Below are 119236 nucleotides of genomic sequence, written 5' to 3'. Positions count from 1 at the left end.
GGAGGGAAAAAACTATTGATAACAAAAACACACCTATATATATAGAATAACAATAATAGAATTGGAAGGGACCCTTGGAGGTCTTCTAGTCCAGCTCCCTGCTCAGGCAGGAAACCCTATACTATGTCAGACAAATGGTTGTCCAATCTCTTCTTAAAAACTTCCAGTGTTGGAGCATTCACAACTTCTGGAGGCAAGTTGTTCCACTGATTAATTGTTCTCACTGTCAGGAAATTTCTCCTTAGTTCTAGCTTCTTCTCCTTGATTCCACTCATTGCTTCTTGTCCTGCCCTCAGATGCTTTGGAGAATAGCTTGACTCCCTTTTCTTTGTGGCAGCCCCTGAGATATTGGAAGACTGCTATCATGTCTCCCCTAGTCCTTCTTTTCATCAGACTAGACATACCCAGTTCCTGCAACCGTTCTTCATATGTTTTAGCTTCCAGTCCCCTAATCATCTTTGTTGCTCTTCTCTGCACTCTTTCTAGAGTCTCCCCATCTTTTTTACATCGTGGCGACCAAAACTGGATGCAATATTCCAAGTGTGGCCTTACCAACAAGGCCTTATAAAGTGGTATTAACACTTCACTTCTGAATATATATATATTCAGTATTTCATCAGTTTATTTTCTTTGCCATCCATGGCATTCTCCAATCTCTATGATCTGCCCAAATTACTAAGAGAAAGATTCAAGACCTCCCTCGTATCTCTTGGTCTGCTTTAGCGCTCTTTTGATTGGAAGCTGCGTGTCAGCGCTTCGACACTGGCATAGAGAGCAGAGGAGAGAGAGAGATAAGCTCTGAACTTTTGCCTGCTAAATCCCTTTGAAGTCGGGTTGTCGTGGAAATGAAGGAGGGGAGACATTCCTAGGAAATGACGAGACAAGAAGTCTGAAGAATGACTTGGAAGATAGCCAATGGGAAGCAGAGATTTGGGGATCGAAAAGGGAGGGATTGGGGGGCAAAAGATCAGTCTTGTCCGCATCGAGTCATGATCTGGTGGCTGTGCTCAATTAAAGAAAAGATTTCCTTAAAGATTGGCAGTTTGGAAATTCATTTATTTTGAGAGAGCATCGAAGTCTGACACTGCGTTTCTTCAAAAAATCTGCTCTATTTTCTAATGTATTCTTTTGGATGGGTCACATCTATGAAATTCTAAGCGTGATTCCAATTCTCTGCAGCCGTCAGGCCCTGTTTGCAAATTTCTCCCAGGCCTGGAGTTAAAGAAAAAAAAAAAAACCCCGCAATCCATTAGCCGCCAAAGTCTTTACGTCTTTCTGTCCTGTCGTTTTGGACCTTCTGCAAATGTGGTTTTTGACACACCGTTTATATTCGTCTCTCTCCAAAAGTGACATTATTTCCATAAATGGTTTGACAGCATCCCCTGGGACACAGGGCTCCCCGTCGGGGAGAGAAATTGCCTGCCATTGGACGTATCACCAGATGGATCCATCATTATGTATAAAACTTGGTTGCGAAGCATGCCATGAATTGAAGTGGCACTTTGAACTGAAGCTGACTCACGGCGAGGAACCAGCAATTTGCTCCACAGGCCTTTTGTAACTAAGTGCAGGGAAGAGAGGCAGACGGTATGCTCATAAACGGGAAAGAAAGATGCATTCCCCAGAGAATAACAGAATAACAGCGTTGGAAGGGGCATCGGAGGTCTTCTAGTCCAACCAGAAGACCCTGTACCATTCCAGGCAGGTAGCTGTCCAGTCTCTTCTTAAAAGCCTCCAGTGATGGAGCACCCAAAACTTCTGGAGGCAAGTTTGTTCTACTGGTTGATGGATTGTCACCAGGGGCGGGCTTCAAAAATTTCAGCAAGGGGTTCTCTGTTTGGTTGCAGAGTGGGCGTGGCCATTGTGGGCGTGGCCTAGTTGGCCTACTGCATCACGGCGGGGGGGGGCATTTTTGCCCTCCCCGGGCTCCGGAGGCTTTTCTCGAGCCTCTGGAAGGGCGAAAACGGCCTCCCCAGGCTCCGGAGGCCCTCTGGAGGCCAGAAACGGGCTTGTTTCTCAAACTTCCAGGAGGCTATTTTTCGCCCTTTCTGAGTCTCCATGCGTGTCCTGCACTTACCTGCATCCAAAATGGGCCGTGTGGGGACTCCTGGGAAGGGAGGGGAGGGGCGGGGAGGGGTGGGCAAGGCCAGCCAGGAGTGGGATTTGGGGGTTCTCTGAACTGCACAGAATCTTAGCTAGAGGTTCTCCCGAACCCTTGCGAAGCCCCAGCAGTCCACCCCTGGATGTTACCCTCTAGTTCTTTTATTCCCTAGACTAAACATTTTATTGTAGAATAAATGCGTTGACAGAGAAGTTTTAGAAAGTCTATGAGCTCGTTCACTGTACCAAGGAACTGGAACACAACACAACACAACACAACACAACACAACACAACACAACACCATAACAAACATAACATAAGAAAAACAACAGAGTTGGAAGGGACCTTGGAGGTTTTCTAGTCCAAGGTTGTTAAGAAAGTTTCTAGTCCCAATTGTTATTATAAGTCGAGGGCTATCTGTATAGGTAGTCCTCGACTTACGACAATTCATTTAGTGACCGGTCAAAAACACAACAGCATTGGAAAAAGTGACATATGGCCATTTTTCACACTTAGACCTTTGGTCATGCGATCCAAATTCAGACCTTGGCAACTGACTCATATTTATGACGGACGCGGCATCCCGATTCCCTTTTGCGACCTTCCAACAAGCAGAGTTCAGTGGGGAAGCCAGATTCGCTCAACAACTGTGTTACTGACCTAAAAACTTGCCACGATTCGGCGGCAAGAACGGTGGCAAAACCCACTTAACCAACGTCTCACTTAGCCACAGAAATTTGGAGCTCAATTGTAGTCATAAGTCAAGGACCGCCTGTATATTTTTCTGAATGCAAATCCAAGTAAACAAAACATAGTTTTGATAATTGGCCTTACCTCACCTCCCTGCCAGGTCTTCCTTCTGAAAACAAGCTGTCCTGATTTTACACCTTCAACGCAAACATCTGTTTCCAAGAGAGTTCGGAAATAATGCTGGCTTTTAGCTGGATGTTTCTCTGCCTAATAACTTTGCATCTTCTGCCTGGAGTGTTTATTTTTCAATGTGCTGTGTTGATATTTTCATCTCTCTCTCTTTTTTTTAAATTAATTGGAGTTTACCAAACAGGCTGATGGGAGCCTCGGTCGGGATATTTTTCTTCAGTTTAGTCTATTTTATAAAGCGAGGCCAGGTGCCAAAGAGGACAAGGGTTTCTGGAAGCCAGGTAGAGCTGTGAAATTGTCTCTTCCGCAAAAGCCATTATTAAAGTCGCCAAAGAAACGGTTGTTTCCTTCTGCAAACTATTATTCTGTTTCAAAAGGAAGCAGAACGGATTGATCTCGCTCTAAAGTGCTTTTACGGATCGCGGCACGTACGACGTGGCTTTCGCTCTTCCGAACAATTTGAAAATAGGCAATGGATCTTTTTTCTTGGTGCCTCTTGGACAAAATACCCCTATAGGAAATGTACGTAGTTTTTTAGACTGCAATAGTCCAGGGTTTTTCAGAATTCTGGGAGTTGAATTCCACACATCTTCAAGTTCCCAAGTTTTAAAAAAAACATGGATTTAGTCTGTTTTTTAGTCCGGGTCCTCATTTTACCTACCTCGGAAGGATGGAAGGCTGAGTCAACCTTGAGCCTGGTGAGATTTGAACTCACAGTAATTGCAGGCAGCTGGCAGCTAAGTGCTACTTTAACAGTGCTTTAGTCCGCTGCACCACCAAGGCTCTGAAGAACGGTTGCAGGAATTGGGTATGGTAGTCTAGAGAAAAGAAGGACTGGGGGGGGGGACATAATAGCAGAGTTCCAGTATTTGGGGGGCTGCCACAAAAAAGAGGGGGTTGACTTATTCTCCAAAGCACCAGAAGGCAGGATAAGAAACAAGGGATGGAAACTAATCAAGGAGAGAAGCAACCTGGAATTAAGGAGAAACTTCCTAAACTGTGAGGACAATTAACCAGTGGATCAGCTTCCCTCCAGAAGCTGTGGATGCTCCATCACTGGAGGATTTTAAGAAGAGACTGGACAGCCATATGACTGAAATGGTACAGGGTCTCCTGCTTGGGCAGGGGGCTGGACTAGAAGACCTCCAAGGTCCCTTCCAGCTCTTTTCTGATTGAAAGTCCTTTTGTTTCAGGTTATAGAATAGAATAGAATTCTTTATTGGCCAAGTGTGATTGGACACACAAGGGATTTGTCTTTGGTGCCTACGCTCTCAGCGTACATAAAAAGACAAGATACGTTCATCAAGAATCATAAGGTACAACACTTAATGATAGTCATAGGGTATGAGAAGAGAAGAGAAGAGAAGAGAAAAGAAAAGAAGAAAAGAAAAGAAAAGAAAAGAAAAGTAGAAGAGAAGAGAAGAGAAGAGAAGAGAAGAGAAGAGAAGAGAAGAGAAGAGAAGAGAATTCTTTATTGGCCAAGTGTGATTGGACACACAAGGGATTTGTCTTTGGTGCATATGTTCTCAGTGTACATAAAAAGACAAGATACGTTCATCAAGAATCATAAGGTACAACACTTAATGGTAGTCATAGGGTACAAGAAGAGAAGAGAAGAGAAGAGAAGAGAAGAGAAGAGAAGAGAAGAGAAGAGAAGAGAAGAGAAGAGAAGAGAAGAGAAGAGAAGAGAAGAGAAGAGAATTCTTTATTGGCCAAGTGTGATTGGACACACAAGGGACTTGTCTTTGGTGCATACGCTCTCAGTGTACATAAAAAGACAAGATACGTTCATCAAGAATCATAAGGTACAACACTTAATGGTAGTCATAGGGTACAAGAAGAGAAGAGAAGAGAAGAGAAGAGAAGAGAAGAGAAGAGAAGAGAAGAGAAGAGAAGAGAAGAAGAGAAGAGAATTCTTTATTGGCCAAGTGTGATTGGACACACAAGGAATTTGTCTTTGGTGCATAGGCTCTCAGTGTACATAAAAAGACAAGATACGTTCATCAAGAATCATAAGGTACAACACTTAATGATAGTCATAGGGTACAAGAAGAGAAGAGAAGAGAAGAGAAGAGAAGAGAAGAGAAGAGAAGAGAAGAAGAGAAGAGAATTCTTTATTAGCCAAGTGTGATTGGACACACATTGGAATTTGTCTTTGGTGCATACGCTCTCAGTGTACATAAAAAGACAAGATACGTTCATCAAGAATCATAAGGTACAACACTTAATGGTAGTCATAGGGTACAAGAAGAGAAGAGAAGAGAAGAGAAGAGAAGAGAAAGAAGAGAAGAGAAGAGAAGAGAAGAGAAGAGAAGAGAAGAGAAGAGAAGAGAATTCTTTATTGGCCAAGTGTGATTGGACACACAAGGGACTTGTCTTTGGTGCATATGCTCTCAGTGTACATAAAAAGACAAGATACATTTGTCAAGAATCATAAGGTACAACACTTAATGATAGTCATAGGGTACAAGCTCTTGTAGCTCTGACTTTAACCCCCGATTGGCGGTTGGCCTTATTTAAGTCAAATAAAGAGAAGTGAGGTGTGGGACGTCTTCAGTCCTGAGTTCTTCTCCTTGTTTCTTTGTTTCTTTTTCTTTTTTAAAAAAAGAGGTCTATAGAAACCATCCAAACAGACCCAACAACGTCCAGACCGAAGCAGCTGATGAGAAAACCCAGCACCGATCTGAAAGTTACCCCCTTCGCCCCGACCTCACACTTTTCACCCCCCTTGATTTTGGGGCAAGGCGAGGAGAGGAAAGGAGGCAGCCCAAGGCGCCGTGGCTTCTAGTCTCGCCTTAGGCACACAAAGCCAGCCCCGTCGCCTTTAGGCCAGCCACTCTGCCTTAATCCCCCAAAAGGATGCAATGGCAAACCACTTTTAAAAACTCCAGCGAAGAAGAAGAAGAAGAAGAAGAAGAAGAAGAAGAAGAAGAAGAAGAAGAAGAAGAAGAAGAAGAAGAAGAAGAAGAAGAAGAAGAAGAAGAAGAAGAAGAAGAAGAAGAAGAAGAAAGAAGGGATGTTTTGAAGGGAGCCCAGAGTTGGAGAGCGTTCTGATCCAGGTCTGGAGGCGCGGGTGGCATCACTCCGGATCCAAGGACCGGCTCGCAGGGCGGCTCCTTTAGCCCGGGACCCCAGCAAGGAGAGCCCACCTGCCCTTTCCATTTTCCTGCAGCGCTGGGGTACCCGGTGGAAGCCCCCCCCCCTCCAACCTCCTCCGCCAAGATGCACCATCCCTTGCGCGCCTCCCTGGCTGCCTGCCTCTTAGCTCGGCGAGGAGCTGACCTACTTTCCGTGCCAGGCTCTCCAGCGCCGACGGGAACGCGCGCGCGCGCTCCCGCCAAGCCCGTAGGACGCGCCCGGGTCTTCCCTCCCCGACTCCAGCAGCATCAGCGCCCCCTCCTCCCTTTCTTCCTTCCTTCCATCCCAGACTCCCCAGACCCGGCCGGGGGGCGCACCAAACTCCCCGGCCGTCCCTTCTCTCCGCGTGCCCCGCAGCCGCAGCCGCCGCAGGATGGGGCGCAAGGCGAGTCTTGCCGGTGCGCGCTTCCCCGCCCCGCGTGCCCGCGCCTCCGCCTGGCCCGGGCGGGGATGCCTCGGATGGGAGGGAAGAAGGGAGGGAGGGAGGGAGGGAAGGAAAGAAAGAGGGAGGGAAGGAAAGGAGGAGGAGGGAGGGAGGGAGGGAGGGAAGGAAAGAAGGAGGAGGAGGGAGGGAGGGAAGGAAAGAAGGAGGAGGAGGGAGGGAGGGAGGGAAGGAAAGGAGGAGGAGGAGGGAGGGAAGGAAAGAAGGAGGAGGAGGGAGGGAAGGAAAGAGGGAGGAGGAGGGAGGGAGGGAAGGAAAGAAGGAGGAGGAGGGAAGGAGGGAAGGAAAGAGGGAGGGAAGGAGGGAGGGCTAAACTCCAGCCGCGGTTCGCGGAGTTACACAACCCGTTCGGGGGCAGATCGCGCGCGGCCGCTGCGAGTTTTTCTTAAGTCGATCCCCGGCTCTGCGCTTGGCCGGGCATCTGCGCTTCTCCGGGCATCTGCTGGCCGATCCATCGGACTTTTCCTTTTCCCAAAGTTTTCTTGGGCTACTTTTTGCATTTCCCTTTGGCTTTGGCTGGCGTTTTTGGTCCTTCTTCGGAGTTTCTCTTCCTTTGGTGGCTTGCCTTGGGGAAGAGAGAAATCACTGGGGAAGCCGGAGGGAAGTCGCGATGAGGGTCCGTTGGGGTTTCCCGAAGCTGAGCTCGGCGTCGGAAGCTCCCGTCCTGGATGACCCGTCTCCCTAGGGGGGAAAGAAGCCCGCCAAAGGTCCGGCTGCCACCTGAAAGGGCCAAGCGACGTTTTTCAGCCTTCTTCTTCTTCTTCTTCTTCTCCTGGCTGGCTGGGCTCCGAAAGTCAAGCCCGAAATCGTGGCCCGGAGCTTCGTGCACCGCTCGGCCGGCGCTGGGAGCGAATCTGGAGATGCCAGGTAGGCAGGTGGGTCCTTGGTGGCGAGCAGGTGGCTTCGGGGAAAGCAAAACACGACCCACTCCGAATGTCCCAAAAGGGCTTCCAAATAAAACAAAACAAAAACTTGGACTTTCTTGGTTTCTTTTTTTTTCCCCCCCCTTTTGAAAACCTTTCGCTTCTCATCCAGGAAGCTTCTTCGGTTCTAACGTCAGAACTTTTAAGAAGAGACTGGATAACCATTTGTCTGAAAGGGTGTAGGGTCTCCTGCCTAAGCAGGGGGTTGGACTAGACTAGAAGATCTCCAAGGTCCCTTCCAACCTCTTCTCTTCTCTTCTCTTCTCTTCTCTTCTCTTCTCTTCTCTTCTCTTCTCTTCTCTTCTCTCTTCTCTTCTCTTCTCTTCTCTTCTCTTCTCTTTTCTCTTCTCTTCCCTTCATTTCTATTTCTATTTCTATTCCTATTTCTATTTCTATTTTATTTTTATTTCTCTTCCTCTTCTCTTCTCTTCTCTCTCTCTCTTCTCTTCTCTTCTCTTCTCTTCTCTTCTCTTCTCTTCTCTTCTCTTCTCTTCTCTCTTCTCTTCTCTTCCCTTCATTTCTATTTCTATTTCTATTTCTCTTCCTCTCCTCTCCTCTCCTCTCCTCTCCTCTCTTCTCCTCTTCTCTTCCCTTCCCTTCCCTTCCCTTCCCTTCATTTCTATTTCTATTTCTATTTCTATTTCTATTATTTCTATTTCTATTTCTATTTCTATTTCTATTTCTATTTCTATTTCTATTTCTCTTCCTCTTCTCTTCTCTTCTCTTCCTCTTCTCTTCTCTTCTCTTCTCTTCTCTTCTCTTCTCTTCTCTTCTCTTCCCTTCATTTCTATTTCTATTTTTATTTCTCTTCCTCTCCTCTCCTCTCCTCTCCTCTCCTCTCCTCTCCTCTCCTCTCTCCCCTCCCCTCCCCTCTCTCTTCTCTTCTCTTCTCTTCTCTTCTCTTCTCTTCTCTTCTCTTCTCTTCTCTTCTCTTCTCTTCTCTTCTCTTCCCTTCCCTTCCCCTTCCCTTCCCTTCCCTTCCCTTTCCCTTCCCTTCCCTTCATTTCTATTTCTATTTCTATTATTTCTATTTCTATTTCTATTTCTATTTCTATTTTTATTTTTATTTTTATTTTTATTTCTCTTCTCTTCTCTTCTCTTCTCTTCTCTTCTCTTCTCTTCTCTTCTCTTCTCTTCTCTTCTCTTCTCTTCTCTTCTCTCCTCTCCTCTCCTCTCCTCTCCTCTCCTCTCTTCTCCTCTTCCTTGGATGAGAAGCCAAATGTTTTCAAAGAAGGAAAAAATAGCCCAAGAAAATCCAGTTGCCTTTTGGGGAAAAAAGAAACATCTGGGACAACCTTTATCTGGATAATTGAGAACCTCCATAGACAACCACCAAAGTAAGGGGGCTTGAGCAGGGGGCGGGATTAGGGTTAGGGTTGGGGTTAGAGTAGGGGGGCTGGACTAGAAGACCTCCAAGGTCCCTTCCCGCTCTATTCTGATTGATTCTTGGTTGTGATTCTTGGCACCCTCCGTGCTTCATAGTGGCTATTTTCCTTCTTTTGAACTCCTTGGGAATAACTTATTGTCCAGGATTACGAAACATGGGTAATTTAGTGGTTATGCTCTGAAGCCTTCAACTATTTCCCACCGAAAGAAAACCTCCAGGATTTCTATAAGGAATCCAGAAATAAATCCACTCTGAGTTCATCCAACTGGCCAAATCAGAAGTCAAGAACAGCGTAGAGATATTTTTAGGTCGGCTGGGAGGGATAACGGGGGTTGGAGGGTGTTTCCCCAGGTAGGTTTTCATTCTGGAGCTGATCTGAACCTAGAACACGAAGCATCCCAAAGAACGCTCTGTTCTTCTGTGGAGTTTTGCATGAGCAAGTGAGGAAAGTAATTCTGAATTTTAGAAGATGTTGGAGACCACAAAACATCTTAAAACATCACAAAGAGCCTTGGCGGCGCAGCAGACTAAAGTGCTGTTAAGTAACACCAGCTGCCTGCAATTACTGCGAGTTCAAATCTCACCAGGCTCAAGGTTGACTCAGCCTTCCATCCTTCCGAGGTAGGTAAAATGAGGACCCGGATTGTGGGGGCAATAAGCTGACTTTGTATAAAAAAGAACACCGCTTAGGGGGGACCAAAAGCCCTACTAAGCAGGTATATACAAAAGTATGAAGGCTATTGCTTAACGCATTGTAAGCCACCCTGAGTCTCCGGAGAAGGGCGGCATATAAATCGAACCAATAAATAAATAAATAAATGAAAGAAGCTTTTGGACTTTCTACTCTGCCTCCATTGCTGCAGATGTGACTGGCTTTTAGGATGCGATTTACGGACAGAATTTCACTTGGATGGTAATCTAGTGAAGAGAAGGACCAGGGGAGACAGGAGAGCATCTTCCAATATTTGAGGGGCTGCCACAGAGAGGAGGGGGGGTCAAGCTATTTTCCAAAGCACCTGAAGGCCAGGCAAGGAATAATGGATGGAAACTGAACAAGGAGAGATTCAACTTAGAAATAAAGAGGAATTTCCTGACGGTGAGAACAATCAACCCATGGAAAAGAAGTTGCCTTTGGAAGTTGTGGAGCTTCATCACTGGAAGCTTTCCAGAAGAAATTGGACTGCCATCTGTCAGAAATGATGTAGGGTCTTTTGTTTGGGCGGGGGGTTGGACTAGATGACCCACAAGGTCCCCTTCCAACTCTGTTAATCTGTGAATGTTCTCACGTGACAGTTGGAGCTACCTGTCCCTCTAAAGACAGACGCTAGGATGAAAAAAAAAATTGTTACTGCTCCCAACCTCATTTCATATACCCTGTTTGTAAACACCAAACCGCTGGAAACTTTAAATAGGTGTCGTCCTTCCAGCTGGCTTAGGAACTGGTTGGGAGCACACAGAGTGCATCGATTGAACCCGATACCTCGGCTGATTATTGGCTGACCAAAATTGTCGATCGATTTTTCTTTTCTTTTCTTTTTTTTTCCTCCCTGGGTGGTGTGATGAGGGTGTGATGAGGTTGTGCCCAGGTGACTCACGGGGGTGTCATCCTAACCAAGATCTTCCCTGGGGAACCCATCCTAATTGATATGACATTGTATGAATGTCAGATCAAGAGCTGTCAAAGTTGCAATTGTTGTTGTTGTTGTTGTTAACAAGTTTATTTGTATATTTTCCACATTACATACATCAGTCTTTAGCGAACAGCGTATCATCTGGATCATTTTATTTATATCTAACAATACTTTTCCCTCTCCTAATTTCTACCTCTACTATCCAATCATTTGTAAAGCAAGTTCGAAAATACTCTGTGTCTTCTTTTTCTTGTAATTTTAGGGTCGGTTTATCCATTTCTGCACAATCTAATTTTTTTTTTTAAATTACAGCTTCTTCTGTAGATGTTTCCTCATTTTTCCAGTACTGTGCATATACAATTCTTGCTGCTGTCAAAACATGTCATATTAAATATAGATTCCCTTTATCATACTTTTCCAGTATTATGCCTAACAAAAAAAATATTTCCATCTTATTAATCTATATGCTTCAATTTTGAAGGCACCGTAAGCCGGGGAAGAAGGGAATTCTGGAGGGAGTTGTAAAAGGAGAAGATGGTTTGGGTAGGCTCGCCAAAAGTACAGGCAGTCCTCGGCGTATGACCACAAGATAGCCCAACATTTCTGTTGCTAAGTGAAATGTTTGCTAAGTGAGTTTTGTCCCATTTTACGCCTGTTCCTGCTACGGTCGTTAAGTGAATCTGGCTTCCCCATTGACTTGGCTTGTCAGAAGGTTGCAAAAGGGGATCAAGAACATGGCAACTGTCGTAAATGTGAGTCAATTGCCACGCCTCTCAATTTTGATCATGTGACCAGGGAGATGCTGCAACGGTCATAAAGTATGAAAAATAGTGAGAAGTCCCTTTTTTTTCAGTGACGTCGTAACTTCAGTTCACAAATGAACCGTTTTAAGTCCAGGACTATCTGTAATGCCTTTTGTGTGAGTGAAGCCTGGCGAGGGAATTTTTGGCTGAGAATTGTGGTCAGCCAGCAGGTCACTTTCGCTGTTTATAAGAAAATTGTGTTTTGGAAGGCTTTTTGGCGAATGTACAGAGGTAGTATTTAGCTGGCTCAGACCGGTTCGGGCGAACTGGTAGTGGCGACCTGCAGGGGTGCAATCCCGTCCTATATCACTGTGTTTTTGACACCACATGCATGCACGGACGGCGCATGCGAGCGAGCGAATTGCCGTGTTGTTTGACGTCGCATGCATGTGTGGAAGGCACGTGTGAGTGAATTTATTTATTTATTTAGTCCAATTTATATGCCGCCTTTCTCCGGAGACTCAGGGCGGCTTTTATGATTCCGCACACAATGCGCGGACACCTACACTCACATTTCCGGTGCTGGGCGAACCGGTTGCTACAGTATGTCAATCCCACTTCTGCAAATGTACTTCGTGTTCGCTCGAACCACAAGATGGGCAGGGCATCCCTTTAATCAATCAATAAACTTTATCTGAATATATGACAGGGTCTTTAAACTGTGCCTCTGATAAGAAGGGAGCGTAATATTAATTACGAGGGTGTCAAGTTTCGGTGTCGTCTCAAATAAATTGCATTTCCAAACAAATAGTCTTTGATGAAATCTTTCATTTATTAAGCACGACAATCTGTCCCCAATTATGTCGTAGCCAACACTGACTTCCTGACCCCAAACCTTCCCTTTCTATTCCTCAATTCTCTGCGTCTCATTGGCCATTTTCCAAATCACACTGCCCATATCTACTACTTCAGCTCTCAGGAATGTCCCCCCCTCTCATCCCCATCTCCTTGGGGATATTATCTTCAGGGAAAATAAGTAGGTGAAAAGTCAAGCGTCCTCTTGCCAGCTGTCCCCTCTTCTCCTCCTTATGTCAGCACTGGAACGAATGTAGTTTGGAGTGCTGACAGAGGGCTTTATTTTGGGCTGCGAAGGGAGAGCAGCTTTGATCTAATTAAGGAGACAAGAAGCTCCATTTGTTCAGACTTTGAAATGTCAGAAATCTACCTATTTGTGTGTGTGTATTTTAAACCTAAAAATAGATAGTCCTTATATACCTGGAGTAGCTGGTCTTAAGCGATGAGACTATTTTTTCACCCAGTCTTGGGGTTTATGATAGGGTTCACCCTAATTGTCGGAATGTTAATTGCTTTGATGAATTTAAAACCAGCTAAGTCTGGATGAATTTGCATATGGAAACATCAGTTCTTGTGCCAACCACAACTTCCTTCCCACAACATACACACTCAGACACACAGACACAAAAAATGTTTCTAGGTGATGCATAAATGTTACACAGAGGATATTCTTTTGGGAGCAACATTCTATCCCATGTGCAACAGAAAATAAAGTTGCCAGGGCCTCTTGAAACGGGAAAAATAACCAAATTGTAATACAAAAACTGTTGACTAGGATGTTTTTTTACATACATTTTTTCCTACTGTGTTTCCCTGAAAATAAGACCGGGGTCTTATATTAATGTTTGCTCCAAAAGATGCATTAGGGCTTATTTTCTGATTAAGTCTTATTTTCGGAGAAATACCATACTCAACGCATCCGTCTGGATAACAATCTCATCTGGGGGGCCTTATAAATCTTATTTCGGGGGGTAGGGCTCATATTAAGAACCTCCTAACAATCCTGTTAGGGCTTATTTTCCGGTTGGGTCTTATTTTCGGGAAAACAACGATAACATTTTAGTTTAAAATCATGATTCTCTTCTTTCTACTGCCTAGCTAATATATATAGCTGATGAAGGGAGGACAACTTGTGGCTCAGAGGTTAATACAGCTGCCTAACATGCAGGCAGCCCAAGTTCGAATCCAAGTAAGGGTATGGCTAGCTGATGAGAGCTAAATAGCTCCCTTTATTTCTTTATCAGCGAAATATAAATTTGGTATGCCAGTGAATCAACTAAGTATAACCTTGTAATGTTTACTCGGAGGTAAGAAGCACAGTAGAATCTATTCAGAGTGAATCACACCTGAACTTAGTTGGACTTAATCTAAGCAGGTAGATCTACCTTTGGTGGAAAAATTGATTTAGATTTCAGCTTTAGAGTATTTGGTATCTAAGCTCTAATAATAAAATCAGTGTAAACCAGTTTCAGACAAAGCTACAGGGAAGGGGAAAAAATTGATTTTTTTATAAAAAAAAATGTGTTATACAAGGAAAAAACTCCCCCCACCCCCCGAAAGGTTGTGAAACTGTTTTTGGTAATCTCCACGGACGGATTGGGTTTTGAAAATCCATAGCGTTATAATGAATACTTATTCTTCATCGATAAGTCATCATTTGCATCGTCAGCATACAGTATATGGCACTGTGCCAGATAGACCAATAGATTACAGAGAAGATGATAAGGTAAAGGTAAAGGTTCCCCTCGCACATACAATATGTGCTAATCGTTCCCGACTCTAGGGGGCGGTGCTCATCTCCGTTTCAAAGCCGAAGAGCCAGCGCTGTCCGAAGACATCTCCGTGGTCATGTGGCCGTCATGACTCAACACCAAAGGCGCACGGAACGCTGTTCCCTTCCCACCAAAGGTGGTCCCTATTTTTCTCCTTGCAGTTTTTTACGTGCTTTCGAACTGCTAGGTTGGCAGAAGCTGGGACAAGGAACGGGAGCTCACCCCATTACGCAGCGCTAGGGATTCGAACCGCTGAACTGCCGACCTTTCGATCGACAAGCTCAGCATCTTAGCCACTGAGCCATCGCGTCCCCTACTAGGCAGTGCTGAATTCTAACCAGGTTGGATAACTTCAATAAAATAAAACCCACTCCAGTGATGGGTTTCACTTACTTTTGCTACCGGTTCGCTTGCATGCGCAGAGTGTATTTGATGATGTCCGGGCGGAGCCTCCTACCGCCACTACTACTGATTCGTCCGAACCGGGCCAAACCAGTAGCCACCCACTACTGCTTCACTCCCTTCCATCACTGGTGATGATACCTAGTTAGGGTAATGAAAACCAAATTCAGAGAGCACCAAGGACCACCATAGTCCTCTTCCTCCTCCTCCCCCCTCCCCCCTCCTCCTCCTCCTCCTCCTCCTCCTCCTCCCCCCTCCTCCTCTCCATAAACCTCACTCCTTCCATCACTGATGAGGTTACCTAGTTAGGGTCATGAAAATCTGCAAGAAAACAAGTAAGGTCAGAGAGCACCAAGGACCCACAGTCATCTTCCTCCTCCTCCTCCTCCCATTCTCCTTCTCTTCCATTCAACAAACCCCACTCCCTTCTATCATTGATGATGTTACCTAGTTGGGTAATAAAAAGTCTGCAGAAAAACAAACAAGCTCAGAGAGCACCAAGGGTCCCTCATTTCAACCCTGAACTGCAAGTATTCTCCTTTATTGGGTATCAATCTATTTAATACCCTATATTTGGCCAAGTGGCCCTTTGCGTCCAAAATAAAATGAATGGACACGTTTGAATTTTACGATTTAGGACGGGCGAGGGATTTTCAACCCTACTTGAGGCTCCGTGGCCTTTTCCTAACCATTTTCAAGACTTTTTTTGGGGGGGAGGCGCCTCCAATTCTATACTGAAGGTGGTTTAGGTTAGGATTACACTTTCCCTCTTTTAAACTCATAATTATTTAATGTGCCTTACCGGATGCATGGTGAAGCAACAGTTTGTAAAACTCAGCTTCTCATTAGAGAGACGTGATTGTCAACAAACCCCAAGGTTTTATAGCAGAGTCTTAAAGGCACAGAACAGTGCTTAGTGTCCTTTTGTGTGTGTGTGCGTGTATTGAAAATTTGGAAATCTATTCTCAGCTCAATGAAACAAGATTCTCCGGTCACCACAATATAAAAAAAGATGTTGAGACTCAAGGAAAAGCGCACAGAAGACCAACAAGGATGATTAGGGGGCTGGAGACTAAAATTTATGAATAACGGTTGCAGGAATTGGGTATATTTAAGACACTGAGCTTGTTGATCGAAAGGTCGGCAGTTCAGCGGTTCGAATCCCTAGTGCCCGCGTAACAGGGTGAGCTCCCGTGACTTGTCCCCAGCTTCTGCCAACCCTAGCAGTTTGAAAGCACATAAAAAATGCAAGTAGAAAAATAGGGACCACCTTTTTTGTAACAGCGTTCCATGCACCTTTGGCATTGAGTCATGCCAGCCACATGACCACGGGGACGTCTTCGGACAGCGCTGGGCTCTTCGGCTTTGAAACGGAGATGAGCACTGCCCCCTAGAGTCGGGGAACGACTAGCACATATGTGCGAGGGGAACCTTTACCTTTACCTTATCATCTTCTCTGTAAGAACTCGAAGTTTGCCCTATTTTCTCAAATTCTTCCGAAATGACCACATCTCAACCCGGATCAGCATTTTCCCAACCGTAACCGTTTGAAGATGTGTGCACTTCAAGAATTTCCCAGCCGGTGTGGGAAATACGTAGCACTGCATGCCCACAGGTTCTCTTTGGTGTAGCATGCACCTAGCCAATTGCATTTTCTTTTCTTTTTTTTAATGTGATGGATGATGGGTGACTCTCTTTTTTTGAATGTAATTCTGCGCAGGGATGACTCCACTCTGTTTAATCCTATTAGGCTTGAAGGAATGAAGTATGCCCCGACTTGCTTTTTCCTTGTGGCAGAAAAGCTATGCGCCGTTTCCTGCCTCAGTGAGAACCAGGACATTGTTCTTCCACCTAGTTAAATCCAGCAGATCAGAGCCTGAGAATCTGTGTCTGTCTCTAAATTGCTAGATAAACTCCTGGAGATTTTCTCTAGCAATCGATAAATAGCTACAGGTAATCCTTGATTTAGGACCACAATTGCCGTTGTTGAACAAGTGAATCTGCTTGACTTTATTTGCAGCCGACCAGGTTGAACCGGAGGGAGGAGTCAAATGTGTCATCAGTCATGTGTCATCACCCTGCACGCCTGCAAGAGATTTAAGTCCAGCCCACCTTGAATTTCTTTCTTATCCCCTGCTCATTTCCCTTGACTGTTAGTTGGCCAGATTCTTGTGGAAAGCTTAAGCTTACGGTAAATCTTTATGCTCATTTGAACCGCTGGAATCTCCTGATTGACAGCTGTTAAGCGAATTGCTGCAGTTGTTAAGTAAAACGTGGTCATTAAGCAAACCCAGGTTCTCCCATTGACTTTGATGGTCAAAAAAAAAAAGGTCGCATAGGGCGGTCATATGACCTTGCGATATTGCAACTGTTGTAAATACACACCATTTGCAAAACAGCTCCCTCCCTCCCTGTCCTCCCTTCCTTCCTCCCTCCTTCCCTCCCTCCCTCCCTTCTTCCTTCCTGCCTTCCTTCCTTCCTTCCTTTCTTTCTCTCCCTCTCTCCCTCCTTCCTTTCTTTCTCTCTCTCTCCCTTCCTGCCTGCCTTCCTTCCTTCTCTCCCCTCCCTCCCTGTCCTTCCTTCCTCCCTCCCTCCCTTCCTTTCTTTCTTCCTTCCTTCTTTCCTCCCTCACTTCCTCCTTTCTCCCTCTTTCTTTCTTTCTTTCTTTCTTTCTTTCTTTCTTTCTTTCTTTCTTTCTTTCTTTCTTCCTTCCTTCCTTCCTTCCTTCCTTCCTTCCTTCCTTTCTTTCTTTCTTTCTTTCTTTCTTTCTTTCTTTCTTTCTTTCTTTCTTTCTTTCTTTCTTTCTTTCTTGTTTTATCATGCCTCTGTATGTGATGTGTTACCCAATTGGGAGATGAAGAAGCGTTACTCACTCCACCTCTAGCCCAGATAATTTCCTGGAAGACAAGAACAAAGAGTCAGCCCGCCAAAGATGTAAGGCACCGAAGTCTTAAGTAACGAGAGTTCTCGACTGAGGGATATTTAGGAACGGCGTATACCGAATCTCCGACGCCTCCTCTTTTTGCTAGAAAACGAAAACAACCTGAAAATGGGTAGCCTGCAGCCCAGATCTGCGGCTTCGATAAAGCAGGCCTTTGCTGAGAATTTGGAATACTTAGGAAGAGCTGTGCTGAAAGAGAACGCTCTACAAGGAACCTCATTTTCTCTCCTCCAGAAAGTTACTGGGTGAACTTGACTGAACAGAATAACAGAGGAGTTGGAAGGGACCTTGGAGATCTTCTAGTCCAACCCTCTGCTCAAGCAGGAAATCCTACACCACTTTAGGCAAATGGTTGTCCAATCTCTTCTTAAAAACTTCCAGGGTTGGAGCATTCACAACTTTTGAAAGCAAGCTGTTCCACTGGTATATTGGTCTTACCGTTAGGAAATTCCTCCTTTGTTCTAGATTGCTTCTTTCCTTGAAGAGTTTCCAACCTATTCTCCAAAGCACCAGAAGCAGAGATGGGTTTCAGCAGGTTCTGACCAGTTCTGGAGAACCGGTAGCGGAAATTTTGAGTCGTTTGGAGAACTGGTACTAAAAATTCTGACTGGCCCCGCCCCCATCTATTCTCTGTCTCCTCCCAAGTCCCAGCTGATTGGGAGGAAATGGAGATTTTGCAGTAACCTTCCCCTGGATTGGGGAGAGAATGGAGATTTTGCAGTAACCTTCCCCTGGATTGGGGAGGGAATGGAGGTTTTGCAATATCCTTTCCCTGGAGTGGGGTGGGAATGGAGATTTTACAGTATCTTTCCCCTGCCATGCCCACCAAGCCGCGCCCACTGAGCTACACCCACAGAACTGGTAGTAAAAAAATTTGAAACCCACCACTGACCAGAAGGCAAGAGAAGAAACAACAGATGGAAACTCATCAAGGAGAGAAGCAGCCTAGAACGAAGTGGGGACATTCAAATATTTTCCCTACCGTCTCTGTGGGCGTGACTTGGTGGGTTCCCCCCCCTGTGACTGAGTGGGTGTGGCCAACTCAATGTCACTCATGCCCAGTCAGTCACATGACCCCATCCCCAAGCCACGCCCCACAGAACCCGGTAGGCTCATAGTGAATGCTGTGGCAGAGAGAATCCAAACTTTTCTCCCTCCATTCAGAGAATTGCTGCTCCCTTTATGGTCCCCTCCTGGCCCCCTCCCTCCCGGGGGTCGAAATACCTTAAAGAGACAGGCTGCAGCAGCTCCCCTGTGAATGGAGGGAGAAAAGGTCGGATTTTCTCTGCTGCAGCATTTAAGGTTGAATGGGTCGAGTGGCCGGAAGGGGCGAGTGGCAAGCAGGTGAGTGAGCGGGCATGGGTGAGGCCAACCAGGGGTGATTTTTACCGGTTCGGTGAACTGATTCAAATCGTCCCTACCGGTTCGCCCGAACCGGTAGAATTTCACCCCTGCTCTGATCCATCAGGAAGAAAAGTTCCACTCCTGGATTAGAAGACATCTCGTCCCTGAGCTTCATAAGGACTACCGTTTAAAATGCTACCCTTCTGAAATTGTTCCATGCATTACCAAACTCTGAATGATTCAAACTCAACAGGTAACGCAGGTGTTACCTGTTCTACCGCTGCCAACTTGGAAAGGAAGAAGGAACTGTTTACTGCAATGATACATGGATCGGCATTCTTGTTTCCATCATTGGGTGATTTTTTTTTTTATTTGGTGTGCCATTTGGAACATGTTTGCGTGGGAAAGTATTGCGTTCACGAGCAATAATATCGAAAGTGAAGATAGGACTGTCTTGTCAGGAGCGAACTGGACTGAACAACTATTGCGGTGACCACAATCTGGTTGAAGCATGATCTGATAGATTGTATGGTTTACGCAGGGGTGAAATCCAGCAGGTTCTGACAGGTTCTGGAGAACCGGTAGCGGAAATTTTGAGCAGTTTGGAGAACCGGCAAACACCAGCTCTGGCTAGCCCCAGAGTGGGGAGGGAATGGAGATTTTGCAGTATCCTCCCCCTGCCACGCCCACCAAGCCACACCACACCCACCAAGCCACGCTCACAGAACCGGTAGTAAAAAAAAAAAATGGATTTCACCACTCGGTTTACGGTTCCTCAAGCTGGACACGATCCAATCATAGAGACTTCAGAATTGCTGAGAAAATAGGGAGAATGACATCCATCCGTCGTGAGGGTGCCGCCCTCCCCAATTGGGGAAGGCTAACCGATGAATCACAAGTTGGAATTAAGATTGCCGGGGGAAATAGCAAGAACCTCGGATATTGCAGATGATAACACTCTAATGGTAGAAAGTGAAGAGGAACTAAAGATCCTCTTGATGCGGGTGAAGGAGGAGAGTGCAAAAGTTGGCTTGAAACTCAACATTAAGAAAACTAAGATCATGGCATCCGGCCCTCTCAATTCCTGGCAAATAGATGGGGAAGAAATGGAGGTAGTGACAGATTTTATTTTCCTGGACTCCAAGATCACTGCAGATGGGGACTGCAGCCAAGGAATCAAAAGACGCTTGCTCCTGGGGAGGAAAGCTATGGCAAAGCTAGATAGCTTACTAAAAAGCAGAGACATCACCCTGCCAACAAAAGTGCGTATAGTCAAGGCGATGGTTTTCCCGGTTGCAATGGATGGCTGTGAAAGTTGGACCATAAGGAAGGCTGAGGGTCAAAGAATGGAGGCCTTTGATCTCTGGTGCTGGAGAAGACGCCTGGGAGTCCCTTGGACTGCAAGGCCATCAAACCGGTCGGTCCTAGAGGAGATCAACCCTGACTGCTCTTTAGAAGGCCAGATCCTGAAGATGAAACTCAAATACTTTGGCCACCTAATAAGAAGGAAGGACTCCCTGGAGAAGAGCCTAATGCTGGGAACAATTGAGGGCAAAAGAAGGGGACGGCAGAGAAGGAGGTGGTTGGATGGAGTCACTGAAGCAGTTGGCGTGAACCTAAATGGACTCCGGGGGATGGTAGAAGACAGGAAGGCCTGGAGGAACGTTGTCCAGGGGGTCACGATGGGTCGGACACGACTTCGCAACTAACAACAACAAACCGAGACAGTTGATAACTAGACTGATGCGTTTGAGAAAGGTTTTTGAAGAACGTTTATTCTGGAACCACGGATGTTTTGAGAAGCAGAAGTAAATGAGAAGTTGACTCAGCGACTATAATTTAGCTCAGATGAAGACCACATAGTGTGTTGTTGTTGTTGTTTTTTTTTAAAAAAAATAATAATATTTGGCGGTTTAGATCCCAAGCAGTATGTGAGCAAAGGTCAAGGAACTCTGGGAGTTGTAGTACAGGGCACCTGGAGTGTTCCTGGCTCTCTACCCTCCGATGTAATTAAATTCCATTTTTGGCACTGAAGCTGTTTAGTGTATTTGCGCAACCTGTATTTAGAACACACAGATGACATTGAGATGAAGCTATCCTGTTACATTATTTAAATTTTAATGCCAAACGCCTGATATTATCACACAGGGAAGAAGTTAATATGTAAATAGCTTGCCTGTTAAAACACCCGGAGTCATATTCCACCACAAAAGAGAATGGTTAAATTTGATTTATGACTCTATAAGGAAGAAACAAGGCGAAGATAGATAATTGCTCTCTCCCCTTTGATGTCCAAGGTGACATATCTTTGTGCTTTGAAGTCAGCTACCATGTCTATCAAAGCACCCAACTTGGTGCATTTAGCTGGTGTACCCTGCTTTGCTCTTCTGAAAAGATTTTTTTTTTTTTAATTTGATTTATATGCCGCCCTTCTCCGGAGATTCAGGGTGGCTTACAGTGCGTTAAGCAACAGCCTTCATACTTTTGTATATTTTTATACAAAGTCAGCTTATTGCCCCCACAAACTGGGTCCTCAGTTTACCTACCTTAGAAAGGATGGAAGGCTGAGTCAACCTTGAGCCTGGCAAGATTCAAACTTACTTTAATTGCAGACAGCTGGTGTTAAATTACAGTGCTTCTGTCTGTTGAGCTAAACTTATAAGTTTAAGTGTTACTAGGAGCCTTGGTAGTACAGAGGTTTAATGCACCCTGTTATTAACACAGCTGCCTGCAATTTCTGCAGGTTCGATTCTTATCAGGCTCAAGGTTGACTCAGCCTTCCATCCTTTCTAAGGTAGGTTAAATGAGGACCCAGTTTGTGGGGGCAATAAGCTGACTTCGTATAAATATACAAAAGGATGAAGGCTATTGCTGAGCACATTGTAAGCCGTCCCGAGTCTCCGGAGAAGGGCGGCATATAAATCAAATTAAAAAAAAAAAAAAACTAACTTCCCATCTTTCTCTACTCTGCCTAATGTCAAGTGAGCAGTTTAAAGAAGCCACATCAATGTTATAAACTAACCGCACTAACCAGAGTTTATCAGATTGGGTAACATGACAACCCGTGATTAACTTTAAAAAAAAACGGCAAAATGTTCTACACAACGCCCATCTATGGAACAAGTGGGAGGAGAGTAGCTTGCTCACTGTTGTTAATGGTCCTCCTACATTCAGGAAGTTGTTACCTCCTTCCATCAAGACCATAATTGTGTTTACATATTGTGCTAAGGCAAGTCTGGGCTGCTTTTCTTGACCTGAAAGCATCATTAGATGTTGGACAACACAAGATTTCATCCTAACTGGAGGTGATTAGGTCTTATTTTTGTACCTCCTGGGACCAGCTATCTCCAGTTGAATCCTCCCATTCATCCAGATCCAACAAGGATCCAAACAATAGGTTGGAAGGGACCTTTTAGGTCATCTAGTCCAAGCAGGGGAACTTACACGATTTCTGACAGCTGGCAGTCCAGTCCCTTCTTGAAAGCATCCAACGATGAAGCTCCCACAACTTCTGAAGGCAGCTTCTGTTCCATCGGTTGATGGTTCTCACCGTCAGGAAATTTCTCCTTATTTCCAGGTTGAATCTCTCCTTGGTCAGTTTCCATCCATTATTCCTTGTCTGGCCTTCAAGGTGCTTTGGAGAATAGGTTGACCCCCGTCTTCATTGACCTATTGAGCAGGTGCTACGTCAGGTCTCCTCTAACCATCTGAGATATTACAGAATCTGGGATTCTTTAGTGAAAGGTCACATGCATTTTTAACGTCTGCTTCTGGCGTTGTGTGGGGCCTTCGTTGTCCACCAACTCATTGGTTTTGACAGTGCGATATTGCTGAATAAATTAACTCTTTCCGCGCAGACGCGAACGGAGAGATTTGCTGCAGTCAAGGCAGAATCACTTGGATGGTGGGACGTATCTTTGGACAATTGAATGCTCTGGACAAATGAATTCCTGCATCTCCGGATTTGATCTAATTTAAAATACCTGATGGGGTTGAACATCTTTCCAGACTGATAACCTGGAGATCTGCTTAAATTTTAGTGGACCTGCAGAACTTCTAGCTCTCCTTGAAAAACAAGTTCTTTTCTCCTGTTGTAGTCGCGGAGCATGGCAACTTGTACAATTGTCATTGTGATGAAAAGTGGCAGAAGGGAATTAAAGAAACAAACAAACAAACAGAGAACGACAGAACCTTTTGAGTTCTCTCTGTGCTGAGTCATATTATTTTCTTAGTCGACTTGTCTTATTGCCCAGCCAAGCAAATGAGCTGCAGCAATTAAGGTATATATATATACTTTAAATTAAACATATGGAAGCCTAAGGTATTTGTTATGTGGCATTTATAACAATCACAAACCGTATAATGTGTGGTCAGGAACATCCTTAAGTGCTAAAAGGTTAATTCAGGTCAATTTAGCAGACCTGAATTTTGAGGCTGCGTTTTGAGAGGCTGCTCTGTATTTTGAAATAAAGGTGTTCCTTTGATTTGATACATGTAAGTTTTTATTATTTGGAGATTTTTGTTCTTTTGAAAAAAAAGAAAAATTGCCAAATCTCCCCAGGCTCAAGGTTGACTCAGCCTTCCATCCTTTCTAAGGTAGGTAAATTGAGGACCCAGTTTGTGGGGGCAATAAGCTGACTTTGTATAAATATACAAAAGGATGAAGGCTGTTGCTTAATGCATTGTAAGCCGCCCTGAGTCTCCGGAGAAGGGCGGCATATAAAATCAAATTTAAAAAAAAAAAAAAGGATTGTAGCAATTTAGACCTAAATGCATAGAATAGAATATGGTACCTTACTCGGAGCACTATGTACAGGTATGGTAGTCCTTGATTTATGACCAAAATTAGGACAAGAATAGACTAGATTAACAGAGTTGGAAGGGACCTTGGAGGTCTTCTAGTCCACCCTTCTGCTCAAGCAGGAAACCCTACACTATTTGAGACAAAGGGGTTGTCCAGTCTCTTCTTAAGAACCTCCAGTGATGGAGCAGCCACAACTTCTAGTGGCAAGCTGTTCCACTGGTGAATTGTCCTCACCGTTAGGAAGTTTCTCCTTAATTCCAGATTGCTTCTCTCCTTGATTAGTTTCCGTCCATTGTTTCTTGTCCTTCCCTCGGATGCTTTGGAGAACAGGTTGACCCCCTCTCCTTTGGGGCAGCCCCTCACATATTGGAAGACTGCTATCATGTCACACCTAGTCCTTCTACCCTGTTTCCCCCAAAATAAGACATCCCCTGATAATAAGCCCAATCGGGCTTGTGAGTGCATGGCAATAAGGCCAAGCGCTTATTTCAGGGTTCAAAAAAAATATAAGACAGGGTCTTATTTTCAGGGAAACATGGTATTCATTAAACTAGATGAACCCAATTCCTGCAAACATTCTTCATGGGTTTTAGCCTCCAGGCCCCTAATCATCCTTGTTGCTCTTCTCTGCACTCTTTCCAGAATCTCAATATCTTTTTTTTTTTTTTAATATTGTGGCGATCAAAACTGGAGGCAGCATTCCAAGTGAGGTCTTAAAGGTTCCCCTCGCAGATATGTGCTAGTCGTTCCCGACTCTAGGGGGCGGTGCTCATCTCCGTTTCAAAGCCGAAGAGCCAGCGCTGTCCGAAGACGTCTCCGTGGTCCTGTGGCCGGCATGACTCAACGCCAAAGGCACACGGAACACTGTTCCCTTCCCACCAAAGGTGGTCCCTATTTTTCTACTTGCATTTTTCTAATGTGCTTTCGAACTGCTAGGTTGGCAGAAGCTGGGACAAGTCACGGGAGCTCACCCCGTTAAGCGGCACTAGGGATTCGAACCGCCGAACTGCCGACCTTTCGCTCGACAAGCTCAGCGTCTTAGCCACTGAGCCACTACGTCCCTTAGTGAGGTCTTACCAAGGCCTTATAAAGCGCTACTTCGTGGGATCTTGATTCTATCCTTTTGTTCATGCAACTTTGTTTTACTTCTATTATTTTACTTCTAAAACATGGCTAAAAATTTCGACCACCCCCTAAAAAAGGAAGAAAAGAAAAGAAAAAAGAAAAAAAAACAATGGTTAAAGAGGAAGAAAGACTGGCTGGTTCTTGCTTTAGATATAATCCCCGATTGTTTCTCTCTCTACCCTTGTTTCAAATGAAGGGAGATGCAGAAGGAGATTTAGCTCTGGGCTAGGAGTGTTTCTGCTAGCTTTTTTTTTTTTTTTGAAGACAATCGTGTTACGTAACCCACGCGGCAGAGACGAAAATTATTTTGTTCCCTGTTATTTTCACTCGCTGTGTTTCCCACGTGCCTCGTTCCTGGTCGACTGGCAAAAGAGCATCCCGCAGTCCACATGTGAATCAGAAAGAGAGCGGATCATGGTTTCATCTTCTGGGGTGGGTGGGTGGGTGGGTGGGCGGGTTTGACACCGTTTCTTCTAATCTGGATTTATTTTGGAAAGGCATCCAGGTAGAATAATCTGTTCTGGATGAGATGATACGCCAGCATCTCACCTGAATTCGCCGTTGGAAAAAAAAAAAAAGGCGATCCGTCAGGATGGCGTGGAAGGAATTTATATAATTTCAATAGCTGATTTTCTTTCTCTCTTTCATTTGTATTTTTTTTCCTTTTAAATTAAGCACTGGATATAATTTAGCCCTATTTTAAGGTGCCTCCCTCCCTCCCTTTCTTTCTTTTTCTTCCTTCCTTCCTTCCTTCCTTCCTTCCTTCCTTCCTTCCTTCCTTCCTTCCTTCCTTCCTTCCCTTCCCTCCTTCCTTCCCTCCCTCCCTCCTTTATTCCTTCCTCCCTATTCTTTTCTTCCTTCCTTCCTTCCCTCCTTCCTTCCCTCCTTTATTCCTTCCTCCCTATTCTTTCCTTCCTTCCTTCCTTCCGTCCTTCCCTCCTTTATTCCTTCCTCCCTATTCTTTCCTTCCTTCCTTCCTTCCCTCCCTCCTTTATTCCTTCCTCCCTATTCTTTCCTTCCTTCCTCCCTATTCCTTCCTTCCTTCCTTCCTTCCTTCCTTCCTTCCTTCCTTCCTTCCTTCCTTCCTTCCTTCTTTCCTTCCCTTTTAAAGCCCTTCCCTTTTTCCTCTGAAGCACTTTAATTTAGGGATTTTCTTAGATTTCATACATAGTTTTTAGTTAGATCCCCCCACCCGATAAAATATACCGTGTCTTCTATGCATTGATGATGCATTTATATAGGGATACATCAGTTCTTTAGTTCTATAGCTATAGCTAATGTATCACATGGCAAGGTTTTTCCTCCAAGAATTGTTAATTTCAGAGAAAGGATGAACCCAGTAAGAACTGGGAGAAAAGACCACAAAGAGATTTATGGTTTTAGTCTATACTGTACTTAGTTTATACTGTACTCCACTTTCTGTAGAGGAAATTGCAATTAGCAAGGAACTCGGTAACATTCATCCCTTCCATATTGATGAAAGACTTCTATATTGATTGATTGATTGATTGATTGATTGATTGATTGATTGATTGGTTTGATTTATATGCCGCCCTTCTCCGGAGACTCAGGACGGCTTACAATGCGTTAAGCAATAGCCTTCGTACTTTTGTATATACCTGCTTAGTAGGGCTTTCGCCCCCCCCCCCCCCCAAGCGGTGTTCTTTTTTTATATATTCAAAGTCAGCTATTGCCCCCACAATCCGGATCCTCATTTTACCTACCTCGGAAGGATAGAAGGCTGAGTCAACCTTGAGCCTGGTGAGATTTGAACTTGCAGTAATTGCAGGCAGCTGGCACCTAAATACTACTTTAACAGCACTTTAGTCCGCTGTGCCACCAAGGCTCTATATTATTTTCTCTGTCACATCCAAGAAAATTAGTTGATGCGGCTGACATTTTTTTTTAAAAAAAACAAAGCATGCATATATAAGATATTTGCTTCACTCATCCTTGATGTCATTTCTGTGTGCATGTCTGCTACATTTAACTCGTTGGAAAATCATCCATTTTTTTTTCTTTCTTTCTTTGTTTTCGTTTTCCGGGTGGAATATTGACGGACCCCTTGGAGAGATATAGATTTTGAACGAAACGATTCCAGCTGATAATCTCGGTCATCATAATACCAGCCACTGGCGCTTCTCAAAACAAGTGTCCGGAAATATCTGGGTTGGGGTAAAAACAACAACAACCAAACACTTATTGAGATCATAAGCCACGTATGGGCTTGATCAGATTAGTCAGGGCGGAATAAAAATAGCACTAAGCAGAATGAACGAAATGTGCTCGTTGCGTTCCCAATTGGAAGAAGGGACAGATCCTAAGTTTGGTGTTTGGATGGTGATGCTTGCCCTGGCTGCTAGTATATAAAAAGAGAGCCAATCCCCCTCTCTTCTAGCACTGATGAAGTTACCTACTTGGGTGATGAAACGTCCACAGGAAAACTATCAAGCTCAGAGAGCACCAAAGCCCCCACAGTTCAACCCTGAGCTGCAAATACTTTCTTCTAAAATTTCCATCTCTTCAGAAAGCCCAGCTGTTGTTGGATGGTGCTTCAGTTTTGTCCTTTCTTGGAATTCAAGAATGTCTCCTTGTTTTTCCTTTGTACGTGCCCTCTGGAAAGGAAGCAGATAGGGGGAGAGGCCAGCCATCAGCCCTCTATAAAACCCTTGAGATGTATTTCTGTGAAATAAGAGAATATTTGTAGTTTGGAGCTGAACTGTGGGGGGGTCCTCGATGCTTCCTGAGCTTGGTGGTTTTCTCACAGACGTTTCATGACCCAACTAGGTAACAGCATCAGTGGTGGAAGAAAGTGGGGTTTGTGAGTGAGGAGGAGGAGAAAGAGAAGGGGAAAAGAGGAGGAGAAAGAGGCCTGAGGGGTGTTTGGTACTCTCTGAGCTTGGTAGTTTTCTTGCAGACATTTCATTACCTAATTAGGTAACACCATCAGTGCTAGAAGGGAGTGGGGTTTGTGGAGAGGAGGAAAAGAAAGAGAAGGGGAGAGGAGGAGAAGGAGGAGGAGGAGGAGGAGGAGGAGGAGAAGAAGAAGGAGGAGGAGGAGGAGGAGGAGAAGAAGAAGGAAGAAGAAGAAGAAGGAAAAGAAGAAGAGGAAGAGGAGGAGGAAGAGGAGGAGGAGGAGAAGAAGAAGAAGAAGAAGGAAGAAGAGGAGGAGGAGGAGAAGAAGAAGAAGAAGAAAGAAAAAGGAAGAGGAGGAGGAAGAGGAGGAGGAGGAGGAGGAGGAGGAGAAGAATAATAATGAAGAATGAAGAAGAGGAAGAGGAGGAGGAAGAGGAGGAGGAGAAGAAGAAGAATAAAGAAGAGGAGGAGGAGGAGGAGGAGGAGGAGAAGAAGAAGAAGAAGAAGAAGAAGAAGAAGAAGAAGAAGAAGAAGAAGAAGAAGAAGAAGAAGAAGAAGAAGAAGAAGAAGACGAAAAAGGAAAAGGAGGAGGAGGAGGAGGAGGAGGAGGAGGAGGAGGAGGAGGAGGAGGACCGTGGGATACTTGGTGCTCTCTGAGTTTGGTGTTTTTCTGGCAGACATTTCATGACTCAACTAAGTAACATCATCAGTGCTAGTAGGGAATGGGGGCTTGGTCTCACTTTAAATACTAATGGCTTGCTCTGTCGTGAGAGATGGATGGTCCACACCCATTTTAAACATCTCAACGTTCTCTTTGTAAGACATGTCAAAAGCTGATTTTTTTTTTCCCTCAGCAAATCGAATGATGGGGAAAAGGGGCTAGAATCCCCTCCAGGAGGAAGACCCCTGGAACGATGAGACGCCAAGAAGAGGCGATTCAGTGACCCCCTGCCCTCCTCCTCCTCCTCCTCTCCTCCTCCTCCCCCCCTCCCCTCCTCTGCCACCCCGTCCACTGCTTTGAGATAATACTCACGGTGTTAAGAAGGTTATTGGGCCACAAAGCGGAGTTCAGCTGGGAACCGGATGATGTGAGGATTTGTCAGCCACACGGGGTTAAAAGAAGGAAGTTGTGACCTGCACAATTCTGGCTTTTAGCAACCTTTCAGGCTTCTGCCCTCATTGGTGGCACCTTTAACTTGGGTGGAAATAAGTTGCGTAGAGCTTTAAAAATGTGGCGGAATTAATTTGTGCGTTTCCTTGCCGAGTTTCATTTTAAGAGGAGAAATTGGCCAGAGTTTATTTAGAGGGAAGATTTTAAACCCTAAGGATTTGTACGAAGAAGAATAGAATAGAATAGAATAGAATAGAATAGAATAGAATAGAATAGAATAGAATAGAATAGAATAGAATAGAATAGAATAGAATAGAATAAAACAATGAATATAGGAGGAAGAATAGAATAAAATATGAAATAGGAATAGGAATAGGAATAGAATTAGAATAGAATAGAATAGAATAGAATAGAATAGAATAGAATAGAATAGAATAGAATAGAATAGAATAGAATAGAATAGAATACATCAAAATAATGAATATAGGAGGAAGAACAGAAAAGAATATGAAACAATGAATATAGGAGGAAGAATAGAATATGAAATAGGAATAGGAATAGGAATAGGAATAGGAATAGGAATAGAATAGAATAGAATAGAATAGAATAGAATAGAATAGAATAGAATAGCAGAGTTAGAAGGGACCTTGGAGGTCTTCTAGTCCAACCCTCTGCTTAGGCAGGAAACCCTACACTCCTTCAGACAAATGGTTGTCCAATCTCTTCTTAAAAACTTCCAGTGTTTAGCTGGAGGCTAAACGTACGAAGTACAGATAAGAGAGAGAAAGAAGATCCTATCCAATTTTACTCCCAACCACTTGAATCCTCCGAGATGTCGCTGTGATGTTGACAGTGAGCAAAGTTGACCTTGGATCCTAACAAATCCTGTCATCGCCTGGGCAAGAACTCAAAAAAGGAGTTTGCCGTGACCGACTTCTTCTTGACTTTCCAGTCTTAACTTTAGAGCCCCGAGCCTTTGCTTCTGCCTTACTAGCCGATTTATGACCTCGTCCAACCTTGTTGAGCTTCAAAAGGTCAATCCGGGACATCTCAGGTCATGTGACTCTAATCTGGGAAACAGCTCGCTGGCTCCTCTGTCTTGGAAGCCAACGGAATGCCAGGGAGCTTTCATATACAGGTGTGGTTGCAAATCTGACTTGATTTGTGCACGTTTGGGACGTTTTTTGATTCCTAACATCGGAAGCTGAGCAATCCTGATTTATATAGGTGTTTTATAAAGGTTTCTCCAGGTTTCTGATGTGGGCACGTGGACATCGATCAGCTGCCCAACTTCGGAAGGATCATTATTAGTCACCTGGTTGGGTTACCTATTTTGAGTTACAACTTCCTTTCACGCCAGTGTGATATTGATCAGATAGGGGAACATGACTTTACCCGCTGTCCAGGAATTTGGTATCTCTTGACGCGCGAAACGCAAGTGTAATAGAAGAATTTGGGGTTTGTGGCAGAGGGAACAGATAATCTGGGGTTCACTGGGGAAAAAAATTATGTGTATGGTCGTGCCTAAAATGGGACTAGAACTCACCATTACCTGGTGATTGGCCCCAAGTCATCCAGCCGACTTTCATGCCTAAAATGGGACTAGAACTCACCGTCGCCTGGTGATTGGCCCAAAGTCATCCAGCCGGCTTTCATGCCTAAAATGGGACTAGAACTCACCGTCGCTTGGTGATTGGCCCAAAGTCATCCAGTCGGCTTTCATGCCTAAAATGGGACTAGAACTCACCGTCGCTTGGTGATTGGCCCAAAGTCATCCAGTCGGCTTTCATGCCTAAAATGGGACTAGAACTCACCGTCGCTTGGTGATTGGCCCAAAGTCATCCAGTCGGCTTTCATGCCTAAAATGGGACTAGAACTCACCGTCGCTTGGTGATTGGCCCAAAGTCATCCAGTCGGCTTTCATGCCTAAAATGGGACTAGAACTCACCGTCGCCTGGTGATTGGCCCAAAGTCATCCAGCCGGCTTTCATGCTTAAGGCAGGACTAGAATTCACCATCGCCTGGTGATTGGCCCAAAGTCATCCAGCCGGCTTTCATGCCTAAAATGGGACTAGAACTCACCGTCGCCTGGTGATTGGCCCAAAGTCATCCAGTCGGCTTTCATGCCTAAAATGGGACTAGAACTCACCGTCGCTTGGTGATTGGCCCAAAGTCATCCAGTCGGCTTTCATGCCTAAAATGGGACTAGAACTCACCGTCGCTTGGTGATTGGCCCAAAGTCATCCAGTCGGCTTTCATGCCTAAAATGGGACTAGAACTCACCGTCGCCTGGTGATTGGCCCAAAGTCATCCAGTCGGCTTTCATGCCTAAAATGGGACTAGAACTCACCGTCGCTTGGTGATTGGCCCAAAGTCATCCAGTCGGCTTTCATGCCTAAAATGGGACTAGAATTCACCGTCGCCTGGTGATTGGCCCAAAGTCATCCAGCCGGCTTTCATGCTTAAGGCAGGACTAGAATTCACCATCGCCTGGTGATTGGCCCAAAGTCATCCAGCCGGCTTTCATGCCTAAAATGGGACTAGAATTCACCGTCGCCTGGTGATTGGCCCAAAGTCATCCAGTCGGCTTTCATGCCTAAAATGGGACTAGAACTCACCGTCGCCTGGTGATTGGCCCAAAGTCATCCAGTCGGCTTTCATGCCTAAAATGGGACTAGAACTCACCGTCGCTTGGTGATTGGCCCAAAGTCATCCAGTCGGCTTTCATGCCTAAAATGGGACTAGAATTCACCGTCGCCTGGTGATTGGCCCAAAGTCATCCAGCCGGCTTTCATGCTTAAGGCAGGACTAGAATTCACCATCGCCTGGTGATTGGCCCAAAGTCATCCAGCCGGCTTTCATGCCTAAAATGGGACTAGAATTCACCGTCGCCTGGTGATTGGCCCAAAGTCATCCAGTCGGCTTTCATGCCTAAAATGGGACTAGAACTCACCGTCGCCTGGTGATTGGCCCAAAGTCATCCAGTCGGCTTTCATGCCTAAAATGGGACTAGAACTCACCGTCGCTTGGTGATTGGCCCAAAGTCATCCAGTCGGCTTTCATGCCTAAAATGGGACTAGAATTCACCGTCGCCTGGTGATTGGCCCAAAGTCATCCAGCCGGCTTTCATGCTTAAGGCAGGACTAGAATTCACCATCGCCTGGTGATTGGCCCAAAGTCATCCAGCCGGCTTTCATGCCTAAAATGGGACTAGAACTCACCGTCGCCTGGTGATTGGCCCAAAGTCATCCAGTCGGCTTTCATGCCTAAAATGGGACTAGAACTCACCGTCGCCTGGTGATTGGCCCAAAGTCATTCAGCTGGCTTTCATGCCTAAAATGGGACTAGAATTCACCGTCGCCTGGTGATTGGCCCAAAGTCACCCAGCTGGCTTTCATGCCTAAAATGGTACTAGAACTCACCGTCGCCTGGTGATTGGCCAAAGATTGGCCCGGCTTTCATGCCTAAAATGGGACTAGAATTCACCGTCGCCTGGTGATTGTCCCAAAGTCACCCAGCTGGCTTTCATGCCTAAAGTGGGACTAGAATTTACAGTATCCTGCTGCTTGGCCCAAATCTACCCAGCCAGCTTTCATGGTTAAGGCTGGACTAGAACTCTCTGTCTCCTGGTATCTAACAGCAATATTCATACAAAAAAGTATAAATAACATACTTTTATAAATAATAATACTTTTTGTTGGAATAATTAGTTAGCACAGAGGACATGCTGGGACAATCACCTCCCTGTATTTCAAATCTCCAGGATTAAGTTGGTTTTGAGTTTTGCCCATTTCCCATCTATCAGACTCGTTCTGGAAGTTATTATTACTGTCATTGCTAGACATAGATCACTCGACTGGCTATTCCCTATTTCCCCCTTTCTGAACTCTGCCTTGTTTTGTGTCAGCAACAACTTGAGGCTGGATAAATAAATCTTTGGCCACACCCAGGCAGGGCAAGCCATATTTTGATACCTGCCTTGCTCAATTAGTCTGGCATTATTTTCCCTTAATGGATTGCCAGGGCATTACGGGAATGGAGGCTGGTTTGTACAGGATGATGGATGGATGGATGGATGGTGTGCAATCAAATTGGCTTCGAAAACTGACTTTTCAGATGCCTTGTAAAGTGTGTGTCTGAGAGAGAGACAGAGAGGGAGAGAGAGAGAGAGAGAGGGAGAGAGGGAAAGACAAAGAGAGAGAAAGACAGAGAGAGAGAGAGGGAAAGAGAGTGGGAAAGAGAGGGAGAGAGGGAGAGGGAGAGACAAAGAGAAAGAGAGAGAAAGACAGAGAGAGAGAGAGAGAGGGAGAGAGAGGGAGAGAGAGAAAGACAGACAGAGAAAGACAAAGAGAGAGAGAGAGAAAGAGAGAGTGAAAGAGACAGAGAGAGAGAGAGAAAGACAAAGAGAGAGAAAGACAGAGAAAGACCGAGAGAAAGAAAGAGAGAGAGAAAGAGAGAGAGAAAGAGAGAGAGAGAGAAAGAGAAAGAGAGAGAGAGAGAGAGAGAGAGAGAGAGAGAGAGAAAGAGAAAGACCGAGAGAAAGAAAGAGAGAGAGAAAGAGAGAGAGAGAGAAAGAGAAAGAGAGAGAGAGAGAAAGAGAGAGTGAAAGAGACAGAGAAAGACAAAGAGAGAGAAAGACACAGAGAGAAAGACCGAGAGAAAGAAAGAGAGAGAGAAAAAAAAACAGAGAAAGAGAGAGAGCGAGAGAGAGAGAGAGAGAGATTTAGTTCTTCCTTAGGCAGGTATGCTGGCTGGATGACTCTGGGCCAATCATCAGGAGATGGTAAGTTCTAGTCCCACCTTGGTAGGAAAGCTGGCTGGGTAGCTTTGGACGAATCACTAGGAGAAGGTGAGTTGTAGTCCTACCTTCATAAAAGGTGGCTGGGTGGCTTTGGGCCAATCACCAGGAGACAGTGAGTTCTAGTCCCACCATAGGCATGGAAGCCAGCTGGGTGACTTTGGGCCAAAATCACCAGGAGAATTGCTAATATCTCCCTATTAAACTAAAATATTAGAAAAATAAGGGGGGAAAAAGAAACATTAGCCGGAGCTGAGGTGTGGCTGCCCGACAAGTTCTTCTTAACACAGAGGGCCTCTTTTCTCCTTCTTCCGGTGTCAAACCCACACGTGGCTGGAGTGGCATGCCTGCAGGATGTGACAGTATAGATGGCCTTGTTCCTCTCATACCTGGCCAATGACTTTGCACAGAGACGAATTACACGCCCATTATTGTTGTGTTTTAACACGAGTGCTTAATTGCCTCTCGGTTTTTCAAACAACAAATTAAATCGTAACCGCTTCGAATAATGCAATTTGCCTTCAGTTGTGTAGAATAATAGTTCTATCTACACAATAATAGTTTTCAGTCTTGTCGTTGTGTTGGTAAAGAGCCATTTCAAAGACAAACAGGCAAAGGCATAGTTTCAATCCGGGATTTTACATGCTACCGTCATGTAAAATGGTACATTTGGCCTGTAGAATCCGCACAAACTCCAAGTCTGTATATATTCCAAGTTTTGTATAAAATTCTACATCATGTTAATAACATTAAACCTCGTTTATTTTCTTGCTAAGGTACTAGAAAGCAGGAGACTGTGAATTCTAGTCCTGCTTTAGGCATGAAAGCTGGCTGGGTGACTTTGGGCCAATCACCAGGAGACAGTAAATTCTAGTTCTGCCTTAGGCATGAAAGCTGGCTTGGTGACTTTTGGCCAATCACCAGGAGACGGTGAGTTCTAGTTCCGCCCTAGACATGAAAACCAGCTGGGGGGACTTTGGGCTAATCACCAGGAGACGGTAAATTCTAGTTCCGCCTTAGGCATGAAAGCTGACTGGGTGACTTTGGGCCAATCACCAGGAGACTGTGAGTTCTAGTTCTGCTCTAGACATGAAAACCAGATGGGGGGAATTTGGGTCAATCACTAGGAGACGGTAAATTCTAGTTCCGCTTTAGGCATGAAAGCCAGGCTGAGTGATATTGGGCCAATCACCAGGAGACAGTGAGTTCTAGTTTCGCCCTAGACATGCAGAAAAATAGGGACCACCTATGGTGGGAAGGTAACAGCGTTCTGTGTGCCTTTGGCATTGAGTCATGCTGGCCACATGACCACGGAGACGTCTTCGGACAGCGCTGGCTCTTCGGCTTTGAAACGGAGATGAGCATCGCCCCCTAGAGTCGGGAACGACTAGCACATATGTACGACAGGAACCTTTACCTATACTTCTATAAATCACTGTATTTCTCAATCTCGGCAATTTCAAGATGAGCAGACTTCAATTCCCAGAATTCTCCTAGATGGGGAATTCTGGGAGTTGAATTCCACCCGTTTTTAAGTTGCCAAGGTATATAAACATGGCGGTAGATGGATATTGGTGATTGAGCTGAATATGTAAAAAATAAAAAAAAAAGACTAAAAAGTTTGACAGTTTCCTGAAACTTCTTGTTTTTTAGGATCATTTCTTTCTTTATTTTCACGGTGGCAATAAAATATCCTTACCATCTCCTGCCAACTTGGACTAATGAATCTGCAGGATAAAACAGGTAATTTCCAATAATCTGATTTTTGCTCTCTTTTGGTGATTCTGAGTAACCTTCCTTACTCAGTTTGCTCAGTTAGCCACAGATGGAAATCTATCAAAGTGGATGCTAAGAGTTGCCCCTGATTTTATAGTATATAATGAATTAATCCGTCAGTCAATCTGTAGGAATGTCCTGCAAGCACATGGACCCTAAATTCGCATAATACTTTAAGCCATTTAAAATACAGGTAGTTCTCGACTTACAACAGTTCATTTAGTGACTGTTTGAATTTACCACATCACTGAAAAAAAGTGACAACCGTTGTCACATTCCCACAGTCATATGATCAAAATTTGGATGTTTGGCAAATGATTCGTATTTTATGATGATTGTCCTGGGATCGTGTGACTCCCCTTTGGCAAGCAAAGTCAGCGAGGAAGCCGGAAGCAGATCCCAACGGTGTTAATAATGTAACAGCTGTGGTGATTCACTTAACAACGGCGGCAAGAAAGGTCGTAAAACTCCCTTAAAAACTCCCAGTTTTTAAGCTCCCTTAAAAACTGTCTCGCTTAGCAACATAAATTTCGGCCTCCATTGTTGGTTGTAAATTGAGGATTTCGGACCTGTATGGACTGATCTGCTTTAATATGTGTTGTGGATGCAAAATATTGGTTGCTTGTTGGATGAAAACAAGCAAATTTAGGAGAAAAACATGGAATAATATGAAGATAGCTTACTAAAAAGCAGAGACATCACCCTGCCAACAAAAGTTGGCATATAATCAAGGCGATGGTTTTCCCAGTTGCAATATACGGCTGTGAAAGTTGGACCATAAGGAAGGCTGAGCGCCAAAGAATTGAGCCTTTGAACTCTGGTGCTGGAGAAGACTCCTGCAAGTCCCTTGGACTTCAAGGTGATCAAACCGGTCGGTCCTAGAGGAGATCAACCCTGACTGCTCTTTAGAAGGCCAGATCCTGAAGATGAAACTCCAATACTTTGGCCACCTAATGAGAAGGAAGGACTCCCTGGAGAAGAGCCTAATACTGGGAACAATTGAGGGCAAAAGAAGAAGGGGACGACAGAGAACGAGGTGGCTGGATGGAGTCACTGAAGCAGTCGGTGTGAGCTTAAATGGACTCCAGAGGATGGTAGAGGACAGGAAGGCTTGGAGGAACGTTGTCCATTGGGTCACGATGGGTCGGACACGACTTCGCGACTAACAACAACAAAATATGAAGTCCTGTTGTAAGCATTTGCTGGCTGGGAGTCTAACCAGGTTTGTCTGCAAGCAACGTTTGGCTGCAATTCCGCTAGTTTTTCTTATTCAAAAGATCCCTGCTGGGAAGACATCTGGCTTGCTGCTCATACATGAAGGTGATTAAAGAAGGCAATGTGGGTGTAACACACCACGCATGAGACTTCTCTTACGTATTGGAAGTAGTGATTGCCGTGCAGTCAAAAATATTTGGCTGCACCCATGTACCCATGTAAAAATGCCTTTGGGGCACCGGGTGTGGTTTTGGACTCATTGGCAGAAATGCTATCGAGCGCCTGGTTTCTGATTGATGGAGGATGAGGTTCCAAGAGACATTTTGTGCCTTGGTCTGGTAGAGTTTTCTCCTTATTCCCCAACTTTGTAGTTGACGTAGAAATCCTAGTCTATTTTCTTCCTAAGAACGTAGACCTAGATTTTGCTTGGATCATCTGTTTTGGCTTGTTGGTTAGATCTGTGGTGTGTTACAGTGTCCTTAATCTGGATTGATAAATCCCATGCCAATCAAACACTTGGGAAATAAGTTTCTTCTTTAGATCTTCTTCAGATCTTCTTCAGATCTTCTTCAGATCTTCAGACTTCTTCTTTAGACCTCTAAATTAGTTCCATCCCTCTCGAAACCGAGACTATATGCTTCAACATGGTCATCTCCAAGTAGACCAGATCAAGAAATACTACAAGAAGTATTTTGATTGAGACTGGCTATCATACAACATAGAATCATAGGGTTAGAAGTTGAAGTCCAACCAACTGGAGATGACCAAGATTGGAAATGCTGTTCCGATGAGGGGGTCTTTTGTGCTCTCTAAGTTTGGTTGTCTTTCTTGGTTCTTTTCTTCAAACACCTTCTTACTAGCCCTTTTTTAAAAAATATATTTTTATTGTTTAAATATAAAAAATAATGAATACAGTGCAATTGTCCTGGCATTCCACTTGCCATGAAACAAAGGTATAAACAAACTAACATGTATACTATTTTAAACAGTGCCAGTGCTGTACAGTTATTTCTGACCATCATATTCTAGAGTATCAAATTTATCTTTCATTCAAATACCTACCTTCTAATACATCTATAGTATCTCTTTCCATTTCCACCTAACCTGATTCTATCGCATTCTAACTTCCACCTTGTTAGGATATGGTTTGAGCCTAACAAGTTGTCCAGGCAATATGTGTGTTCTGTGACTTTAATGTGAATATGTATTGTGTGACTTTACAGTTTTCCTGCTGATTCCTTGTAATGCTGAGTCATGCTGTACTTAGATAATCACTAGTTGTAAACGTATTTGAGAAAGGTACTGTAATGTATTCAGTTGATGATAAGCTACCATTGTGTGTGGAGTTGCTACCATTGTGCTATCATCGTTGGATGGATCTGCTTCCATCGTGGTTTGTGAACCAGAGTGAGTTTGTTATTCTAACCAACAACTGTTTGTGTGGTAAGAAGATTCTTGTATCACTGGACTGATTTAGATTTCCAAAGACTTGGATTGATTTAAAGACTATGAGATTGTTTTGTCACTATAAAGTAAACTTTTGATAAACCAGTTTGCACATCTCTTATTCATTGCCCTCAGCAATGTTTCTCTGTTGCTCTACACTCTGCTGGTTGGTAACACAACAACAATATCCTTAACATACCTTGTGCTTCAAACCATTTGTAGAATCTATTCCACAGAGCATAGTATTCTGTGTCCCCTTTATCTTTTATTTTTAACGTTAGTCTGTCCATTTCCGCACAGACCAGTATCTTCCTTATCGTCTCATCCTCTGGAGGGGTGTTTTCACTCTTCCACTCCTGCACAGACACAATTCTTGCTGCAGTCAAGTCCAGTGTTGAAGGATTCTCATTCCTTACTGTATTTTAGAAACACAAGGAAATGGCCTCATTGTTGTGCAGAGAACTGGATACCTGATGCAACTTTATAGGGATTTAAATCTAATTGTTTGGCCGTAACTCTTGTGTGTGTGTGTGTGTGTGTGTGTGTGTGTGTGTGTGTGTGTGTGTGTGTTTCTATTGAAACACCTGGTCTACCCCAATATGGGAGGGAGCATACTGTTTCCCTTTCACCTCCAACCCAGGAGCCCTCAAGCAGTCGCATTCACTGGAGACTAGTATAGATCTATTTCAAGATATTCAGCTCTCATCAGCTAGCCATACCCTTACTCGGATTCAAACTTGGGCTGCCTGCATATTAGGCAGTTGTATTAACCTCTGAGCCACAAGTTCTCCTCCCTTTGTCAGCTTGAGCCAGGAGAGAGATTGTTTTTCTATCGAAGCACCTGGTCTACCCCAATATGGAAGGGAGCATACCGCTTCCCTTTTTTTGCCTTTCAGCTCCAATCCAGGAGCCTTCAAGCAGTCGCATTCACGACAAACCATTTTATACCAAATTTATATTTGCTGATAAAGAAATAAAGGGAGACTAGTATAGATCTATTTCAAGCTATTTAGCTCTCATCAGCTATATATTTGTGCAGGGTGGATTTGATTTAAATCGAGTTGATTTAAATCACGATTTAAATCACGATTTAAATCACTTGTAAAAAGGCTTGATTTAAATCAACTCGATTTAAATCATAATTTTTAAAGAGCAACTGTCATCTCTGCTACTCCTTTGACCCACTGTTGACTCACCGATAGTCCCAGTGTTGCAGAATATACAGCCTCGTGCTACATAACCAAGCTCCATTTCATGCTGAATAAACTAAATTATTTATGGATCTTAAATAGAAAACTATCTTACGATAGATTTTTACCCCAAAAGTTTTTTATTAAAATAAATTCAATAAAAATAAAAAAAGTCCGATTTAAATAAAAAAATCTGATTTTTTTTGATTTTTTAAAAAAATCATTGATTTTTATCCACCCTGTATTTGTGTATCTCACAAAAGCGACAAATGTTGCCCTTTTGTAGCACCAAGTAGCATTTGTTATGCCAACAGAAAACTAGGTTGAGTTTTGTATGTATCTGTTAATGCTTGTTACTTTTAACTAATCAGATCTTTTTACAGGAGCTGCATATTATGTAATGGCTTCTTTAGGAAAAAAAAGAATCTTATAGTTAGTACATGTTAATATATGCAGCCGATTAAATGTATAAATTAGTGTAAAATTCTTGAATCACTTGTTTAAGTACTGGAACACAAGCTGTTTAGGAAATGAACGGGAAATTTGTGAAATGCAGCGTGCTAGCAGCACAAGTCCAAATAGAGACAGTTGTCAGGTTTCGAGGTCGCCTCAACTAAATTGCATTTCAAACAAAGTCTTTGATGAAAAACTCCCATTTATTAAGCACAACATTCTAATTCTGACTCCATCGTAGCCAACACTGACTTCCTGACCCAAAACCCTCCCTTTCCTTTCCCCACTCCCCTGCACTCATTGGCCATCTTCCAAGTCACTCTACCCCTAATCTACTGCTCCAGCTCAAAGGAATTTCCCCCCTCCCATCCCATCTCCTAGGGGATATTATCTCCAGGGAAAATAAGTAGGTGAAAAGTCAAACGTCCCTTTCCAGATGTCTCCGCTTCTCCTTCTTATGTCAGCACTAAAGTAAATGCAGCTTGAAGTGCTGACAACAGTATTCTGTACAGTAGAAGCAAGAATTATGTAAATGTTTTTTTTTTATTATTTAAGAGCCAAAAAAGCTTCATCTCCTTAAAAAATATTATCTGGCTTATATGTAGTGGAAAATTTTCAAGTTCATGATTTTGCGTGGCGGACTATTGGACTTCATAAACTAAATGCAGTTTTCAAAATGAAACAAAAAAGAAAAGAAAAGAAAAGTGACTGTTGTGTATTTTCATTGCAGAACTCTCTATTGTGTAAACGAACTGATGGACGAAGATGAGAAGGACAGGGCAAAGAGGTAAAAGGGGGAAACTGATTGTGTCCTACGGAAGCCAGAGGCTGAGCTATTTCCTTCTGAAAATCTTGCAGTGATTGTGTTGTTTCTGATAACAGCAACAGAACAAAATCACAAATGAAGGTGGCTTCTCTGCAGCTTCCTGGGAGTGAAAATGGGCAGCGGGGCACGGTGGGCTGCTCCCCCCATGCCCCGTTGTAGGCCTAGTAGGCCTCTTTGCAGCCTCCTGGGAGTGAAAACAGGTTGCGGGGGGGGGGAGTGCCGTTCCCCTCCCGCCACGTTTTGGGCCTTGTAGGCCTTCCTGCACTTACCTGGGAGCCAAAATGGGCCGCATGGGGACTCCTGGAAGGGGCGGGGCAGGGAGGGGAGGGGCCAGCCAGCAATTTAACTACCGATTCACCCGAACCGGCCAGAACCGGCTGAATCCCACCACTGAATCTGAGTCAGTTCAGAGATATATATATATATATTTTGTCTTCCCAGCTTTTGAATTCATGCTGGAGCCCATCCACAGGGAACTTCTCCATCTCCAGGATGTGAGATTGGAGATTTCTGATCTCCGTCACATTCTGGAGATGGAGAAGTTCCCTGAGGATGGGCATCAGCACGAGTCCAAAAAAACTTGGAAGAACGAATTTCTGCTCCCAGTGACCGACTCAGATTGACTTCTGCTGAACAAAATCAATAATTAATCTTTCGATCTGTGGGGTACATAAAACCAGGTGCAGAACCTTAGTTGCGTTTGTCATGCACCATCCCAACATTTTTGACCGTACCTTGTGAAGGACATCCTTGCCCTTGTAGATTTCCCCGCGGAAGAGGAATTAAGTTTTCACGGCAACTTTGTGCTTCCTTTGACCAGGGCGTCACGTAACAAATCAGAGAAGAAAAGAAGAGATCAATTCAATGTCCTCATTAAGGAACTGTGCTCTATGCTTCAAGGCCACGGGCATCCCCTCAAGATGGACAAATCCACAATCTTACAGAGGACCATCGACTTTTTACGGAAGCAGAAAGGTACGCGGACCACAAGGAAACACCATGAACCCCTGCTCTTCTTATTACTGTGGTACATTCTGTATTATATTTTTTTAAAAGCGGATCCTGAGCTTGGAAAGGTGAGTGATGGCCTTTCTCTCTTTGCTTTTCCCAGGTAAACAAGACCAAGCACCCTCTAACTAGTGGTGGGATTCAAATAATTTAACAACCAGTTCTCTGCTCTAATGACCAGCTGGGTGGGCGTGGCCATGGTGGGCGTGGCCAGGGGTGTGTGACAGGCAGCACTCGGCCTCCTGCACCCCCCTCGGAGCAAAAACAGGCCATGGGAGGAGCCTCCTGTACCCCATTTTCGGCCTAGTAGGCCTCCCTGCAGCCCCCTGGGAGCAAAAACGGGCCATGGGGGAGCCGCACCATACCCCCTCCCCGCACCCCATTTTGGGCCTAGTAGTCCTCCCTGCACTTACCTGGGAGCCAAAACGGGGTGCGTGAGGACTCCTGGAAGGGGCGGGGCGAGCCAGCAATTTAACAACCGGTTCGGCCGAAGTGATGCGAACCGGTTGAATCCCACCACTACCTCTAACTCTGGGGTTTGAGAGTGTGCATGTTTTCCAAGAAGAATAACAGAATCACAGAGTTGGATGGGACCTTAGAGGTCTTCTAGCCCAACCCCTTTGCTCAGGCAGGTAACCCATTTGTCCCATTTCAAACAAACGGTTGTTCCAATCTCTTCTTAAAAACTTCCAGTGTTGGAGCATTCAAAACTTCCGGAGGCAAGTTGTAAATGTTCCACTGATTCATTGTTCTAACTATCAGGAAATTTCTCCTTACTTCTAGGTTGCTTCAAAGAATGACTGTATCTTTTCCTGTGAGTAAGGGGGGAAAACTCGTTAAGTTTATTTCTTCTTTTACACTAACAGAGGGGTCTGCAACCTTAAACCCTCAAAGAGCCATTTGGACCCATTTCCCACAGAAAAGAAAACACCGGGAGCCACAAAACCCTTCCCGTGCCTGACTATTTCTTGAGCAGCCACAAAACTAGCATATGTAGTTGAATTAAACATTGTTTTCTTCTGAAACTTTTCTTTTCTTGGATTTATCCATGGTTGGCCTACCGGGGGTTGAAAAGCTCAATAAATTGTGTGTCGGTGGGTGTCGCACATTGGCGGTTGTGACGCATATTTTGAGTGACAGGGAGCCGCAGCAGAGTGGTGAAAGAGCCACATGCGGCTCCAGAGCCGCAGGTTGCTGACCTCTGCACTAACATGTGACTTTATAAATCTGTAGATGCCTCTCCTGAGTAAACCTAATAGTATTCACTCCCCCTCCCTTTGTTTTCTCAGTTATGGTAGTAAGATAAAATCAGACTGGTTTCCTAGAGGAAGATCATTTCCTGAAGGAAATGCCACTTTTTTTTTTTTCTTAATCCAATTGCTTTTCTCCTTTTTTTTTCTTTTAGAAATATCAGCCCAGACCGAAGCCTGTGAGATTAGACAAGACTGGAAACCCTCATTTCTAAGCAATGAAGAGTTCACTCAGTTGATGTTGGAGGTAAGATGTCATTCCATTGAGGACTTGTATACTGCACAAGCAGTGATGAATCCAAATTTTTTTACTACCGGTTCTGTGGGTGTGACGTGGTGGGTGTGGCAGGAGAAGGATACTGCAAAATCTCCATTCCCACCCCACTCGGGGGCCAGGCAGAGGTGGTATTTACCGGTTCTCCGAACTACTCAAAATTTCCGCTACCGGTTCTCAAGAACCTGTCAGAACCTGCTGGATTTCACCCCTGCGCATGAGTCAAAAACACTGTTATATTTGTGGCAGTTAGTGCTAGTTGCATTGTTCATCTATTCAGATGTAAATAGACCATCATTGGTGGTCAGTGCTGAGAGACCTGAAGAAGTTATCTTCAGAAGATAGTTTCTGAAGAATCCATCTCTTATCCATGCCTTGAGGTTGGCGCAACTACAAAAGTCCATCTTTGTGCGGTGTGTCGGCTGAAAAATTGATAAATTTTGCACACTAAATTAGAAATATTTAGGACTTTTGCTTACAGTAGTAGAATCTGCCATTTAGCTGGTTTTCCTTTGGTACCGTTCCTTAATGAAAATAAATATTCCATGCAAAGAGACAGAAATAATATTTTCTATATCCCGTTTGCTTCATTCTTTTTTCCCTGCCAGGAAGGCATGTCACTACATTTTAAAGCAGGGGTCTCTAACCTTAGCTTTGCTGGCTGAGGAATTCTGGGAGTTGAAGTCCACAAGTCTTAAAGTTGCCAAGTTTGGAGACCCCTGTTTCAAAGCAACTTCTGTCACCTTTTGTGAACTATTTTCTGCAACTTTCCCATCACGGTAGTGGAGGGTGTGGCCTGGCCTAGAATTACTGCAGTTTTGAATATTTCCTTCTCATAGAGATCCAGTGACTCACCTTCTTTAGAAAAATCTGTTTACTTCCCATTTGCCAATGTCTCTTCACCGATTTGCAATTTAATCCGAACAAGCTGGGGGAAAAAAAAAAAAACCATCTTTATAGGTTTCACTTGCAGATGGTTGTTTCAAAAATATCTTGGCTTTGCAATCCTGCTGGCAATTTATTTTTCATGTCCTTTTCAAGAGTCAACGGTTGTCCTCTCCGATTTAGGGGCGAAATATACCAGGAAGCAGAAAGAAAGAAAGAAAGAAAGAAAGAAAGAAAGAAAGAAAGAAAGAGGGAGGGAGGGAGGGAGGGAGGGAGGGAGGGAGGAAGGAAGGAAGGAAGGAAGGAAGGAAGGAAGGAAGGCACAAAGAAGGAAGGAAGGAAGGAAAGGAAGGAAGGAAGGAAGAAAAAGAAAAAGAAAGAAAGGAGGGAGGGAAGGAAGGAAGGAAAGGAAGGAAGGAGGAAAGAAGGAAGGAAGGAAGAAAGAAAAAAAGAAAAAGAAAGAAAGGAAAAAAATGGAAACTAAGCTTCATCCCTCTCTCTCTCTCTCTACCATCCATCCATCCATCCATCATCTGCCTGTCTATCTATCTATCTATCTATCTATCTATCTATCTATCTATCTATCATCCCTCTCTCTCTCTACCATCCATCCATCATCTGCCTGCCTGCCTGCCTGCCTACTATCTATCTATCTATCTATCTATCTATCTATCTATCTATCTATCATCTATCATCTATCTATCTATCTATCTATCTATCTATCTATCTATCTATCTATCTATCTATCTATCTATCATCTCTTGCTTGCTTTCTATCTTTCATCTTTCTGTCTCTCTGTCTCTCTCAACTATCTGACTCATTGTCTGTCTGTCTCATTGTCTCCTCTCCCTCCCTCCCTCCCTCCCTCCTTCCTTCTCTCTCTCTCTCTCTCTCTCTTTGAGACAAACGGGGTTACTGTACCTTCCTCAGATCAAGTCAGCCAATTCTTTTGTCTCGTGGCCCAGAAAAACAACACAAATAACACACTCCCTCCTCTCGTGCTCTGTTGCTAAAAATATAATACCAACAAATAATTTGGCCGCCTTCTCTGGAGCCCTCAAATCTGCTTCTTCGTCTCCTGCTCAATAGCCAGAGACTGATTTTAATACTTCTTTTAATACTTTAATGCCAGCTTTTTAACCTGAATAAAGTTTCAAAAATTCCATTGAAAATTTAACTTTGAAGTAAATGGCCGAGAGGCTGGGATGCGTGCTGTTTGTTCCTATATTATGTTTTTTTTTTCCTCCTCCTCCTTCTAGGCATTAGACGGGTTTCTCATTGCACTAACCACTGACGGGATTATTATTTATGTATCCGATAGTGTCTCTTCACTCCTTGGACATTTACCGGTGAGTTCTAACTGCACAATATCTGAACCAGTAGTGGGATTCAAATTGTTTTACTACCGGTTCTGTGGGCGTGTTTTGGTGGGCATGGTATGGCTTGGTGGGTGTGGCAGGGGAAGGATACTGTAAAATCTCCATTCCCACCCCACTTCAGGAGAAGGATGCTGCAAAATCCCCATTCCCTCCCCACTCCAGGGGAAGGATACTGCAAAATCCCCATTCCCACCCCACTCCAAGGGAAGGAGACTGCAAAGTCTCCATTCCCACTCCACTCCAGAGGAAAGATACTGTAAAATCTCCATTCCCTCCCCACTCCAGGGGAAGGATACTGTAAAATCCCCATTTCCTCCCCACTCCAGGGGAAGGTTACTGCAAAATCCCCATTTCTTCCCGATCAGCTGGGACTCAGGAGGCAGAGAATAGATGGGGGTGGGGCCAGTCAGAGGTGATACTTACCAGTTCTCCGAACTACTCAAAATTTCTGCTACCGGTTCTCCAGAACTGGTCAGAACCTGCTGAAACCCACCTCTGAACTGAACATCTCTTGATTTTACTACATTTTTGCACCCTCACTGTAACTCTCTTGTTGAACACCGCAAAATTCTTTTGTCTCAGTCAGATTTGGTGGACCAAAATATATTAAATTTCCTACCTGAGTGTGAACAGAACAACGTGTACAAGTTACTTTCAGCCCACATGCTTGTGACCAACACAGTAACCTCTGAATTTTTGAACGGTAAGTGTGGCATTTTGCTATTTCCAGCAAAGAAATTTTAATTTTCCTAAAGCAATTTTCCAGAAATGGTTCAATAGCACCAAAGGGCTTAAGAAATAATATTTAAATATAGATATAAAGCCAGAAATATTCTTGTTAGGCATAGTGCCAGAAAAAAATACAATAAAAGGAATATATCAGAGGTGGCTTTTATCAGGTTCTGAACAGTTCTGGAGAACCGGTAGCGGAAATTCTGACTGGCCCCGCCCCCATCTATTCTCTGCCTCCCAAATCCCAGCTGATCGGGAGGAAATGGGGATTTTGCAGTAACCTTCCCCTGGATTGGGGAGGGAATGGATATTTTACAGTATCCTTCCCCTGCCCCGCCCACCAAGCCACACCCACAAAACAGGTAGTAAAAAAACCCGAAACCCACCACTGGAATATATATTTAATATTACATGTTTTGACAGCAGCGAGAATTGTATTTGCACAGTACTGGGAAAAAATGAGGAAACTCCTACAGACGAAAATATAATTAGAAAAACATGAGAATGCGCAGAAATGGATAGATTGCCACTCAAGATAAAAGATAAGGAAGATAGAGATTACTTTTTAACATGGGGTTTGTTTTATCAATGGTAGTTAGACAACAGAGGTACAATTTAGAAGATGAAAGATCACGACCAGTGGTGAAATCCAAATTTTTTTAGTACCAGTTCTGTGGGTGTGGCTTGGTGGGCGTGGCCGGGGAAGGATACTGCAAACTCTCCATTCCCACCCCACTCCTGTGGGAAGGATATTGCAAAATCTCCATTCCCACTCCACTCTGGGGCCAGCCAGAGGTCGTATTTGCCGATTCTCCGAACTACTCAAAATTTCTACTACCAGTTCTCCAGAACCTGTCAGAACCTGCTGGATTTCACCTCTGATCACGACAATGTACAAGTGAAGGATGATAGATTATCACTATGTATAAATAAATATTACTATTAATTTCAATTCAAACCTTTATTGTCAATGCACAACATGTGTACAATGAGATTGGATTTTTTTTTTCAATTCAATATTATTATTATGTATAAGTAAATGGACCCAGACAATATACGGTTTATTAAGTACTTATGTATACCAAAGAAAAATGTATAAATAAAATAAAATATAGAAATAAGAAAAACTTTCTCTTGTGAGCCCCTAGATTTTAACCTAACCCTAATTCTGAATCTTTTTTTCACAAGCCATCTTGCCAGCAACCATTCTAACGTTCCATCCAGTCCAATTCATGATCGATATACAGAACGTTTTGAGTTGCAAACATGGGGTTGGACTAGATGACCTCACGGGTTTTCTCCGACTTGACGATTCATTGATTTGTATTATTCGGCAAAACCTCTTTTCGGTCTCTTTCAGCTGAAAAACAAATCGAGTTTTGCTGCCACTTAGCCCGAGGAAACTTGGATCCGAATGAGGCCGTTACATACGAATATGTCAAATTTGTGGTGGATTTCAAACCGTATTCCCATGGTAAGCTGATGCTTCATCCCTGGAGGTTTTTAAGAAGATATTGGACAACCATTTATTCCAAATTGTATAGAGCAGAGGTGTCAAACTCAAGGCCTGGGGGCCCGATCTGGTTCACGGGGCTGCCCTTGAAATAGTGAAGGACCGGCTCGTGATGCCTCTGCCAGAGGAAATGGAGCTCAGGCTCCCGGCAGGGGTGAAATCCAGCAGGTTCTGACAGGTTCTGGAGAACCGGCAGCGGAAATTTTGAGCAGTTCGGAGAACTGGCAAATATCACCTCTGGCTGGCCTCACCCCCATCTTTTCTTTGCCTCCCGAGTCCCAGCTGATTGGGAGGAAATGGGGATTTTGCAGGTATCGTTCCCCTGGAGTGGGGTGGGAATGGGGATTTTGCAGTATCGTTCCCCTGGAGTGGGGTGGGAACAGAGATTTTGCACTATCCTTCCCCTGGAGTGGGGAGGGAATGGGGATTTTGCAGTATCGTTCCCCTGGAGTGGGGTGGGAATGGGGATTTTGCAGTATCCTTCCCCTGGAGTGGGGTGGGAATGGAGATTTTGCAGTATCCTTCCCCTGGAGTGGGGTGGGAATGGAGATTTTGCAGTATCCTTCCCCTGGAGTGGGGTGGGAATGGGGATTTTGCAGTATCCTTCCCCTGGAGTGGGGAGGGAATGGGGATTTTGCAGTATCCTTCCCCTGGAGTGGGGTGGGAACAGAGATTTTGCAGTATCCTTCCTCTGGAGTGGGGAGGGATATGGGGATTTTGCAGTATCCTTCCCCTGGAGTAGGGAGAAAATGGGGATTTTGCAGTATCCTTCCCCTGGAGTGGGGTGGGAATGGAGATTTTACAGTATCCTTTCCCTGCCATGTCCACCAAGCCACGCCCACAGAACCAGTAGTAAAAAAAAATGGATTTCACCACTGGTTCCCGGGCTCGGTTTTCACTGGCAGAGGGCTTCAGGAGGATTCCCCCAGGCCCGCCCGGACCACCACAGGTGCCTCCGACATGAATGATGACAAGCTGGCCACACCCACCCTGGCCACGCCCCCCCGAGTTCAAACACAACCCTGATGCGGCCCTCAATGCAATCAAGTTTGACACCCCTGCTATAGGGTCTCCTGTTTGATCTGGTGAGGATGGACTAGAAGACCTCCAAGGTCCCTTCCAGCTCCCTTCCGATTGATTGAAGATGTTTTTGGCGTTTCTTTTTTTTGCTTCTTAGTGCCCGCGTCGTCCTTCAACGGCTTCGAGTCCCCCGTGGCACGGGCGTTCCGGTCATTCAGTGACACCCAGGTGTGTCTAGTCGCAACCGTCCGTCTCATTACTCCGCAGTTCTTGAAGGTGGGCTGTCTCTTTGCTAAGTCCTAACTGTAACCAGATAACGTAATCCAGGGGCCTTGGAGAAGAGCCCGCGGAATGAGCCCCGCGGAAAGCTTTCCGTGGGTTCTGCATTCAGAACCATCAGGGGATAACTTCATGAGGAATATTGATGGAGATTTTCCATCATCCAGGTCAGTGGTGGGTTCCTCCCGGTTCGGCCCGGTTCGGACGAACCGGTAGCGGTGACGATATGACGTCACCGAACCGGTCCTTTTTGTTCGGGAGCTGCCCGCCCCTGCGTTATTCTTACCTTTTATTTGGCCCCGCCCCCAATCTATTCGCTGCCTCCCGAGTCCCAGCTGATTGGCTAGAAGGAAAAAAACTGTTTAAACTCTTGCCGTGGGGCTTCAAAGGGCCGCCCCACAGCTGATCAGTGTTAAAAGGCAGTGTGGTGGTAGACTGATGCCTCCAAAAACAAATGAGTAGACCGGTGCCTCCAAAGGAGCTCTGGTGGCTCAGACTAATTAACATCCACTTACATCTGCTGCCTGCAATTACTGCAAGTTCAAATCTCGCCAGGCTCAAGGTTGACTCAGCCTTCCATCCTTTCAAAGGTAGGTAAAATGAGGACCCAGATTATGGGGGCAATAAACTGACTTTGTATAAATATACAAAAGTATGAAGGCTATTGCTTAGAGCATTGTAAGCCGCCCTGAGTCTCCGGAGAAGGGCGGCATATAAATCAAATTAAAAAAAAAAATATGGGTAGACCAGTGCCTCCAAAAACAAATGAGTGGACCGGTACAGCTCTGCAAGCAGTTAAAATCCTGGTAGACCAGTACCTCTGCTAAATCCTAAAGAATTGTCACATGACCATCAAGCCACGCCCATAAAATAAGCCACACCCACAGAACCGGTAGTAAAAAAATTTAGAACCCACCTCTGATCCAAGTCATGGTTGTCCCAAAGGTGATTTTTTTTTTCAAGAGGAAATGGGACTTTCTGGTTCTTCTTTGAAGACGTTTCGCTTCCCATCCAAAGAAGCTTCTTCAGCTCTGACTGGACGGTGGGGAATGGAAGGATTTATCCTCCTTGTAGACAGCTGGTCATTTGCATTGTTTTAGAGAGTTGTTGAGCCATCTATGATTGAACAGCCCTCTCTCAACAAAAGGGTAGCGAGGTAGGACATCATCTATCTCCAATCTACAACCTGGTCCTTTCAGCATTTCCAAGAAGGCTCCACACTCATTTGGAGCCTTCTAAAAAGAGCCTTGGTGGCGCAGCAGACTAAAGCGCTGTTAAGTAGCACCAGCTGCTTGGAATTACTGCAAGTTCGAATCTCACCAGGCTCAAGGTTGACTCAGCCTTCCATCCTTTCGAGGTAGGTAAAATGAGGAGCCGGATTGTGGGGGCAATAAGCTGACTTTGTATAAAAAAAGAACACCACTTAGGGGGGCCCGAAAGCCCTACTAAGCAGGTATATACAAAAGGATGAAGGCTATTGCTTAATGCATTGTAAGCCACCCTGAGTCTCCGGAGAAGGGCGGCATATAAATTGAACTAATAAAATAAATAAATAAATAAAATAAATTTACACCACTCAGGTGACCCTAAGGACACAGATAAATCTCCAAGTGGCCTCAACGGCTCTCTAAAAGGAATGCAAACCACCAGCTGTCTGCAAGGAGTATAAATCCTTCCATTCCCCACCATCCAGCCAGAACAGAAGAAGCTTCTTGGATGGAGAAGCGAAATGTCTTCAAAGAAAAACCAGAAAGTCCCGTTTCCTCTTGAAAAAGCACCTTTGGGACATTCATTAGGGATATCATTTTTTGGAGTAAGGACATTTATAAAATGTCAAAATGTTCAAGACCTTCCTTCAAGGGGAAATAGGAGCATATTCTAAGCAAGGGAAATTTTCCCACCTCTTGTTTTTTCTCATCTAGTGCTCTTTCTGTTTATCTTAATACGGAACGGATTTCAGAAACGTGGCGATAGGGCTATGCCATCTCAAGGAGAGGGCCCCACGTGACTTTTTGATAGAGATAGGATTGTCCTGCAGGTTTAGAGTTGTATGGAAGAAGGATGAAACGGTGGGATCGTTCAGATGGGAAATGGACAATTCCGCCATCTTCACGGTGAAGCGTTCTTTGCCCATAGGAAATAAAGTCAAGTAAAATTACAAATGAGAACAGCTCTCAGATGGAGAATAGAGTTTAGGGTATAGGAATAGGGTTAGGAAAAAAATAAATTGCACAAGTTTCGGTTTGTCAAATGGATCATTTGTTTCTGGGGCGTTTCATCGATGAGAGAGAGAGAGAGGGAGAAGGAAAAGAGAAAGACAGAAAGACAGAGAGAGAGAAGGAGAAGAGAGAGACAGGAGAGAGAGAAAGACAGAAAGTCAGAGAGAGAGAGGGAGAAGGGAAAGAGAAAGACAGAAAGATGGAGAGAGGGGGAAGAAGGGAGAGAAAGAGAGACAGAAAGATGGAGAGAGGGGGAAGAAGGGAGAGAGAGAGAGACAGAAAGACGGAGAGAGAGAGAGGGAAAAGGGAGAGAGAGAGAAAGACAGAAAGATGGAGAGAGAGGGGGAGAAGGGAGAGAAAGAGAGACAGAAAGATGGAGAGAGAGGGGGAGAAGGGAGAGAAAGAGAGACAGAAAGACGGAGAGAGAGAGGGAGAAGGGAAAGAGAGAGAAAGACAGAAAGATGGAGAGAGAGAGGGAGAAGGGAGAGAGAGAGAAAGACAGAAAGATGGAGAGAGAGAGGGAGAAGGGAGAGAGAGAGAAAGACAGAAAGATGGAGAGAGAGAGAGAGGGAGAAGGGGGAGAGAGAGAGAGAGACAGAAAGACCAACACACACAGAGAGAGAGGAGAGAGAGAAAGACAGAAAGAGAGAGGGAGAAGGGAGAGAGAGAGAGAGAGAAAGGAAGACAGAGAGAGAGAGAGAGGAGAGAGAAAGACAGAAAGATGGAGTGAGTGAGTGAGTGAATGAGAGAGAGAGAGAGAGAGAGAAAGAGAGAGAGAGAAAGAGAGAGAGAGAATGAAGACCAACCGCCTAACCATGTCCTCTGCCATCTCTTTGGGCAGGAAGTTTGTAACGTGGAAGAATCCTATGAAGAATTCGCCTCACGGCACAGCCTGGAATGGAAGTTCTTGTTTTTGGATCACAGGTAAATTGGTTCAGTTTATAGTTTCCGAAAAGGGTAGAAAATTGCTTGGGGGGAGGTGGATGGGAGAGAAATACGGCGTCTCAAAGGGACGTCAAAAATCCATTCATCCCTCTCCCGCCCTCTGTCTGCGCCCTCCATCCCTCTGCCCCTCCGCCTGGCCCATCATTCTGTCTGTCCATCTGCCCACCTGTCCATCTGTCTGTCCATCCGTCCCTTCTCCTGGACTCTACTGTCTGTACACCTGGCCATCCGTCCATTTGTCCGCCTTCCCTTCTGTCCGTCCAGCCACTTCTCTCCCTAGGTCCATCTGTCTGCCCGTCCCTCCCTCTCTCTCTCTCTCTCTCTCTGTGCCCGCTTCAATCGGATGCCTGCGATTTGCCTTGTAGATGCCACCTTAACAGAGCCTTGGTCCTTCTGAATGATCCTGAATTCAGCACAATTCACACAATTTGTTTATACAGGAAAGAGGTCCTGGATTTATGGCTTCTCTGCCAAGCCAGGATTCCTCCTGATTGCTTGATCCTAGCCACGAATCCTGGTCCTTTGCAGTTGGACCAGATAGTATGACCCTATATATGTATGTATGTTTATTTTCCTTTCTGTCTCTATGCCTTTATATATATATAAATATATATATATAGCCAGGTTTTACCTACGTAAGCTAAGATGTTATACAGCCCTGGTTCTGTGAAATCTCATTCACAGTCAGCAAGAAACAAAAAGCCCAGAAACTTGTGAATGAGATTTCACAGAACCAGGGCTGTATAACATCTTAGCTTACGTAGGTAAAACCTGGCTAGAAAGAATATGCACATAAAAGCCTACGAAAAAGAAAAAGATATATAAAGAATATGCACATAAAAGCCTATGAAAAATACACACACACACACACACACACACACAAGAATACAAATCTCAATTCCATCCTAATTATTCCTTCACTTTAATGGATGTGCTTCAGGCAGAGCTGAGTCATTGTTTTCCTATTTGAAAACCCTACCAAGAATTTTTTTTCTTTCTTTTTTTTTTTTTTAATTCCAAGAAGGACAGGAAGTTACAAATATCCTGAGCAATGAATAAGATGAAAGGGCTTGATAGATAAATACTTTTCAGGTTGCACAGCCAGCCTCCCTTCTCATTATTCAAACAGAATAATTCTTTTATTTATTTTTTTTCTTTCTTCTTACTGCTTAAAGCTTTTTTCCCCCCCTTCTTCTTTTAAACAGTACAGCCAATTCTGAAATCCACAAGACCCTGCAGATGCTGCAGCGGTCATAACTGTGAAAAACGGTCATAAGTCACATTTTTTCCAGTGACGTTTCCCCGAAAATAGGACCCTGTCTTATATTTTTTGAACCTTGAAATAAGCGCTTTATATTTCATATAAATTAAATAATTTATATAATTTAAATATTTTATACCTCTCTCTATATATATATATCATCTATCAATCATATCAATCTATATATCTATATCAATCATATATATATAGCTATATATCTATCCATCTTCTGTCTATCCATCTCTATCTATCTCTGTCTATCTATCCATCTATTCATATCTATCTACCTATCTATCTATCTATCTATCTAATCATCTATCATCTATCTATCTATCTATCTATCTATCTATCTATCTATCTATCTATCTATCGCTCTATCTCTATCTATGTATTTATCATCTATCCATCCATCTATCCATCTATCCATCTATCCATCCATCATCTATCTATCTATCTATCTATCTATCTATCTATCTATCTATCTATCTATCTCTATCTATCCATCTATCCATCTCTGTCTGTCTGTCTGTGTATCCATCTATCCATATCTATCCTCTATCCTCTATCATCTATCTATCATCTATCCGTCCATCTATCCATCTATCCATCTATCCAGCCATCTATCTATCATCTATCTATCTATCTATCTATCTATCTATCTATCTATCTATCTCTGTCTGTCTGTCTATCTGTGTATCCATCTATCCATATCTATCCTCTATCTATCTATCTATCTGTCTATCTATCTATCTATCTATCTATCTATCTATCTATCTATCTATCATCTATCTATCCTCCCTCCCTCCCTCCCCCCCCCTCTCATTTAGTTCTGCCTCCAGGGCCTGCGTTAATTTCTTGACTCTATATATATTTATTACCAGGAAGCAGATGTCTTTCTATTTACTATGCAGATACGCTGGCCTGTTCTTAGGTGTAATGAGGGCAATTATGCAATGTTTATTGTGGTTGTTTGTTCCCAGTGTTTGCCACTGTTGGAAGGTAATTTCTCATCAATAGCAACCTTCCCTGGATAAGCATCGCGGCCTTCACACAAGGCATCTCAACTTCCTCCTCCAATGTTCTTCGTGAAAATGGATGACGACACATTCATTGTGGGATAGTTTGGCTTACCTGTTCAAGAATACATTCTCCAGACATCAAAGCCCCAACTTTTAATAATCATAGCTTTTTTTTCTCCCCTTTCTATTCTCCTAGAGCTCCACCAATAATTGGCTATTTGCCCTTTGAGGTTCTGGGGACATCTGGTTATGATTACTACCACGTGGATGATTTAGAACTCCTTGCTAGATGCCATGAACACCGTAAGTATCTTCATTCCTTGTTCCCAAAGAGTTGCCTGGGCCATAACAGCAACTGACCATGTCAGTTAATCCTTAGTTGGGTAACCTTTAGCATGAATGACGGCCTTACAACGTCTTCCCGTGGAGTGAACCAAGTCTTTGAGTTCCGCAGCTGTTATCATGTGAAACCAAGATGGAAGGATAGCTTCTATTAATTGGGTTTTTATGTTGAGTTGCTTCTGACTAACAAGTTTCCTTAGTCGGCTCCCTAGATTTTCAATTGGGTGAAGGTCTGGGCTATAAGATTATCTTGAAACTCCAAAAAAAAAAGTGGTGTTATTAGCCATCAAACCTCAAAAATACACTTTCCCCAAAAGCTTTCCACAATTTTGGCCACTACTGTAATTCCCTCTTCCTGGAGTCACTGTTCCCAGTGGCATTACTCCTGTGTCTCTAATAAACCTTGGATGGACATCCACAGAACAGGGCAATGCTCTGAAGAAGAATGCAAACCAGTGTATGCCAAGCGGGGTTTAACACAGGATTTTTATTGTTGTTGTTTTTCATGCCCAGTGATGCAGTTTGGCAAAGGCAAGTCCTGCTACTACAGATTCTTGACCAAAGGCCAGCAATGGATATGGTTACAGACCCATTATTACATCACCTACCATCAGTGGAACTCCAAACCCGAGTTCATTGTGTGCAGCCACACAGTTGTTAGGTAAGCACGCAAACGGTTTGCCTGCCCCTAACAAAGCCCAGAGCTTCCAACGTGTGTCCATAGTTTGCTGGAGCGAGCAGTTATATAAAACGATTGCGGTGAAAATCGGGCTGCGGAGGAAGAGGGGAAAAGAGCATTTTTATTTTTTTCCTGTCGGAGGCAGCAGAAAGCTGAAAGCAGTTATTCAGAGGGTCCTCGGTTTAACGACAACAGTAGAGACTGGAAAAAAAAATCCACATTAAGGCGTTGGGTTGTTGAGTGAAACATGCTGGCTGGGGAATTTTGGGAGCTGAAGCTCACACATCTTAGCAGCCGAGGCTGAGAAACACGGATCTAAAACGTGGTGTGTAAAGTCAAGTCAGACCAAGACCAGATGTTATTATAAAGTTTATTTCTATGAACCAGAGTTAACCGTAGTTTAAGGTCCAGAAGCAAAATTAAATATGGGTTATGAAAAAAAGAACAGAGGAAGAGGTGTTCATCTATCCTAATCTGCAAATATAAGTTGCCTGTGTCAGTTGTCCAGGTTCATTTCTAATTTCTAAGGAGAAATTTCCTGACAGTTAGAACAATTAACCAGTGGAACTGCTTGCCACCAGAAGTTGTAAATGCTCCAACACTGGAAGTTTTTAAGAAGAGGTTGGATAACCATTTGTCTGAAGTGATGTAGGGTTTCCTGCCTAAGCAGGGGGTTGGACTAGAAGACCTCCAAGGTTCCTTCCAATTCTGTTATTATTCTATTCATGTATTTGAGAGGGGTGCCTGTATAAACTCTAGAAAATAGTAGGCCCGTTCTTTTTATTCTTTTAATTTGTGGTCCTCTCTGTAGGATTTTTGGTGGTTAGGAAGAGAGAGAGGGAGAAAGAAAGAGAAGAAAGAGAGAGAGAGAGAGAGAGAGAGAGAGAGAGAGAGTGAAAGAAAAAGAATGAAAAAGGGAGAGAGAAAAAAGAGTGAAAGAAAGAGAATGAAAAAGGGAGAGAGAAAAAGAGAGTGAAAGAAAGAAGAAAGAAAAAAGAAAGAAAGAGAAAGATTGAAAGAAAAAAGGAGAGAGAAAGAGAAAGAAAAAAGGAGAAAGAGAAAAAAGAAAGGAAAAAAGAAAGAAGGAAAGAAAAGAAAGAAAGAAAGAAAGAAAGAGAATGAAAGAAAAAGGGAGAGAGAAAAAGAGAAAAAAGAAAAAAGAAAGAAAAAAGAAAGAAAAAAGAAAGAGAAAGATTGAAAGAGAAAGGGAGAGAGAAAGTAAAAAAAGGGGAGAGAAAAAGAGAGAAAAAAGAAAGAAAAAGAAAGAAAGAAAAAGAGAGAAAGAAAAAGAGTGAAAGAAACAGAGAGAGAAAAAGAGAAAGTGAAAGGGAGAGAAAAAAGGAGAGAAAGAGAAAGAGATAGGGGAGAGAAAAAGAAAGAAAGAAAGAAAGAAAGAAAGAAAGAAAGAAAGAAAGAAAGAAAGAAAGAAAGAAAAAGAAAGAAAGAAAGGATCTATATCTTATATCTTCTATAGCTTTTCCTAGTTTTTCCTGTTTACTCTGATGTATCTTCTATCTAGGCTATTAATGACTGTCCCCTTACGCTGGACTATGACCATAATAAATATTTGATTTATTAGTCAATTGATGCATTATTCTGCCTTACTCTTTCATCTTTATCCTTTTTTTAAAGCTACGCTGAGGTTCGAGCCGAAAGGAGGAGGGATGTCGGCCTGGAGGAATCTTCTATCGAATTGGCTTCTTCATCCTTAAAGGTATTATATATTCCAAGAAAATCTAGTAAGAGGTTTTTTTTGGCTGTTCAAAGGATTTGTGGAAATGGGAAACTGACATTTTGGACGAAAAAAGGAATATGAGATTTTCTTTCAGGTTTCTTTGTATTGGTTTCAACCTTCAAATATATCAACACTGCGGCTTCTGAAATGCCCCAAAGAGGTTTTTGGGGTTTTTTTGTCCTATAAAGCTTTCTTTTTATAGGGAAGCGGTGGCTCAGTGGCTAAGACACTGAGCTTGTCGAGCGAAAGGTCGGCAGTTCAGCGGTTCGAATCCCGAGTGCCGTGTAATGAGGTGAGCTCCCAGCTTCTGCCAACCTAGCAGTTCGAAAGCCCGTAAAAAATGCAAGTAGAAGAAAAAGGGACCCCCTTTGCTGGGAAGGGAACAGCGTTCCGTGCGCCTTTGGCATTGAGTCATGCCGGCCACATGACCACGGAGACGTCTTCGGACAGCGCTGGCTCTTCGGCTTTGAAACGGAGATGAGCACTACCCCCTAGAGTCGGGAACGACTAGCACATACGTGCGAGGGGAACCTTTACCTTTACCTTTAAAGCTTTCTTCTGTCAACTTCTTTTCTGATGACGTCAAACAGGTGGTTGCTCTGGATTTATCCTGCCGGATCTTGTTGCCTCACCTTTCGGATATTACAATACCACTCATCCCCAGCCAATCAATGGGAATTGCAATTGACCAGCTGGAAAAACTGGCTTGATATTGGATGAGTAAAGGCTCCATAGCCTTTGTGCTGATTCACCAACTACCACGATACAAAGATGGAAAATAAAGGAATACATTGCTGATGTTAGCTTGTCGTCCCTCCCCCCTCGCAAACAGGGTTAGGCTCCTGAGCTTGGCAGATTTTCTCCCTAATCGCATTTTCCATCGCCTTTTAAAATAATCAATTTGGCCTCGTTGTGCCTGCTGAATTTAATTGGGTCAACTTAGTCGATGCCAGGGTTTCAATAACAAGAGGCCAACGTCACTCAGAAGGAGCTTTCTTTAATTGATCTCTAAACCTTGGGCATGAAAGCCAAGTGGCCTACTTTCCCCGCCCTGGTGAAGAAAGTTTAAAGGAAGCCATCACATGAGAGAAGGGTTTTCCTGGAGCAGAGATGCTTATATATCTATCTCTCTATCTCTCGTCTGTCTGTCTGTCTGTCTGTCTGTCTGTCTGTCTATCTATCTCTATCTATCATCTATCTATCTATTATCTCTCTCTCCCTATCAATCTACCTACCTACCTACCTACTACCTATCATTCATCATTCATCCATCATCCATCTATTATCTCTATCTTCTATCTCATCTGTCTATCTTCTATCTATTTTCCATCTTCTATCTTGTCTATTTTCTATCATCTGTCTGTCTGTCTGTCTGTCTGTCTGTCTGTCTGTTACCTACCTATCCACAAAAGCTTTTTTTTTTAAAAAAAAAAAGTCAGATGATGCAAAGAAGCTAAGGGGCCCGAAGGACTGTTTCCTGCCTTCTAAGACCCAAGGTGCTGAAGGGATTAAATTGTTGGATTACCTCGCAGGGGTAGTTGTTGTTATGGGGAGAAAATGAAAGGAGATGCCCAGATAAGCCTGCCTATCTATCCATCCATCCATCCATCCATCCATCCATCCATCCATCCATCCATGCATCCATCCATCCATCCATCCATCCATCCATCATCTGTCTATCTATCTATCTATCTATCTATCTATCTATCTATCTATCTATCTATCTATCTATCATCTATCTATCTATCTTCTATCTATCATCTATCTATCTATCTATCTATCTATCTATCTATCTATCTATCTATCATCTATTTGCATCTATCTGCATTCTGCATCTATCTGCATCTATCATCTATCTATCTATCTATCTATCATTTATCTATCATCTATCTATCTATCTATCATCTATTTGCATCTATCTGCATTCTGCATCTATCTGCATCTATCTATCTATCTATCTATCTATCTATCTATCTATCTATCTATCTATCTATCATCTATCTATCTATCATCTATTTGCATCTATCTGCATTCTGCATCTATCTGCATCTATCTATCTATCTATCTATCTATCTATCTATCGTCTATCTATCTATTGGCAATTCAATTTGCCAGTTGAATTATTCCTGCCCGCTGAGTTCCAGAAAGTTTATTTGTTTAGGTTATTTATATATTTGTGAGGCTTGGAGGACACTCAGCCCAAGTCTGTTGCAATTCTGGATACTGATGTCAGTTTTAGATTGCTGCCAACAGTGCTTTGGTGAGTGAAGTCAATTTGTATTTTCAGTGCCAGTATTGAACAAACGTAGACTGGAATTGTGAGAAGGTTTTCAGTAATGACCATGGCTTGTTGACTTGGTCAACAGTTCAATAAAGAGACACTGTCTGAATGCTATTGCAAGCTTCAATCCAGTTGGCTACCATCATAAAGAACCACATAGAAGAGATCTAGAAGAATGAATGGCCCTCTTCTAGTTGTCTATGGAGAGTCTCAGTCATCCAGGTCACGGTTGTCCCAAAGGTGCTTTTTCAAAAGTCAACTGGACTTCCATTGTTTTTCCTTGAAAATGTTTTTGCTTCTCATTCAAGAAGCTTCTCAAATTCTGAAGAAGCTTCTTGGATGAGAAGTGAAACGTCTTGAAGCAAAAACAGAGAAAGCCCAGATGCCTTTTTGAAACAAAAAAAAAAAAATCACCTTTTGGATCCTTCTCCAGCTAAAGTTTCCTCCATATGTACTGTACAGGATGTTCTCTTCTATAAATAACTCATCACCCACAGAAGAAGAGTCAAATTTGATTAAAAAACAGAAAGTCTGCAAGATGACTTAAAACGGTAAAATCCTTCCTATAGGATTCTCAGAATTTTGGAAGTCACTTTCTGGTGCCAGGGTGTCTAAGTAATACATCCATATCAAGCCAAACTCCAAGGCAGGTACCATATTTTTCAGAGTATAAGACGCACCTTAATTTTTGGAGAGGAAAATAAGAAAAAAGCTGATTGGCAGGTGGATCGGCCTCCCGGAATACCCCCAATCAGCTGTTCCCAGAGGTGAATTTTAGCAACAGGTTCCTTAGTTGTGAGCTCTGTGCCTTGCTTTTTTTTGCTTTTTCTTCTGCCTCTGAAACTTCTGAAACTCCCTTTAAGAAAAAACTTTTTTTCCTGCCTCTGAAAGCCTCCGAAATAGAGCTTCAGAAAAAAAGCCTTTGAAGCTCTGTTTGGGGGCTTCTTTTCTGAAGCTCTGTTTGGAGGCTTATTTTCTGAAGCTTCATTTCTGATGCCTTTTTCAGCCTCTGAAACCTCCGTTTGAGAAGCTGGGCGGGGCTAAATTCGGAGTATAAGATGCACCCAGATTTTCACCCTCTTTTTTGGGGGGAAAAAGGTGCGTCTTATACTCTGAAAAATACGGCAGATTCCTCAAAGAATAGCTTTATTGGAAATGTCATATTGGCACAGATCTGGTGAAAACCGACTCTGAAAAGTCCCGCGGTTTTTCATCTAATTAAAAGTAAAAGTTTTTTTTAAAAAAAAGAAAATGGAGAAGGAAATGGAATTCTTTATTTTCAAAGAAAATAAAAACAGAGAAACGTCCCTGCAAAATGTATGGGATACTGCCAAGGCATATTTCAGCGATTTCTTACATAGGAAGGAAAAATAGGGAGAAGAAAAGAAGAAAGGAATTAGAAGTAGAATATAAAAGACTAGAATTGGAACTACAGAAAGACCCGCAAATGGAACTAGTAAAACATGAATCTTAAGAGAAAGAAGAACTGGCACAAAAAATTAAAGCAGCTAAACAAAACTTCTTCGAAAATGCAAATAAGCCGGGGAGATGGTTGGCATTTAGACTCAAAAAAAAACCATCACTCACATGGTCCAATCACGGATCTGTCTGGTTGCCTGGTGACCTCGCTCCTCCTTCCTCTGACCAGGTGTGAGAATGTCCTTGGTTCCCAAGAGAAAGTATTTTGTTTTGACTACACAATCTCCAACTATCTCTAATCCCCCCTCCCTATACCTCAGCTCTAGTGTGACAACACTGAAGCTGTCAAGATGGCTTCCACCAGGCCAGCTTCAGGGTTGACCTCTGGAAGAAAAATACTTTTTTTTACAGTTGATGTGTGTATATTTTTATTTTTTTAATCTTCAAATTGATTTTCTTTTCCTAAGCATATGACAGTCCACCCTCTTTCCTTTCCAGAGTCAAGGGGATTATATCAACGCCCGACACTGCGTGCCCACTAACCAAGAAGTCAGTCGGGAAGGGGTATCTGTGTCTTCTCACAGCTCCCGCCGATCTTCGCACACAGTGCTGTCCGACTCTGCAAGTAGGGGGGTGTTCTTATCTAGGCTTCCTTAGAAAGCATACAGCACAATCTTAGTCCCGGCAAACCTCTTTTATTCATACGGTTGTGAATTATTGTCATTCCCAGTCCGAAAGGCTTCTCAAACAGTTTTTCAGGGGAATGTTTATAAACACCCAACTTATCTCCCTTGGAATGCTGCCAGAGAAATAATTGCCAAATTATCTATACTCAAAATTTCCGCTGCCGGTTCTCCAGAACTGGTCAGAACCTGCTGAAACCCACCTCTGGTGTGCGGCGTCCAGCTGCTCTTCCAGGTCCCGTTGTGCACATGGGTGCCGGACAGCTGGTCCTCACTTCCGGAACCCGGAAGAGCAGCTGGCATTGGCGCGCATGCCCACAGAGAGGGCTCCATGCCATAGGTTCGCCATCGCGGCCTTACTGCATCCATCGAGTAATATTTATTTGGTCAATCACCAGCAACATTTTCTCTTTCTCTTCCTTCACCTCTTCCCAAATTTGTTTGTTTTTCTACAGCCACGTCATCCATGCGGCACACCGATGCCAGCACTCCGACGCGGCAAAGCTTATCATTGGGGCAACCAGACAAGGTCTCCTTACGTCTTGCCTCCAGCGGCAGCACTCAGGTAAGGCTCCTGAGAAATTGCTTTGCCCAGGAACGGTGATTCACCCCAACAAGGGAGAGGACAGGTTAGAAGGTTAGATGCTTTGAACTCTAATGAAACAATTACTGGATTATCTTCCCATGAATGCATCCGAAAAGGTCATTATGTGCAGAACAAATGATGACTCATTGTCGGATGATTAGTGAAAGTGACCTGGTCTTCTCTTTGGAAAAAGCAAATATCTATGATATATCTATATATATTAACAGAGGGATACAATCAAGATCAAGGGAGGTACTGATGAGGAAGAGGAGGAACAGCTGGGTTCAGTGCCTGACGCGCAGATGCACAGAAGGCAGAGGAGAGGAGAGCAGTGGAAATCTATGGGCCGGTCCTTGGGACGGAAGAGCCTCTGCTGCTAGTGAAGCCCCATCCTAGCTCTGGGGATAAAAGGCAGGGGGCAGAGATGAATAGATGTGGCAGACAGCTATTCATCTTCCAGACTTGTCAGCCTGAGAGAGAAACTTTTTGCCAGGGCTGCTGGCGCACCTAATAAAGGAATCTTTCGAGTTCACTTCAGAGGGTTTGTCGTCTTTGGGGAGCTGGATCAGAACATAAACTGAACGCTGCGGAAGGCAGCGGTCCAATTCGTTCCTCGCAGAAGATGGATTGTGATGTCTTTTTTCCCCCTTCCTGTTTTCCCTCTTCATAGGGCATCATAACTCCCTCCGACCATCTTGTACAGCATCACATGACGCAGCCCACGGTCCCTGCCCAACAAACATTGATGGTATGTTGTCCACGATGCAAACCCATATTAGACGTGCTTTGTAGCCAAGGAATGCAGAGATCCTTCCTTGCTGTCAGGTTTCGATGTCGTCTCAAATAAATTTCATTTCCAAAGAGATAAGTCTTTGATGAAATCTTTCATTTATTAAGCACGGCAATCTGTCCCCGATTATGTCGTAGCCAACACTGACTTCCTGACCCCAAACCCTCCCTTTCCGTTCCCCAATTCTCTGGGTCTCATTGGCCATCTTCCAAATCACTCTCCCCATATCTACTACTTCAGCTCCCAGGAATGTCCCCCCTCCCAACCCATCTCCTAGGGGATATTATCTTCAGGGAAAATAAGTAGGTGAAAAGTCAAGCGTCCTCTTGCCAGCTGCCCCCTCTTCTCCTCCTTATGTCAGCACTGGAACGAATGTAGTTTGGAGTGCTGACACTTGCTTCTCGTCTGAATAACTCGATATTACGTAGGTTAGCTTGGAGCCCATATTTCTTGCTCCTGCTTTGGGTCTTTTAAGTGTTGACATCTGAAGCATGGGAGATGTGACACCATGCGTGGTGGGAGACCAGATCTTGAGTTGGAAATGAGGGAAGGAAGTCATCATGTTGTAATTCTCCGAACTGCACAGAATCTTAGCTAGAGCTTCTCCCGAACCCCTGCAAACCCCCAGCAGCCCACCCCTGGGGGGCAGGGGTGGGGGCAGGGGTGGGATTCAAGTAATTTAACCACCAGTTCTCTGCCCTAATGATTTCTTTCAACAACCAGTTTGCCAAACTGCTCGGAAAGTTAACAACCGGTTCTCCCAAAGTGGTGCGAACCGGCTGAATCCCATCACTGGGTGGTGGGGAAAGAGCATTGGACTCAGTGGTTGTTGGGAAGGAAGGAAAAGGGAGGTCGGAAGATATTAAAGGGAGAAAGAGAAGCATAGATGACGAACAAAGCAGCAGTGACCTTAATATTCATGCACGGAGTAGTTAGCCCATGTGCTGTATGGATCATGGCAGTTATATTTTTTTTTATTTTATTTTTTTGCAAAACCTGGTTCCAAGTTGGTCTCGTCTTTGCAGCCAGGCTATCACTTCCCAACGCAAATGGGGATGATGCACCAGCTCAAGGAACAGCTGGAAGAGCGGACACGCATCCTGCAAGCTGACATTAAGACCCAGCAAGAGGAACTGCATGTAATCAAGGAGCAGCTGCAACTCGTCCAAGACTCCAATCTGCAGGTATCTTGTGGTCAGGCTGCTTTAGCAGGAGACTGTCCCTGGTGGATCTTGATTGACCTCTGAGGCTCAAGGTTCTTCTCCTTCTCCACCACTCCTCCTTCTTCTCTTTCTCCTTCTCCTTCTCCTCCTCTTCCTCTCCCCTTGTGGGTTTTGATTGACCCCAGAAGCCCAACTTTCTTCTCCTTCTCCTCCTCTCTCCTTGTGGGTTTGTATTGACCCCCAGAAGCCCAACTTTCTTCTTCTCCACCATTCCTCCTCCTCCTCCTCCTCCTCCTCCCCCTCCTCCTCCTCCTCCTCCTCCTCCTCCTCCTCTCTCCTCATGGATTTTGATTGACCCAAGAAGCTCAACCTTCTTCTCCTTCTCCACCACTCCTCCTTCTTCTCTTTCTCTTTCTCCTTCTCCTCCTCTTCCTCTCCCCTTGTAGATTTTGATTGACCCCAGAATCTCAACCTTCTTCTCCTTCTCCTCCTCTCCTCTTGTGGGTTTGTATTGACCCCAGAAGCCCAACCTTCTTCTTCTCCACCATTCCTCCTTCTCCTCCTCCACCACCTCCTCCTCCTCCTCTCTCCTTGTGGATTTTGATTGACCCAAGAAGCTCAACCTTCTTCTCCTTCTCCACCACTCCTCCTTCTCTTTCTCCTCCTCCTCCTCTTCCTCTCCCCTTGTGGGTTTGTATTGACCCCAGAAGCCCAACCTTCTTCTTCTTCTCCTTCTCCACCACTCCTCCTTCTCCTTCTCCTCCTCTTCCCTTGTGGGTTTTGATTGCCCCCAGAAGCTCAATCTTCTCCACCACTCCTCCTTCTCCTCCTCCCCCTTCCCCTTCTTCCCCCTCCGATCAGCTAATGGTACCCTGAAAAGCTTCTCTAGGAATTTTGGATTTTTATGTTGAAGAGAGAGCAATGATTAGACATTTCAACGGAGTGGTAATTATCTTCTCACCCAGAAGGTTCAAGATTCAGCGTTCAGCATCTTCAGAGAGGTCTGAGTAAACTCTCCATAGGAAATCCCAGAGATGTATCGCCCATTGTGGCCGCTTCTGACATAAATCTCGCCCAATTTCCCATGTCTCTCTTGGGTTCCAGAAAAACCCAACTCCAATTAAAACCTCCAAGGTTTTCTCAAAGTTCCATTTATTAGAGTAGGTATACTGGCACATCTGGGAAAACCCGAAACAGAGAGTTCCAGGTTTTCCCTCAATAAATCAAAACCCCCAAAACCATCCCCTCACTCCTCAGTCCATCACATGCTCCAATCACCATCCGTCCCATCTCAAGACATCACTCCAACCACTCTCCTCCTCCAGATGCAGGATCGGCCTGACCTTAACCGACAGGATGAATGCTATTATGTCTACAGACTAAATCTACTAAACCCCCCCTCCTCTCCTACTTTCCCACACAGGAGAAGGTGGCAGGGTGGAAGCTTCTGTTGCTAATATGGCTTCCAAAGCTGACAATGTCTATGCTTCGTCACTTCAGATAATTCACGTACCTCGCTTAGCAAAAACAATTCTTCTAAAACAACGAGGCTGTTTTCTACAGAGGCTGTTTACTGTTCCAGTAAAATTTCTGGCTGTTTTTTTTTTTTTTTAAATAAATAACGGTGCATAGGTTTTCCAGCAAATAATGCAACAGCTATATATATAGTAAAGGCTCAGTTATCATTTTGGACTGTTTATAATTTATAATTGGCAAAGAGCTGGCTGACCTCTAGTGGGATATTCTTGCCATAGTTCCATGCAGTGAGGGAAATTCTGAATGGGCTTTTTCCCAGTGGTGAAATTCAATTTTTTTTTACTACCGGTTCTGTGGGCGAGGCTTGTTGGGCGTAGCAGGAGAAGGATACTGCAAAATCTCCATTCCCTCCCCACTGCTGGGGGAAGGATATTGCAAAATCTCCATTCCCTCCCCACTCCTGGGGGAAGGATACTGCAAAATCCCCATTCCCTCCCCACTCCTGGGGGAAGGATATTGCAAAATCCCCATTTCCTCCCCATTCCTGGGGGAAGGATATTGCAAAATTTCCATTCCCTCCCCACTCCTGGGGGAAGGATATTGCAAAATCCCCATTCCCACCCCACTCCTGGGGGAAGGATATTGCAAAATCCCCATTCCCACCCCACTCCTGGGGGAAGGATATTGCAAAATCTCCATTCCCATCCCACTCCAGGGGAAGGATACTGCAAAATCCCCATTCCCTCTCGACTCCTGGGGGAAGGATATTGCAAAATCTCCATCCCACTCCACTCTGGGGCCAGCCAGAGGTGGTATTTGCCGGTTCTCCGAACTACTCATAATTTCTGCTACTGGTTCTCCAGAACCTGTCAGAACCTGCTGGATTTCCTCCCTGCTTTCCCCCCCTAATTCTTATTTCCTTGCCCCAAACTCACAGAAACCTTTTGCGTTTTATGTCCTTCTTTAAATTCCCAAGCAACCTTCTTTCTCTTAAAAGTAACATTATGAGGCTTTTCCAAGACCAGAAGGTTGACGAACAAAAATGTTAATTTTTGTCTTGCTGTTCCAACTGGAACTTGATCTCTCTCTCTCTTTCACCACAAACCCACCCAAAAATTTACAAAAACCAAATCCGATATTCATCGTGCCCGTCTCTTACCAATCTGTGTCTTCTTCCATGCCTTTCTGGATAATGACCACTCTCTGCAAGTTGGTTTTATGTAGCACAAGGTATATTTGCCTTCACTTTTCCTCATCACTCACTGTTCTGACCTAGGCTTCTCCAAAAACTACGAAGCAGACTCCTTGTCCCGAAAAAAACCCCTTTTTATTAAGTTACTGTGAATTCCTCTCATTCGCCTTCAGCAAAGTCTTTCAAGGGAGAATTTACAGTCACAGACCTTATCTGGCTTGGAGAGCTGCCAGGCCGATATCTTCAAAACTTGGCCAGGAGTCTCGGAGAGTCACAAACCAATTAGGCAAACTAATTGTCTCCTGCAAACTCCACTCCCCTGTCGCTCCTCTTTTATTCCCTCTGGGAGGGGCCATACATCGTCCACCTGTGGCTTTACTCCTGAGTCGACCCTTGTTCTTTAGTTGTTCCCTTCGTCTGGCAACTCTGCACATGCACACATTGGGAACAGGCTCCAGCTGCTCGTCTGCCTCACTGATGTCTGACTCAGAAGGCAGCTGGTAACTGGCATCCGGCCCTGGCCCCCTCTCCACCTCCGATGCAGAGCCCTCTTCAGAGCCTTCCCCAGACTCCAGGACTGGCCCATGTTCCTCCCCAACCTCCTCACTGTCCGTATCTGCTGCCAGCTCTGCTGGCGGGCCACAACACTCACCTTTTGTAGAAGGTTGGAAAGCACGAAGGTTAACAGGTGAACTGAGCTCCAGTTGGCATCGTGAGGTTCTCATAAAAAATGTCCCTTTGGCTTTTGAGGCTTCCTGGTGACCCCATCTCCCCTTTGACCGTCCTCTCTTGTCCAATAGATGTTCATGCAGCAGTCCATGCCTATGGTCTTCAGCACGGTGCAGTCCCAACAGACCCCAAGGCGGCAACCACCGGGAGCCACCTTAGGGAACAGGTCAGCTGCTCCCACGAAGTCCCAACAGCAGCAAAGCATCATGGGATCGAAGCAGTTTGGTGGCGCTCCCTTGGCCTCCCAGCCATCCTTCCTCAGGGAACCGTGTGTCACATCAACCCAGGTAAATTCTCTGTTGTTGTTGTTTTTACATTATTACGATTGGTGTAGTGGGGTCCTTGCTGCCTTCTGAGCTTGGAGGTTTTCGGGCAGACGTTTCATTACCCAAATAGGTAACATCATCGGTGCTAGAAGGGAGTGGGGTTTGCAGAGAGGAGGAGGAGGAGGAGGAGGAGGAGGAGGAGGAGGAGGAGGAGGAAGAGGAGGAGGAGGAGGAGTAGGCCTGAGGGGTCCTTGGTGCTCACTGAGCTTAGTGGTTTCTTTGCAGACAATTCACTACCCAACTAGATACTGTAACATCATCAGTTTTAGAAGGGAGTGTGGTTTGCTCTGATTTTATATATTAGTCAGTGTTGGTGGGAGTATAAGCTGAGAAACTGCACTCCCTTCTAGCGCTGATGATGGTACCCAGTTGGGTAATGAAACGTCTGCCAGAAAACACTGAAGCTCAGAGAGCACCAGGTACCCCAAAGTCATTGTTGTCTTCCTCCTCTCCGCAAACCCTTCTCCCTTCTAGCACTGATGATGTTACCTAGATGTCTACAAGAAAAGCACCAAGTTCAGAGAGCACCAAGGACCCCACGGGTTTTTTTTTTTTAATTTGATTTATATGCCGCCCTTCTCCGGAGACTCAGGGCGGCTTGCAATGCGTTAAGCAATAGCCTTTTGTATATTTATACAAAGTCAGCTTATTGCCCCCACAAACTGGGTCCTCATTTCACCTACCTTAGAAAGGATGGAAGGCTGAGTCAACCTTGAGCCTGGTGAGATTCGAACCAGCAGTAAATTGCAGGCAGCTGTGTTAATAACAGGGTGCGTAGACCACTGTACTATCAAGGCGGTTTAACCCTGAGCTACAAATATTATCTTCTCTCGATTAGTTTAGTAGTCCTCTGTGGTTTTCCCCACCCAACCCCAGTCAAGCCATCTCTAATCACGAGATTAATTTCTCCTAGATAAACCCACACGGATGTAATCATGATTACACCCAAAGATCAGAAATGATTCAAAACCCAGTTGTAGTTCCGATCACTTCCCATCGAGGAGCGATAACTTCTACAAATTAGAAAATGAAAGGAAAGATTAGTTGGCGACTCACTCAACAACTGCCTTTCTTAGTGACAGAGATGCTGGTCATAAGTCGAGGAGTACCTCTATCTGGGCATTCTGAATCAATCCCCCCCGTCTCTCGTGAGCCTGCAAGATTCCTGTTCAACCATTTGTGTTTTGATCTCAGGGGCAACCACAACAGCGAAAACACGTTGTGAGAGGAAACCAGATGAAGCCGGTGTGCATGCCCATCCAGATGAGTATTTCTCTGCCCGTCTACAACAACCCCATGGTTTTTACTCAAACCCACCCTCTCCCGGTGCCTTCTCCAATGCCACAAGAACTGGGCGAGAGGACACAACCGTCCGATTACAACCAAGAAGGAAACTTAAGGTACGGATGAGGAGAGACCTTGAGAAAGGAGGAGGAACTCTAGTTTTGGGGGGGCAAAATGCCCCTCAGTTCAACCTTCTAGAAATGAAGAACCTAATGTATCCAAGTCCCAAAGATGCTTTTTGCAAGAGGCAACTGGGTTTTTACTTGAAGATGTTTCGCTTCTCATCCAAGAAGCTTCTTCAGCTCTGGATAGTGGGGAATGGAATAAATGCATGGCCCAACATAGGAGGACCACCCAAACACAAACTGAGCAAAATGGTAGTTGCAGTACAATGCGGTGAGCAATGTGCAGATCTGTACATTGGGGAAACAAAACAACCACTTCCCAAACGCATGGCACAACATAGAAGAACAAACGCATCAGGACTAGAGTTCAGCAGTCCATCTGCATTGAAAAGACAAAGGCCACTCTTTTGAAGACAACATAGTCCACATTTTGGACACAGAGGACTACTGGTTTGAAAGAGGGGTGAAAGAGGGGCCCATCTAGGTCAAAATTGAACAGCCCCATCTCAACACAGGGGGAGGGATGTGACATCATCTATCTCCAGTCTACAACACAGTCCTTTCAGCAGTTGCAAGAAGGCTCCCCACCCATTTGCCCCACTCAGGTGACCCTGAGGACACAGATAAACCTTCAAGTAGCCTCAATGGCTCTCTAAAAGGATGCAAATGTCCATCTGTCTGCAAGGAGTATCAATCCTTCCATTCCCCACCGTCCAGCCAGAGCTGAAGAAGCTTCTTGGATGAGAAGCGAAATGTCTTCAAAGAAAAAAACCAGAAAGTCCAGTTGTCTCTTGAAAAAGCACCTTTGGGACAACCATGACTTGGATGACGGAGGATCTCCACAGACTAATGTTCTTGTCTGATCTGTTGGACTTTTGTTAAGTCCTATGGTCCAAAATGAGTACAACTTGCATGAAAACTGTTCAAGCACCACTTGTCTATTTTTTCTCACAGTTGTGTGTTGGGTGTGCTCTTTTCCTTCCCCAGGATGTTGTTAGATCAACCTGTGCCGTCACTGATGTCCAGCACGAGCGGGAACAATCAGTCCTCCCAAAGCAACACTAGTAGACAACAGACCAAGTAAGCCACCATCTTATCATGATGACTCTACCTTGACCAACTGAAGATGAGCGGACTTCAACTCCCAGAATTCTAAGCAATGGCTTAGAATTCTGGGAGTTGAAGTCCATATACTTGAAAACAACCAAGATTGGGAAATCTTCATCTACTGAATAAGTGTAAATTCCGTAGAATTTTCTAGAACGTAACAAATGACTTGCACGTTGTGAAGGCAGACTTGGACATTGTAGAGTTCTCCAGACACAAAGATAGATAATGGGTCATAAATTTGGACTTGCTGCTTTGTGGGAGCATACTTTTGCCCTGCTGATGTTTTGATGAGGCCTAACTCAATCCTAGAAAGTAAGAGTTAAAAGCGATCTTAGAGATTACTTCATTAAACCTTCTGCTCAGTTCAGGAATCCACAATTGTGCCAAAAATGGTGATTATTTATGGGTTCCCCAACTCCTCGGAGGTCCAAAAACAAAGTCCAATGTAACAATGCAACCATTCTTAAACTTTGCTCTTCCCTCACCTTCCTCCCCACTTTAAATGTCTATAAATTGAAAGCTCTTCTAAAAAAAAAAATCCCGATACCTTAAATGAGCAAAAATCTTTTGGTGTTGATTGAAAATCTCTAGATGGGTTCATCTCAACTTCCTTTCTTGCATACTGTGTAAGAAAGAATGTCATAGATCTAAGGAGTTGTCCTGTTTTATTACCTGTTGGATCTCCTTCTATTTATCATCATCTTTTAAAGACCCCATAATCCCTTGTGGGGTGGAGTCTGGGCAAGTGAATGGAGCTGAGTGTTTACTGGCCGGGTGTCCTTCCTGTTGCCAATGCAGAGTTTTGTTCAGCAGATAGATTTTCATTGTGCCCAGAGAGAGAAATATCTGCCTCTACCTAGTTTCTGTTGCTAGATGGGTCCTATTGTGTTGCAGATGATGGTCCATTGACAAAGGGGGGGGGCAGGAAGGTGGGAGCTGCTTTGTCTTTAAAAAATGTTTCTCCATTTCTCAACCAGGGAAATATAATATTCTGCCTTTTTAATATTTCCTGAAAGATTTCATTCTTCTAGGAAAGGGGTGGGTGCTAACTTCCTACACTAGCTATCTCGTTTTGATGTGGGATGAAACCTTCCATTTCTGTTTCTTCACCAAGCTTTTCATTTTTCCCCTCGGAAGGTTTCCTCAAGAACCGCAGAGTCTGCCTTCCGCAATCCAGATGCAACCCGTCACGTGCGCGGCCATCCGGGCCCCGGTCCCGTCTCCCGGATTCACCCCTTCTCTGATGATCCCTCAACCCAGCGTGACTGTCCCGCAGAGCCATCCGGCCAACACCCTCCAACAGTGGACGCCGCAGCCAGTTCAACCACATCATCTTTACCTCCAGGTAAATTGTTTTGCAAGATGCGACAATCGATAAAGAGATGTAATCCTCAATTTACAACAGTTCGTTTAGCGAACTTAGCTGAAATCTTGAGCTCAATTCTAGTCATTAAGTCGAGGACTAGCCAAAAAGGCCACCGATGGGAGGAAGAGATGAAAAAAAAATTAGGTTAGAGAAAGCTGGATCAAACTTAAAACCTAGAGTGTTGCGATCACTCTCTGGAAATAATATTGAGCTATAGAAGAAAATAAAAATTGCAGAATTCTGGAAGTAGAAGTCCACCCATCTTAAAGTCGGCATGGTTGAGAAATGTGGCTGAAGACAATTATTCACTTCCATTCCGAATGATGGCCTCGATATCCATCTATTGTTGATGGTGATGCCTGAAACTGGACACGTGGCAATTAATCTTAAACAGGGTTTGTCAACTTCAAGACCGGTGGACTTCAATTCCCAGAATTCCCTTTCCGTATTGCGTGCGTTCAATGCTCCCTTCCAACATTATGATGACTTGAGGTTCTAGAAGTTCTCTGAAGTCCCAAAGGTGCTTTTTCAAGAGGCAACTGGATTTTCTGGGTTTTTTTTGAAGACTTCAAACCCAAGAATACACTAAGGCAGAAGCTTGTCTACCCCAAGGATAAAACACCCAGACACAAATTGAGCAACATGGTATATGCCGTACAATGCGGTGAGCCATGTGCAGATCTGTACATTGGGGAAACAAAACAACCACTTCCCAAACGCCTGGCACAACATAGGAGAACAAACACATCAGGACTTCACATTTTGGACAGAGGGGACCGCTTGTTTGAAAGAGGGGTCAAAGAGGCCATCTGTGTCAAAATTGAACAGCCCCATCTCAACACAGGGGGAGGGATGTGACACGATCGATCTCCAGTCTACCACACAGTCCTTTCAGCAGTTGCAAGAAGGCTCCCCACCCATTTGCCCCACTCAGGTGACCCTGAGGACACAGATAAACCTACAAGTGGCCTCAACAACTCTCTAAAAGGATGCAAATGACCATCTGTCTGCAAGGAGCATCAACCCTTTCTATTCCCCACCATCCTGCCAGAACCGCTGAAGCTTCTTGGATGAGAAGCAAAACGTCTTCAAAGAAAAACCAGAAAGTCCAGTTGCCTCTTGGGGGGGGGGGGAAAGCACCTTCAGGACAACCACGATCTGGAGGACTGACGATCTCCATAGATGTGTTCTTTGAAGTGGCTTCACGTTGAATCTTCTCTTCCTTACAGATGCCGAGTGCCGCTGAACCAGGGCAGAACCAGCACTTATTCCAGCAACCACCCTTACCTCAACAGACGGCCACCATGGGTTATTTCCACCACCCGCAGCCCCCGAACCATCACCTACAAGGGCAGCCGTGCAGCTTACAAGATTTGCCCGAAATGCAGTTGCCTTGAGGTTCTCGAATGAGATGGTCATCACTGATTATTACCTCAGGGAGGGCAGCGAATCCTGACTGCCGAGAAGGAGAGTTTGGGTCCTCCTCCAGAAGGCTGCAAGGCGAGAAGAAACGCCCAGGGATGTAGAAGGAGCGGAGAGCTACAGCTGGCAACCTTTCTGCTTAGGAAACCAGCAGCCCAAAAGGCAGTTGGCCTTTGGCTGTTCAAGCTTTGCAGCTCCACAAGCGCAGGGAGGAAAAGTTAAGGGAGTTACGTTGGCTTAAGGAACTGTCAGTCAACTTGAGTTTTGACAAGCAGACCAGAACTAGGAGCTCGCATGGACAAAGACACCAGCTTGACCGGAATGGTGAGAGAGACTCGAGGACTTGCAGGAAATCACACACCGCTAATAATTGCAACTAGGTTTGCATGCGGCTGAGCCGAATATAGCAATAGCATTTAGACTTATATACCGCTTTACAGTGTTCGACAGCCCTCTCTAAGCGGTATACAGTCAGCATATTTGCCCCCAACATTATGGGTCCTCATTTTACCCACCTCGGAAGGATGGAAGGCTGAGTCCAACCTTGAGCCCTGGTGAGATTGGAACTGCCAAATTGCAGGCAGCCGGCATTCAGAAGGAGCCTGCAGTACTGCACTCTGACCACTGCGCCACCGTGGCGCATATATATTTCATATGGCGGCTGGATTTTAGCCTGCAAGTCTTTTCTTTTGTTACTAGGATCAAATTTTACACACTGATAAATTTAGACCCCACCCCACCCCCGAGAGACGGTTTTTTTTTTTTAAAAAAATGTTTGCTGTGAAATATCATAGGACTTAATTGCCATGTTTCACTTGTTCAGTGTGTGTGATCGATGTTATTTTTAAGGTTCGCAATTTCCTTGCGACTCAAAATTTTTTTTTTCCTTCCGTCTGGACTTCTGGAATACTCGAACGATGCTGCTACCGTTTTATGGAAACCACTTTGGCCTGAATTTCTTTCGTTGTACACCAGCTTCTTTTGGTCTTTCGAGTTGTCTATAAAGAGAGTCCATATTTTATTATGGAGATTTAAAAAAAAATTATTTATCTAGCTCGATTCCCCGATGAACCAAATAGGGTGCAAGGAAGATCCTTATTTTTATTTATTTTTTTCTCCTCCTCTGGTTGAATTAAACCTCGTTTTGGAGAAACATCTTGCCACCCAGAGATAAAATCAAACTTTGTGGTTTTGCTGTTAAAAAGAGTTTGGCAAAGCGGAATCTTTGATCTAAGAAACGTCACAAGTCAGTAGGGTTAGCAATAAAGTGTATTTTTGTAAATGGTCATTTAAAAAAAAAACAACGGAAAAAAAGACTTGTTTATATATTTATGAACTTTTTTTAAAAAGTTTTTTTAAAAAAATTCCTCCGTGGTGAGAAAGCACCAAAGCATCCTTTTATTGTCTCTTTTTGCAAAAAGGAATGACTTGTAATTTGCAAGGGGTATTTACAAACAAACAAACAAAAAAAAAGACTTATAATTTTGTTCAGCTTGCACATTTTTTTTTCTTTAGTCTTTCCAGCTTGTTCCTCCTTTTTGGGATGTGAAGCTTTTACCTGCTGCTGTTATAGTGCAAAGTTGTTTTCACAAGTTCAGTCTTAAAAGGCATTTGTTTAATAATAGTTCAGGGTCATACATTTGAAAAAAACAAACAGCAAATGATGTTTATTCAGGTATAACTCTGTGTGTGTGTGTGTATGTGTGTGTGTGTGTGTGTGTGTGTATAAAACTCTCAGGCGGATGAATCACTGTTTTACAAGAATCTGCATTTTCTTAGGATTGTAGTTTCTTTACTGCTGAACATGCTTTGCATGGACAGGCACGTACCGGTCAGTTTCCCTGGATATTTAAACAAAGGGGTAGCAATGGATTTTTCCTAAATCCAGTATCTGTAGAGCAGTGTTCCTCAACCTTGGCCATCTGAAGATATGTGGACTTCAATTCCCAGAATTCCCCAACCAGCATAAGTTCAAATCTGGCATCGAATGCAATGCTTTGCAAACCTGGGTTAAACATGGTTTAACTTTGGGTAACGATCCACGAACCCCCTACTCATCTGAAAAGGGACATTTAAATGGAATTAAAAGTCTGCCCTGTGTTCTAAACTATATTTGAACATCTGAAGTATTTCTGTTAAGATGAAAATTGATCCAATCACCAAGGGCAATTTTGTTGAAGTGACATTTAAGATCAGTCCATCTTGTTTTTAAAATACTAAAAGGTAAAAGTTCCCCTTGCACATAGGTGCTAGTCGTTCCCGACTCTAGGGGGCAGTGCTCATCTCCGTTTCAAAGCCGAAGAGCCAGCGCTGTCCGAAGACGTCTCCGTGGTCATGTGGCCGGCATGACTCAACGCCAAAGGCCCACGGAACGCTGTTCCCTTCCCACCAAAGGTGGTCCCTGTTTTTCTACTTGCATTTTTTACATGCTTTCGAACTGCTAGGTTAGCAGAAGCTGGGACAAGTCACGGGAGCTCACCCCGTTACGCGGCGCTAGGGATTTGAACCGCTGAACTGCCGACCTTTCGATCGATAAACTCAGCGTCTTAGCCACTGACCAACCGCGTCCCTTTTTAAAATACTGGTAGACCTCAAATTCCGACCGTTCGTTCAGCGACTGGTCGAAGCTATGACGGTGCTGAAAGGAAGGGACTCATCAGCGGCTCTCCCAAGTTGATAAAAGAGCTTCTGAAAAGCATTTTTGGATAGGGAAGGAAATAGCCTTGGGAAACCCTAAATCTAATGCAACAACGATGAAGTCACTAAACAGATTGTCTTAAGTGGAGTTAATTCTGCTCGGTGTGTTGAGGAAGACGGCTTGAAATAATAAATCATCTCCTAAATCTTTACAATTTGGAAAGGTAGAGAGCAGGCTAAGAATGCTTGCTGAGTCCGTGGACTTTTTTTTTTTTTTTTTGACTTTCCTGCCTATACAGCTAGTCCTCGACTTACGACCACAATGGAGCCCAGAACTTATGTTGCTAAGTGAAAAATTTGTTGAATTTTGCCTCTGTGTATGACTTTCCTTGCCACGTTTGTTAAGCGAAATCACTGCAATTGTTAAATGAGTCAGACGGTTGTTTAGTGAATCTGGTTTCCCCGTTGACTTGGCTTGTCGAGAAGGTCGCAAAAGCAGATCACGTCAGCCTGGGACACGGCAACTGTTCTAAATATGAACCGGTTGTCAGGCATCTGAATGTAAATCACGTCACCACGGGGGGATGCTGCAGCGGTCATAAGCGTGAGAAACGGTCACAACTGTGCCGTTGTAACTTTGAAACGGTCACTAAATGAGTTGTCATAAGTCAAGGACTACCTGTAGGTCTGTTGTAGAAGTTGGAAGTCTTAGCAGGATTCAAAGTGAGACCAATCTTTAGTTCATTGTGGAAGCACAAAAATCGTTTTTTTCCCCCCAGCCTGGCACTTTCTGTACATATATTTACAAATGAAAAGGCTGGTGGGTTGACAGAGGCAGAGTCTAACTTTATATACTAGCTGGAAAGAAAGGAAGGAAGGAAGGAAGGAAGGAAGGAAGGAAGGAAGGAAGGAAGGAAGGAAGGAAGAAAGAAAGAAAGAGGAAGGAAGGAAGGAAGGAAGGAAGGAAGGAAGGAAGAAAGAAGGAAGGAAGGAAGGAAGGAAGGAAGGAAGGAAGGAGGGAGGGAGAGGAAAGAAGAAAGAAAGAAAGAAAGAAAGAAAGAAGGAAGGAAGGAAGGAAGGAAGGAAGGAAGGAAGGAAAAGAAAGAAAGGAAGGAAGGAGGGAGAGGAGAAGAAGAAAGAAAGAAAGAAAGAAAGAAAGAAAGAAAGAAAGAAAGAAAGAAAGAAAGAAAGAAAGAAAGAAAGAAAGAAAGCACAAAAGAGGAAAAAGAAAAAAAGGCGAAAGTTTAAAATCGAATATTGAATTTATTTTGTACGGTGTCAAATATAGATAACTTTTTTTTAAAAAAAGCATTCCTATTCATAAAGTATTTTGTAAATGAGGAAAAAAATAATAAAAGCGGCAAGCAAGTGTCTTATTGAGATTTGGGAGCGGTGGCGGGGGGGGGGAGGAGATAAACCAGGATCGACTGGAATCCTCTCAAATCCTTGTTAAATCGTGTCCTTGGATCCTTCAGCAGATTTGTACATATTATTTTGGAAGAAAAATAAAACTCTACTTTTAAGAAACGTCGTGCGGTGGCTGATGGTTCCTGGGATACATTCAGCATTTGCTCATGGGAAGGAAGGAGGTACTTTTGAGAGTCCTATTTCACTCCAAAGCAGAAAAATTAAAGTGCTGATTCTTAAAAGTAGCTTAAAATTAGAATTAGAATAATAACAGCGTTGGAAGGGACCTTGGAGGTCTTCTAGTCCAACCCCCTGCTTAGGCAGGAAATCCTACACCACTTCAGGCAAATGGTTATCCAACATCTTCTTAAAAACTTCCAGTGTTGGAGCATTCGCAACTTCTGGAGGCAAGTTGTCCCACTGACTGATTGTCAGGTTAAAATAACTCAAGTGCATTTTTTTGCTCCCTCATAAACATTCATCATATCGGAGACAAGAAAATAAACTAATTCTATAGTATAATATTATTTATGATTTTTTTCTCCTCAAGGATAATAATATATACATGTGTAATCTGTTTATAAGACAATTCAATCCTAAACTTTTAATATATATTTATATATATTTATGTACTTGTTTATGGCAAGTATTTATAGTGGTCTCTTGGAAAACATACTATAAAAAATGGCATTCATATGGCCATCCCCAATTGCATTTTATACAGTACTTTTGTTGAAAAAGACACGGTGTCTATCTAGATATATATATATATATATTATATTCCCTTTATAAACACTTTTTACCTTTCAGTTTTTATTATTATTAAATTAAATTATTATAAATTGATTGGTTTTATTGATCATTTAGCAGCCATGAGTAGCAAAGAAAGAAAGAAAGAAAAAAGGAAGTTGGCATAAATCAAACTTTTCTGAATTTCTGTCAGTGGTGCTAACTCCAGATGTTATAAAAATACTTTCACACTGAAGAATTCTTGTATTACACCAGACCAGGTCTAGAAGCTTTCTTTTAAAACTGGGATTTTATATCTCTGGTGCTCATATTTCTCAATTATGTTAGAATTAGGAGTACATTAAATTGGAGGAAACGGGGGTGGGTTTTTTTTTTTTTTGGCATATCAGCAAACAACTGGATTTTGAAAAAAATATACACCTGTCTGCTTTTGGCAAAAGGCGTCATGCCACTATTCTCAACCGTGGTGGAATTAAAAAATAGTAGCACTTTTCAAATTTAAAGACTGCAAAAAATGAGTGTCTTTTACTAAAGCACTGCTCGGATTAAGGTAAATTGAAAAGAGTTTTAAAGGCAATCGAGGTTTGTGTGTTTTTTTTTTAAAGAAAATTCTCATCCTTGAGGGACTTGAAAAGTCTTTGAAGGATAAATTCTAATTAATTTTTGCTCTGACTGAATGCAGGCTCACCGTTCTATTTTCTAATAGTTAGCTTCAGGCGATAATCCATGTTTTTTTTTAAACCCGAGGCTGGAAGGATTTCGTCTTTGATTCTTGAGCCTACAGCTTCAAATCCTTTCCTCCTGACACACATCTCACTTTCTAGGATTTAAGTACTAGATCCTAGCTTAAGCATTAACCCTAATAAATTGCGGAGAACCTATCTGGACAACACTAAGACGAGGTTTTTTGTGTGTGTGATAGCATCCAACTTTCTTACTAGTACCCATTTCTTTTTACTAAACGCCTTGGTGATTTTGGACCCTATGAAACAATGGTTTCCACTCAAAATGGAGAAGAAAAAATAAATAAATAAATTACTACAGGGTCAAACAGCTTTTTTTCCCCCAAAGTCATTTCAGCGTTGTGGTGCTGAAATTTTGGAATTTCTGTTCCTAGCTTTTCGTTGACTTGACTAGATGGTTTTTCAAAGGGGAAAACCTCAATTTTCTACTCAACTCACACTTTGAAGAAGAACGCACTGTGACACAACTCCCCTGCTTGTAAAATTGGGACAAAAATCACCCTTGTTTTTGGATGTTGAGTAGAAGAAACTGTCCAGAAGAAGGAATGGGACAATTTTCCACAGCCAACTAGCTGCGGCCAACTCGCCGTGGGACAATTTAAACAAATCAATTTAATTCTTCAAAATAAATTTTTAAAAAAATATTTACATTTTTGTCATTCACATTCCATTGTCTCTCCTTTTGAATTCTTTCTTTAATGATTCTGTTCCACCATTTCTTGGATATTAGTGTAACTCTTGGCCGGGGTGAGTTGCCCTACCTAGACCCATCCAGAAGACATAGTTGCCCAGTTGCAAAAATTTAACGCTATCAGCCGAGAAGGCTTCCGTGTGAGGCAAGCACTGGCTTTGGAGAACCAGGTTTTGAAGAAATGTATATTTTAAAAAATTCTTGCCCCACTTGATACGAAGGGCTTTCCTAAACTAGTATCCTAAACTGGCAGGAGATCAGTTTAGCAAACCTGCATTCTAAGTTTAAGAAGCTCTTTGCAAGAATTGGTGACATTAAGATGATGCGGACAAAACAGGGGGCTGTAAAGTGAGAACTTGGAAACATTGTACCGCCAAGGAGACAATTTAGGGGTGGGTGGGTTTCCCCCCCCCTTCCATGTTGCCCCGTGTTGGTGTCTGTGGCTTATAAAAAAAAAATCCGGTGTGTTAAAAATGCGAAGATTAGGTGCAGTTGTGCTTCGAACGACTTGACCCCTCCCCCCCCAAAAAAATTACAAATAAAGCCACGTACACCGACCGCCCTGCCATTAAGGGAATCAGGCTAAAACCCTCAGCGCGAACTTCAAACTCAGTTGTCGCCTCCTGTTTGGGGTTGTTTTTACACGAGGGGAAAGCAGAAGCGACTCTCTAGGGATTCTTATACGCCAGCTCTTGCTTTCAACTGAGTGGCTTTAGCGGCTTCTAACTTGGTTCTGACATCGACCGGTTTCTCAAAAAACCTCACCAAGGCGGGTTCGTTCAGCAACGAGGCCAGGATCTGCTCAAAAGCGAACGACCAGCCTTCGCCGACGGAGCCGGAGATCGGGGCTCCTGGGTCATCAGTCTGGGAATCCGGTGGTGCTGTAGGACCAACCATGGGAGATGTTCCCCTCCGGGTTGGGGAAGTGGGGCTCTGGAGCTTTCGCCCCACCTCTTCCATTCTCAGCAAGAGGCCGGTAACGGTAGCGATAGCACGGAACAAGAGCTCTTCTTCTGGATCGCCATGGAATAAGTTATACAAGGTCTTGGAGAACTGGATGAATTGGGACTGGGGAGGGAGAAAGGAGGATGGTTTTCAGATCAAGCGGGTGTCAGGGTTCCAAGTAACACCCCCAACGAAAGAAAGTCCCGAGGCTTGAGGTTCCTCAAAGTTCCATTTTGTTAGAGATGTCATATTGGCACATCTGGGAAGACCTGAATCTGAAAGGTTCCAGGTTTTCCCCATCCAAAGGAAAGTCCAAGTCCCTGCCCAACACCCACATGGTCCATCACATGGTCCAATCAAAGCACCGTCCCAACTGGAGATGCCTCCCAGTTCCAGCCCTCCAGGTGCAGGGCAAGATGTCCTTGACTCTCTGAGAAAGGAATGTTATTTTGCCTACATATCACTCTTGCTCCATACAATTCCCCCCTCCCAGTTTCCCACAGTAGGAAATGTGGAAGGCCTGAAGATCCAACGAAAAAGATCCCAGGCCTGACAGGGGGTGTATGTGGGTCAACAAAAGAAGCCATGTTTGTGTGCAGCTTTTTATAAAAATGGTGCCTTGGCTAGATTTCCCCATCAAGATGCATCGAATAATGATCTCCATGATCTCCAAACTTCATGGATCATCTGGCAGGGGTTATGAGTTGTAGGCCACCGTGCCTAAAGATCTCCAGGTCAGAGAAGACTATATTTTGATGTCCTACCAGCATTTGTTATATGGGATCCTTGGTTCTCTCCAGAGCTTGGTTGTCTTCTTGCAGATGTCTCATTATCAAACTAGGTAACATCATCGTCATTTTTCATCATAATCCTGATGATGTTACCTAGATGGGTCATGAAACGTCTGCAAGAAAACCGCCAAGCCCAGAGAGGACCAAGAACCCCACAGTTCAATCCTGAGCTACAAATATTCTCTCCTATCAATATTTGCTATACTTCCACCCTACTTGTATTAAGGGGGAAAAAAAAAAGATACCCCACTAGAACAAAATACTTGTTTCCGGAAAAGTTCCCACCTGGTTCATCCGAGGCAAATCCTTAATGCTTTCTTCCTTTTTAAGGATCTCGTCTTGCCACTGCTTCAAGTAAGCCTGGATGTCTACTTTTCCTTTCCCTGTTTGGGAAGAAGAAGACGACAACAAATTCAGAAGAGCAGGATGGGCCAACTGTCCTGTCTCCTCCAGAGCTTCTGCTAGGTAACTTTGGAGCGTATGTAGAGTTTCCAGCTGAAGCTTCATTACCTCCAGACAGGCCAGGCTTCTAGATGCGAATTTGCAAAATCGCTAAATATTTTAATATTTCTGCCATCCTGCCAGGTGGTGGGTTTCTACCGGTTCGTTCCGGTTCGGAGGCTACGCTCACCCGCCCGGACGTCATCACGGATGCTCTGTTCGCACGCTCAGAGTTCCGAACCGGTAGCGAACCTACTACTGATCCTGCCCTGCAGCTCTCATATTTTACACTCTTAGTACCAGGCTTGTGACCCTCAAGCCACGATCTCTTGTTAACCCCTACAAGCTTTGGCCTCACCCTCTCTTTTCCTGCCTCCAGCAGAGTTTCCAAAAGACTGTCAACCAGGGGTGAAATGCTCCCGGTTCGCCCGATCCAGGAGCGATGGCAGCGGGTGGTTTGGAGAACCGTAGCAAAAATCCCTCCCCTCCCCCCCGCCCATGCCCAGCTGAGCTGCCGCGCGATCATCAGAGGCTTTTTTTTTTTTTTTTTACTTTTAAAAGCATTTTTTCTACAACCTCTTCGGCCGAAGAGGACTGGCCCAAAGATTTCCACTGCTCTCCTCTCCTCTCCTCTCCTCTCCTCTCCTCTCCTCTCCTCTCCTCTGCCTTCTTCACATCCGCACGTCAGGCACTGGACCCAACTGTTCCTCCTCTTCCTCATCAGACACCTCCAGACCTGGGGGCTGTTGACTCTCCATCTGAGGGCTGACGGATGGCCCGGGCTCTGCGTCTCTCCTTCTCTCTCTCTTTCCTCTTCTCTCTCTTTTCTCTCTCTCCCTCTCTCCCTCCTTTCCTCCCTCCCTCTCCCTCTCTCCCCTCTCTCTCCCTCCCTCCTCTCTCTCCCCTCTCCTCTCCCCTCTTCTCTCTTTCTCTTCTCTCTTCTTTCTCTCTCTCCTCTCCTCTTCTCTCTCCCTTCTCTCTCTCTCTCTCTCTGCCAGCTCCATTCCCTCTTCCCCCTCGGAGCTCTCAGGTTGCCTTGATGCTAACCCTGACTCCCACACTGCCTCCTCCTCCTCGTCTGATTTGGCTGCTGGAGGTGCCAGCGACCGACAGTCCACAACATTCACACCATCTGATACTTTCATGACGGACAGCCTTCAACGGTACACCTCAAATCTCTGGCTACATCCAGGTCACCTACCTTTTTCAGGACTTGTCTTCAAGGCATCTGCATTGTCTTTGTCTTCAGGAGAAGAGACTAAGATAAAGAAGAGGGGGAAACAAGACTACTGACCAATCCTTGATACTAAATACGTTATCCATTTATTAGAGGAGGGCTATTTTCAAGCGGTCCTCGACTTACAACCACAACTGAGCCCGAAATTTCGGTGCCTAAGCGAAACATCAGTTGAGTGAGTTTTGCCCCATTTTCCTTGCCACGGTTGTTAAAGTGAATCACTACTGTTGTTCAGTTAGTCACACGGTCGTTAAGTGAAATCTGGCTTCCCCATTGACTTTGCTTGTCAGGTGGTCGTAAAAGGGGATCACCATGGGGACCGACATAATTACGAATTAGCTTCCAAGTGTCTGAATTTTGATCATGTGACTGTCGGGATGCCGGAACGGTCATAAGTCACTTTTTTCGGGGCCGTCGTAACTTTGGTCACTAAACGAATGGTTGTCAAGGACTAACTGTACTTTGATGGTCTACGGGAGCGTTTCTCAACCTTGCCCACTTTAAGTTGGGTGAAGTTCAAGAATTCCGGGAGTTGAAGTCCACACCCCTCTTAAAGTTGGCAAGCTTCAGAGACCCTGATCTATGTCAAGGAAGTGATCTTTCCTCGTTTGAGATCCTTCCATTAGAGCAGGGGTCCTCAAATTACGGCCCACAGGCCGGATAGGGTCCACTGAAGCCATTAATCCGGTCCGCGTGTGACCACGAAGCTGCTCCACGCACATCACCCCACCCACTTATCCACCGGCCCCCACCCGCCTTCTGGAGGCCGAGGAGGCCAAAAACGGGATGTGCGGAGGCCTCGAGAGGCCAAAAATGGGCCTGTTTTTTGGCCTCCCCAGCCTCCAGAGAGAGAGGGGGGGAAGGATACACACACATACACACCCAGGCACAGCAAGGGGTGAAATCCAGCAGGTTCTGACAGGTTCTGGAGAACCAGTAGCGGAAATTTTGAGCAGTTCGGAGAACTGGCAAATATCACCTCTGGCTGGCCCCAGAGTGGGATGGGAATGGAGATTTTGCAATATCCTTCGACCACGAGTGGGGAGGCAATAGGGATTTTGCAGTATCCTTCCCCTGCCACGCCCATCAAGCCACGCCCACCAAACCACACCACGCCCACAGAACCGGTAGTAAAAAAATTTGGATTTCACCACTGACGCACGCACACAAACAGAAGTCCCTCATACATACCCCAAGGCAGCCTTCACACCCTTTCACTAACCACCTTTCCACCCCCAGGAGCATAACAAATCAAAGTTTAATTTGTGTGCATTGTTTAATGGACTGATAAACAGGCCACACCCACCCAGTCACATGACCATCTAGTCACGCCCACCCAGCTGGTCCGCCCACCCACCCCAACAGTCTGAGGGACCGTGAATTGGCCCCCTGTTTAAAAAGTTTGAGGACCCCTGCATTAGAGGGTCTCGGAATTGAAGTCCCAGGAATTGAACTTGAGACTCTCCACCACTGAGTTATTATGACCTGGTCTACAAGTTGACACCAACACTGTTAAGATGTTGGCCAAGGCTTCTTCAAGTGCTTGCAGTTAGCATTCTTGTACTTGAGAGAGAACGGATTCTGAGCTTCCTTGCAAAGGGTCAGCTCTCCCTTAATTCCCAGAAGACTTCCTTGGCTTTTTTCACTGGAAGAATTTAGATTCGTGGGTGCTTACCGCTTAGTTGACTGAAATGGATCAGTTCTTCTTTAGAGAGTTGAGAGCCTTTCAAAGGGCTGAGAGATTCCACCTCGGTAAAAGCTGCCAAGAGAAAAACAGAACCAGAGACAAGTTAAAAATCGCAACACGTGATATAACAATACGTATGACTTTCTAAAAGGTGCTTTTTCAAGAAGCAACTGGAGTTTCACGTTTTTCTTTGAAGACGTTCTGCTTCTCATCCAAGAAGCTTCTTCAGCTCTTCTTCAGCTTCTACTCTTGCAAGAAGAGTTTGGACAAACTTTTGCTGGAATGATGCAGGCTCTCCCAAAGGTGCCTTTTTTTTTAAAAAAAAATTTGATTTATATGCCGCCCTTCTCCGAAGACTCAGGGCGGCTTACAATGTGCTCAGCAATAGCCTTCATCCTTTTGTATATTTATACAAAGTCAGCTTATTGCCCCCACAAACTGGGTCCTCATTTCACCTACCTTAGAAAGGATGGAAGGCTGAGTCAACCTTGAGCCTTGGCGAGATTCGAACCCTGCAGTAATTGCAGGCAGCTGGTCTTAATAAGCTTAATAACAGGGTGCCTTAAACCCCTGTACTACCAAGGCTCTTTTCAACCTGTCCTAGGTTAATGGGTTTCCTGGCTTGGGAAGGAGCTGAGCACGGATTTCCCCCAGGGTTCCAGTTGACGTGTATGGTTTTCAGCACGGAAGCAAGGACTAAACTTTATGTATTTTTAAACTAAAACTTTTTTTGTTTATGCTGAAGATTCTTAACCGATGAGCCAAATTGGTTTAATCATTTTAAATTGCTTTATTTCACATTTTATATGTATCTTATTTTGACTGTTCACCGCTCTGAGTCCTTTGGGAGAAGGGCGGTATAAAAATTAAATAAATAAATAAATAAATAAATGAATGAATGAATGAATGAATGAATGAATGAATGAATGAATGAATGAATAAATAAATAAATAAATAAATAAATAAATAAATGTGGCGTCTCCACATCACTCACCTGGAGGAATGTGCAATTTGAAAAGCATTGTCAGCTTATGGGTGAAGCTTCCGTGATAGAGGACATCTAATAAAAAGAGAGGACAGGAAAATCATTAAAAACAAAGAGGCCATTAATACCCAATGGAGATGATCACATGGGCAGAACAGACCATAATAACAGAGTTGGAAGGGACTTTGGAGGTCCAGTCCAACCCCCTACTCAAGCAGGAAACACTACACCATTTCAGACAAATGGTTGTCCAATCTCTTCTTAAAAATATCCAGTGTTGGAGCACCCATAACTTCTGAAGGCCACTCCTTCCACCGGTTGACTGTTCTCATGGTTAGGAAGTTTCTCCATCGTTCTAGGTTGCTTCTCCCCTCGATTAGACTCCATCCATTGTCCATTGTCCTAAAGGTGTTTTTTTTTTTCAAGAGGCACCTTCTGGTTTTTCTTTGAAGACGTTTTGCTTCTCTTCTTCAGCTCTGACTGGATGGCGGGGATCGAGTCAGAGCTGAAGAAGAGAAGCAAAATGGTCTTCAAAGAAAAACCAGAAAGAGGCAACCAGTTGCCTCTTGAAAAAGCCTCTTTGGGACAAGCATGACCGGGATGATTGAGAATCTCCATAGGCACTTTCCCTCCATTGCTTCTTGTCCTGCCTTCAGGGGCTTTGGAGAATAAGGTTGGCCCTTCTTATTTGTGGAAGCTCCTTAGATATTAGAAGACTGCTATCTTACCCTTAGTCCTTCTTTTCATTAAACTGGACATAGCCAATTCCTGCAAACGTTCTTTATAGGTTTCAGCCTCCAGCCCCCTAATCATCTTCGTTGCTCTTCTCTGCACTCTTTCCAAAGTCTCAACGTCTTTGTTATATCCTGACGATGCCATTATCGAGAAATAATTGAAAACTTTCTCCACAGTCACTGGACTGGACTGATCTAAACCAGCCAGATCTCACCTAGGGAGGGAAACTTATCCAATGCCAAGTCTCCGGATCTCTTAGCCTGGGATGTATTTATGACCATATCCCAGTAGTGAAATCCATTTTTATTTTACTATGGGTTCTGTGGGCGTGGCTCGGTGGGCGTGGTGTGGCTTTGTGGGATTGGCAGGGGAAGGATACTGCAAAATCTGCATTCTCTCCTCACTCCAGGGGGAAGGATACTGCAAAATCCGCATTCCCTCCCCACTCCTGGGGGAAGGATATTGGAAAATCCCCATTCCCTCCCCACTCTTGGGGGAAGGATATTGCAAAATCCCCATTCCCTCTCCACTCCTGGAGGAAGGATACTGCAAAATCCCCATTCCCTCCCCACTCCTGGGGGAAGGATATTGCAAAATTCCCATTTCCTCCCCATTCCTGGGGGAAGGATATTACAAAATCTCCATTCCCACCCCACTCCAGGGGAAGGATCCTGCAAAATCCCCATTCCCTCCCCACTCCTGGGGGAAGGATCCTGCAAAATCCCCATTCCCTCCCCACTCCTGGGGGAAGGATATTGCAAAATCCCCATTTCCTCCCCATTCCTGGGGGAAGGAGATTGCAAAATCCCCATTCCCACCCCACTCCAGGGGAAGGATCCTGCAAAATCCCCATTCCCTCCCCACTCCTGGGGGAAGGATCCTGCAAAATCCCCATTCCCTCCCCACTCCAGGGGAAGGATACTGCAAAATCCCCATTCCCACCCCACTCCAGGAAAAGGATATTGCAAAATACCCTTTCCCGCCCCACTCCTGGGGGAAGGCGATTGCAAAATCTCCATTCCCAGCCCACTCTGGGGCCAGCCAGAAGTGGTATTTGCCAGTTCTCCAAACTGCTCAAAAGTTCTGCTACCGGTTCTCCAGAACCTGTCAGAACCTGCTGGATTTCACCCCTGCCATACCCCAAACGGATGCAAATTCTTTGAAGTTGATCAGGCCGTCCACATTCTCATCCAGCAGCCGGAAGGTCCACAGGGCCAGAGAATCTCGGTTGGCACAGTGTGCCCATGGACTCAAGAGGTGGTACAAGGTTCGGAATTGCTGGCAGTCGATCCGATATTGGTCTAGGTAGGGTAGGCTGGCATCGTGGTGCTTTAGGCCTGGACTATTCGGTTTCCAATAACAGGAGAGAAAATGTTCTTTCTGACCAAAAACAAAAGAAGACCCAAATAAACAATAGCAAAATGTCATCAAATCACATTGGGACCATCTGGAGAACATATGTAGTTTTTCCATAGAATTATCCAGTGCTAAAGTTGAAAATCATTGGCTATTAAAGCTAACAATCTTAACCTCTATCTAGAACAATGATGCCATCTCTGAAAGTCCAGAGGTGGCACCTTTGGCAAAGTTCACCAGATGTTCACTCATTCAAATTATCCATCCAGGAGCTCAAGGACATTAATTTGAAGATCTCTTTCATCTTCATCATAGCAGCTCTGATGTGAGATTTGGGGATGGAACAGAATGATTGGCCAACTCATCCACTGAATGTCCATGGCTGATGGTGGATTTCGAACACGGCCTCCTCATCTTAGTGTGAAGGCCATGGCCCTCGTCTTTCATGCTTTAACAGCTCAACAATTCAAGGGAAGAACTTTCTTCCAAGATCAACTGGCTTGATCATTGGGTCCGTTAGAAGTCATAATAGTCAAATAGACATGAAAAATCTTTGGCAAAGACCAATGGTACCTTGAATAATTCATACAGTTCCTCCAGGTTTCTATGGCTGATGCTCAGATCTTGGGAGACAACCCGGAGCTAAGAACAGACGACAGGAAAGCAGTCAAGTCAATATTGGGTGTTTGAGGGACTGACATACCTGTACATTTCAGCTCATGAATCAAAATAATTAATAAGTCTTCTAGTTACCGTAACTAAGGTCTTCTAGCTAGGTATGAAATTATACATGTAGATAGATAGATAGATAGATAGATAGATAGATAGATAGATAGATGATAGATAGATAGATAGATAGATAGATAGATAGATAGATAGATAGATAGTTGGATAGATGGATGGATAGATAGACAGACAGACAGACGGATAGATAGATAGAAAGATAAATGGATAGATGATGGATGGATGGATGGAAAGATAGATGGATAAATAGACAGATGATAGATAGATAGATAGATAGTTGGATAGATGGATGGATGGATAGACAGACAGACAGACGGATAGATAGAAAGATAAATGGATAGATGATGGATGGATGGATGGAAAGATAGATGGATAAATAGACAGATGATAGATAGATAGATAGATAGATAGAATGGATGGAGAGAGAGATCGATGATAGATAGATAGATAGATAGATAGATAGATAGATAGATAGATAGATAGTTGGATAGATGGATGGATAGATAGACAGACAGACAGACGGATAGATAGATAGAAAGATAAATGGATAGATGATGGATGGATGGATGGAAAGATAGATGGATAAATAGACAGATGATAGATAGATAGATAGATAGATAGATAGATAGATAGATAGATAGTTGGATAGATGGATGGATAGATAGACAGACAGACAGATGGATAGATAGAAAGATAAATGGATAGATGATGGATGGATGGATGGAAAGATAGATGGATAAATAGACAGATGATAGATAGATAGATAGATACTTGGATAGATGGATGGATAGATAGACAGACAGACAGACGGATAGACAGAAAGATAAATGGATAGATGATGAATAGATGGATGGAAAGATAGATGGATAAATAGACAGATGATAGATAGATAGATAGATAGATAGATAGATAGTTGGATAGATGGATGGATAGATAGACAGACAGACAGATGGATAGATAGAAAGATAAATGGATAGATGATGGATGGATGGATGGAAAGATAGATGGATAAATAGACAGATGATAGATAGATAGATAGATAGATACTTGGATAGATGGATGGATAGATAGACAGACAGACAGACGGATAGACAGAAAGATAAATGGATAGATGATGAATAGATGGATGGAAAGATAGATGGATAAATAGACAGATGATAGATAGATAGATAGATAGATAGATAGATAGATAGATAGATAATGGATGGACAGACAGACACAGACAATTAACACCAGGAAGCAATTGATGCTTAATGCTAAATTATGCTCAACACCAGGACAATACCAATAACCAGAACCCTGATATAGACAAAACATAGCACCTACTCACCACATTCTTCTTAGTGGTGGTTTCCAAGGTTTGGATGACGTACAGTCTGTTGCGACGTCGCATGCTTTCTACTTCCTCGAATCGGATTTCACCATATTTCTGGAGAAGACCAAGATGCCATTTTACTGCTTATCGAGGCTGAATGCACAACGCCTACACCACAATTTATATAGGAATTTATATTCCTTTGTATTCCATTTTTTTTGAAGGAAGGCCTTCAAGAAGACCCTCAAGGCTGCGATACGGCCAAGCAGGTGTGGGCTGCTGGGGGTTCGGGAGAACCTCTAGCTAAGATTCTGTGCAGTTCGGAGAAACCCCAAATCCCACTCCTGGCTGGTCCTTCCCACCCCGCCCCTCCCAGGAATCCCCATGCGGCCCGTTTTGGATGCAGGTAAGTGAGGGGCGCGCCCGGAGGCTCAGGGAGGGTGAAAAATGGGCCTACCGGAAGTTCGGGAAGGCCCATTTCTGGCCTCCAGAGGGCCTCCGGAGCCTGGGGAGGCCATTTTCACCCTCCCGCAGGCTCGAGGAAAATCCCCAAAGCCCGGGAGGGCAAAAACGCCCCCTCCCGCCATGGTGCAGGAAGCTGACTAGGCCACGCCCACCATGGCCACGCCCACCCTGCAACCAGGCAGAGCACTAATATTTTTGAAGGCCACTCCTGCAGCCATTCTTCTTCTAAGGTAAAGGCGGAGAAGTAAGGGTTGGACAAACCTCGTTGGACTCTCGAATGAGGTCTGTGATGTCCACTTTGGGGTGAGGAGTTTTGCTTTCGTTCATCCCAGAGGCCTGCTGAACTGCCGGAGGCAGCGGACTGTCCTTGTTGGTCACGCTCTCAAAAAACCTGGATTCGGGGAAAAGGAGCGTGTGAATGTGTTCCCTTGCACGCATTAACTTCTCCGTGTGCACACATATTATGAGCCAGTTTGGACTAGTGGTCAGGGCACTAGGCTAAAAAAAAGAAAAAACGGGAGATGGTGAGTTCTAGTCCCACCGTGGGCATGTGAAGTCAGCTGGAGACCGTCAATCACCAGGAGACCGAGTTATAGTCCTGCCTTAGGCATGAAAGCCAGCTGGATGACTTTGGGCCAATCAGTAGGAGACTGGGAGTTCTAGCCCCACCTCAGGCATAAAACCTGGTGTCAGACTTCGATGCTATCTCAAAATAAATGAATTTCCAAACTGCCAATCTTTAAGGAAATCTTCTCTTTATTTGAGCACAGCAACCGGATCATGACTCGATGCGGACAAGACTGACCTTTTGCCCCCCAATCCCTCCCTTTCCGATCCCCAATTATTTGCTTCTCATTGGCTATCTTCCAAGTCACTCCACTGACTTCTTGTCTCATCATTTCACAGGAATGTCCCCCCTCCCCTCATTTCCACGACGACCCAGCTTCAAAGGGATTTAGCAGGCAAAAGTTCAGGGCTTATCTCTCTCCTCTCTATGCCAGCGGTGAGACGCTGACACCTGGCTCAGTGATTTTGAGCCAATCACCAGGAGACTGGGAGTTCTAGTCTCACCTTAGGGATGAAAACCCATCGAGTGACTTTGAGCCAGTCACCAGGAGACAGAGAGTTATAGTCCCACCCCAGGCATGAAAGTCAGCTGGGTGACTTTGGGCCAATCACCAGGAGACTGGGAGTTCTAGTCCTGCCTCAGGCATGAAAACTCACTTTGAACCAATCACCAGGAGACAAGAGAGTTCTAGTCCTGCCTCAGGCATGAAACCTGGCTGGGTTACTTTGGGCCAGTCCCTCTGTCCCACCTCACAGGGTTGTTGTGGGGAAAAGAGGAGGAGAAAGGTCTGTGGGATATGTTCGCTGCCTTACTTCTAAAAATAATAAAAGTGGAAAACAAACAGACAAACATGCCGACACCACTGCACAACAGGTAGCCCAACTCCTTAGCCTTAAACACAACCACCACAAACCCACAATCAGCCCCCGCCAGCACCTGCTGAGCACTGTGACCGCTTCCGCGTCGTCCTTACAAGCCACCAGCTTGTCCAGGTTGTAGTCCAGCACGGCCAGGCCCAGCTGCAAGATGGCCTTGATCCCGTCGTAGAAAAAGCAATCGACTGCGTTGACGGCGCTCTCGATGGGCAGCACGCTGACGAAGAGGGTGAGGAACCAGGAGAGCGAGACGGAGGAGAAGAAAGTCATGTCGGTCATGTGCTCCGTCAGCTGAGGTAAATACTCGCGGATCAGGTCCTCAAACACGGCCTGATCGACCAAGGCGCCTGAAAGAGACGGAGGGTTTAACCTAGCAGTAGGAGCAAAGGCGAACTTATAAACCCACGTTTTGCAAGGAAGACATTAGAGGTTGGCCAACGGCTGCTAGTCCTCGACTTACGGCTGCAATCGAGCCTGAAATTGGCTCTGCAACCAAACAGGACAGACACACAGACTTCGACGGATAATCCTCACTTCATGATCATTTGTGAGGCGACTAGGGTCCCTTCCACCTTTATTCTACTCTATCTCTGCTACTTCCCCCCTCATGAAAGCGACCGTCACAGTGAAATCCAACGAAAACGGTACCGATAATCCGGCGGTTGAAATAATCGGGCAGCATCCGTTCGCAGACGGCCACCAGGAGCCAAAACGCTTCCTCTTCTTTGGCGTAAAGGAGCAGCACTGACGTCAATATATTCATGGCCTTTAAACAAACACAGATATTAATTATGATGATGATGATGATTCGTTTGGCCTTCTCTCCTTTCAGCGCCACCCCGCCGACATGATATTTCTGCATCGACGATTAGGGCCACCGCAGGACGGCTGCAGCGTTTAGACCTGTGCGAGAGCACATTTAACAAATCGTCATTTCTTACACTGAGCAACATTTTTATTTATTTGGGGGTGTGGGATAGTGGGAAGTACATGTCTAACCCGCTCACCTCATCAGAGGCTTTTTTTTTTTTTTACTTTTAAAAGCATTTTTTCTACAACCTCTTCGGCCGAAAAAATGGTTTTAAAAGTAAAAAAAAAAAAAAAAGCCTGTTGATGATCGCCCGGCTCAGCTGGCATCGTCAGAGGCTTTTAAAAGCATTTTTTTCTACAACCTCTTCATACCTTTAAAAGCCTCTGGTGATCGCAGCTGAGTTGCTTGATCGTCAGAAGCTTCTAAAAGCATTTTTTTTTTGCAACCTCTTAAGGTTGTAGAAAAAATGCTTTTAAAAGTAAAAAAAAAAAAAAAAAAAAAAAAAAGTTGGCCACGCCCACCCAGTCACATTACCCCCCACCAAGCCATGCCCACAAAATAAGCCACGCCCACAGAATCGGTAGTAAAATATTTTAGAACCCACCGCTGAGCTGATCTAACCCATTTTACTCTCAAACCAAGTGCATGCTGGGAAGCCAGACTCCCATTTCCTTTAGCATTTGCATAAGGCAGAAGCACAAAGGCAGAATCCATCTTAATCTGTGGCACATGGTCATCCAAGGACAAACCCACATTCCACACACACAGCATCGTTGGTGAGATTTAAATTGCTTGTATTGATTTATTAATTGTTACGTTCCGCAGTAATTCAATACTGTCTCTCTTGTATTTGGTTCTCATTGTATGTATCCCTGTTTTCCCCTACTTTCACCATATCCTGTTCTTTCAATAAAGCATCCAGATCTACGCACAAATTCTGTTTTATTGGAGGATAGGTGGGTTTAGCAGCATGTCGAGCTGCACACAAGACTAACGTTTAATGGGGACAGAACAACAGTTGTAAGTCAAGGACCGTCTTTATCATGAGACGCTTCCACAGTCCCACGCAAATAAAGACACCAAAAGTGTGGCTTCGACAACGTGAGCCAAGTTGGAGACCAGAGCCGCAGCCTACCTGACAATAGCCGATCTTGGGGTTCCTGTAGGCGTAGGCGATGAGGACCCTACGGAGGGCCGAAATGCCCGTGTCGCTCTGGAAGGCGGGGTGTTCGGGCAGCGAGCGCCGCAGATCCCGCTCGATTTCGTCCGTCTCCAGGGTGCATGTCCCAAAAGATTTTTCCACCACCTCCGAGTAATAGCCGGGATGGCTTGCCATGTCATTGACAGCGCCTGCCCAGGGGCGTAAGTTGCACAGGAAAAAGACCGTTGTAATTGCACCTCGAATGACAAAAGCCTTGCACAGATCAGGGGGAGGAGTCTCCAAACTCGGCAACTTTTAAGACTTGTGGACTTCAACTCCCAGAATTCCTCGGCCAGCTATGAGTTGAGCTGGACCTGAAGGAGGATGGACTTTTCCCCTCACTCAACGTTGACTGGATGCGACCTGCTGGGAAGGATCATCTGGAGATAGCAATAGCACTTATATACCGCTTCACAGTGCTTTACACCCCATTCTAAGCGGTTAAGAGAGTCAACCTATTGCCCCAAACAATCTGGGTTCTCATTTTACCGACCTCGGAAGGACGGAAGGCTGAGTCAACCTTGAGCCTGGTGAGATTCGAACTGCCAAATTGCAGGCAGCCAGCAGGCAGCAGAAGTAGCCTGCACTACTGCACTCTAACCACTGCACCAACGCGGCTCATAGAGATGTTCCTTCAAGTCTACTTGGGGATTATTTCTTCCAAGGAAGGCAGTATATCATCATCATAATCTTTTAACGACCCCATAATGATCCCTTGCAAGGTGGAGTCTGGGCAACTGAATGGAGCTAGCAAAGTGTTTACTGGCCGGATGCCTTTCCTGTCGCCAGTGCTGAGTTTTGTTCAGCAGATATATTCTCATTGTGCCCAGAGAGAGAAATATCACTAAGGCAGGCAGTATATAAAGGGAACATGATATACCTCATTATTCCAAATATGGACCATACCTGAGAACAGAAGCCAAAGTTCTCCTCTTAAGACTTCTGGAATTCCTCTGACCACCAGATCCCGGGTTTTCCTCGTCCGAAACATACTCACGCCCCGTCCGCACTCTATGAAAAGGATGTTCCAGGATTGCTCTTTCATTTTTTCTTTTAACTAATGGAACAAGGTGATCAAGAAGCCTCTTGAGCACAAAGTCACAAAACGCCGAGAAGACCATCAATGGGGTTATATTAAGGTTAACATTCAATGAGAAGTTGTTGTTTTTTTTTTGAGAGAGAGAGAGGGAGAGAGAGAGAGAAAGAGGCAGAAGAATGCAAAACGAACAGGCCCTATCACAGATATTTTTTTTTTAAAAAAAAAGATGGTTACAGACAAAATGCTAGGGCACTGCGACCATCATGAATAGGAGTCAGTTGCCGAGAGTCTGAATTTTGAACCCGTGACGGTAGGGATGCTACGAGGGTCGTAAGTGTGAAAAACGTCTGTGTCACTTTTTTTCATTCCTGTTGTAACTTCGGTCAGTAAATGAACTGTTTGTAAGTCAAGGACTACCTATACAGTATTTGTCTTCAAGGGTTGCAACGGGCCTTCATGAAAGAGGGCAAACTGGAGTGAACCCAGATCAAAATTAACATCCACCCACCCAGGACATATTTATCAGAGGGAAAGATTCATACTAGGAGAAATCAAAAGTCAAAACATCTAGATCAGTGTTTCTCAATCTTGGTAGCTTGAAGATGGGTGGACTTCAACTCCCAGAATCCCCCAGCCAGTAGCACTCTTTCGCGGTCAGTACTGATCTTTGCCCCCCAATCCCTCCCTTTCCGATTCCCAATTCTCTGCGTCTCATTGGCTATCTTCCAAGCCACTTTCCTCATCCCTTCTCCGTCAGATCACAGGAATGTCCCCCTCCTCCCATCTCCGAGGAGACAGAATCTTCAAAGGAATTAAGTAGGCAAAAGTTCAAGCTTCTCCTCTCCTTATATATGTCAGTGCTGGGACGCTGACATCAGGGATGATGGGTGGAAGGAAAGGGGGAAGGGAGGGAGGCAAAATGAAGGGAGGGACAATGAGAGGGAGGGAAGGAAGGAAAGAAAGGAGAGGGGCCAAATTGCAGAAAAGAGGTAAAACCTGACAAATTATATTCCTTAGAGAACAATCTTTAATAGACAGAAACCTTGCCCTGTTCACAAGAAACACTTTTCGCAGCCAGCGCTGCTGGCTGGGGGATTCTGGGAGCTGAAGTCCACCCATCTTCAAGCTACCAAGGTTGAGAAACACCAATCTAAATGAACATGGTGGGAGACCCAATTGGACGTTTCTGGAAGTCGAGAAGATCAAGGAAGGACCTCTTCCAAGAAGACCACTTCCAAGAAGACCACCAAGATGGCAGAAGCTCCGTATCAAAAGGAAAAATTCAGCCAAGCACGGAGAAAGTGAGATCTCACAACAGGTCTTGGTGTCTAATGGACATTCTCAAGTCATCTAGGTCATGGTTGGCTTTTTTTTTTTTTTCAAGAGGCAACCGGATTTTGGGGTTTTTTCTTTGAAGAGGTTTCGCTTCTCATCCAAGAAGCTTCCTCAGCTTCTCTCAGAAGCTTCAGCTCTCTGAAGAAGCCGAAGAAGCTTCTTGGGGTGAGAAGCGAAACCTCTTCAAAGAAAAAACCAGAAAGTGCAGTTGCCTCTTGAAAAAAAAAAAATAGCACCTTCGGGACAAGAGTTCTTTGATGTTGATGAGTAACCAGGATCTCTTCTTACCATCTTTGAATCCAGGTTCTCCGCATCCTGTGGGTGAAAAACGGTCATCAGCGCTTCCGTGCTAACCGTGGCGCTGCTGCCTTTGTGGCTGGCCATCGGCTGCCCCTCGTAGTCCTCCCAGACGGCGGTGGCCTCTGAGCTGATCCTGGCCTGCGAGAGGCATTGGAAGAAGCGAAGGCGTACAACTTTGTTAGAGAGAAGAAACGCGGGGCGCAAATCCAAACAACTAAGGATTAAAACTCTGCGGAAGTGCAGGCGTGGGCGGGCACAGGGGAGGGCGGGGCTCCCTTTTTGCCGTTTGCAGTGCCTCGCCCCTCCCCTCACGTCTTCAAAAACTGCGGTCAGCCTCTAAGAGAAGTCGCTACATGAGCCACGGTGGCGCAGTGGTTAGAGAGTGCAGTACGGCAGGCTACTTCTGCTGCCTGCCGGCTGCCTGCAATTTGGCAGTTCGAATCTCACCAGGCTCAAGGTTGACTCAGCCTTTCAGTCCTTCCGAGGTGGGTAAAATGAGGACCCAGATTGTTGGGGGCAAGAGGCTGACTCTGTAAACCACTTAGAGAGGGCGTAAAGCACTGTGAAGCGGTATATAAGTCTAACTGCTATGCTATTTTCCTTCCTTCCTTCCTTCCTTCCTTCCTTCCTTCCTTCCTTCCTTCCCTTCCCTTCCCTTCCCTTCCCTTCCCTCCCTCCCTCCCTCCCTCCCAGTGGATAGAATGCAGTATTTCAGACTAACTCTGTCCACTGCCAGGAGTTCGATCCTGAACAGCTCAAGGTTGACTCAGCCTTCCATCCTTCCGAGATGGGTAAAATGAGGACCCAGATTGTTGGGGGCAAGAGGCTGACTCTGTAAACCGCTTAGAGAGGGCGTAAAGCACTGTGAAGCGGTATATAAGTCTAAGTGCTATTGCTATCTTCCTTCCTTCCTTCCTTCCTTCCTTCCTTCCTTCCTTCCTTCCTTCCTTCCTTCCTTCTTTCCTTCCCTCCCTCCCTCCCTCCCTCTCTTTCTTTCCTTCCCAGTTGTAGAATGCAGTATTGCACACTAACTCTGCCTACTGCCAGGAGTTCGATCCTGACCAGCTCAAGTTGACTCAAGTCTTCTGTCCTTCCGAGGTGGGTAGAATGAGGACCCAGATTGTTGGGGGCAAGAGGCTGACTCTGTAAACCGCTTAGAGAGGGCGTAAAGCACTGTGAAGCGGTATATAAGTCTAAGTGCTATTGCTATCTTCCTTCCTTCCTTCCTTCCTTCCTTCCTTCCTTCCTTCCTTCCTTCCTTCCTCCCTCCCTCCCTCCCTCCCTCCCTTCCTTCCCAGTTGTAGAATGCAGTATTGCATGGGGGCCATAGGTTGACTCTGTCAACCCCTTAGAGAGAGCTGTAAAGCAGTGTGAAGCGGTATATAAATAAATCAAAGCGCTTTTGCGATTGCTGTTCTGAACCCAACAAAGGAAGAGACCATCTAAACCAGGAAAACCAAAGGAAGAAACCATAATTGGAATGTCAGCTAACAAAGATGAATCTCGTTGTGTGAATATTGACCCAAAGGTTACTCTAATCCACAACAGGGTTAACTGTGCTGGGCAGACACAGCCTAATTTTTGGTAAGCACAGTAATAACTTTCTTATTTAGAGCTTTTCCCTCTCTGAATGGGCCCTTGAGAAACCCTTTCTGCAGGTCGAGGCCCTCATATCTGGTGGCGGAGAGTTCCACAGGCATCCGGGCCAAGGAAAGAGATCTCTGCTCCACGGAGTATCTTTTCCGGGCACCACAAACAAGGAACAGGCAGATTTGGCCCTTAACTCTGCACTCACGCTGTGTTGGGGGCTCGGCTGTCCTCACATCCAGTGACAGAGAGTTCCACAGGACTCTCACAGGCCAAGGAAAGAGATTTCTGCCCCATGGAGTACCTTTTCCAGGCACCACAAACAAGGAACAGGCAGATTTGGCCCTTAACTCTGCACTCACGCTGTGTTGGGGGTTTGGTTGCCCTCACATCTGGTGGCAGAGAGTTCCACAGGCATCCAAGCAAAGAAGAGAGATCTCCGCTTTACGGAGCACCTTTTCCAGGCACCGCAAACAAAAAATAGGCAGATTTGGCCCTTACCTCTGCACTCGCGCTGTGCTGGGGGCTCGGTGCGGCATTATATCTGGTCCTGAGTTTCACCACCAGAGCTTCAAAATCTCTCACTTCCGAGAAACGGAAAGCCCGGGATCCTTTGGTAGCGATGGTGATGGCCTTGCTGGCGTGGTCAGCGATCTCAACTGAAGTGACCTGCGGGCGTTGGGGGAGGAAGAAGCTACAGTCACCCTCTCAGGTGGCCATTAGACCGAGAACCTACCAGCTCCTACGACGTCAACTGGATACCTCTCAAAAACGTTGATGGTTTGAAGCAGGATGAGACTCTGTTGCCAGGGTAGCCATCTTTAAACCTTGAAAACGGGCCTGCCGTTGAATCTCCAGCAGGGGTGCGCTTCAAAACTTTTAGCAAGGAGTTCTCTGCCCGGTTGCTGGGTGAGCGTGGGCGTGGTGGGCGTGGCCTAGTCGGCCTCCTGCACCACAGCGGGGTGTGTGTGTGGCAGTTTTGCCCTCCCCGGGCTCCAGAGGCCTTTCTTGAGCCTCCGGGAGGGCAAAAATGGCCTCACCAGACTCCAGAGACCTGAACTTCCGGTAGGCCCGTTTTTAGGCCTGCTCGAGCCTCTGCGTGCGCCTTACACTTACCTGCATCCAAAACAGACCGCGTGGGGACTCCTGGGAGGGGAGCAGTGGGGTGGGCGAGGCCAGCCAGGAGTGGGATTTGGGGGTTCTCTGAACTGCACAGAATCTTAGCTAGAGGTTCTCCCGAACCCCTGCGAACCCCCAGCAGCCCACCCCTGATCTCCAGGTGTCTACACGAACATATAGTCCTTTTCGTTGACCGTGTTTATTCCGGTTTGAGACTAGCTTCCCCTGCCATTCAAGACGATCTTCACTTCGGTTAAGTGAAGAAAAAAGTTGGGAACACAAACAGGACTTTGTGTCAACAGGAAGATGACCAACCTTCTCCGTCTCTGTGCCAGGATTCAGGTGCCAGGTTATAACTATAACACGCCAGCTTCCGTGCGTGAAGGGATATAGACTTATGCGATAAAATATTGTTCCACCTACTATCAGGAAGTGTTTCTTGTGAACAGGGCAAGGTTTCTGTCTATTAAAGATTGTTCTCTAAGGAATATAATTTGTCAGGTTTTACCTCTTTTCTGCAATTATATTTTGGGCCCTCTCCTTTCTCTTTCCTTCCTTCCTTCCTTCCTTCCTTCCTTCCTTCCTTCCTTCCTTCCTTCTTTCCTTCCTTCCCTTTCCTCCCTCCCTCCCTCTCATCGTCCCTCCCTTCATACCACCTCCCTCCCTCCCTTTCAACCTCCCTCCCTCCCTCCTTCCTTCCCATTGTCCCTCCCTTCATTCTGCCTCCCTCCCTTCCATCATCCCTCCCTCCCTTCCTTCCCTCGATTCTGCCTCCCTTCCTCCTTTCCATCATCACTCCATTCCTTTCCTTCCTTCCTTCCCTCTCATCGTCCCTTCATTCATTCTACTTCCCCCTCTCCCTTCCTCCTTTCCTTCCATCATCCCTCCCTTCATTCTGCCTGCCTTCCTCTTCCTTCTTTCCTTCACTCCCCCCTCCCTCCCTTTCATCGTCCCTCCTCCCTCCTTTCTTCCATCATCCCTCCCTCCTTCCATTCCGCCTCCCTCTCTCCTTCCATCATCCCTCCCTCCCTTCCTTTCCTTCTCCTCTTCCATCCTTCCCTTTCCTTCCCTCCGTCCCTCCATTCTGCCTCCCTTCCTTCCATCATCCATCCCTCCCTTCCTTCCCTCCCTCGATTCTGCCTCCCTTCCTCCTTTCCATCATCACTCCCTTCCTTTCTTTCCTTCCTTCCTTCCCTCTCATCGTCCCTTCATTCATTCAACTTCCCCCTCTCCCTTCCTCCTTTCCTTCCATCATCCCTCCCTTCATTCTGCCTGCCTTCCTCTTCCTTCTTTCCTTCACTCCCCACTCCCTCCCTTTCATCGTCCCTCCTCCCTCCTTTCTTCCATCATCCCTCCCTCCTTCCATTCCGCCTCCCTCTCTCCTTCCATCATCCCTCCCTCCCTCCCTTTCCTTCTCCTCTTCCATCCTTCCCTTTCCTTCCCTCCGTCCCTCCATTCTGCCTCCCTTCCTCCTTCCTTCCATCCATCCACCATCCCTCCCTCCTTTCCTTTCCCTTCCTTCCTTCCACACTCCCTCCCTCCCTCCTTCTCCCCTCACCTCTCTCACGGGGACGATGACACAACATAGGCAGCCATCTTGACTGGCAAAGCAGATGTAGTTTTCCGAAAGGCACATCTTCCCCAGGGTGTTGTAGTGGCTGAAGGGCACCCACAGGAAACACTCGTGGACCTCCCGCAGCGTCTCCTCGCTGGGCAGCCTGAAGAAGGCGTTGAACTGCTCGCTGTGCGCCCGATTCTCCAGTCCTCTAGGGGGCCAAAAGAGAAGAAGACCTCTGAACAACGCAAAGTTTCCCTTTACGGCATAATCTTAATTTCTTGATGATTGAAACGACGTTTGCAACCGGAATTCTTTCATTCCAGTTTGGAAAAAAAAAATTTTTTTTTTGTATATATACATATACCGTATTTTTCGGAGTATAAGACGCACCTTTTTCCCCCCTAAAAGGGGGTGAAAATTTGGGTGTGTCTTATACACCGAATGTAGCCCCGCCCACCCACTGGCCCCCACCCTTTGGCCTCTGCTTCGCAGCAGTTACCTCCTTGCAAGCAAATAGTAAGAAAAAACAGTTCCTTTCAGCTTCAGCACAGCCTAATTAGCACAAGTAATTGGATCGGCCTCCCGACTCTCAGCTGTTTTGCTCTCAGCTGTTTTGCACAGGGCTCTGCTGCTTGCTGCAAAAAGGTAAATTGCTGGGAGCAGGGTTTTTTCCCCCTTGTGCTAATCAAGCTATGCTGAAAATGAAAATGAAAGTAAAGCAGGCTGTTTGCTGTTTGCTGCAATGAGGCAAGATTGCTCAGAGGTAGAGGGAGATTGCTTTTTCTTCTTTTCCTCACCAAAAAAGGTAAGTGCGTTTTATACTCTGGTGCGTCTTATACCCCCAAAAATACGGTATTTATTCATAAACATTTTGAATACAGTGTATTCTCAGGGTGTATTGTTTACAAAAGAAAAACACAGAGAGAACAAAAACAAAAACATTAACACATATACTGGTAACAATAGTAATAATGAAACAGAATAGTTTTGGCTAAGTTTCCTTTTGTATTAGCTTATTTATAATTCTGTTAATTATATTGGCGTATTTATAATTATAAACCATCTTTATATTGAATTCATGTATAGCAATGATCTTTCTTCATCTAATTTCTACCTCTTATCTCTAACCACTCATAAAATGTATTCCATATCAAGTCATGTTCTGTGTCTTCTTTCTCTTCTATTTTTAAAGTCAATCTGTCCGTCTCTATCTGCAATTTTGAAAAAAATCCCCACACAGGTCTCTCTTTTGCTCTGTCCCCTTGCCAGCATGCAAGTTTTTCTTCTGGGCTCCGTCTCCAAATTACTGACCTCTTAGTGATTTGCAAGGGGTCGCAGAGGACCGGGTCAGCTTCAAAGCTCTCCTTGTCGAAGAGTCTCCGGACGGAGTAGAGAGCCAGCTGTTCCATGAGGAGGAAAGTCTCACCCAGGTGCAAAAACATGGAGAAGTAATGGTCCTCTCCACGGGCACAAACGTGGATGCTTTCTGTCAGGATCACCGTGGAGGTCTTTTCCAGTTTGGAGATCTCATCCCAGGCTATTATGAGTTTGACTGCAGAAGGGGGAATAACGGAGGCCCATATTTTTACTGAACGCTGACCACAAAACATATGCTTCAATAATGGCAGAGAGACTAAAAAGGTTTCTAAATGAATTTATACATCCAGGCCAAAATGGCTCCTTTCCCAAGAGACAGATTAAAAACAATATGAGAATGATTTTAAATACATTGGAATATTACGAAGCCCATCCTGGAAAACAAATAGCGTTGGTTTTCTTAAGATGCGCAGAAAGCATTTGATAACGTAAATTGGCAATTTTACAACTAAAATTTATGGACTTTGTGAGAGATTTATTAACATGATAAAGGCAATATGCCATAAGCAAATGGCAAAAGTGATAGAATAATAGAGTTGTTGGAAGGGATCTTAGAGGTCTTCTAATCCAACCTTTGCTCAAGAAGGAGACCCTGTACCTATCTAAGGAGATTCTCAAGCCATCCAGGTCATGGTTGTCCCAAAGTTGTTTTTTCTTTCAAGAGGCAACTGGACTTTCTGGTTTTTCTTTGAAGAGGTTTCGCTTCTCATCCAAGAAGCTTCCTCAGCTTCTCTCAGAACTGAAGAAGCTTCTTGGGTGAGAAGCAAAACCTCTTCAACGAAAAAACCAGAAAGTCCACTTGCCTCTTGAAAAAAAAAAAGCACCTTGGGGAGACCCTGTAACCTTCCAGCAAAAGTTTGTCCAATCTTTTTTGAAAAGTGATGGAGCACCCACAAAGTCGTTCCACTGATGAATTGTTCTGTCAGGAAATTTCAACTCGTTTCTAGGTTGATTCCTCCTTATTTCTAAGTTGCGTTCTAAGAGAAAAGCAATTCAGTTTCAGGTCTTCTCCTTGCTCAAACCTCAAGAGGACTTTTCCAATGAAGTCGTGAAGGTGCTCCATCCAGGTTCACAGCTTTTCAAGGTCCATCCCTTTGTGACTTTCCCATCATTGTCTATCTCGGTTGGACGTTTCAGAGTTCGCTACCCAGAGGCCATATGGGCTTTACCTAAAGCGATCAGGAGATCTTCTGGGGTTCTGGGTGCATTCCGAGCTTCGTAGTTTTCCTGCAGACATTTCATTACCAAACTAGCTAACATCATCAGGGTTTGCTTTTACTTTTATATACTAGTGGCTTCAAACACTGATGATTGACAGCTATAGAAAGGGTGACAAATCCTTGGCAACTTTAACCCTTGTGGACTTCAATTCCCAAAATTCCCCAACCAGCCATTAAGACTTTAACAGACTTTAAGCCAAGTCTTAAAAGTTGCAAGGTTGGACATCCCTGATCTATGGTTTAATTTTCTTCCAATTATGTATTTTTATTTTTGCCCAGTTGTGTTTTTAGCTGTCGTTCACCGTCTTGAGTCCCTGTGAAGAGACGGGCGGCCATATTGCTTGAATAAAATAAATAAAATCGTGCCTCGGCGAATGATCTTACTTACTCTCGGCTCCCAGCAGGAATGAGTAAAAGCTGAGGAAGTTGGTACTCAGATACAGCCAGCCTTGGCAGGGCACCCGCCCTCTCCAGTAGCTACACGAGTAGTAAGTCACGAGTTTCTCCTGTTCGGCCAACCCAAAACACTTCTGAAACTTCAGATGGGCTTCCCGGAACTTCTCTGGATCTTCTTCTCTTACTAAAGACCCTTTATTCTCCTCAGCAATTAAGCCCTGAAAAAAAAAAGGAGTCAAGAGGCTAACAAACATGAGCCAACAGTTTCCAAAAGTAATCTAACTGATGTGGGAGTTAAAGACCCTTTGCCAAAATTTGATCGCCATCATGGTCTCCATTATGAAGCTACATGGAAGTAGGAACTTCCACCAAATGTTGGAAATGTAATCAAAAATCGGGCACATACTACCACCTGTGGCGGACATGCCCAAAAGCAAAAAAAAATAATTGGACGAAAATGCATACGCAGTTAGAAAAAAATGTTAAGGAAGCATATAGATTTTAAGCCAGAATTATTTTTTGTTAGGCATAATACCAGAAAAATATGATAAAGAGAATATATATTTGATATTGCAGGTTTTAACAGCGCCAAGAATTGTATTTGCGCAACATTGGAAAAGCGAGGAAACACCTACGGAAGAAGATATAATTAGGAAAATATTGGACTGTGCAGAAATGGACAGATTAACAATGAAGGTAAAAGAAAAAGAAGACACAGAATATTTTCGAACTTGGGACTTGTTTTAAAAATGGTTGGACAACAGGGGTAGAAATTAATCAGTGGAATTAATCAATGGAACAACTTGCCACTAGAAGTTGTAAATGCTCCAACACTGAAAGTTTTTAAGAAGAGATTGGACAACCATTTGTCTGAAGTGGTGTAGGGTTTCCTGCCTAAGCAGGGGGTTGGACTAGAAGACCTCCAAGGTCCCTTCCAACTCTGTTATTCTATTCTACCCTTAATGCTATCCACAGGAACTGAAGAGGGGTGGGAGAACTGAAAAGTAGAGAAACAATGATAATAAAATAGATAATCCCATAAGAAATACAAGAACTATTTAGCATCAGATCAGGAGTTGTCACTTGGGATGAGAAAAAGAAATCTTAGCTTGCTATCCCAGGTGTATTTACCTGGGAGAAACCAGAATGGACTCATGGTAAAAGGACGACCTTCTAGGTTGATATGTACTGGATTGCATTTGCCAGGCAATTAAGTAATAAACTAATAAAAACTCTACTGTCCTTTAGCCATCAATGAGGAAGTAAACCTAACCAAGAGCAATGAACTTTACTCTGAAGGAGGCGCTAAGGATAAAATAAAATGCGAATAGTGTCTCAATGCCCGAGGAATTATTCAAAAACAATCCTGGTTTTAGGAGATTTAACTGATGTTTGTGAGATTCTTCAACATTCAAGTTCAGGATTGTCCCAAAGATTGCTTTTCCAAAAGGCAACTTGGTTTTTTTTCTTAAAAACCTAGTTTAGTCTCCTTGAGTCACCTCAGTAAGATCACACCTAGAATCCTGCATCCAGTTTTGGTCTCCACACTATAAAAAAGATGTTGAGACTCTAGAAAGAGTGCTGAGAAGAGCAACCAAGAGGATTAGGGGACTGGAGACGAAAACATATGAAGAACGGTTGCAGGAACTGGGCCTGGCTAGTCTAGTGAAGAGAAGGACCAGGGGAGACAGGATAGCATCTTCCAATATTTGAGGGGCTGCCACAGAGAGGAGGAAAGGGGTCAGGCTATTTTCCAAGGCACCCAAAGGCCAGACAAGGAATAATGGATGGAAACTTATCAAGGAGAGATTCAACCTAGAAATAAGGAGAAATTTTCTGACAGAGAGAACCATCAACCGATGGAACAGAAGTTGCCTTCGGAAGTTGTGGGAGCTTCAGCACTGGAAGCTTTCAAGAAGAGAACAGACTGTCATCTGTCAGAAATGGTGTAGGGTCTCCTGCTTGAGCAGGGGGTTGGACTAGATGACCTCCAAGGACCCTTCCAACTCTGTTATTCTGTTAAAACCCCAGCCCGAAGTTACTTTTACGTACTTGAATTTTCCCGTGCACAAAGCTTACGATGTCCTCGTTGGAGTCGAAGACGGAGAGAGTCTCCATCACATTGCGCTCTAACCATTCCCAGTGCTCCGTTATCTCTTCTCGGCTGGTTCCTGAGTGACAATATATATATATATTTCAATCACCGTATTTTTCAGACTATAAAACACCCCCCCCCCACACACCTCATAAGTGGGTGGAAATGTCTGTGCATCTTATAGAGCAAATTACGGGCCTGATTTTAGCCTTCCGAACCCTCTGCGTGTCCCATTTTTGCCCTCCCCGGTGTGTCTTATGGTCCAGTGCGTCTTATAGTCTGAAAAATACGGTAAATATATTTGACGCTCGTTTTTGTTATTGTGGGAGAAAACAGGAGGAGGAAGGAGGGCGAAATACATTTGCCACCTTGAGTTATTTGCAAAAACGATAAAACTGGGATATCAATACAGGTAGCCGTCGAAGTTACGACCACAACTGAGTCCAAAACTCATGTCGCTGAGTGAGACCTTTATTCAGGCAGTTTTTGCCCCATTTCTTGCCACGGTTGTTAAGCGAACCACTGCAGGTGTTAAATTAGGAACATGGCTGTTAAGCGAATCCAGCTTTCCCCATTGAGTTTGCTGGTCAGGAGGTCGCAAAAGGGGTCTTCGTGAACCCCGGGAAACTGCCACCGTCATAAATGTGAGTCGGTGGCCAAGAGTCTGAATTTTGATCGTGTGATTGCAGGGATGCTGCAACTGTCACAAGTGTGAGAAATGGTCATGAGTCACTTTTTTTGGGGGGGTTACTAAACGAAATGTTGAGGTCTACGCGTAAATAAATCAGAATACAAAAAATAAGAATTTATACTGTACTTTACCGCAGGCAATAGACCAGTAAATCTGGGAATCCGGAGTCTGGTGCAGGATACGGAAAGGGGCCACTTTTGATGTGGAATCCAAGACGGCGTCCAATGTCCCCACCAGGAGACCTGCAAGATCAAGGTCAAAATTCAGGGCCCCCTTCTCAAGGACAGAGTCCCCCCTCCCCATGGGAAGAGAAATGAGGGATTCCGTGACCCAGAAGGACAAGCGGCGAAGGGATCAGGGTGTCAGAGTTCCAAGTAACACTCCAATGAAAGAAGATGCCGAGGCTTGAAGTTCCTCAAAGTTCCATTTTATTAGAGATGTCCTATTGGCACATCTGGGAAAACCTGAATCTGAAATTTTCCAGGTTTTCCTCACCCAAAAGAAAGTCAAAGTCCCTGCCCAACACGCACATGTCCATCACATGGTCCAATCAAAGCACCGTCCCAATTGGAGATGCCTCCCAGTTCCAACCCTCCAGGTGCAGGGCAAGATGTCCTTGACTCTCTGAGAAAAGAATGTTATTTTGACTATATATCACCCATGTTCCATACAATCCCTTCTCCCAGTTTCCCACAGGAGTAAACGTGGCAGGCCTGAAGATTCAATGCCAAAGATGGCTTCCAGGCCTGATACAGGGATGGAGACCAACATCTGGGGACTCCCTGCCCTCCCTCAGCAAAAGGAGGGGAAACTGCAAAATTTGGATTTCTTTTCTTGCAATCCTTTTTCCCCCTGCCTTGAAATTTACAGCTAGTCCCTCAAACTTACGACCACAACGGTGGTTACAAATTTCCGTGGCTAAGTGAGACATTCGTGAAGTGCACTTTGCTTTTGCTTGATCAGAAAAGGGATCGCATGACCCCGGGAACATTGCCACCGTCATAAATATGAGTCAGCCAAGGATCTGAATTTTGATCACGTGACCGCGGGGATGCTGCCATGGTCGTAACTCTGAAAAACGGTCATAAGTCACCGTTTTCGGTACCTTTGAACAGTCACTAAATGAATTGTTGTAAGTTATTATTTTTATCGATCGATTAAGCCTATAGGCCATATCAACGTACAAGATTCAAACACGTATTACCAATAAAATCCTAAACAAACAATTTAAAGTAAGAGTAGGGTAAAACACAATGGGTATGGGATAAAATACAATAATGTAATACATAAAATATGGTAAAATAGAATAAAATGAGATAAAGTTATATTTCTGACAAAGGAATATTTTGAGTTCACGTTCAGAGGGTTTGTTGCGTTGGGGAGCTGGATCGGAACAGTATGTTGTGAGTTGAGGAATACCTGTATACACCTGTACTAGTCAGAAAGGTCATAAAAGCGTTAAAAAAAAAAGGTACTGGCATCTCCAGGGCTTCAAAAACGCAAATCAAGAACCATTTTGTGGGCATGCTGCCATCTGTTTAGTTGTTTTAGTATTCACCAGTTTCCTCTTCTTTATAGATCCAGTTTGACATGTTGGAGCTGTCTCAGATGGTAAGTCAACAATGACTGCCATTTAAGAAGTTCAACTGAGAGGCTCCTTTATTTATTATATTACCATTAGTGTTTAAATTTAGTTGATTTTTTTTTTTTTTTTGACTACCCATTCTGCAAATACAACTCACTCACGGTTATAATAATTTGCAAAATGGGGCAAAACTCACTTAACCAACGTTTCTCTTAGCTACAGAAATTGTGGTCGTAAGTTTAGGACTACCTATAGAAGCCAAACTTCCTCTCAGCACTTGGGCAGGAGAAATACAGTGTATGTGTGGTTTTTTTTTTATTTTATTAACCAATAACATTTGAATGCTCTCCTCATTTATATTAATCCAAAGCAGGCTATAATAACGTTATGACACTTTTGTTTCTTTAAAATAAATATTTATTGAACGAGGAAGCTAGCAAAAATAATACAGACGCAATTACAGTGTCAACAAATCTTTGCTACTTGTCAAGGATGTGTCTGTCCATCCATCCAACCAACCATCCATCCATCCATCCATCCATCCATCCATCCATCCACTCTATCGATCGATCGATCCATCCATCCGTCCATCCATCCAATCTAACTATCATCCATCCATCCATCCACTCTATCTATCCACTCTATCCATCCATCCATCCTATCTATCTATCTATCTATCTATCTATCTATCATCTATCTATCTATCTATCTATCTATCTATCTATCTAGCCATCCATCCATCCATCTATGTCTGTCTGTCTGTCCATCCATCCATCCATCCATCCACCCACCCACCCACCCGTGTTTCCCCGAAAATAAGACCTTGTCTTATATTTTTTTTCAACCCCAAAATAAGCGCTTGGCGATAGATTTGGTGAGTTTCTAATTATTCACCTTCATGCTCCATGGCCCGTCCCCTTCCCATTTATTTCTGCATTACAGATAGATTTGTTGATTTAAGCTTAACGGTTCATCAGCCGTTTGCAAAGTCGCTGGAAGATGATGACGGAATTGGTCTTGCAAAAACCTTTGCAAATACACACCCAGGAGGAGAGAGAGAATCAGCGGTTAAGAAAAGCAAATAGCAATTAAAAAAAAAAAGTCTTCAAAAGTTTTGGAGCCTGGCAAGTATTAGTCTACTTCAAAAACCGATGCACGTCACGCTAAAAACATGATAAAGAAATACCATTTCTTTGGCTGACGGAAGAGGCACGTGCCAAAAGTTAGCAAGGAGAGTGGAGCTGTAGCAAAACCAAATTATTAAACTATATCCTCAACGTAGCATCTCGCTTAGTGACCGTTTCCAAGAAGGGAAATTTGGGAAATACTTAATTGTTCATGAAAGATAAATATTGTAGAGAATTTTAAAATGGGGGAAAAAAGTGACTTATAACTGTTTTTCACACTTATGACCGTCGCAGCATTCCCACGATCAGGGGATCAAAACTCAAGCCGCTTGGCAACTGACTCATATTTTTGATGGCTGTGGCATCCTGGGGTCACGCAATCCCCCTTTTGCGACCATCTGACAAGCAAAAGTCAAGGGGGAAGCCAGTTGCACTTAACAACCGGGTTCCTGCAGTGATTCACTTAATGACTGTGGCCAGCAAGGTCGTAAAATGAGGCAACCTAATAACTGTCTCGCTTAGGAACAGAAATTCGTAAATCAAGGACTATCTATATTTAATTCACGATACGGCGGGTTTAATTGCTGTCTCCTTCTGTAAATGTGTGAGGTTTAATTTAGAGTCTAGGGCAGTAATGGCTAACCTAATTCTATGGGCCCGGCCCCCTTGCATGCGCACGCAGCCCCCCCCCATGCTCCCCCCCCCTTTTGGCACATGAATGCATGGTGGGCCCAGTAGGCCCGTTTTTTGCTCTCCCCAGGCTTCAGAGCCTCTCTAGGCCTCCAGAGGGCCTCCAGGGGGTGGGGAAGGCCATTTTCACCCTCCCCAGGCTCTTAGAGAGGCTCTGGAGCCTGGGGAGAACAAAAAATGGGCCTTCCCCGCCCCTCAGGCCCTCTGGAGGCAGGAAACGGCCTGTTTCCCTACTTCCGGTGGGCCCAGAAGGCCCGAAAATCAGCTGAGTTCGCGTGCTCACCAATATGGCTCCACGTGCCACCTGTGGCACGCGTGCCATAGATTCACCATCGCGGGTCTAGGGTCTCCTGCTTGGGCGGGCGGGTGGGTGGGTGGGGTTGGGCTCGATGACCTACAAGGTCTCTTCCAACTCGGTAATCTGTTAAATCTGTTAAATTTACGGCAGGGTGGCTGCTGGGTAGGGAAATAAACGGAAGCGTTATATATACATCGCCTGGAGATGTACAAATAACATTTCGGTGAATTCAAGATGGCTCAGTGGCTAAGACGCTGAGCTTGTCGATCAGAAAGGTCGTCAGTTTGGCGGTTCGAATCCCTAGTCTCCTGCGTGAGCAGGGGGTTGGACTACATGACCTCCAAGGTCCCTTCCAACTCTGTTACTGTTAGTATTAGGAATAAAAGCCGGCTATATGTCTAATGATAAATAAATGATGATTCAGGCAGGAAAGGATATGAAAGTCCTCGGAGAATAAATATCCGACGTCCTGTTTCGTCAGATGTAAATATCGTCCTTAGTCAGAGGCTTTATCGCTGTCTCCTCTTGCAATATTAAAAATGACAAAGAATGAAGCTTTGCCCACGATTGAGGAATGGACTTTGAAGATGGCCAGTTTTGCAGAGATGGCGAAGATTTCAGCATTTTTAAAAGACTGTTCACAAGAGACTTATGAATGGGAATGGAAAAAGTGGATAGATTATGTTCAGAACAAATATCAAACTAGGAAGTATCAAGTAGCTTTTATTTGAAAATGATATTTTAAGATAGAAATATCTCAGTGTAATTAAGATGGAAAAATTATAAGGAGGAGGGAGGGGTTCAAGTTTTATATAAGTTTTATATTAAGGGTTTTTTTTTTTTTTTACCTGATATAAGTATATTGTGTGGAAGTCCGGGGGAAGGGGTGGGCTAGGGAGGGTTAGGGAGGATGGGAAGTTTGGGGTGGGTAGGGGGGTGGGGAAAGGGGTGAAAATGTAATTGTAAAACTTTTGCAATAAAAAAAAAAAATGACACTTCGGCAACCGTCTTCGGAGGGAGACTCAAGTTACCGAGAAGTAAAACTGTTAAAACGAAGTCTAAAGATTCCTGTTTTGGGCTCAGAATAACAGGAGAAGCGTTTTCCCGTTCTCCTTTCCGAGATGCTTCTCAAAAGGAAAATGGAACATAGGAAGGGCGAGATGAAGTATATGTTATTTTATTTATTTATTTTAAAAAAGCCGAAATGAATACCTTCGCCTCTTGCAGGACATGAATTATGGAAGAAGTGGATGAGCAGGGAAATATGATCGCTGCTGACTTTCACTGGGCTGAAGAGAGGTTTGTAAATCCGCAGTATTAGTCATAAAGAAAAACCTGTGACTCAAATCCAGCAACCTTAACTAAATTATTGTGGGTTTTTTTGTTTTTTTTTTTAACTTTGGCGATGTCTCTTCTTGGAATAAGACGAACAGCAAACACTTAGGGACCTGGCCAAGGCCATTAATATTTCCAGAGGCTGGGGGAAGGTATGTTAGCTGCAAAACCAATCACCTCCGAAATAGGGGCAGGGAAAAAAACAAACAAACAAGAATATATATAAAGGCATTAGAAAGGTTCACTTCCATCAGGCCAATGCCTTATCTGTCATCTTTATCCGACTTTCTCACTCAGAATAGAGTAGAGTAGAGTAGAGTAGAGTAGAGAAGAGTAGAGTAGAGTAGAGTAGAGTAGAGTAGAGAATATAAAATGTAGTGGAATGGAATGGAATGGAATGGAATGGAATGGAATAGAGTAGAGTAGAGTGGAGTAGAATAGAGTAGAGAATATAAAATGGAGTGGAGTGGAGTGGAGTGGAGTGGAGTGGAGTGGAGTGGAGTGGAGTAGAGTAGAGTAGAGTAGAGTAGAGTAGAGTAGAGTAGAGTAGAGAATATGGAATGGAATGGGATGGAATGGAGTAGAGTAGAGTAGAGTAGAGTAGAGTAGAGTAGAGTAGAGTAGAGTAGAGTAGAGTAGAGTAGAGTAGAGGAGTAGAGTAGAGAATATAAAATGGAGTGGAATGGAATGGAGTGGAGTGGAGTGGAGTGGAGTGGAGTGGAGTGGAGTGGAGTAGAGTAGAGTAGAGTAGAGTAGAGTAGAGTAGAGTAGAGTAGAGTAGAATAGAATAGAATAGAATAGAATAGAATAGAATAGAATAGAATAGAATAGAATAGAATAGAATAGAATAGAATAGAATAAATATAGGAGAGAATAGAGTAGAGTAGAGTAGAGTGGAGTGGAGTGGAGTAGAGTAGAGAATATAGAATGGAGTGGAGTGGAGTGGAGTGGAGTGGAGTGGAGTGGAGTGGAGTGGAGTAGAGTAGAGTAGAGTAGAGTAGAGTAGAGTAGAGTAGAGTAGAATAGAATAGAATAGAATAGAATAGAATTCTTTATTAGCCAAGTGTGATTGGACACACAAGGAATGTGTCTTTGGTGCATAGACTCTCAGTGTACATAAGGAGAATAAAATACATTCATCGAGAATAAAAAGATACGACACTTAGTGATAGTCCAGGTTACTAATAAGCTATCAAATCGTACTAGGAAACAAATAAAAACAATATAAATTGAAAGAGACAAGCAACATGGTTATAGTCGTAAGTGGGAAGAGATCGATACTAGTAAGGAAGAGAAGAAGAATAGTAATACACAATCGTTCAGGTCATCATTTTGGGCTTCAATAGGCAATTTGAAACGGACCCCCAAAATTGGTTTGTTCCTATTAAGAATTGGCTGCCTCCTCGGTCATTTGGGGGAAATGAGTGACCCACTTCCAGCCCCTGGTGAGATTGATATTAACCTTGTCCAGCAAAACGTTGCTTTGAAGTCCAGGTTGGTCACAAAATAAACAACACACTTCGAACTCTGAATACTGCAAGACCTGGTTTGCACAACCACAGCAAGAGAGAAGATCAAACAAATATGGTTTGTTTGGAATAACAGTGCTGGAAGGGACCTTGGAGGTCTTCTAGTCCAACCCCCTGCTTAGGCAGGAAATCCTATACAATTTTAGACAAATGGTTGTCCAACATCTTCTTAAGAACTTCCAGTGTTGGAGCAGTCACAACTTCTGGAGGCAAGTCGTTCCACTGATGAATTGTTCTCACTGTCAGGAAGTTTCTCCTTAGTTCTAAGTTGATCACCCCAAGGACAGCTCTTGCAATATTTCCCCTTCCAGGCAGATCAAGAGGCAATGACTCTGTGGAGATTTCCCAGTCCTCCAGGTCATGGTTGTCCCAAAGGTACTTTTTTCAAGAGGCAACTGGACTTTCTTTTTTCTTTGAAGACGTTTCGCTTCTCATCCAAGAAGCTTGGATGAAGAGCCTTGGCGGCACAGCAGACTAAAGCGCTGTTAAGTAGCACCAGCTGCCTGCAATTACTGCAAGTTCAAATCTCACCAGGCTCAAGGTTGACTCAGCCTTCCATCCTTCCGAGGTAGGTAAAATGAGGAGCCGGATTGTGGGGGGCAATAAGCTGACTTTGTATAAAAAAGAACACCGCTTAGGGGGGACCAAAAGCCCTACTAAGCAGGTATATACAAAAGTATGAAGGCAATTGCTTAACGCATTGTAAGCCGCCCTGAGTCTCCGGAGAAGGGCGGCATATAAATTGAACTAATAAAATAAATAAATAATAATAAAGCTTCTTCAGCTCAGAGCTTGGATGAGAAGCGAAACGTCTTCAAAGAAAAAAACCCAGAAAATCCAGTTACTTCTTGGGAAAAAAAAAGCACCTTTGAGACAATGACGCAATGTTTTCGACCATCAGGCTGAACTTTCCCAGAGAAAACGATTCTTGATGAGACTCTGGTCTTAAAACTCAATTGTGGTTTAACCAGCTTCAATTGAATGGGGTTACAGATAGCAACCTGTCAACAAAAGTGTGTACAGTCAAGGCTATAAGAAATTAAAAGAAGCTTGCTCCTGGGGTGGAAAGCCATGGCAAATCTAGACAGTGTACTAAAAAGCCGAGACATCACCCTGCCAACGAAAGTGCGTCTAGTCAAGGCGATGGTTTTCCCAGTTGCAATGGATGGCTGTGAAAGTTGGACCATAAGGAAGGCTGAGCGCCAAAGAATGGAGGCCTTTGAACTCTGGTGCTGGAGAAGACTCCTGTGAGTCCCTTGGACTGCAAGGCGATCCAACCGGTCAGTCCTAGAGGAGATCAACCCTGGCTGCTCTTTAGAAGGCCAGATCCTGAAGAGGAAACTCCAATACTTTGGCCACCTAATGAGAAGGAAGGACTCCCTGGAGAAGAGCCTAATGCTGGGAACGATGGAGGGCAAAAGAAGAAGGGGACGGCAGAGAACGAGGTGGCTGGATGGAGTCCCTGAAGCAGTCGGCGTGAGCTCAAATGGACTCCGAGCAACCTTTAAAAATTGGACAACGGAAGATGCCAGCTCACCTCTTTCATAATAAGGTGGATTTTATTATAAAATAAAATCTTAGAAGGCCCATTTAGAGGAACAGAGGTCTGGTCAGCTGTTAATTGACTGCCACTAAGAAGGGAGGTGGAGATACAGGAGGCTAATGGCTAAAAAAATGAAAGAGGAAAAGGGAGCTTATCTGGTCGGATTTGGGCAAATTTCATTCCTAGCTAAAACCTAGGAATAAAAAATCAGCAGCAACGGATACTTCTCCCACACAAGGCACTGGCTACCTAGCACCATCCGCTAATTGAAAGCCTCTACAGCTTCAAAATTATATTCCAGCCTGGGCCGCCCACTCATCCTTGCCAGGCAGCCCCACTTTTCAGGCTGATTTCTTTAGGGGGTCCAGGAAGGGGACCCTCTTGCAAGGACGTGAGGGGGGGGGGTTGAGAACACATGCCACACTCCCCCTCTCCCCGGCCTCCCTGGCAGGGCTGTCTTGGGTCGGGAGGCGGAGGGGAAAGGGGGCAGCCAGCCCTCCAGCCCCAGTGCAAAGCCGGACCCCCGGAGCTGAGGACCCCCACCCGCATGAGGGTCCACCTGGCAGGGCTGGCAGGAGGATGCCATGTGGGGGGGGGAAGAGTGGGAGGGAAAAACCATGCAAAACAGGACCCCCCCCCCAGCCTCCTGGCCTACCTGGCAGGACCGGCAGGAGGATGCCATGGAGGGGAGAGAGGGAGTGGGGAGGAAAGGACAACGCAAAGGCCGACCCCCGGAGTTGAGGAATCCCCCCTTCCCTCCTGGCCTACCTGGCATGGGTGCCATGGGAGGGGGGAGGAGGAAAGTGGGAGGGAAGGACAGTGCAAAGCAGGAACCACATCCTCCTGGCCTACCTGGCAGGGCTGGCAGGATTATAACAGGGGGGGGGGGGTGGAAGGAGAAGGAAGGGCAATGCAAAGCAAGACCCCCTCCTTCGTGGCCTACTTGGCAGGGCCGGCAGGATGATAACAGGGGGAGAGGGAGGGAAGGACAGTGTAAAACAGGGCCCCGGCTCTTCTGGCCCACCTGGCAGGGCCGGCAGGATCGTAACAGGGGGAGGGGGAAGGAGAGGGGGAAGCAGGACCCCTGCTCTCCTGGCCTACCTGGCAGGGCTGGCAGAAAGGATGCCACTGGCGATGGGGAGAGGGAAGAACAATGTAAAACAGGACCCCACCCTCCGTCCTGGCCTACCTGGCAGGAGGGTAAAAGGGGGAGGGAAGGACAGTGCAAAACAGGATCCCCTCCCTCCTGGCCCACCTGGCAGGGCCGCCAGGAAGATAACAGGGGAAAGGGGGAGGGTAGGACAGTGTAAAACAGGACCCTCCCTCCCTCCTGGCCTACCTGGCAGGGCCGGCAGGAGAATGCCATGGAGGGGGGAGAGGGAGTGGGGAGGAAAGGACAATGCAAAGGCCGACCCCTGGAGTTGAGGAACCCCCCCCTTCCCTCCTGGCCTACCTGGCAGGGCCGGCAGAAAGGATGCCACTGGGGATGGGGAGAGGGAAGAACAATGTAAAACAGGACCCCCTCCTCCCTCCTGGCCTACCTGGCAGGGCCAACAGGAGGATGGCATGGGAGGGGGGGAAGGGGAAGGGAAGGACAATGCAAAGCAGGCCCACCTGGCAGGGCCGGCCGGAGGACGCCATGGGGGGGGGAGTGGGTGAGTGGGGGAGGGGGGGTGGGGGAGGGGAAGCCCCCCCCCCCTTCCTTGAGCAGGAGCCGCGCGCTTACCGGTCAGCCCGCCTCCTCCGCCGCCCTCCTGGCCGCCTCCCCGGCGCCGCTGCAGCACGAAGAAGCGGTTGCATCGCTCCTGCACCCAGAGCCGCAGCGCGCTCTTCAGCAGCACCTCCTCGGGCTTCAGCCACATCGCCGCCGCCGCCGCCACCCAGCCCGGGCTCAGCTGGACGGGGCGGGGCGGGGCCGGGCTCCTCGCACCGCCCACCCTCCCCGCGGCGCTCGCCGGGAAATGGAGTGCCGGCGGCGCTTCCGCCGGGCTCGGCGCCTCCCGGGGCGGAGGGACGCACTACGAGCCCCGGCGTGCCCCGCGCGCGGGGGCGGGGCTAAGGGGAAGATAGGCAGGTTAGGGAGGCGGGCTAGGCGGCAGCTGTCGGTGGCTTTGGGGAAGGGAGGGAGGGGGGAGAGGGGTTCCTGTTTTGACCGCTTTGGGCCCTCTTCATTTCCCAGAATTCCCCAGCACGCGTGTGTTTTTAAAGGTGGGAGGGGGGGGAACTTCATTTCCCAGAATTCCCCAGCCAGCAGGTCCTTTTGAAAGGGGAGGGGGTTCAGAATCCTCAAAAGCCAGCCAGCATGCCTCTTTAGAGGAGGGGGGGGGGGCTTCAATTCCCAGAATTCCCCAGCATGCGTATGTCTTTAAAGGTGGGAGGGGGGGAACTTCATTTCCCAGAGTTCCCCAGCCAGCAGGTCCTTTTGAAAGGGGAGGGGGCTTCAGCTCCCAAAAGCCAGCCAGCATGCCTCTTTAGAGGAGGGGGGACTTCAATTCCCAGAATTCCCCAGCATGCATGTCCTTTTAAAGGAGGAGGGGGGCTTCAGAATTCCCAAAAGCCAGCCAGCATGCCTCTTTAGAGGAGGAGGGGAGGGGGTTCATTTCCCAAAATTCCCCAGCACGTTTATGTTTTTAAAGGTGGGAGGGGGGAACTTCATTTCCCAGAATTCCCCAGCCAGCATGCCCTTTTGAAGGAGGAGGGGGCCTTCAGCTCCCAAGTCAGCCAGCATTCCTCTTTAGAGGAGGGGGGGAAGACTTCAATTCCCAGAATTCCCCAGCATACATACCACGTTTTCCCGAAAATAAGGCCCTATCTTATATTTTTTTTAACTCTGAAATAAGCACTTGGCCTTACTGCCATGCGCTCAAAAGCTCAATTGGGCTTCTTATCAGGGAACGTCTTATTTTGGGGTAAACAGGGTATCTATCTATCTATCTATCTATCTATCTATCTATCATCTATCTATCTATCTATCTATCTATCTATCTATCTATCTATCATCTATCTATCTATCTATCTATCTATCATCTATCTATCTATCTATCTATCTATCATCTATCTATCTATCATCTATCTATCATCTATCTATCTATCATCTATCGATCGATCGATCCATATCTTTATCCATCTATCCATTCATCTCTCTCTCTCTCTCTTTCTATGCCTTTAAAGGTGTGTGTATGTATTACAATTCCCAGAATTTGGCATCTGTCATTATTGGCAATAATCCAGCTCTCTATGCTGCCAACCATCTCATTTCCTCTACAGGCAGTCCTCACGTTAACGATGGCTATCGGTGCCTGAAATTCCGTTGCTAAGCACATCCGCATCTTAAGGAGTGTTTTGGCTCTTACGGTATACACGTTGGTTGTATTTATTATTTTCTAACATGGAGAGCCACTCGCTCGGCGTCAGATGGGCAGCGAACAAATGTAATACCTAATAATAACAAGGCGTTAATGACCGCATCGCTTAGCAACAGCGATCCCAGGAGTCCCCGTTGCCGTTGTTACTCCAGGACCTTTCGGTTCCTCAGGTAGGAAGAGGTGGAGTCACAGGTAACAGTCGGAGAAACTTGCAACCTCCTGCCGTCTCGGAAATCACGTTCACCTGTGGCTGCATACAATATCCAGGATTCCCGATAGTACTCTGCGTCTTCCTTTTCTTTTATCGACAGTGTTAATCTGTCCATTTCTGCACAATCTAATATTTTTTTAAATTATATCTTCTTCTGTGGGTGTTTCAGCTCGTTCTTCCAGTTTTGTGCAAATACAATTCTTGCTGCTGTCAAAACATGTAATGTCAAATATGCATTCGCTTTATCCTATTTTTCTGGTGTTACCGCTACAATTCTGCCTTAAATCGGAAGTGTTTTATGCACCCAAATCTGCAGCTATTTAGACAAATCTCCCCACAACCTGGATAAAAAAAAACCTATTAAAAAAAAAATTACCATCTGTATGGTAATCAGTTCCTAGATGGCTTCTCTTCATATCTTGGTAATTAATTTCTCATGTCTTACCTACTTAAGCTAGCTGGTTTTTTTTTTAAGAATGGAAATAATTTTTAAGTTGAGATGTATACTACCAAGCAATCTGCTCTGCAGAGTGGAGAGTTGGGTCTCTGCCAGAAAGCCACTTGAAGAGACCAGAAGCATTTGAAATGTGGAATTTACAGGCGGCTGTTACGTAGGAGCTGGGTTGACAAAATCAGAAAGGAGGAGGTGATAAGCCGCCTGGGGAAGCTGAGGGAAACCATCAAAACCATTAAAAAGCAAAAGTTAGAATATTTCGGACATGGGATGCGACACCCGGAAAAATATGACATCCTTCACTTAATCCTCCAAGGAAAGATTGAAAGCACACGAGGTCCAGGCAGAAGAATATCATGGCTTCAAAATCTGAGGGACCGGTTTGGACAAAACTCAGCAGCACTTTTTGGTGCAAATAGTTGATAAAAATAGGATGGCCAACGTCTGATGACGGATGTAGGAGAAGGAGAAGGAGAAGAAGGAGGAGAAGAAAAAGAAGAATAAGAAGAAGTCTGGATTTCTGCAACGTTAGGGTTAGACTGTCGAACAGACGCCACCTTATATTCAACTGTTTTTTTTATTATTATTTTTTTTTAAAAAAAAAGAGAACATCCTAAACAGGCAGTCGTATAGCTTTATTTACATTTTGTATTCAAAGGAATTCAGTAGAAATCAGATATTTACAATTTCATTGAACACTATGCAAAAAGGGAGAAAGGCGTACTGATTTTTTTTTTTTCCCCCTATCGGAATCAACGTGGAAAAAGTTTCAAAAGGTATTATCGCAGTTCGTCGGTCGAACTTAAGCTAGACTTGCAATCAGAAACGGAAACACAAGACGCGAGATAAAGTGCATTATTAAATATAGGTAATTCACTTTGGTGGAGGAGGTTTTTGGGCTCTAGGCAAAGGCACCCTATGTTTCCCTTATTCCCGTTTTACACGTTAGAAAAATAATTTTAAAAGTTCACCCATTCATTAATTTCCAGTTTAGCCATGTCCGTGCATTGCCTATTCTGAATATTTACAGTACTCTTTTTCGGTCTCTTCACTTAGCGGTTTTCCTTGGAGTAGCAGCAGCAACAGCAAAATAATCCCCTTTGAGCGAGGCCTATTTAAGCCTCTGACAAAGTTAAGAGCAGCACTAACTAAAAACTGAACCATTCATTGGGCCGTGTGGCAGCTTGTTAAGATTGCAAGAACAACAACAAAAAAACACCACCACCACAGGGCAAATTTTACGCAGCTTTTCCTCCCCACCCCAATACAAAATAAGTTGCATTCTGTTCCCTTGAACATTTTTGCAATGTCCATTTGGTTTCAGAGTGTTCAATTTTGCTCTATAATC

The 119236-nt window shown here is 44.7% G+C and overlaps 2 protein-coding genes and 1 long non-coding RNA gene across 3 annotated transcripts; 1 reads left to right on the top strand and 2 right to left on the bottom strand.

Annotated features, from left to right (window-relative positions):
* The first annotated feature begins 7228 nt into the window (after positions 1–7228).
* LOC139322578 (neuronal PAS domain-containing protein 2-like) lies at positions 7229–72625 on the top strand. The gene is given in 24 exon segments (XM_070951720.1): positions 7229–7246; positions 7248–7337; positions 7339–7427; positions 40063–40119; positions 40979–41133; positions 42572–42663; positions 44835–44924; positions 45537–45657; positions 47047–47160; positions 48377–48495; positions 51559–51641; positions 54139–54245; positions 54798–54945; positions 56596–56677; positions 56901–56990; positions 60897–61023; positions 61537–61646; positions 62338–62415; positions 63483–63641; positions 67089–67304; positions 68538–68743; positions 69740–69832; positions 71000–71207; positions 72458–72625. Coding segments are annotated over 24 exon segments (2820 nt in total).
* Positions 26603–44525, bottom strand: LOC139322579 (uncharacterized). The gene is made up of 5 exons (XR_011600860.1): positions 44497–44525; positions 43546–43618; positions 40893–40968; positions 37889–38104; positions 26603–26652 (listed from the first exon to the last, which is right to left on the bottom strand). It is a non-coding gene; the product is annotated as an uncharacterized lncRNA (long non-coding RNA).
* A 3933-nt stretch (positions 72626–76558) lies between the features above and the next one.
* Positions 76559–115720, bottom strand: TBC1D8B (TBC1 domain family member 8B). Its single transcript, XM_070951691.1, has 21 exons — positions 115585–115720; positions 105883–105993; positions 105018–105136; positions 102958–103183; positions 101284–101524; positions 99973–100180; positions 97797–97964; positions 95697–95846; positions 93941–94091; positions 92969–93183; positions 91671–91788; positions 91084–91369; positions 89841–89970; positions 89130–89228; positions 87629–87697; positions 86839–87079; positions 84974–85039; positions 83968–84051; positions 82257–82313; positions 80900–80997; positions 76559–79946 (listed from the first exon to the last, which is right to left on the bottom strand). Exons 1-21 carry the CDS (start codon positions 115718–115720, stop codon positions 79557–79559), a joined length of 3363 nt encoding a protein of 1120 aa, XP_070807792.1. The 3' UTR covers positions 76559–79556.
* Positions 115721–119236: the final 3516 nt, after the last annotated feature.

The sequence above is a fragment of the Pituophis catenifer genome, unplaced genomic scaffold, assembly GCF_029215685.1.
Source record: "Pituophis catenifer annectens isolate HBS135680 unplaced genomic scaffold, rPitCat1.0.hap2 SCAF_11, whole genome shotgun sequence".
Lineage (NCBI taxonomy): Eukaryota > Metazoa > Chordata > Lepidosauria > Squamata > Colubridae > Pituophis > Pituophis catenifer.
Note: the sequence above shows the minus strand (reverse complement) of the source record. Positions and strands in the feature narration are given on the sequence as shown.

Bases quoted from the DNA above. Each gene is read 5' to 3' on its own strand.
- TBC1D8B (XM_070951691.1), bottom strand. From the start codon at position 115,720: ATGTGGCTGAAGCCCGAGGAGGTGCTGCTGAAGAGCGCGCTGCGGCTC. The intron at 84,052-84,973 runs GTGAGTGATGTG...TTCTCTTGGCAG, and splicing joins CAAATTGCACATTCCTCCAG to CTTTTACCGAGGTGGAATCT. The intron at 80,998-82,256 runs GTAGGTGACCTG...CTTCCCAAACAG, and splicing joins GAAGACAAGTCCTGAAAAAG to GGAAAGGAAAAGTAGACATC.